The sequence below is a fragment of the Cimex lectularius genome, unplaced genomic scaffold (genome assembly GCF_000648675.2).
Source record: "Cimex lectularius strain Harlan isolate CLEC.00 unplaced genomic scaffold, Clec_2.1 scaffold65, whole genome shotgun sequence".
NCBI classification, from domain to species: domain Eukaryota; kingdom Metazoa; phylum Arthropoda; class Insecta; order Hemiptera; family Cimicidae; genus Cimex; species Cimex lectularius.
Genome location: NW_019392646.1, coordinates 1,184,378 through 1,328,556, shown reverse-complemented (window position 1 = coordinate 1,328,556; position 144,179 = coordinate 1,184,378). Strand labels below are relative to the sequence as shown.

The following is a 144,179-nucleotide window of genomic DNA, read 5'->3' as shown; positions in this document are numbered from 1 at the left end:
TTGGGGACAAAGCCCTCTTGTACGCGGACCGCTCAAGGTTCCTAGGCATGACTTTCAACGAGAAGCTAAGATGGCAACAAAAATTTTTTTAAAATTATATTTTCAAGATTTTATTTTCTGAGTTCACTTCCCTATGGTTTGTTCCAAGCCGGATACCCTCAATATTTATATAATCTATTTATGTAAGAAGGAAGAATGGTCGTGACATTATATACATGTATNTTCCTCTCTCTCTCTCTCTCTCTCTCTCTCTCTCTCTCTCTTTCTGCTCGTCTGTCTCTCTTTCTGTCTTTGTCTGTTTCTCTCTCTTCCTCTCTCTCTTTCTCTTATTTTGTCTCACTCTCAATTGCAAAATATTATGTTAAATCTTCCGTTAAAAATTTCTTTTCTGGCGGATAATTACAAACCTAGCATGTAACCAACGCAGTCTAATAATAAAACTCTCCCTTAGCTAGGGTGTGAATAAATCGTGGAACCCCTTTCTAGGGCTTTATCCAATGAGCCTCGCACCCTCTGTGGAAACGGCCATAGTCAACCACGCCTACCACGTGCCACCTAATGTATGAAACGTGTCCCCGACGCTTCCGCCCCCTCGACCATCAATAAAATCTAAAAACAGATCCTGTTTGACGTTTCCCAACGCGACTTATCTTAACTCAGCTTCCATGGGGCGTAAATTTCGGCTTTTTGTCTTGGAGAATAAATTTGGACCCTTTTCCCCAGGGATTTAAAATCCTACGGAATTAGAGTCAAATAAGTATTTAACTGGGGATTTGATTTTCCCTACTAGTTATAGGTTTATTACTCTCTGAGTCGGAACGAGAATCTGTTACCTCCACTGTACAAATTTATTAAACTATATTGTCAGAAATGAATTGGCTTGTTGGTATGCTCTGTCAAAACTAAGAAATCACTCATTTNACTATATTTGTAAATCCCAGGCCCTGAAGATGTTCTCAATAAAGATCGAAGGGTTGGCATGATAAAGAAAATGTTTTTCTGAAACCTACATCACACCAGACCGCATCTCACGATTTCTGAATAATCATAGTTTTTTTAAACAAACATATTAGACCAAGTGTCGTCCGATTGATTGGTGTTAAACATGTTAAAAAATTGTAACGTTAATTGTATTAAAAATGTGATTTAAAGTATTATGTTCAACTTCCTTAAATTAACATCATTCTTATACAGTGTATAATTCTTATATGTAACTAATCTATGAGTAACTAAATTTATATAACTTTAATATTTCTTTATTTATATATTCTCTTGTTCTTCTTGTATTGCTTTTTTTATGTTGTTGTGTTTTTCTATAAACATTTCTTCTTCTTTCTATGTGAATGTATCAGGAATTCAGTAAACCCTGGCAGAAATGTTGCCATTGTTGGTGTTGTGTTTTTACTTGTTACATGAACAACCTTTCCTCCAATAAGCACAAATTGTTCTTGTAGTGTCTAGCGGTCATCGACGGCACTCTGCGCGTCAAGCGGAAAATTATGCGTTTTATTTTTCTTCCATGTCCGCACTGACTCTCACGTTTGTCTTCGTGTTTTCTTATCTTGGTATCTCGTTGGTTGACATTGTGAGTAAGCAAAAACGGATCAGTGCATCGAGGAACCTCAACGCAATCTCCCAGCGAAAAAACCATCTATTCACGCTAATAATTGCTTTCCTTCTCTAAACATCACACTCAGAGTACTCGATATTGTTCGGGTAGGGTATAGCCCCCCCCATTCACGCTAATAATTTACTCAAACTGTTGAATTTTTTTAATATAATGGTTTTAGCTAGTTGCCATTTTTTAGCTGGAAAAACAATGTAATTTAATCATATAAAAAATATGTCTTTTCATGTTGTAGTAAAATATATGGAACATATCGTTGGTAGTTCGGAAAAAATCAAATTTACTTTTGACTAACAACACTATTTCTTTATTAACGTTTATTTTTATTATATAATTGTGCTTTCTGTATACTATACAACAATATTTAAATTGACAGTAAATAAATGTCGTGTGGGGAGTCAACAATCTTCCTTGCTTTCTGGAAACACGTTATGAGACATTTTATCTACTGTTTTCACCTTTAACTTTGTACGCTGAAGTTACTAGTTTCTTTTGAAGATGAAGACAATTCTTCCTGGTAGTTTTCATGATTTGGTTAATTTTTTCTCATTAGTGTTTATTGTTCGAAACAATTTCTGAAATGGTTTACGATTTTTTATTAATGGGTTTAAACAAATACCTCTTACTATTGTACATTGGTCATCGCCAGCCCTATCTTTCTTTGCTTTCCTTTCCTTAAGTTTCTCTCGTGTTCATGTTTCTCCAGCCAAGATGATGTTATATAACATAACGGTAACCAATCACTCTTTTATTTATTCTACAGCTAGCCTCTCTATACCTCAAGGCCTTGTCAATTGTGTATAAAATAACATACACAGAAACAAGATGAAACATGATATTCTGGTTAGCATTCACACTACCCCAGAGTTCTCAATATTCCATCAGGATAATTGGTAGCAAACCCCCACATTTGCGCTAATAAATTACATTCACAGACCACAAGTCGTACACACTACGCCAGGGCAAAACATCACAGTTGTTTTGATTTTGTAAGGCTAAGGAAACTTTTTTGTAAAACAATCCAATCTATTTGTGTTTATTCTTCCTGTTGTAGATATGCTATATATACTACTATATTTAAACCGGATTGGAAATTCATCCGACGTCATATAGACACAACACCTTGAATTTACAATGGGGCGAATTTTTCTCGACGCATTATTTCAAAACAAATTTTTCACGTCAACGATGACGAAAAACATTTATATCAAAACGCTTGCTTTTTCATCTCAACCAAGACCTTAGATTAAAAGTATAATTAATTAAAATAAAATAGGTCAATTATCACTACTAAATACATATATGAATTTATATCAAAGATTAAAAGTAAATAACCCAAAAAAGAAATACTTTAAACTTTATCAAAATGCACATGAACATCAAGTGCGGCCGGATTGCTTATATCATGAAAAGTAATAATAATTATTTTCGATCAATTTCTTGTTATATTGTTTATCTAAATGAATATCTTCCATATAGTTATTTTTGTCTAGAAAACATTACATATTGACTAAGTTAAATTAATATTATTACCATGTATGAAATTAACTTTGGTTTTCGTAGGCGTTCAGAATGTATGTAGGAATAAAAGTTACTAATTTTCTCTCTTCTATATCAACGTTTTATATCAATTGCTGTATTCTCTATATTTGTTCTGATTTTTGTGTTTATTTCATGACTCTAATGCTCTAAGTAGTACGTAATCGATATTACCGTAAACTTTTTTAAATTAAAAATCATGGCTAAGGTCAATTAGAACGAAAACCTCAGTACCTTCGGCCTTTCATCAGGACATAGAAACTATTATAAATCATTTGCATTGTTAATAAAATGACATTCTATTTACAATATTGGAACGTATCGTTACAAGTCTAAATCTTTTTTATTAATAGATTTATTTTTTAAATTTGGACCAAATTGTATATCCTCTATATTTGTTCTGATTTTTATGTGCTTATTTCATGATTTTTATGACTCTATTGCTCTAAATAGTACGTAATCGATATTATCGTACCCTTTTTTTATATTAAAAATCATGGATAAGTTCAATTCGAAAGAAAACCTCAATAACTTCGGCCCTTCATCAGGATTTAGAAATTATTATATATAATTTGCAAAGTTAATAAAATGACATTCTATTTACAATATTGGAACGTATCGTTACAAGTAAAAATCTTTTTTATTAATAGATTTATTTTTTTAAATTGGACAAAATTGTACATTCTCTATATTTGTTCTGATTTTTGTGTTTATTTCATGATTTTTATGAGTCTATTGCTCTAAATAGTACGAAATCGATATTATCGTAAACTTTTTTATATCAAAAATCAGGGATAAGGTCAATTAGAAAGAAAACCTCAGTACCTTCGGCCCTTCATCAGGACTTAGAAACTATTATAAATAATTTGCATTGTTAATAAAATGACATTCTATTTACAATGTTGGAACATATTGTTACAAGTCAAAATCTTTTTTATTAATAGATTTATTTTTTAAAATTGGACAAAATTGTACATTCTCTACATTTGTTCTGATTTTTATGTGTGAATTGAGATTGAAATTTATCCATTTTTTGTCCAAGAGTCGTTAATTACATTATTTCACGATGGCGAAACCTTTTGGCAAATACAAACAGCGAAAATAGGCGGACCTAAATGCGATGGGGTGGCCGATAAGAGTTCATCCAAACGCCAGATATAGAAATTTTACGCATTCTCAATTATAAACGCTCAGACCACCGACACCATCCATTTTACGGTCTCGGTTAAGTGTGAACCTTTTCGGTTTTTTCCCACTTCGAGGACCATCGCAGGACATCGAGTAGCATTAATGGAAAGCATGTGTGACAGTGGATTCAAAACGCATCATGGGACTTAACAAATTAGCTTTGGAAAGCATAAATCAGAGCTAAGGATGTTTTGACTTTAGGTAGCTTCTTCTTTCAACCGCTTTAGAGGTGCTTCTGTTTTTAAAAAGCTTTTCAGACCTTTATCTGTGCGTTAAAGAGAACCACTATAGAGTAAAACTGAACAGTCGTCAGTTTTACTATCATTTATTGGCAGACGGTTTGAATTGTGGCTTTGCCTTGTCTTATGTAATAATAGTGACGTTGTGTAAAAATGCATAACAAATTTAAAGATCCCACTGAAAATTAATACAAAACTATAGACGAAAAACAATAAGACATGATAGACTATATTGTTATCAATCGATATACAATACATGGACACAAAACGCAAGATAATGATTTAATCTTTGTACTTGATCTCACAAGAAATTTTCTCTATTAATGTTAAAAAGCAAATAAAAGAGAATCGGTGTTTTTGATAATTTCATACCTATCAGAAAGGTTTTAAAATTAGATTTATTTGAGAGCAATATGTTGGTTATTTTGCATAACTCAGAATTCATCAATTAGATTTGGTATTGTTAATTTCATTAACTAGATAATAATTGATGATTTGTTTTTGTTTTCACCTTTTCATTGCAAATGTATTGTCTATGTAGAAAAGAGGAGACTCGTAAAATGATGATAAATAACATACGGGCCTAATGGTTTATTTTTTACATTATAAGAACCTTTGTCTTATATTAATAATCAGAAATAATAATTTTAAAATAAAACACAACTTTTGAGGAATGAATCACCTTCACCAGGAAATTGATGGAATTGAGCTATAAATAATTTACAAGGTTAATTAATATGATCATAAATGTTTTTATGACTCTAATGCTCTAGTTTGTACGTAATCGATATCATCGTAAACTTTTTTTATATTAAAAATCAGGGATAAGGTCAACTAGAAAGAAAACCTCAGTTCCTTCGGCCGTTCATCGGGGCTTAGAAACTATTACAAATAATTTTCAAAGTTAATAAAATGAAATTCTATTTACAATATTGGAACGATCGTTACAAGCCTAATTTTTTTTTATTAATAGATTTGTTTTTAAAACTGTAAACTTGTACAACCTTCACTCAACACCATCGAGTACATTCCATATTCCAGTAAGCCTGTATGTATGACAGACTGTGTAACATTGATTAAGTTGAAACCACTACTCTTTAAAAGCTATTTTAGACACTTTCCAACATTTTGATAATTTTATTTTTACCAAAGGTCCAAATTTCATAATAGTAAACCTGAAAGGTTGTGTTTATTGACTTATCCAGCCACCCCGAGGGTGCATCATTTTTATATTACACAAGATTGGTTAAATTTATGTATGTGTCATTATTAGCATAATAAAGACCGAACTGAAGCGTTGAGATTGGGCTTTATAAGTCGTTATACAGCTGTCGTTGTTCATGTAGCCAGCTCGCTTCGAAGTTCGGATCTTCGGAGGCGTGATCTGTGTTTTTGGGATTGTCGCATGATTTCGGTAAAGCGCGGTTGAACCCGGAAGCTATTCCTTGTTCTTTTATTCACTAGTTTTCGTGGTCTGCTTGACCAATTAATATCTTTCAATTAATTAAGGTTTTTACTTGAGATAAAAAAGTCAGTGTCACGAGCGGGATTCGAACCCACGACTTTACTTATTCTTTTATTTCATCCGTCATCTGACCTCCTGAAGATGCAATACGTAACATAATTTGCTACAGGTTGATAACCTCCACTACAACTTTAAAATACACCCTCTTTGTACGCTTTGGTTTGTATTATTGCAATTGTGGTCCAGTCCAATATTACACAAAGGTGTCATCAAAATTTTAACAAGAAACCAACTTCTGTTTTATCCTACGTGGTCGTTCCTCTCTGTTTGACTGTTCAATTATTACAGCCATATTTTACGAAACGTATCAAATTTTTTACTCATTGCAGATTAATCGACGGCTATAAAATGCCGGCCTGGCCGAGATAATCATCACACAACCACCCTCTTCAATTTAACCGCCCAATCGGCGGCTAGTGGGGGTGTTGTGGGGGCGTGTTTCTCCCCCGGCACGCCTACAACTCATCACAGCTTCTTCAGTCGTACCCTGGAAGAGATATGATACAGTACACCGGTTATAAGGAAACCCAAAGGCCGTATTATTTCCTGCCGGACAGGTTGGACGGCGACAAAGGATATTATCCACACTCAATTTCACCGTCTGTGAGTCATTTTCCATTATTGATACAAAAGCAAAGCAAACGGAAACGAACAAACATGACAATTTTAAGTTGAAACGTTGAAAATTTCTAACATTTATACGAAGAAAAATTTAATAGAGTGAGATCACCTCTTGAACGTCGAAATATACAAAGGTCGTTCAATACAAGGAAACTTAAGTTTGAACACATCATGTAGACCTTTTAAAACACAACACAAATTAAAAATACACGAACTGATGAACACAATAACTAAACGAGACATACAAAAGAAATTAATTAACCAAACGTACAAAAGTAAATTTCTTAACAAAAATAACACATAGACCAGCAACTGAAGTTAGCGGACAGCTAAACGCTTATATGACGTCAAAACAGCGAAGGCTGATCAAAATGACCCAACTACACTATTACAATTCCAATGACAAGATTACCAAAAAATATAGAAAAAATATAATTTATAAATTTTCAAGATATATTTACAAAGGGTCACCGCAACAATCCCTTTGCTTTTTTATTTAATAGATTTTATTTATCGATATCTGTTTTCTGAATTATCAATAACAATAACTACTATATCGAATGAGAAAATCACTACTTTTCAGGAGAGTGAAACAGCACCCAAGTACCTAATTACCATTAAACCATATTATTTATAGTAATAATCCTTATAGTTATTTATTACTGATTGTTCCAACATTTTTCCAAATAATAACGTAAATTTCAGATTGAATTCTAGAATTCAATTCACACATATAAAAATTTTTGTCGAAGATGACGGACGGTGTAACATTTTGTACGCGCGCGGTAATTTTCGTATACAACGCACGCAAGAATTGGTTTTTGCCTTTTTTATAGCGAATGCTTTTCTTAGCTTCAGTCCTAATCAGATTACCGATGAGTTAACAATCTCTGAATTAAGGAAAATTTTTTACAGCTTTGTGCGTTTTACTAAAACCGATCACCTGAAAAATCAGAAATTGCTTGTAATTTTTCTTATCCATCTTCAACACCGATTTCTAACGAATCTGTTGTAATTTTTCATTACTTTATCAATTCCAACCATAATTTTTGTTCAGCATATTTCTTAGAAAAATTTACCCTTTGTCTCATTCCAATTTCACTTTTAAATAGAAGTATTTATTGTAATATAAACAACCCTGTTTTTGTAGTATAACCATTATACCATAGTAGACTAGTAGTATAACCATAGTATAGCCATTTAGTGAAAATATTTATAAGCGTAGACTCGGTTAAACTGGAAATGAATGTTTTTATATGGTTATACAACCCAACATTGTTTTGTTTTATCTTTTTGCTTCTGTAATTTTCAATCTGATGGCCAATTAGGAACCCGCAAGACGAGTCTGTCTTGAAGTTAGTATCCAATACGCCGTCTACTGTGTGTATTAAGTGTCTCCTAGACAATCCTTTATTTTTTTCTTAATAGATTTTGTATTTATGAGAAAGTCGCTACTTTTCAGGAAAGTAAAAAATGCACCCAAGTTATAAGAATTCCTAATTACCATACCACATTGTTTATATTAATAATCCTTATATTTATTTGCTACTGAAATATATAGATAAAAAATCTTTATTTTAGATAATAACGTACATTTCTGATGAAATTCTAGATTTCAACATTAAACCGGGTCGTCACCTATAAAAATTTGCTCCGAATACGACGGACGACAAAGCATAATAAGCACTATTATTGTTTTGTGCGATTTACTAAAACGGATCCCCTGAAAGATCCAAAAAGGACATTTTTTTCATCTTCAACACCGATTTGTGCCTATCTCTTTTCATCTTTTATTACTTTATGAGACCCTATAATTTTTGTTGAACATATTTCCGAGAAAAATTTATTTTTTCTTTAGTCTTTTTCCTTTTGTACTTTTACACACACGAGTGTTTATTCTAATATAAACAATTTTGTTTTGGTAGTATATTTCCAAATTGTGATTATACATCTTAAATACCAACACAAACTGCAATACGTAAAACTAAATCTGAAAATTATCATTAATTTGAGGCGAACATATTGGTGCTATTTGGCGAAAAAATTTATCGGCGTAGACCCGGCATAATTGGAACTGGTTGTTTAACCATCATTGTTTTGTTTGATCATTTTGCCTTAATTTTAATCTGATTATAAACTGGAAACCGGCAAGACGATACTGTCGTGATGTGAGTATCCAATGCGCCGTGTACTACGCGTACTAAGTGTCACCTCGGCAATCCCTTTATTTTCTTTTTGTTTAACAGATGTTTATATTTATCAATATCCCTTGTCTGAATTATCAATAACATATCGAAGAGAAAATCGCTCTTTTCAGGAATGTGAAAAAGCACCTAAGTTATAACAATTCCTAACTACTATCGTACCCCCATTCTTTTACATATTTGTTACTAAAATATAAAGATAAAATTTTTTTTTAGATAATAACGTAATCTATAAAAATTTGCGTCGAATATGACGGACGGTAAAGTATATAAGCACTTTTATTGTTTTGTGCGATTTACTAAACGGATCAACTGAAAGATCCAAAAATGGCAATTGTTTTATCCGTTAATATTCCGTATAATATAATATTTCATATCCGTTGGGAAAAATATATAAACATCATTTAATATTTAAACCTAAAGTGTTATCAAATATTTGTTTGTTCTTAATGCACATTATTATTGATACCAAGATAGCAAGTTTGTTTGGATGTTGGTGTAAAAGGAAGAAATTCATCAGGACAGACATATGAAATGTAAAAAAAAAGTCGATCCGATGAGCCATATAGAGAGAGAGAGAGAGAGAGAGAGAGAGAGAGAGAGAGAGAGAGAAAGAGCGAGAGAGAGTGAGTGAGAGAGAAAGAGAGAGAGAGAGAGAGATTTGGTGGTATTGTTCTGTACGATGTTGAATTAATAACACTCNCTATTCTCACGAAGCCCCCGGATGACTGTTTTAGAGCTCACCCTTACATTACGGACTGTTTGGAGTTACCTATCAAGGAAGCCGTTAAATGAAAGTTCCGTAGAGAGAGAGAGAGAGAGAGAGAGGAGAGAGAGAGAGTGAGAGAGAGAGAGAGAGAGAGAGAGAGAGAGAGAGAGAGAGAGAGTGGTATTGTTCTGTACGATGTTGAATTATTAATAACACTCGTTTATATATACTACTATTATTGAAGTATCCAATAATCAATTCTGTTTTCATGAATAATATAGTCTATTTTTCCGTTAACATAAAATTCCCATGATGATATTCGCAGTTTATAGAATATGTTTATGATAATTTCTTTTTATATATTTTTGGAATTATAATATCTTCATTATATTTACATTATTATACATTAAAATGCCTGAATGTTGACTACCACGATCCGGCCCTCCGAAGATAACTATTTTTAAAAAATTTATTTATTTATCTCTGCATCATGTAAGTACTAACATAATTAGCACGTTGGATTTAATTTTGACATGTGACATTAATTGGCATTATATAGGGAGTTAACCATTGCCATTAATCACATTAATCGGGCTCTGGTCTTCATTTAATAGGTCTCTGTGGTTCATATTATTTTCAATCGTGTACGAGGGTGACTGTGGACTTTCGAATAAATGTATTTGTCTGGTTGGATGATCTTTCAAATTACTGTGAAAACGTTTGTAACAGGTTTTTGGTGGATTAAAAAACAGTTGACACGTGAAGATCTCTGTGAATTGTGTTATTATTTACATAAGAAGAGGCAGAACGATTAGTCGTATAATCTTTGATTGTAAACTGTGAAAACTTTGAATATTGAACTATTTGACCGACCCATAAACTTGGCACACGTACAGATCGAAAATTTTGATTTTAATCGTAATTTTGATCTCGGTTTCGAAGGTAGCAAAGCATTTTAAATAGCTTGTTAAGTGCCTGTTTTTTTAATCGTGTGTGTTGATTTCAAATTATTCTTTGTCCGATGCGGAACAGGAAATATTTATGTTGAATTTGCCTAGAAAATAAATGTTATCAGAACAAAAATGAAATTTTTTGAAAATTTAAAACTCTCTTACAAATAGACCATACCTAAAGCCAAATTGAAAGATAATACCAAAGATAGTACGAAACCAATTTTTACATACGTGTAAATGAACATAAAAAGGTATAAGTTTTAAACTATTAAAATCTTTTCTAAATTTCAGTAAGCTAAGGTTTACGATTGATTCATAAAGTAATAATAATAAAAAATCTGGTTTAAAGCAATAATTGCAATATACTATCAAATATAAAAACGGACACGCGTATTTGGTTATTTATTTTAAACTGTAAGTATTTTTATGTTTATACACTGCCCATCAAAAAATAATAAAATAAATAAATAAAAATACCGACCTTATGGTTTTTGTATGAAAAAATTGCCATCTTTGAAAATGCATATTTTCATAGCCTTTTAACTCAAAACCTTCGTTGTTTCATTTTACGCCGAACAAGATGGTTTCTTTAAAAAGGTTTTCCTATCTTCAGTCCTCCTTCAGTAAATTCAAAAATTCGGGAACATGCTAATTTTTGTACTTTTTACGAAAACTTCAAATTGAGCTGAGGAGTCAGGATAGGAAATTTTAATAAGCTTTCAATTGGTTACCTTCCACTTCCAAAGTTGACCATATTTTCGTGTAAAAATCGGGTGGTCGGTTGTTTTTAGGGGAAGTGTATTTATTACACCATACTTATTTTATTGTAAACTAAATTAAACGAGATCAAAAATTCCTTAGTTTTAATAAAAATGATTTAATTATGTGGTTTGAAAGTAAATTCACCAAAACCCTAGAAAATCATTTAGTGTTGGATTAAAATTTAATTTGCAATTTATTAACCAGTTTTGCTCTTAATAACGCCTGTTACTTCCTCTGGTATTGCGGAAGGCCTTAAATCTCCTAGGCATCGACTAAATAAGTAACCGGACTTCGTTTTTTGACACAGAATCGCATTCTTCAACAAGAGCAGTTTGAAGCTGTTCGTCGCTTGTTGGAAGCAGCGAACGATGTCTAACCCGTATCTTTTTCAAGTCCCTACCATAAGTGTTTTATGGGATTTATGTCAGTAAAACGTGCTGGACAATTCATTACGGTAATCCATACATCCTCCAAGTTATGGGACTACTCGAGCTATATGCGGTCGAGCATTAACATGAAATTGTCCCAATAAATGGAGCGGATGGGACCACCCCTTCCAGAAGAACTTCCTCACTGTACCTTAATGCATTCAAAGATCCATTATTTATGATAATCAATTCAGTACGTGCATGGGCATTGATTCCAGTCTAAACCATAACTGACAGTCTTGTTTGAAAAGGCTGTTACGCATGACACATGAAACAAAGCGTTCTACACAGATGGTCCCAGTCATCTGCTTGCCATAAGCCAAACCGGCACTCATCTTTGAAGAGAACATCCCTATGGTTCAAGTAACCAAGCAAGATGCTGATTTGCGAATGGTCGCTTTTCTACTCGATGCACGACGTCTAGAGACTACGCTATTCTCACGAAGCCCCCGGATGACTGTTTTAGAGCTCACCCTTACATTACGGACTGTTTGGAGTTACCTATCAAGGAAGCCGTTAAATGAAAGTTCCGTAGTGCAGTAAGAGTAATAAAACTATCGTCTCTAGGAGTCGTACATCGCGGTTGACCACTACCTTCTCTTCGAACGAAACTTCAAGTGGCCCTAAGCAGCTGTAGACCATAGTGGGTGGTAGACGCGGCACATCTAGAGCTTGGGTTATGTAACGAGATTCTCAAATTAAAGCTATTCTGTTAAGAAATTTTTCCCCAATCAAACTTATTTTCCTTTTTTTAAATTTAAAGCGTGTTAAAGGATCAATAATACTCAATAAAGGCAAATAAACAGTTATTAACGTTTACATTTTCGGTCAATTATTAATCTCTACATCTAGTTATTATCAAAAATAAACATTATAAATACAAATGTACAAGTGTTTATATTTCACTAAGTTTAACCTTTTGTTTAAATGCAAATGGATATGCATCCAATTTGATCAAATAGTTTCATAAGGCCAATTAAAAACTGACTAAATATTGAAGAAATGAAGAAAAATAGAATTTTCATTTTTTGCTTAAGCCAAATTATATATAAATTCCAATTTCACATTTTTTAAAAAAGGTAGTGAATAGCATAGTTTAACAGGACGGACGCACTCCCCAGTTCCATTGTTTTACCTGTACAAGACGTTTTTACATAGAAATTCCCTAAGCCACCTACTCCTTATTCTATTCATATCTGAATTAGAGGATTTTTTCGAAACAGACAACAATTTCAAACCTTACTTTAATTAATTTCTTACGTTAATTTCTAATTTTACTTCAATTTTTTAATTTTTAGAAAAATCTAGTTTGACCTCTTAAAATATTTGGTCAAATTGGGCGTATATTTTGGTTTAAAATATTCGGAAATTAATTATGTCTATTAAGGTGTAGAGTAAGATAAATTCAGCCCAAATAGAACTAGATGTTTTATAACATGTTTTGCAGGCACAATTGTGCGCAAATAATGATAAACAAAATGATGAAACTCCTAGTTATTTCCTAGGTCCTAGTTCTAGATCCTACTCTTCACCTTCGGTAATATTTAGAAATATTGGTATCAACTTCAAAAAACATTTATTTAGTCTTTAAACTTTACAGCATTAAACGATACATTTATTACATTTTGAATTACACGAAAACCTTGTTTTTCTAGTCTTTTTTATTTATTTATCGATTTCTGGAATGTATTAATTATTTAAAATTTAATTCATTATCCAACAACTAGGACTATACTACCAACCATATGTACCAATAGCTAATGATCCGGTTTTTTTTATATTCGGATAGGTTACAAATATTGCACGGGTTAAGTCGCTTTTATTTTTCAATAGTAGTACATTATTGAAATATTACTTTTATTCGACGTTTAGCTAATTTCTCCTCTCTCTTTACCTCTCTTACTCTCTCTCTCTCTCTCTCTCTCTCTCTCTCTCTCTCTCTCTCTCTCTCTCTCTCTCTCTCTTTCTTTCTATCCCTAAGGAAACCGGATCCTTCCAGGTGGTAAGAAATGTCCTTGAATAGAAAGCTAATTTTTTCTGGTTGCGCCCATACCCCATGTCACTCCTATTTACCCTCAGTTTATCCATATTAATATCAAATAAAATTCCATAGCCTATGCGGATTTGAACATCTTGAACTCTCTTTAATACAGCTAAATTTAAAATAAAATCTCGTAAATTTAAATAGTAACAACTGCATGTGTTTAAGATTTTCTGATACTTCTATTCATCATGCATTCAAAAGAGTAAATGCAATGTTCAAGCATAACTTATTTGTAGAATCAGTAAACGATGTTAACCCCTGAGGTTACTGCAAATGAATCAAGAAACGTTGGGAAATTGAGAAAAACTGGAAAGTGCTATTAAGGACGGTGCACTTTTCGAGATTTGGAAGTAAGGAAGGTTCAATTCCACAATACTTCTTTTAGGTCGCATTGGAAAATCCACCAGTGACCCCGAAGAAGGAAAAAACGTTCTCGGTAAACAGACTAACTTGACCGAGTGAAACCAGAAGATGAGATTCCACACTTACTTATATAAATAAAAATCTGCAGAAACAGGCTAAAATTATTTTTCACAATAAATGAATGCCATCATTAGCTAAACGTTTCATATAAGAGCTATAAGAAAAAATATACATATCTGACTAACTGAAATTTTGTTTTTGATACTTATTTTGTTTAAAATAAATGAATAATAACGATAATATAAAATATAAACGGAATTAAATATTTTTTGTTGAATAGGATTAGCGGTCGTTTATGCGGTGAGACATCTCAGCAAAGTGTGATATACTCCTGGGCTTGGGCTGGGCCTGGGAAGGTGTAAATTTAAACAAAAATGCACTCAAATCGCAATTTAGAATTATTTATACCTCTTCTTATCCGTTTTAATTCCAAGTCTAAACCGCCGCGGGCATTAATAATTTTCTAAGGGGAGGAGCTGTTTTGGAGTGAATTAAACGAGACCACTCGGGATCGCCGCCCCGCGAGATTTATGCAGCCGGTTACTTAGAATAAATCTGCCGTTGAACCATAAACACCTCTTTAAAAAGGGCTTAACAAACATACCGATTGTTAAACAATTCAGTTTGTTGCGAAATAACCGCCTGCTGGTTAAGCCGGTGCTATTTCCAGTATACTTTATACATTTTCTAGGATTTGGCTTTCACGTAAAATTATAAACGGGTCTGTAAATCTGACCGGACACGCTTTTAAAAAAGAATAGCCGAAAAATCAGAATGACCATCTACGCGAAGGCTAGGTGGCTCTAAAAACTGATCTGCTACGTCCTGATTTTAATTTTGCTGAAAATTTTTCCTTTTACGTTTTATACTCGTCTCAGGCAGACTTTTTACTATTATATATTAAATCGATTTTTTGTTTACATTGTTTCTTTTTAAGCAATCTATTAAACCGTTAAATATTTTCTGTAATAAAATTCATGCAATAAATACAATTGCTAATTATGTGCACTGAATAATTTCGAACCACGCACTCCAAGTTTCAACCAAAGCGCCACTCATCGATTTACACCTCATAAGTTAGCGGCCCCTGAGAAAAAAAAAAAAAAAAAAGGCTACAACGTGCTGTGCACAAATGTCGCTAAACGAGTCCAGTCGACGGCCAAAGCCATAATGAAATAAAATATTATTTTATATGAAATAAAATATACATTGAGCCAGTAGCACGAATGGCATATTCAGACACAACTAATTACGTGACACAACTTATGGCATATTCAGACAATTAAAGAACAAATGTCATTCTCAACTTAGAAATGTGTGGTGATTAGTGACCGTTAATCGATAATTATTCAGAAATCGTGAGATGCGGTCTGGTGTGATAGGTTTCAGAAAAACATATTCTTTATCGTGCCAACGTTTCGATCTTTATTGAGATCATCTTCAGGGCCTGGGATTTACAAACATTGTTTACATTTAACAAATACATTTAGGATGTGGAAAAGTGAATTTATACAATGCAAAATATATTTTTTTATATTCAATCAAAGTATTTCTTGAGTGAGTAGAAATACTTTGATTGAATATAAAAAAATATATTTATATAATAAATCCCAGGCCCTGAAGATAATCTCAATAAAGATCGAAACGTTGGCACGATAAAGAAAATGTTTTTCTGAAACCTATCACACCAGACCGCATCTCACGATTTCTGAATAATAGTCATTCTCAACATTTGGATCTTCCTGTTTCTGAGTTGTCATGGCAACGTCGAGTCTTACTTGCAAAGATCTCACCTCTCTCAGCAGTATGCAGAAGTAATAATGATAATCAGGCTATGGAATGTGTCCTATTCTGTTGTACACATTACAAAAATCACAGAGAGCTGCTAACGCAAATTTTCTATGTTAGTCACCAGGAATACAAAGACTGGTAAAAGACAAGAAAATGGAACATTCCACATGGTTGGGACAGATATCGTAGTAAGAAAGTTCAAACGAGCTAGATGAAAGTTGTGTAGTGCGAGGGAATTCGTTTTTTTCTCTCCCATCAATCTAGCTATTGTTGTTAAATATTTAGTAGATATATGATCTATTTATTTATTTATAGGTTTATGCATTTATTTAATTGTTTAAAAGAAAAATACACATTTGGCTTTCATTTAAAATCTTTCTTTTATTAAGACCATTATTAATTATAATTCCTCAGCAGTCAGCTAGGAAATAGTTTAGTCAAAAAACGAAAAATGTGCTCCTTGAAATAAGTTTAGAGTATGGTGGGTTCGCCAGTATAGGGTCTCAATGATGTTGGGTAAGGAGGAGGGTTTCAATCAAAATAGAAAATAAAAATGTATTCGTTAGGCAAATACTTTTAAGTAGGTTGACTATTTTATACCAAACGGAGAAAAACGTAGCTCTTTATTTTTCGATGGGGGCACTCCGAGACGCATCCGTCAGACAAAAGCAGCAAAAATAGGCAGTTCAAAAATCCGGTCGGAAAATATCCAACTTATTAGAAATTTAACCTGGCGTCCTACATGAAACAATTCATAATCCAGAACGTCATGTACAATTAAGAAATCAAATTTGAAAACAAATGCTTTCACTATGTACACGTCTTAAGAAGAAGTAAGGTTGCCAAATCGAGCCTCATCACCATAACTTAAAAGGTCGAAATACATTATTTCAAATATAGACGTGGTGTTTATCCACAAGGAATAGCTTCCTATCAAATTACGAAAGAGGGCAAAAAGTGAAATATATATACGGTGCCGTTTTGAGACTTCTATTTTCACGGTGGGCAATAATTTCGGTGTCGGGTCGGGAAGGTGAGGGTTTGCTCCCTTTCTCCAAGCATTATTTACTCTATATATCATTAATGTTGGCCTCAGGCCACTCGTGGTTATTTATGCCGATGTGCCCAGGTGAGACGGCCATTGATTTCCTCGGGACATTACAGCTCGTCTTCCACGGACATAAGTGAGTAGCACCCAGAAACCAGACGGGAACTCGGGCCCGGGTATTTTAATCTTCGGAAACGGCACCGTTCAAAAAAGAGTTTCTTGGCCCTTTTTATCTTCATCTGATGCACGCACGCACCAGCCCATATATTATAATATGGAAACTTTCCTGATTTAGGGAACTCTTCTTTGCCAAAAACCAAATTCCCCTTTCTCATCCATTAGTCTTTCCTCTGTTGTGATTGTTGTTTTGACTTCTTGGATAGAAATAATAGATAGACACTTTATTTAACTTAATGCAGAAAAATAATTAAATTTAGACAGCATTGTATTATCATAAATCACAAATAATAGACTAGAAAAATATGTTCCATATGTCCTACAGTTTCTATATAGTGAACATTTCATTCAAATAATAAAAAAAGATTACGTAATCGTCCAATAATTACCCTATTGTTCTTTTTCCTCTTTTTTGAATACTACAACTACCCTCTTGCTATGAGTACAATAGTGTACATGCACTATTATCACTTAACAATATAAAAACCATCAGAGATGGGACCATTTAGAAAAATCAACAAGATCTATACCACTTCCATCTTCGACTTGTTGAACAATACAGACCCTCAAAAAGACTAACTGTACAGTTTCAAGTACGACGATCTCAAAAATTGAAAAAATAATCGTACATGATCAATGCATTCCGGACGCAAAATTATAAATAGATGGTCATATTTAACATTTGAAATTGGGCACTCTCGATACGACACGCAAGAAAGGCACAATTACACAGAATACAAACACTTTGAGCCCTGAAGATGATCTCAATAAAGATCGAAACGTTGGCACGATAAAGAAAATGTTTTTCTGAAACCTACATCACACCAGACCGCATCTCACGATTTATAAATAAATATCGATTAACGGTCACTAATCACCACACATTTGAAATTGATATTTAAAGTTTCGTCCACCTGAAATAAAGGAGGCTACGAACGTGGGGTCACGGATTTTAATGACACTTTTTTGGTAGTTCTAGGCTGAAAAGTATTACACACGTTTCCGTGTATACTCGGAGTTGAGAAGAAAATTTAGTGATTAATCAATTTTTTTTCCGCCTTTGTAGTGCATGTAGTTCAGGGTTATTACATATCAGTCGTTGATTTTAAATCCAGGATAAGAAAATAATAAGCAGAATCGTTTTACATGAGATTAATAACGTAAAAATTACCAAAAGACGTTTGCAGTAAAGCAGTTAAAAAAATGATTTGGATTCGTTTTAAGGATTCTTTAATATAAACGTTTATCGCAATAAAAATTGCTATTTTTGGATGCAATTTTTTTCCGCTGATGTCAGGTGTACCACAATTGAATAAACGTTCAGTTCAGAAAATATTTATAGGAATTATGAATTTTATCAGAATTGAACGTTTATTGTCCATTGTTGGAAAGCGGAAAAGTATAAGTGAAGTAAATAGAGATAAAATCTAAGAAAACTTTTCAAACCTTTTATTTCCCCAGTTCTAATTCATTTAAGGAGGCCACTTTTGTGCCATAGGTTATAAAGCTATAAATTATTGTAAAGGTTTCAGTTGATCAGTAGAGTAGTAGCAAAGTTTTCACCGTTTTTGTGATTTACAAAAAAATCAGAGTTATTGATGGAAGAGAAGGTCCAATTTTAATGATCTTAATTTAACATACAGTTCAGGGATTTTCCAGCTTGAGAAAAACAAATATTAATCTCGTTTCTTGCTATAAAAAAAAAAAAATATTTTAACCTCCTTTGGTAAGGCGGTCGGTCACACATTATGTATTCAGTATTAGACGTATCGACCACTTTTTCGCTTACGAACGGATCCAGGTGTGGTCTTGAAGAAATAGAAAGCAAATTTAGTTGCTAATGCCAAGCTTTCGACCCATTTTGAGGTCATCATCACTGCAAAACAACCTTAAATAAGTCTACAGATTGAGATATTTAAGTTTTTTTTACAGGCGATCTCAAATTTCCTTGAAGGCCGATTCAGTTCCAACAATGCCAAGGACAGGTCTAATATGATAATAAGATCTACTTATTATGTAGGCATTTCTATTACCCATGTGAGAATCGGTGGCCGCAACGGTAAAGGCGTCGACACGGTTCCCAACCCCCGTAAGGTAAAGTTCTCGAGTTCGAATTTAGGCAATACACCCAACACGCTTTCAGTTGGTGGTAAGGAAAATAACAGCCAGCTCTCTTGTTAAAATCGAATAAATTTCGGGACTCACAGGTCCTCTCTCAAGCGATAAATTGTGCCAAACTGGAAGGCAAAAAAATGGATAAAGCTACAGTACTTACAATTGGAGATTTTTGTTTAATAACACCGACACCACGAGATATGACTTCGTTATTTAGCAAAAGTAGTTTATTTTATTGGTAATTATACTTTTGCACTTTTCGGTTTCTTTAGGTTCATGGCTACTCTCACAATGTTTCATAGAGTTAAAAATCAGAAACCCCGTCTTGTTATTTCCATTTTAATTAGACATAATACTGTTACAGCCATTTTTATTTTTAACTGACTCGCTTGGGTATTTATAAAGTTATACATTTTATAGCGATAGCCTGCTTCCAATTGCATGCACTGCTTTATTAATTACATAAACGGAAATTAGTAAAATCCGTTTTCTTATCCCAAATTAGAAATCCGTCGGGACAGGAGTGAAGACCCACCACAGACAAATCGTTATGGTATGTAAAATTGGTATCATCCGGTTCTAATTTACACATGCGATACGTTTTTCTTCTGACCCTTGAGGAGGTTAAAAAAATAAAAACGTACGCATTTAAATAATTCTCGTTTATTAAAAGTTAATTAATACGGTTTATTCTGTGTAAATCAGGGCTGAAGAACAGAAAAAAAACTTAGAGTAGACCAAACATAATTTAAGTACTTTTGAACAACGAATTTCACCAGATAATTTACTAAAATTACACACGTTCACGCTCTTCAATTTTTTGGCATTAAACAAACTGTCGTATAAATCATTCATTAATTATGCTCCAGCTTATGTATACTTTTATAGACTAGTTATGATTGTTCGATCATTAATTATGTACGGTTTTGTGTGATGTAATTAGCTTTATTTTCTATCCATTTGATCTATTGCAATAACTCATCCTCATTACTTCTAAAAACTTCTCGCATGTTGTAGTCTAACTCTTCTCATCACCTTTCATTAATTTTCAGCGATCATCAGAGAGGAACTGTTCAAACTAATGAAACTCGTATGAGTAAAATGTAAACCAATAAGACCAGACGGACCTACTAATGTCAAAGTCGTTCAGTTCAACAATCACAGATTTGTGAATGCTTGCGTGTCAGGAATGCAAACAGCCTAGACAAGAAAATTAATGTTTTGAAAAAGCTAAGCGGGGATTTATTTAAAGCAAATTTTTTTATTTGCCGAATCAATAAAGCCGCAAATGAGAGTCATTAGCGTTATTTGGGGAACATTAAAAGACCCCTACTAAGAACGTTCACAGCCCAATATGTCAGCTATTCTCGGCCTAATAAAATATAAAATACTCTTTAGAGGCGTGGAAAAAAAGAACACTGGGATTTATTTTTGTTGGACGTCCACCGTTGTGATAAATGCGAGACTCTTATAGCACCCGCAACACACGTCCCACAACGTTAGACTGACAAAACGTATGGGCACGAAAAGAAAGTTGATCAACACCTTGTAGCCGCTGGTTCGCATGTCGGTAACATGCTTTAAATCAGGTCCTAATAGGCCGAGGGGAATCCGCCCATCATAGAATAATCATAAACATCCTAGTGGACTAGTATTAGTATTTATGACCTTTTTTTTAAATTTCAAATGTTTCAGAGCACCGGAAGCCCCCAGGGTGGAGATCTCGTCTCAAGCGGCAGGAGTAGCGTCACTTCTTCCGGGAGCGAAACTGGCCCCTGGCATAAAAATGAAGACGCTGATGACAGATTAGCCATTAGGTTGGTATGATTTATGTCGTAATAAATTGGGATTTGCTGAGAAAAAAATTTAATACATAACTTTACCGTATTTTCTATTGTATATAAGAAAATAACATTAGTCAATAATTAACTAATTCGATAACAATTACTTATTGTAATAAAATAATTAATATCTCGTTTTAATTAAAAAAAGTAGTATAATTGTTTGTACAGTCCATAAAACTATTTAGGAAGGCAATCCTTATGTTTCTGCTATCTTTGATAATATTATTAATAAAGGGATAAGCAATATTTTTTCATATCATTTAACGCCCCACCTAAGTTGTAGTTTGAGTATTATTTTATTGCTTAAAATATTAGGATAATGATATATATTATTTATTTACTATGTGCGTTGTAATTCAATATTTGCATTTTGAATGTTAAATTTTTTTAAATTTATGTGTTACCTGATGATAATTACATGATCGTTTACTATGCAAATATGTGTACGTGATTGATGTATCAAACAGCACACACAATAGCACTAATGCGATGCACCAGCACTGTACCGGTAGGACACATGCTTTGAGGAGCCAGCCATTGCTGGCACTCATTGTGTATGATTAGATGTCACGGAGGTCCCGACGCAACCTTCGGTTGAGGCGACATGGACGGTTGTCAGGATGGGAATGAGTTGGGAGGGCTCAAGTATGGTTAGGATGGTTCGAAAGGTTGGTGTGGAAGGTATGGATTCTGAACCGGATCAGTTCGTTGACAAAAGGAATGTTGAGGTCTTTGTTGATAGTGAGGTTAGTGACATAATAAGGTGCTTTGGCAAATTGTCTATGGACTTCCGATTGGAAGGACTGGATGCGCTAGATGTTGGATGGCTTTGCAGTACCCCACAGATCCACTCTGTTTATCCATATTGGTCTTAGTAAATTCTTGTACAGTGTAGCTTTGTCTTAGTTGTCAAAGTCGTTTTCGGTCTTAGAAATCTTCGTAGTAGTCCAAGTCTTGTATTAAGTTTATTTTAAGTCTTGTGTGGGGATTCACGTCAAACCTCTGTCGATATATAGTCCCAGGTATTTGACTGGAGTGGAAAATGGTATCTCTTTGTTGTTGATGTACAATGGAAGGCAAGACTACTTTTTCAGCGTAAAAGTACAATGAGTGCATTTTTCTTCGTTCAGTCTTGTTCTCCTTCGTTTACACCAGTCTTCGATAACTCAAGGTGTTCCTGGATGTTGGAGGTAACTTGGATAGGATTCAGTTATAGGATAGGATTGTGGTGTCGTCCGAGTAGGTGTTGACAATAGTGTCAGGATGTATTGGTTGGTCAGCAGTATAAATGACATAAAGGATAGGACCAAGGATAAACCCTTGCGGTACGCCGGCCTGTGTCTGTTTCACTTTTGAGAACTCATTGCCGCACCTGACTCTGAAACAGTGTTATGTTTCATACAATTACAATAATAATAATTACAATAATATAATACAATTATTTCCAGAGATAATAATAATAAACCAATTTAGGAATTATTTGTATTGTTTTATTGCGTTAAATACCTTTAAAAAAGCACCCAACTATTAAGTTATTTAGATGATAATTGGTATTGGTAAATAAATTGTATTTCTGCCCACCACTCGTTGAATACATTATTCATTTGTAAAGCTTGTTACTTTCTGAGAACTAGTTTTAAATGATGATGATGAATCATTTAATAATGGGGTTTAAGAAACATGAGATTGCAAGTACTGAAGGGTGTAAAACGAGAATCGTATGGAATTAATTTTTTTATTAATCAATTTATTTTTAAAACTGGACTGTATAAACTTGTCTAACTTAATTTTATATAGAATGGTATTTATTTTTACTCTGCCTAATTTATTGTAAAACTAAGTATGGTTTTTCACTTCAGATTCAAAAATCTGCTGGTGCTAGTAGAATTCTAATAAGTTGGCTCGTTAATTTTTTCATTCATTTTGAAAGACCTTTCCATTCTAAAAAAGATACCTTTAGTGCTTTATCAACTACCCCGTCGTTGTGTCACTTACAGGGTGGTTTTAGCTACGTGTAGTATGTTCTTTTATGGTCAATTTGGTCTCCCTATCATCGCTGTTTTGGTCTGACAAATGTCTTTACACTTACTAGATCCATCTACACCTACACCTACACCCCTATATCGAAGATGGATGATTTGTAGACGGAATTCTAATGATGATAATAGTTTAGATCAATTGATGCGATTCTTCTTTTTAGTAGTAGTGGAAGGGAGAGATGAAGAGAGAGAGAGAAACAGAAAAGAGAATGAGAAAGAGAGAGAAAGATATATGTAGATAGATAGATAGATAGATACATACATAGATAGATAGATAGACAGATAGATAGATAGATCGAGAGAGAGAAAGAAAGAGAGAGTGAGAGAGAGAGAGAGAGAGAGAGCGAGAGAGTGAGCGGTTTGAGGAAGACTCAAAAGACATATGACAAATAAAGAGAGAATGAACTTTACGGCCGGATTGTTGGCTTGTATATTCTCACTTACTATTCTGACTTGTATATCTGATTGCATTTATTTCTATGGTGGTTTAATCGTTCGTTAGTGTTTGTTATCGCTATTTTCTATCCATTTGTAAAAATAGGCATATAATATACGTACGAGTTTGCTACTAGAATATTGGCAACTGAAAATATGCCAAACCACCTTTTTGTCGGGTCGAAACTAATGAGAGTCGTGAATATTTAAAGTCGGCAGGGTCAAATCCAAATCTATATTGGGATAGAAAATAGCCACTTCTGCGTCATTAGTTGGCCCTATTTCGTTTTCCGACAACGCAATTAAATTCGCCTCCATTCCAGATTGTAGGGAGATTTCGCGTTTTTTATATGTAGAAAAGAGTCGGGTGAAAAAAGGCGTGCATTTAAGGTGACAACATCCCCCCTCATAAAATAACCGGGTAATTACAATTTCTAATATTAAAAAAATTGCACGCTCGGTTACATACGAGAATTATTACTCACCTGTTCAACGCTCTCGCTCAATCTCGAATAAGAAGGACGATTCTATTTTAAGATTGAGTGAATTAAATAAAGTTAATGGAAAATTCATGTTGGATTTTTTGTTTCGCCGTGAGATTTGATTTGCTTCTTATTTTTACACTTCTAATGATCTAAAAGCGACTTCTGAGTCGAAAAACAGTTCAAAGGGAGTTTACTTAAGTGGAAAATTGGATTTCCAACAAGTACTTTAATGAATCTTAATTTAGAGCACGGATTATTAAAAAATAATAGCGTGAGTCCTGCTGATGTGAAGACAAATTATTTCAGCTTTCAGACCTATATATAATGTAAAATATGACATCTGTCTATGTTTTCCGTTCTCTTTCTTTCTCATGAAAATATTCTCATCCAATTAAAAATATTAAGTTTTCACTTCTAATCAAACCCCCCCCCCAAATTAACAGAGTATGCATATAATTTATTTGGAGTTATGTGGTCCCAGATAATCGAAACCATTTACTCGACCTATTGAGGAATGCTGTAATACCCCATTTTGATGTTAACATTTCAATATGAAACGGATAACGAAACAATAAATAAAAAATAAAATAAACAAAATTGATAACTGCACAATCATTGTAAGGTAAAAATGATATTTTAATAAAACAATTGTATTGTATGCAGTAGATGAATAACTGGTTCTAATAAAATATTTATTACCGTCTAATTTTATGGAATATCGTACATATTTACAATAAACTATGCAATGAGAGAAATTACCAACCATTGTTGGGCCTCCAACTTTACAAAAACGCTAGTCCTTGGCGAGGATGTCCCGGGGCCATCTCAGATTAAGTTGTCTGACTGACTTAAAGGGATGGATTTTGTTGAACGTAGATTAGGTTAGTGGATTGGTATGAATGAAGAGTTCATCGTGGAACATAAAAAATTCGGTGGGGATTAATTTGTTCACAAAGAGTATTTGGGGAGTTAGTGTTGACTTTGATTCTGAGGACTTTGGATTGGAAGAAATGATTTCGTTTGCTTGATTGTGTTTGCAAACCGAAAACAAAGAAGCTAGACGAGGTATGACCTATTATTTGCAATTGTTCACCTAAACTACCAGATGTTTTACGTGCTTTTCAATAATATTTAAGGTAAATTTAACCAAAATTTCTTGAACTGTTGGTTATCAAGATTCTCAATGTATTTTTTACGAATGCTTAGTGAATTTTTTATAAAGCGAAGTATTTTTACTTTTGCTTGTTTTTAGCTGATTTATGCTGTCTCAGAAGATTAATTTTTCCTTTTAGTATAGAATAAATAATAGAACAAAAGATGTTAGGTTGAAATCAACGAATAATAAGTCACCTAAATCAAACGCGAGACTCTAAAAATATTTTAAAGAGGCAGAAAACAATATGAAATCAGAATAGAAGTGGCTACTTTTATCATCTTTTGATCTTTGATTTCTATTGTTTTGAAAACAGAGAAAGCCTTCTTTTCTCATATTGTCTGTATTAAATAGTTGGCTCATACGTTTTTTCACGCATCCCAGATCACTTGACTAATCACACGAACCATTAATCGCCGCGTCCCGTGATTTGTTGCCCACGAGCTAATGAACTGTCCCAGTCGTTATTCCCTTTTAACTCAATTTATAAGGCAATAAATTTTTATAATTGCGCTAAAAAATCTCAAAGGGTAAGACTAGAATCGTCTCAGATTTACGCCCCTTCGTTTCGAAACGGTTTAATTAAATGGGTCCGTACTGTTCAAGGAGATGCGACGACGAAGAGGATTCATCCTGCGAGGAGCAACATGTCCTCGCCCCTCAAGCGCACCACGCAGAAAGGCGGTGCCTCCTCTGGGCCTGTAAAGCGTGCAAAAGGAAATCTGTGACCGTCGACAGGAGGAAGGCGGCAACACTGAGGGAGAGGAGACGTCTAAGAAAGGTGATATATAATAATTTAAATGATCCTACAGAAACCCTTTGACATTTTATGTAATATTTAATGTTTTTAAACAATGTACTTTTCCTTTTTTTTTAAATAAATGTATGTTATAATAATAATAATTTCAATGCCTAATCAATCACAAGACACATAAAAAAATATAATGCAGAAAACTCCCTCGAAACCATCAGTAATACAGATTGGGATTGATTTTTTATTTTTTATATAAACGGTAGTTGAGATAAAAATTAGGGTCACGAGCGGGACTCGAACCCACAACCTTCGGTTCTCCGGGTCAACAAGTCATTATCTTAACCAAACAAAGTTTCTAATTTCTCTCTTTTTGGCGGAGCTTTTAGCAAAGTGTATATATACCAAACATTCAGAGGCTATGGGTTCGAGTTTCGCTCGTGATATTAAATTTTAATCTCAACCTCACTTTAAACAAAAATTATAAACAAATTTAAATCATTACTTTGGTTAACTTGTTCCAACGAAACATATTATGGATTAATACATATAGGGATGAAATTCCTGTATGACGTATAAAACCTAAGAGAAATTAGCATATTTGAAAACCCAGAAATATACACGACAGATACAACAAGAAAAATTTATGAATACAAAAAACAACATCTCACAAAATAGAATATAACATAAAATCACATGGACCGACCAGAACAATCAGAAAGCAGACTTAACCCTCAAAGAAATCAACAGGCAAAGATAACGTCGACCGACTCCATCCACCTTCTACAAAACTAGCTCTGAAGATGGCGAGAAGCCGAAATGCTTCTGACCAGCCAAAATATATAAAGTGATTATTGACGTTGAGGGTGTCAATAAATTTATTGACGAGAAACTATTTTGTTTTCCATAATATTGTTTAAACATTCGTCATCACATTGATCTGTAAGGCTTTTCAAATCTCCTGTCAACGCTCAAGATAAAACATAACGGAAATTTGAAAACAATTTTATGTTCTGCTATGCTCAAAATAGGTCTGAGAATCGTCGTATTCTTTTTTCTTTACTGTTTTGGTATATCAGACGCATTTTGGGTTCACGCCGAAATTAAATAAGAATATTTATAACTTGCAATGTGATACTTCAAGCAATTATTTTAGAAAATATTTTCCACCTAAAGATCCGAATTTCAACCAAATTTTTCAAACGGGTCGTTCAGGGAAAGTAAATGAACCCAATAAAGTGATCAAAAGTCGAACACTTCAATATAGTTGGAATTGTTGTACGGCTGAAAGAAAATACGTAAAAATATAACGTATGCAATTTTTAACAAGAACGTAATGTTAAACTTACTATACATATACTAATATATTTTGATTTACAGAACAATTTATTCCTTGTTTAGTAACTTAACCTACATGTTTTGTATCTTAATTCAGCATTTTTCATTTTAAAAACCTTCTAATTAATATCAATCTCGTTGTTTAGGTTAACGAAGCGTTTGAAGTTTTGAAGAGGAGAACGAGTGCTAACCCGACCCAGCGGCTGCCGAAAGTCGAGATCCTGAGGAACGCCATCGAATACATCGAATCTCTCGAAGACATCCTCCATTCCGATAGCGCGAGGCCGAGGACGCCTCCGCCCACCTACATAGTAAGTGTCCAACTTGTCGGAACTTGGCGAGCATTCGACAGCTACTCCTGATCCCCCGATAGTGAAACAAAGGGTGAAAAATTACCGAGTGAATAAATAATGTCCTAAAATACGACCGGGCATCAATATAGATGAGTGGACGCCTTTGTTCTCGTTTCAAAGGGATTCCGCAAGTCCGTCTCGGTATCCGCTTGCTGATATACTGTGCCTCGTTTATCCGACGGCGCGTGTCGGCGACAAGAGTGATTCGTTTTATTCGCTGAAAAGCAAAGATTGACAGTTTTCAATAAATAGAATATGCCGGGTAAACAAAGAGAGGTAACGCCTTTTCCATTATTTCTTTTCAATATTACTTCAGGATAAAAAACGAAGTGGGTGTAATCCCAAGATTACAGCCAAGTTTGATAAACTCAAATACAATAATTATCCGCTTGAATAAAAATATACCTACGGTAAGAAACAAAACTTACAAATTGGGCAGTAGATTCTTCCATTTTTCCTTCTTTCTTCTTACATTAAAATAAATTTCAATCATCAATCAATAGACACCACAACCATGATTTTCCAACAATCTAAGAAATACCAATTGAAAACCTTTTAGAAGAAAAAAATATTCTGTACACTAGTTGTTCATGCTGCAATAAAACAACTGTCATACTATATTTAACATTCTATAGTATCGTAACTATGCACCATACTTAAGTAAAAATGATATTTTTTTTTAATATAGCTTTTATGCGATTGTTTTTATTTGCTTAGCTTTACACACTGGTAAGATCGAATATTTCGGACCTCTCCGGATGGAGCACCGAAGTCGTCGAATGTAATGTACTATATACTGCAAGTACCTTTAATCAGTTCTGTAGGGATAAAAATGACGTTTGTATAAATATGTTTTCTTTCATCATTAAGTAAAAATAGATTGATAAGTTATAAATAGTAATATAGTATTTGCATTTTTTATGTTATTGAATACATCCAAACCACAATTTCATAAAAATATTTTTTATTTAGATGGATAGATTTCGGTGAGATCGCTGCCCTTCCTCCACTTTAACCTAAAAACGGGATTACATTATGTTCATTAAATTCAGAAAGGTGGTGTTGAGATGGGAAGTTAGTGTCCGAGTGGATCGAGGTCATGATAGCTCAAGTGGTAGAGCAGCGGCGTATCTAGCCGAAGATCGTGGGTTCGAATCCCGCTCGTGCCATTGAATTTTTTATCTCAACCAAAAAACCTTAATTAATTGTATTATTTTCATTGTATTTTCTGGAAAAACAAATGGTTTGCAGAAGTTTATTCTACTTTAGCATCGAAAAAACACTAGGCTTACATAGTGTATAGTTGTAGTTGCTGGTTAATGCTGTTGTCCGACAATTTGATAGTTTTGTTTTTTCTAGTTGCAGGAAAAAGTGTGTTTTTATGCAAGCCAAATATTTTCATGTGTGTACTTCTCATTCTATTTCAAATCATTTGGAAATGCAAATAGGCTTTTGGTGAACGTGATGTTCCAACAGAACATTGAAGATTCTATCTTTTCTATCTATCTATCTCAATATCTATCTATCTTTGTAACTATCTAATCCAACTATCCATCTTATTATATATCTATCTATTTCTCTCCTTGTTTCCATCTCAATATCTCTATCTATCACTCTCTCCCTCCCTCCCTCTTCTTTCTCGACCTCTATCTCTCTTCACTTTCTACCTCTAACTTTCTATCTTTATATTTTCTTTTTCTTTCCCTATCTACATCTCTTTCTTTTTATCTCTTTCTCCCTTTTTGATCTATATCTCTCTATTTCTCTACCTATCTTTCTCTCTTCGTTTTCCTCTTTATTCACACACTCTTTCTCTCTCTCACTCTCTCTCCCTCCCACATCCTCTTTCTCAATCTCTATCTCTATTACTCTCCCCCTCTCTCTTTCTATCTATATCTCTTTCTTTTTATCTTTTTACCTCTCTTTCTCTTTCTCTTTTCCTCTCTCTCTTTCTCTCCTTTCCTTTCTTTTACCCTCTCTTTTTTATTCTCTAACCATTACATTTTATCTCTTTCTCATTTCCTCCCTTTCTTTCTTTCTGCTCCACTCTCTTTTTATCTACATCTTTCTTTCTCTCTTTTTTCTATCTTTCTCTCTGTTTTAATCTTTGCTCACTCTCTCTAGGCTGGGCGCGGGTGCATCTCAAAGCAATAGGCTTGGACCAATCTACTTATCCATTATACCGCAGATGTCCCGACTACACCTATATACTCTGATCCCCCCCTCCAAAAAAAGTCCTGTCTTTCATGTGTTTTTTGCTTTGTCTGTCATTGTCAAGTCCATGTCTTTTTACATTCCGAAGATAATCTCATTACAATATACAAGGAATATATTCCTATCCAAAAGTCTTACTGTATTCGTTACCTTTGGTTTCATAGCTCACGCTTGGGTTGATTCTATCACACGCAGCCTAATGGGCGACTATCCAAGTTATCGACATAAAACAAACTTACAATCCACAAAACAACCAATTTGAACGTACGGCATATAACTGTGGGAAACCGATAAACCATCCAATGTCCAAAGTCTCCAACTCTGTTCATGCTATCATCAAATTTGTTGTTTAACTGTTAACATTTAATTTAATTTTGTAGTGTTGTTTTGTAGTGCTAATTGGACAATACTTTTCAATATCTGTACATTGGAATAGAACTGTTCATCTTTTAGCCTTAAATTCATCCACTTCGTGTTAAAAAAAGTGTGAAGTATCCACTCTCGACCGTGCCAGGTTGCTGTTCGGTTTATTTACAGAAGTGTCCCGACTACAAATCATTAGTTGCGCCATGATCTACAACCATTGCAATTGGTCACATCACCGGCTGCCAACCTGTTAAAGTGTAACTGATTTACCGCTGACCCATTAGCGCGCATTCCGATACAATGCACACTGATTTGGAATGGAATCAATCACAGCTGTTTATGTATATACATATATCATTGTTATAAAACTAGAACTGGTTAGATGTTTTGGATTCATCTTTTCCTAATTGTCAATAATAAAAATAAATATATATAATATTATATAAATTATGTAATAAAAATATATACAGGGTGTCCCAGTTCTTTCTGACGAAACTCAGGGAACCGATTCTACTCTTCGTTTGGAGCAAAAAATGCTCAGGAGAAAATTTTTGGAAAGTTCTCTATTTTGAAGATATTCGTCAATTTAGATTTTTTCAACTTTTCACTACCTTACCACATAAAAACGCTTACAACTTCCAAAATATTGAGACTTCAACAAATCCAATTACACCATTTGAAAGAACGCTAAATTTGCTGTAAGATACTTCTTTGCAATAATCTGAATGGCATAAAATGTTAGCCAATATCAGTTGGAACATGTCAAAATTACAAAATTTACTTCAAATTTACCTTAGCTCACGTTTTCGAACATTCAATTGGTATTTTTCAACTGTACTAGAACGTTATTTAAAACCTGGATATATCAACGTAGAGCATATTAGATGAAGAAGTTTTTGTAAAATTTGTCAAGTTGTAGGTATTTTTTTTTAACCTCAGTAGAACGTGCAATCATGACCAAAATTTTAAATTTTGTAATTTTGACATGTTCCAACTGATATTGGTTAATATTTTATGTCATTCAGATTATTGCAAAGAAGTATCTTACAGCAAATTTAGCGTTCTTTCAAATGGTGTAATTGGATTTGTTGTAGTTTCAACATTTTGGAAGTTGTAAGCGTTTTTATGTGGCAAGGTAGTGAAAAGTTGAAAAAACCTAAATTGACGAATATCTTCAAAATAGAGAACTTTCCAAAAAAAATTTCCTGAGCATTTTTTGCTCCCAACGAAGAGAAGAATCGATTCCCTGAGTTTCGTCAGAAGGAACTGGGACACCCAGTATTATATTAATAATTATTATTGGATTACATTGAAACCCACGAGTTTCAAATACATGTTTTGTACATACATGTTCGTATCTGTCAACCTTATAAATTTTTTCCTGGTGAAGAGGATATATTACTCGATAGCGGAGTTCTTATTGGTAAAATTAGTTTTGCTTGTTTATCGATAATTGAATTGCTTTTTTGCTTGGTTTAATATTATTTATAAAGCCATTAAGATGGAGGCGTGAACTAAAATAGAACTTACGTTTTTCTTTAATTGCATTATAATGAAGCTCCGATCATTTCTCATCTAAATTGTTTATTTGAAAATCTGTAAGAGAAAAAAATGAACAGCCTACGTCAAACAACATATTACCAATATCAATGATACAGATGGGGGAGCCAGTATTGGAGAATGTCCAATTTGGCCAGATAAGCGACTCTAATGAAGACCACGTGTTCCCTGTAGCCGTGGATGTATCAAGCACGTGTTTAAATAATACCTTTCCGTTCGTCCGACTATTTCCTGTCTGGAATTCTTCATTCAATTACTGAGATTCGCATGTGTTTTTCTTTTTCAGAACAACCCAGGGAGCCCGGCGCAGTACCTGGCCGAAAAGCACGACCACTACGGCGAGACCGTCAAATTCCCCCAGCAGACCGGTGAGTGCGAGTCAATTGAAATATAAAAAAATAATTATTTTTAGAATACGGTTTGGTCCCCGCTTAAAACGAGTTCCAGTATCTACCGACCCGTTTACAAGCCGGCTCTTAATCTGGCGGCTCGAAATAGATCCTAGAATGAATAGGCCCAATGTTGTCAGGTAGTTGTCTACATAGATAAACTACCCACCCTATCTGTACCTTTTATCATTTTATGCAACCGAGGCTTTTTTGACACTTGCTTAAATGATAGAGATTGTAATTTTACTCGTGTATTTTTAACTATACGTTTCAACTCATATAATAAATAATACTTCTAAGTTAAAATGACATTATTTGCTACGTTAAATACTTGTTTTAGCATTGTTAATCAACAGGCTTTTAAAAAAGCATCCTTTTCATCATTTTACAAGATTTTACGTTAATAAATTTAGTAAATTGGACCAACGTGGCCCTACTTGATTTGTTATAAATTACTTGGACTTCTATTCTCAGCTTTTTTTCTTGCTCTTTCAGTATCACTGTAATTTATAACTCAAAGATAAACCAAGATAAGATCAATAACAAAAGTTGTGATAAATTAAATGTCCCAGTTTTACAAATACAGATTATTCAGAAGTATTGATTCACAAAAAGATGGCTGTATTTTTAACACTGCTTTATAGATTCCTAAACATGTTTTATTTTAGTTAACGTTTATTTTATCAAGATTAAAAATGATAAAACTTTTTGTGACTACATTAAATAGATTATTTATCATTATCAGTTAATTCACTAAGTATGTAAATAAATGTTTGTGTATTTCTCCAGGACTTTACAATTGAGAATTTTTGCACCTGTTTCCTTTCAGATTACTAGCATTCTCAAGTGCAATGAATTGGAGATTATATCCGATTTGAACAAGGTGTTATATACGGTTGTGTCTAAGGAATTTAAGAATTTCTTTTTAAATCACTCTCAAAAATGTTAGAAATAAATACTTTTTTAGGGAACCACGGTGACCGGCTAGGGCATCCGAATCGTACTTGAGAGCGGTTCTGGGTTCGAATCCCGGCATAACCCATGGATTTTTAATTGATAAGAATTTGGAAAAAAAAATGTTTGACCCCTTTGTTTGACGTGTAGTTGGGCGATAATTAAAAATCAAAGAGTAATGGGCGAGAAAGGAATTAACTCAAGTTTTTAAAAATTTTCAGGAAATCAATTAAGAAAATTAGCATTTCAATTTTCACATGGTGAGCCTAGTGACTACCGGGAATTATCGAATTCTTCACATTTTTAGTTGGGGTTAAATAGCCAAAGATCCAACCAAACTGGGGGAAAGGAAACAGTTTGAGGTGATCTTTTGGTATATCGCACCCCTGGAAACTATGTTTCATCAACTCTTGTTCTTAATATTTCTATAATAAGGTTATGCAATGGTATATAACGAATTAATAAAGTAGTACCGGGGTGGTGCTGTCAACAGCTTGGTCTATTTAGCACCCAACGCATGCAGTTCTAAACCCATCACTACGTACGTTCATCGACCCTATCACATCACACATTCACGCTAATAAATACTTTCACTCTCAACACAAGCTTGATATACACCGCTAATATTACTATATTCAAGAGAACAGACCTGTGTCCTCCACGAATCGGAACAAGGGCCCAAATACTCCCTGCTTAAACACAATTCTCAAATCGGCTGGCATTCCTGCGAGCTCGCTAACTGTAGCCAAGGAATTCAATTAGGTGGGACACATCGAGCAACATTGCTCTGCGTGCCGGACACATACGCCTGCTTTGGCCCAAAAGTAAATGTCCGTGTGACAACTGGTGGCCCATTGTTAATCGCGTGAGGATGACCCTTCTTCTACGAGTCATAACCTCCGAGGGCCACCCATCGACAGTGCTTTTTACACGTGACAAACTTCTCTGTCGACCCGGCCCACCGACTCTGCAACCTTCTTTTAATTATGTTTTTTATTGCATTCTTAGCGTCAGAGGGCCGGGTCGCGATGGTTAAGTCCGGAAGTTGAGATGTCCCGGCCTTAGCCGCCGCGTCCGCCAAATCGCATACATTTCTGCTGTGCAAACGCCACTAGTGCGGCGGGAGCGGCCATAATAAAGTCGCATTGATTTTGTGTGTGTGTTTGTATGTGTGTATATATATATGTATTAGCAAAATTATAGTAAAAATTATATATATNGAGAATCGGACCATGGACAATATGAACTTTTTTGTTCATTTTAGGGTGAAGAATCTACTGGAGAAGTTTGTAGCACGAGTAGCAATTCACCCTGTATATATAATTTTTACTATAATTTTGCTACTTTATTAATTTATTGTATTAGAAAAGTTGACAAAAGCTAGTTTCGTACAAAGCTTGAAAACAACAACAGTATAAATTTCTTAGATTTAACAGTCACTAAAAGTGTTAACAACTCTCTCTCTTTCTCTCTCACGCTGTACTTGCTCTATCTATCTTTCTCTCTCTTATGTAAATCCACTGTTTCCGGTGGTCTTAACTTGTTGATCCAACGTAATAATAACAAAATCTATCTTTAAGTGGCTAAATTAAATATAAGATTAATGATAATAATATAATTTTTAATGTTCAACCCTTAAGTTTAATTGAAGCCATCAAAAACTATTTTACAGCACACGCTTGGATTAGTGTCGTTTTATTGAGTCAGTGCTTCGACCGCTACAAAAGTGTCGGTCGTATTTCACCCAAGGCACGGTTTATTCAGAAAGCAAAATATTTGATTGCCGACTGCTGGATATCTTTATTGTAACCCTACTAAAATTATTAATAGAGGATGAAAGGAGAGGCGCCGATACACAACACTGTGGGCGGTTTGTTTCGTTATACGCAAATACGCCGCCCAAGTTTACGCTCTTTACATTTCATCAATAAATCGAGATGAGACTAAATTAAAGGCAGCTTCTTCTGGATTTCCTTTAATTTTCGTATATACGACTTGTCGCCGTCCAACTGGCGCAATTATTTTCAACTGGTTGATCACCACTGTTTATCTCTGCCTATTTATATAATTGTAAATCAAAGTGTGAAACTGACAGTCGAGAACAAGGACCACCAGTTAATAAGTAGAGGTCCAAGTAAAAAAATAAAACAGTGGGATCGTATGATTTTGGACATTATTTTCTATGTGGAGATGTGTCATTATTTTGAGCTGAAGATTTATTTATTGACACAGACCTGACATTCCAATTACATGTATCTAAAAGGTTAAATATAAAGATTACCTTAACAAATACAATTTATTAAACATATCACATGAACAACGAGGAGGGTGAAAGAGAATGAAAGGTAGGGAGTAAGAGAGAGTAGTGAACGAGTGAGTGAGCGAGAGAGAGAGGCAGACAGAGAAACAGAAAGTCAGAAAGAAAGAAAGTTTTTATATTGTACTGTATTAACGTAAATTACCATCATAGATATTGGAATTTCTTTGATTCTAAACAATTCAGAATACAAACTATAACTTTATGCAAATAAAGAAATTTAGACCGTTAAAAAATACAGTTAGTTAGGTATTTACGAAAGTTTATAACTTATTTTTTTATTTTGCAATGGTTCAACAGAAGCAAATTTGGGAAAAGTAATTTAAAAAATTTTACGGTTACAGCAACATTTCTCTGTTTTTCGAAGTCCATCCAGACCATCTGCCACGTCTTAGCTGTTTTTTTCTTTTTTTACCATAAATTTTGTTTCTGTGGACAGAATTTGCTATATATGCTTTATTTTTGGTAAAACCAACAAGAATTATCCAGGAACAACTAATTAAACCTAAATCCGTCTTCAACTTTGTCAGGCCGGAATGTCGAAAATCCCCCTAGACAGCCAATGAAGTTGTAATTGGGAGTTTTTAACAATGTTTGCCGACGAACCGACCTTTTTCCGAACCTATTAAATCTCTTCCTGTTTTTCCTTTGCCGGCGAGCGCCTCATTGACAAAGTCTCACACATGCTTAAATTATCACCTCCTTATCTCACCCTAATGAGTCGGTACAGCTTAATTGGTTTCCTCGTGTGCAGTCGTACACCTTTGTGACAACAGAAACTACGTTTGTTGTTATGTAGTTTGTTTATTTGAATCTCAATTATTTATCTTTTATTTTGAAACAACGAATGCTAATAGTAAAAATTCACATTTTATAAGAATTTGGTGATTTTCACATCATCACCTACAGAAATTCTGCCAAATGTTTAGCTCTTTGTTTTTGAAACAGTGACTAATCATTTTTCAAAAAAGAAAGCCTATCTCCTATATATTATGCAAGAAATCGAATGCCTCTTCTTTTTTGATTTAGGATGATTTTATCCATGGCAAAACATCGTGTGTAGTGGACCTACTGATGTAAACGTATGAGCATAAAACGATCATAGTTGAGGTCTTTCTTGTTATAGAACAAACAGGTTGTTGGTTTGTTTGAAATTTAAAGTCTCATCATTCACACACAACGTAGTCTCAGCGAATCTTCAAGATGTTAAATAATCTTGTACTATCTATACTATCATGAAATATTAATAAGTGTAGCTGAAGCCAGAATCCTGGTGTTGCTTCTTTAAACAGTTTATGTGTACGGCGTTTCTCGAATAAAAAACTTTTTAACCGCCCAAGTTACTTAGCACGCTGTGATAGCCGAGGCCACACCCGACAAAGAAAGTCTGACAAAAGCCCAATGGACAAATCAGCTTCTCTGGTTTTCAGGTACGTACTTCTGTAGTGGCCCTTTCAGGTGACTGACTGACTTTGCGAACCCGTATCACCTAATCTGCAGTCATAATATGAATGCCTCGAATTCAACAAATAACGTCTGTAGTAACCGAACGTAGTAATTGAAAAAGGGCCAAAAGGGAGGGAAAATTCAAAAGGTGCGGTTGAGATGGGAAGTTGGTGTCCGAGTGGATCGAGGTCACGATAGCTCAAGTGGTAGAGCAGCGGCGTATCAAGCCGAAGATCGTGGGTTCGAATCCCGCTCATGCCATTGACTTTTTTATCTCAACTAAAAACCTTAATTAATTGTCTGTAGTAACGTTACAGGCTTCTATTCTTTTAGTTTCTATTTGGCTTTATAGATCAAATGTGTGTTTCGCTACTGAATGACAAACTAACAAGATACAAGTTACTTAAAACATACTAGAATTGTAAGATTGAACACGGCAAGGTGATTTCCTGAGGCGTACTACAGTTTCCACAAGCCAGGTTCCACCACAAGTACGGCAATACTTCGGCCTTCCAAACAGCAGCTTGAGCATGCAGCTGTTAAGCTCAATAGGATTAAATCTGACTCATTGATGAGTTCTAGAACAGCAGTCAATACAAACCACCGACTTGGCTGCTCGAAGTCCTTCAGTCACTATGTCACAACACCGCCTTCTACAATCATTACCCATCTTATCATCAACTCAAAATCCACCAAGGGCTATCACGAAAGCACAGGACACTCAAAAGATCAGATGTGGCGAAACAGCTCCACACCCATACCGATGTCTGTTAGCTATGTGTTATATGATACCAGCACATCGGTAGTGCGCAGATCAAAATTCGTCTCAACAGATCTTGAGGTTGAGTCTGGTTCTCACTCTCCTTCACGGCGTTGTATCGTAAAGAGCAGATTGGATAACCGAGGCTGGCCGCATCAATCGGCCGACAGTGGTCGGCACAGGCCGCAGAGGGGGAAATCTCATTGAGGAACGGTCGAGATCATTTCTCAAAGGGAGAAACCGGGAAATGAGGTACAAGACTTTGAAGTTTTGACTAATTAACAAAGAGGCCGAAGCGGAGAGGCCGAGTGCGAGCGGGAGCCAAGCCGATTCTAAAAGTAGCCAGGGCGAATAGGAAGATCCCATTGAGAAGAGGCCTCGCCTATTTGGTGACGGCGATGTTTTCCGATGTTTCCAGCAAGATTATATTCGAGGCCGTTTTTTCCTAAAACAAATTCATCTCTACCTTTTCAATATTGGATTAGAAATAATATCAATACAGGAGGTTTTGTTCAGAGGCGGTTAGAATAGGATTAGTCAAAGACACGACAAGATTTATGAGCCTATTGGTTCTAATCGTTTCGGATATTTTAAATCCAGAGTCGCTGTCACAGCCTACATCAAAGACGGAATGTTAACAACAGTCATTATTTTTCTTGAAACACTAATTTTTTATTATTGGGTCGTTACGTTAAGCTATTTTTTCTACTTCTTCAGCTATTAAAAATTTAACTTAATGCTAAGTATCACATTACACTAGAAATGTCAAATTAAACGATGATACTCCACCAAAATACCTTTACATAACTTTTATTGGAGAGATGTTTCGGATATTTCTTTCATTTGTCTCCTCTCAATCGATTTAAATAACCCTTAAACAACTAAAGACTAGAAAAGTTACAAGACAGTCTTAATTATAATTGACTGCACTGCATGAATATTACTTTTTATTAAATTTTAGTTTTCACTATTGGCGATATTCGCGTTGTGAAACTAGTTCCGCAGTTCTACTTTTCTCGAGCTCCTCGAACTAGACCTGGTCGAGAATAACTCCCGTTCGTCCAGTGTTGTAAATTAAAGGAGAAGGAGAGCACTTTTGTAGCTTTCTTTACCCTTTGCCCCGAGTAAAAGGTAAATAAAAAACACATTACAACCGAACTATCAAGCTACAAGGACACAGCCTTTTAGCAGATAAGCAGTATTTCCGAAATTAAGGGGTTGCTTCTTGAGTACTGCGCTTCGTGAACCGGTAGTGTTTGGTTTCCGATTAGTTTGGTGTGCGTCTATGGTGCCTATGGTCTGTGTTTTAGTCGAAAATGTTAAAGACCTCTTCGATAATTTTTTTTGTCGGGATGTAATATTTAAAACAGTTTTATATATATATATATATATATATGTGTGTGTGTGTGTGTGTGTGTGTGTGTGTAATGTGTATATCTAATATTGGAATCTAATATCGTCGATCGTCGGTGTCGCTTCACTTTAAGCTAATTATACCCTCAAAGACAAAAAACCGGACACTTCTATTTATTTTTTTATTTTAGTTCTTGTTGAAAAATGGGATTTTGTTTCATAAGACGAAATCCGGTCGTATAACGTCATAATTTTCCTCTATGGTGAAATCCTCGGTTAAATATTGTTCTCCAGTCTGAAATCCATACATTGCTCATGCATAACAGAAAGTTAAGAGAGTACAAAACAAGTTTTTAAGAATGGTTGCCTTTAAGCTGGAAATAAACCTTTCCGATTATAACAAATTTCAATCACAGGTAAACTTAACCGATTAAAAACACGCAGATTACACTTCGATTTACTAACCCTTTTTAAAATTATTAATTCATACATTGACTGCCCTAACCTTCTGAACAATATTAACTTCTCCACTACTCCTTACCAGCTTAGACAGCATATGACCTTCTATCTTCCACGCCACAATACTATGGCAAAAGCTCACTTCTAGAAAGAATAATGTGCTCCTAAAATGACATCCCTCACGTACAATTATTTAATTCTTCTATTAATATTTTTCTGAACCAACTTCACCATTCGCTAAACACATTTTGAAAATCTAGGCATATATATTCACTGTATTTACATAATAATTTTTTTCTTTATCTTCTATCGGTATGAATATTATTGTAAATGTGTGGTTTAGTGACCGTTACTTGATGATTATTTGGAGGTCGTGAGATGTGGTCTGGTTTGACGTAGGTTTTAGAAAAACATTTTCTTTATCGTGCCAACGTTTCGATGTTTATTGTGATCATCTTCAGGGCTCAATAAAGATCGAAATGTTGGCACGATAAAGAAAATGTTTTTCTAAAACCTACGTCACACCAGACCGCATCTCACGACCTCCGAATAATCATTATTGTAAGTAACATCATATTATGTGTAAACATTATAATTATTATCAGTATGAATATTGTTAGCATGATGAGCTCTTTTATGTCTAATTACTTGTTATACGTTTCTATATTTTTGTATATGTATTATATACGTGAATAAATAAATATGTACTGGAAGCCTAGGAAATTTAAGGCTCTCCGTAAGGCCAGAAGAGGCAATACGCGTTAATAGTAAAGGCAAAATTAGGTAATAAATTGTTAGTTAAATTTTATAATTTAACTTTAATAAATTATCACTAAATGATTTTCCTTTGTTTTGGTGAATTGATGATTGATGATAAATAAATAATTTTTTATTAAAACTCTTGAATTTTTCATCTCTTTCAATTTAGTTTAAAATACGAATGATGTAATTAATACAACGATAAAAATACATAGTGTGAAAAAAATTTTTGTCCAATTTTTTGGCTTTGAGTGCATTACATCCTGTGATGATTCGGCCGACATCGAAGATATATTCAGAACAGTGTACGAACCGCAAATAGCGGCATAAATCGCTGTGACTCCATACGACTTTTCGTACTTCCTGCTTCATCTTATTTGACCTTGATTCCTCACAGAAATCCTGATATCATATTGATATCATCATTGACCTTAAGGGCAAGTCACACGAACCCTGATATTGTGTGGTTCTGAAAAAGTCTGCCACCTACTTGTTTTGAAAGATGATTAAACACAAAAGACATAGTGACCTCTAAACGAACCAACACTATTAATCAATTTATTTATTTCTGCGATGTCTTTAGCCAATTAAAGAGTATAAAGTAGAAAATCTGTAAGGAATACTCTTGGAATGGAAACTTAACTACATATGTCACATCTGGTGTGAACAGGTAAAAGTTGTATGAAAAGTTTTGGATATTTGGTTTTTCAAAATTTGATCAAATTAATTATATCATTCTCCCTAAAGAAAGTTTGAACAAAATTTAGTAGATTGTCAATCCAACTAGGTTACACGCTGTTATATTGATTTAAGCGCATAAGCGAATTTCGCTATAGTAATTTGTACTAAGTCGAGCGGTTCCAATTTCACTAAAGCCTTACCGATGACCCTGACACGACTGGGACAGAAATAAATCTCGTAGAGCGTTGAGTCCGGACTATAAATATTACTAGTACTCGTTTGTTCCGGTTGTTTAAGAAATCCAGCCCCTCTCCCCAAAAGGCCGACCCAGAGGATTTTCCACAACATACTCAAACGTCTTACATTCTTCTAGTCTTTTCTTACAAGGAGGCGCGATTAATCAGGCGACTCGGTAATTGGAAGGCACCAGGGTAGTTAACTGTCTCTTTATGACGGTCAAAGTAGCGGAGGGTCGTCATGTTGTGGGGTAACCAAAAGAGTCTCGTGTTTCATGAGGCTTTACTGTCCCTCCCTAACTGCCGGCTGTCAATCCCGGGCTAAACATAGAAATTGGGATTATCAATCATCTCCGAGTCCGTGTTTTCGAGCTATCTCTAAAAAGACGGCCCTAAAGACCTAACGAATCGTAAAACACGTCTGAATCTAAAAGTTTACAAATGGAAAATCACTTTTAAAAGGTCGTCAAAGTAAATCGTCACAAAACCACAAACATTCTTTGTTTTTCTTGCCGTCAGTTCAAGACTGTTAAACTTTTCCATGGAACAAAGTTGTTTTGAGGTATGGCCCTTGCCCTTAATACAGAGATTCGTACAGTCCAATTGACAGCGACTATATCATTGATGAATTAACATTATTCGTTAGGTAAGTAAATCAAATAAAGAAGTGGACAATACAACATTCGTAGGAAATAGTTTCAGGAATATTATACACCATAATATTCCTTGTGTTTGTTCTGTGCTTGTGTTGTGTCTGAAGTGTTTGTGTCGTGTTTGTGTTAATACATTAGGATGAATGTAATTTATTTGCGTGAAAGGAAGGGGTTATTTACCCCGCCCCGAGGAATATCGAGTACTCTGTGGTGAGTGCGTGACGTCTGGAGAGTAAAAGTAAGTTATTAGCGCGAATGGAGTGGGTTCAACCCCGCCCCGAGGAATATCGAGTACTCTGGGGGAGTGAATGTGACCAGACTTCTATGTTTGTGGCGATATATATGTTATGTATTGTATGTTGTGTATCTATTCTTAAATTGACAACCTGAGGTACTAACAAGAGGCTAGCTTTTTAAAATAACGACGTAATATACAAGTAAAAGCAGAGAGTCAGTAACCAGATCGAGATGCTCAAATGGCTGCAGTTCAATACAAAATACGCGAGAAAGACAGGAAAAAGAAGGAATACACGCGGAGGGCCGGCGATGACCTCAGCTGTTTGTCGGCCCATAAACCTTCCACTTTATATATACCCCATAATAAACGTAGATATTATTTTGGAAAAATGATATTTTGAAAAATCACTGCAAGCCGATATTCAGGTTGATAAAAATGACATTTACAATCATTTTGTTTTATTATTTACGACTATTGTTATTATTTGTGTTTTCCTTTCAAAAGAAGACTGTCGAAAGGGGTGAAAATGCGGCCAGCTGCTTAGGTTTTCAGCCCGTTCTAGTATTTTGTCGTGGTGTCGGAATGCTAAGTCGCCGCTAACCCTGTATCCCCATATATTCGTTTCTTCGTGTCTATAGCGATAAATCTCTCAATGTTTTCTCATGGGTTTTCGCGGGACATGGAGCTAAATAGAGGATTGCAACGCCGCCGCGACCCGAATAAATTTGTTCGGCCTTCTCGATAAGAACTGGTGTACTAATTATTTTTATCCTTGGTAGTCAGAATACGAAAGCCCAACTGACAAGGCCGGTCAAATAAATCGAATTTAATCAAAAATTACCTATTGTCAAAATCTTTTTTAAGAGAAAATAAACCGACAAATATGTGTTTTTTTAGTGAACAAGAAACATTAGCATTCTGTGCAGACGCCACGAAGAATAATATATAAATATTATTACATAATGTAATGTATTATAATTAGTTGGAGTCGTGAGGATGGGTCAAGAATGAGATAGTTTAGAAAAACACATTTTTCCTTTTTTACCGACGTTGCTACCTTTTTTCGGGTCAGGTTCAGGGCTTGGATGAATTACAAAACATATGGCGACTGGAAAAAATAAAATACTGATGTAAATATAAATTTTGAACCAAGTATTTTATACTCACATAAAGTGTATGTTACCCTTGTGGCATCATACTAGTTTTGTGTGAAAGTGTTCTGAAACGTGAATTAGTATTCTGCATTAGTATTCTGACAGGGTGACCAGATTTGATCACAATCATATAAAAACAGTAGAATACAAATTTACGTTTCACAATTTCACACAAAACCAATATGATACAACAAAAATAGCACCACACTTTATGTGAATATGGAATATTTGGTTCAAAATGTATATTTACCCCTTAAATTGTATTTTTTTCAATCAGCATATGTTTCGTAATTTACCCTGGTCCTGAAGATTGCAAAAAAAAAAAAAATGAAAAAGGTGTTTTTCTAAACTACCTCATTCTTGACGTCTCCTCACCTTGTCCTGATAAGGAGAAAATCAGTTTATTCCTAAAAATCGTAATCCTTTATAGAATTATTGGGAGAATATATAATAGTACACTTAATTTGCTTGCACATAAAACATATTTAGAAATGACAAGGTGGGGGACGCGGTAAATCTGGTCACCCTGCCACAATCATATAAAAAACACAAAATACTAATTCACGTTTCATAAAAATTTCACACAACACCAATATGGCATCACAAAAATAGCACCACAGTTTATGTGAATATGAAATACTTGGTTTAAAATTTATATTTACGCGTTAAATTATATTTTTTTCAATCAACATATGTTTCGTAATTTACCAGGCCCTGAAGTATGCAAAAAAAAATGACAAAGGTGTTTTTCTAATCTATCTCATTATTGACCGCCCCTCATGACTTCAACAAATTATAATAGTTACATTATGTACATTTATATTATAATTAAATAATTTTTATTATTAATTAAGATTAACGTGCTAACCAGATGATGTTTTGGCTTAGACACAGTTTTTCATATCTAGTTGTTTATGCGTAGTTTACACGTCATTCCGTCTTGCGTTGTCATATTAAAAAAAAATTCTGTGTTTATTATATTTTTATAGTGTTATTGGATTCTGATAAGGACAAAATCAGTGTATTCCGAAAAATCGTAATTCCTTTATAGAATTATTGTGACAATATACAATATTATGCTTATATTGCTTGCATACAAAACACCTAAAAATGAATCGATTTAAAAGTCATTTATCGTAACCCTTTCACTATTTAATATTATTAACTATTACACACTTGTACAGTGGTCCTACAGATAGGAGGGTGTACATTTATTATAAATACATTTTCTAGCCATGTCCTTTTTTAATATTTTCATAATTTTCTTTGTTAACCGGAGTTCTTAAATAAAGTAAGTCTAAAGTAACAACGACCATGGGTGAATACTGAACCAGTAAAGAAAGGAACAAAATGTAATTGATTACGTTTAACTATGTTACAATTATGTACACGATTGTATATTGAAACGTACCCAGCGACGTAAGAGTATAGTAAAATCAAGACGGATAGTACATTTGATAAGAACTTTCAGGTTTCATTGAATCTGTTATTACTCCAAGGGGTGTGTTTTTTTAATGTTTTGAACTAATTAATCTTTAATTAAGGTTTTGGTTGAGATGAAAAAATCAGTGTCACGAGCGGGATTCGAACCCACAACCTTCGGCTAGATACGCCGCTACTCTACCACTTGAGCTATCGCGACTTCGATCCACTCGGACCCCAACTTCCCATCTTAATCCCACCTTTTGAATTTTCCCTCCTTTTTGCCATTTTTCAAATGTCGTTTTTATCTCAACCAAAACCTTAATTAAAGATTAATTAATGGAAAGAATTTATTTGGTCAATCGGACCACGAAACCTAATTGATTCTTTTTAACGTTTTTTCTGAATTGTTTTTATTTAATGTAATAATATTTACATATTATTCTGCGTGGCGTCTGCACAGAATGTGTACACAAAGCAGCTAAAAAATACTAATGTATTGTACGTAGCCCTGACGAGGAGAGCCAAATTGGCCCCGAAATGCAACGGCATCAATAAATAAAAAGCTGGAAGACTTTATTTGTTCGAATCTATCAACGAATTCTTTAGAATGTTTTTATAGAATATCATTCTTACTTTGATAGTCCCTAAGGTTTTATTAATAGTATCACCGGTGGTTAATCAAATTTTCTATATTTACCGACTTGCGTGCACGCCACTAACTTAAGCACTGTCAGGGTTCTTAAATGGTCCGGATTACCCTGACTGATTTACAGCCCTTGAGTATTTGGAAGTGACCACAAGTCGGATTATAGATTAAAAACAAATATAAATACAAGTGGGACAATTTTTAGATTTGTGGTTTTAAAACAGTGCATCCAATCTAAACAAATTCCTAGTCTTCTGCTCAAAAATGAATTTGAACCTTATCCAAGGAACACACTCGTCGTGGGTCGGGCTAAATGGAGGTTTCCTCAACAGACTGCTCGGCTACCGGCCGTTCAACACATTAGAATTTTTTTTTACAGGTGATCGTTTAGTTAATTTCCCAAAGGAATGATACAAAAACACTTTCCCTTGTAATTTCAGTGACTTTTTAAGCCAATCCAAATTACAACAAATCGCAAAAAAAAAACAAAAAAAAAACATACGCTTAACAAAAGAACATGTTCTTGTTTAAACATACTTATTTTTTAGCAAAGAATTTGAAAACTAAATGGAATATGATCAAAAATGTGTTAGGAAAAATTGTATTATAGTTACACTTTTTAAGTTACCAAATAACTGCTATTTCAGTTATGAAAGTGATTGAACAATGAATACTTTAGTGCTGAACGTTGAGAGTAACCTGTAATTATAATCATACACAAAATATTTCACTGTTTGCATTTTAAAAAATTTGACTTTAAATATTCGTGTAAGCATATACTATCTGATATGAATTCCAAATTATAATTAAGTGATTATATTTATATGTTTTGACTTATACGTTTATCGTTTGCACAATGGATGTAGATCGAATATTTACTTGACAATAATTATAATCAGGCTCGCACATGTACAACATGTGGATCCTTTCTGTGTTCATATCTTTTAATCATGACTGGTGTTATTGGAGTGAAAAGAGAGATAGATAGAGAAAGGAAGAGAGAGAGGGAGAAAAAATACATGTGTCTTCTAATGGTCTTCATTTTTTTCTCCTTCTTCATCTCGAACTGGCAGATGACGCGAGATTCAAATATAGACTGCGTTAACCGTTCCAGAGTTGGGTCAACACAATGAAAAAAAATCCACATAATCAAAACCACAGTTATAACAATTCCAATTAGAAAGACAAAGTTGCCATTGCCAAAGGACGTGTCTCCTCCCGTCTCCGGAACAATTATTATATACAGCAGACAGTTTTGACTCCGGAATCCTTTAACAATAATTTATGCCGGCGGATGAAACGCCACCTAATTGCCAGTTAGGTTTCCTTTTTTCCTAACAATTTCAGACATTTCTATTCTCAAGGAGGATAATAGTTAAAGCATAAAAAAGCGTACAAAATAGAACGTTATTTTTATAAAATCGAGAGAATATTTCGATGTGGATTTTCGGTTAAAACAGTCAAAAACATGAATATAGAAACTTTCTATGTTAGTGTGTTGGATTGCAACAGGTTCAGTTAGTTATTCGTAATAATGCCTGAATTTTATACGTATAATTAAAAAACAAGTTAAAGACATGTGGGTGTCTTCAACAGAACGTTTGCAGGTCAAAAAATTATTTCAAAATCAATGAAAAGTATTCAGAAATCGTGAGATGCGGTTTGGTGTGATGTAGGTTTCAGAACGACGTTTCTTGACGACACGCAAGAATGGCACAATTACACAGAAGACAAAAATTTTGAGCCCTGAAGATGATATCAATCAAGATCGAAACGTTAGCACGATAAAAAAATGTTTTTCTGAAGCCTACATCACACCAGACTGCATCTCACGATTTCTGAATAATTATAGTTTAACGGTCACTAATCACCACACATCAATGAAAAGGTTTAATAAAGGCTAAAATAAAAATCTTAAATGTAATAATAATAATAAATTTATTTGCGAAAAGTAAAATACTACAGTAAGAAAAAAGATAAATAGAGAAAAAAAATTAAGGATAAAATAATAAAACCGTAAGTAAAAGTAAGTCATTTAACCAATCTGCACATTTTCGCCTGTCACCTAAAAGCAGTGCTTGTAACAGCTGGCAGGAGTTATGTCATTGGAACAACATTGGTAAAAATTAAATCAAAAGGACGAGAAGGTGTGTAAGACCAAATAAATGAAAGAAAAACAAAATTATGAAGAGAGAAAACAAAATTTATTTATTTATTATAACGGGCTGTGATAACATAGAATTACCAATGTACTAGAAATTTAGATCTTGTTTTAAAAATTGTGGAAAATGATAGTTATCAGTAGGTGATAGTGTGGGGATCCTCCCACCTGATAACCTGATAAACACAATTTTCTAGTCAAACGCCTGTGATATTTATGTAACCAAAGAATACTAATTGTTAAGTAATTGCTACTGTTTTAAAAAAATGCATATATATGTAAGAGGCTATTAAGAACAGGTTCTTTTATTTATTTATTTATTATATATGTATATAGTTTGTATATATACATATCGTGAAATGTGTAATGTGTTTAAGTTATGATTTTGTATCTGTAAGTACAATTACTGTAATTTACAGTAATTTATAACTATTTAAATGATTATGTCCCTAAGTCTCTGTACATCCCCTGAAGAAGGCAATAAAACTTGTCGAAAGCTTGGGCGTTGATATAACATTTAATAACACACATATGTTTGAAGACCACAACCCGAATCCAAATCAACATCGTATTAAAGGCTGGCTGATCGCATAAGAAGTATTAGAGAAAACAAAAATAAAATAAAATGCAATAAATTCAAATAAAGATGAAATAGAAATTAGAGAATACCATAATTGCCATATGATGCCAAATATACCACAAAGAAAGTTCAAATTATAAATTTAAAATTTTTACAGTAATAAATTTTTTGAAATCATAATAAGAATTAAATTTGTTAAAATTAATTTTATGGTTATAAAGAAACCTAAAAACAACATTTTATGAAAAATTAAATAAAAATTAGTGTTTATTTTGGATATAAAAATATTAGTCACTACTTTTTGTCTTGTTTGATACTCATTGTTTGATTCAGCAAAAAGGTTATTTTTAAAGACATAAATACAAGAACATTTTAAAAACAATTGTTTAAATTTTAGAACCTGAAAATTAAATCTAAAAGGTTTAGAAAGAATAGTTCTCAAAAGAGAATTTTGAGTTATGATTAATGCGTTTAAATAACAATTATTGGTTCCACCCCATGTAACCATACCATACCAAATTATAAACTGAAACAGAGCATAATAAACTGATTTTAACAATTTTAAATTTAGGATCTTTCTTAGAACACTGAATTTATAAAGGAGTTTTCTCAGTCGCATAACCAAAGAATCAATGTGTAACTTAAAATTTAACCTAGAATCTAATATAACTCCCAAATATTTAGTATTAGTTGTAATTGGTATGGGGGAACAGTTGCAGTTAAACGGATTAATACATGTATGGAAACAAAATTTAAAGCTCTTTAAAACTAATCTTTTACTTAATGCAAAATGTAAGACATTGGATTTATCATTATTTAAAAGTAAACAGTTAGAAGATAACCATGTTTTAACAAGTCTAAGATCATTGTTAATAGATATAATCAAATTATCAATTATCGTTCCAGAAAAAATCAAGCACGTATCATCAGCATAACTAAAAACTTTACAGTATATTTTCAATTTTAAATGATCATTAATATATAAAAGAAAAAAAATAGGGGTCTTAAAACCGTACCTTGATGGACGCCAGAGACGATAGGAAATGGATTGCTAGAGACTGTTCCAACTTTTGTTATCTGAGTTCTACCCACTAAATAAAACTCAATAAGCTTAAGAGGAACCTCAACAATTACTATTAATTTTAATTTTTTTTTAATAACAATCGATGATCGACGGAGTAGAAAACCTTTTTTAAATGTAGAAAGATCCCAAAAACATGGTAACCTCCATCCAAGTCTTTTGAAATATTGTTAACAACATCAAAAAGTGTCTGTTCAGTTGACTCACCATGCTTGAAACCATATTAGTTAGGAGCAATTATATTATGAATATTAAGAAAATCAAATAATCTATTTTTAATCAATTTTTCTAAAATTTTAGCCAAAGTTAAGATCAAAGAAATAGGTCTGTAAATATTAAAATCTGATTTTGAACCTGATTTAAATAAAGGGATAATTAATAATATAATATATTATATAACTGATAATTAATAATATAAATATATCATCGAATGTGATGTAATACTATTATGTGAAACATTCATTGAAGAGAAACATGTTGCAAAACTCCCTTCATGGTTTCAAGAATTTAAGATTACTTAGGTTACTGCAACAAGAATACACAAGACAGGTCGTGCAGTCGGAAGAAGTCTATATAATATCAAAAATAACTTAGGAAAACTAACATAGTTACTTTACTACATTAATGATTAAGCGGTTATAAAAATAAATTTTTCGAACAATGTTGCGCACATACTACCGATTTATTTATCAGACTCTAGCTGGGACCTACAATATAATAAATACATACAATATAAATATACATATATAGTAGTATAGTTTCCTGTAGTAAAGAACAGAAAAGCTTGGTTTTCTGTTTCTTTAAAATAAAGACATGCTTAATAATGGAAGACAATAAAGGCTAGGAGGACACACAGGGTACTTCAATCTCACAATATTACAATTGCGTGTACATAAAAAAATAAAAAATATTAGAATAATGTTTTATGTATTTTTCCAATTTAAGCGCGCATTTTTTGTTTTGTGTGACTTTGGTCAAAGTAATTTCTTTGTGGAAAAATACATCTAGATTTTTAGTACATTAACCTTCACTGTTTGTATGCGATTATGTTAATTGAACAAATAAAATTATTATAGCTTCAAATTAGATTTTTTTATATTTTAAATTAACCCCTTTTTTGCATCGAATTAACACTTTTTGCATCAATGAACTCTTTTAACTTCAAATTATCCTTATTTATCTGGAAATTAACCATTTTTAATTTTAAATTAACCGTTTTTAACTTCAGATTAATCTTTTTTAATTTCAATTCACCTTTTCCTTAAATCGTATAAAAACTGGGTGATATGAAATGTAATTATGTAAAGTTCCTGCATTTGAAAAAAAAAATTAAATGTAAAATAATTGGGCTCTTAGAAGACTAATAAAAATTAATTGCAATTAAAATTAATAATTGTATAAAATTAAATATAAAAACAAATTATTCTTTTAATTTGAGATTTTTTGTACATATACAATTCTTAAAAACTACAATTTCTCAACTTAACAGAATATAACGTTTTGCATATCTTTTTAAATTTTAATTGTAATCAATTTTAAAATGTCTTCTATAAACCAATTATTCTATATTAAAATAATTCCAAAATATACAGATATTTTACTTTACATGCTTTTATAGGTTTTACTTTACATATCATTTCCTAGGTTTTATAATGCTTGAAAAAAAGCATTTATTTGAAATAAATGGTTAACTTGAAGTTAAAAAGGAAGCAGTGTTATTTTATTGTATATAGTATTGATATTTTTGTGTCACCTAGTGTGTTTTAGAGTGAATGCATTTATTAGCGAGAAGGTGCAGTAAGAGAGGGTCAATGGTGTAGTCAATATTCAGTCATCTATCCTCAATTATGTTAGTCATATAATAGGTATAAAGGTATATCGAGGAATGTCAAATACTCACTCCATTTCCCTAATTGAGTGAATTGCTTATATTAAGAAGGAATGTATTTAATAGTGAGTGAGAGTGTGAATGGATTCGGATATAAATTCCGAAAGCTGGAATTGTCGGTGACTGCGTGGTTTGGGGAGATAAGCTACACTGTTGTATACGTGTGTATATTTGTATATGCATTTTGTATATTTGTATACGCAGATTTGAGCGTATAAAATCAGGTGTCAGTAATCAGTATTTGTATAATATATAATATAAAATAATTTCTGTCATACAAAATAAAATTCCATGAACTATGCTGACATTAGAACCCTGAACCGTTAGCAAATACGAATCGGACGCCGTAACCCTTCAGCCAAGGCCCCTGTGTTATATAAACAATATACAATTACAACTTTTATCTCTTGGTTGAAATAAATAAGACACAAATTCTTACTATACGTTATAATCATTTGTAACGTGTTTTAATACGTTATCGACAGTTTATATTTTTCCCTGGTGGTATATAAATTCAATCAATGATAACTAGTTATTGTGTATTGTCAAACGGATATAAAAATAAAAATGATTTAAATTTTGCTTTCTTTTTTCAGAAATCGAGGGCCACTCCATAAACGATGCCGGGACCTCTTCGCTTGATTGCCTAAGCCTCATAGTCGAAAGCATCACTAGGCAAAGATACGACCAGAGCCAGACGCAAGCGTGACCACGGCGGAATGCCAAAACCAAAAATTATATTTTTGTAATTTTATCGTAAAATATATTTATAATTAGGTCCTAGTTTCTCCGTTTCACGAGAGCGTTGGCCTAATGGCCCTTTCTATTTACCCGGTGCTAAAAAATGAAGCATGAATTTGTACGAACTTTATTTTATTGGGGTTGGAGGAAGTATTGTCCGTTTTTTGGTTACATATCAATTTTAATTTGTTCATTACTTCATAAATGTAATCCATAATTACTTAAACAATGATCATATAATAGATCAATAATGAGACAAAATTTTAAGATCAATTTTGTCATAATTCCTTTCATTAGTCAGGCAATTTTATTATACCGACCTTCTACTTTTCGTAAAAAGAAACTTTTGACTTTATTAGACAAAGATCTTTTTTAATAACAATTGACAATCAGGTTTTACGAATTTGTCGAAGTGTCATCAAAGAAAAAATATTGGCACTTGGACTGACTCGGGTTAAAACGATTGCATTTATATTTATTAATCCAGGCCTCCTTTTTCTTCATTAAGTTGGACGAGTTGGGAATAGTTTTGGAATGGAACAGACCATCTGCCAAAAAGTGAGGGAAAACTGACAAAATTCGAAATGTAGTTGAAGAAGAAAATAAATCATTAACGAGTTGATAAATATTTATGCGCGAGTGGACGTTATATTTTCTTAAACCCCAATGGTATCCTAACTTATAGTTATTTCGTCTATTTCCTGAATGGTTCTATTGCCCTCATGTCGGTTTGTTTTTACAGTTTTCAACGGTTTTAGTACTAGATTTGTTCCCCCAACTCTCAGGATTATTATTATTATTTATTCTTCCCCTTTCAACTCATAAAATAAAATTCCAAAGTTATAAAAAAATACGATTTTGTATTTTAAAAATAGTTCCCAATTGCTTTTTAACACACCCGAATAATATCAAATACACAACAAAACTGGCAGTTTTTTTATTCTTGTTAACAATCGAGATAAAGTGTATTTTGACAGGCTAAACGGTTTGATTTCGTTTTAGTCTAGAATATGTGAATAAATATAGTGGTTGTCGGATTTCGTCACTTTTTCATCACACGTCAAGCGAAATTTAATTTTAGGATTGTGTTATCTAGGGCAAAGCGTAAAATAGAGGCGTATGTTATTCTTTTTAGCGTGTTTAATAAATGTATTAGATGTATTTTTGTCTTTGCATAATAAAAACGTACTGCCAAAAATTTGCATTAGGTTTTACGACGCTCAAATCCATTTGCTCAATTACGAAATTGTCCAGTCATTATTCTAAGTCAAGAACTTTCAAGATATCAAAACCTGTGCATTTAACTTATATTCTATTAGGCTGACTTATAATTTTATTGTGATCCAATGTTGATTGCCAACATTGGCTCTAAAAACGTCATATTTTTAAATAATTTATTGTTTGTTATAATGTTAAGAAATCTGTTGTACATAATTAAATTAAAAGAAGATTAGTGTTTTTTTTCTTTAAAAAATTAGCCTTTTACTCCTCGTATCCTTTCCAAATTTGGCTACAAGTTAAATACATGCGGCTACAGGGCACATTTTACATAATCCCACAAAAATGGGTTCTCTGAGTCCGTGGTGAAGATACGATAAACAAAAGGAAAAAACGAACTTATCAGGCTGAAAAAAATTTAATATTTCCTCTAAAAGGCTATTACTAAATTCATGTATCACGTGGTGAAGCTAATCGTTTTGGCTGTAAAATTTTGAACTTGAATGACAAACCGTGGTTATCAGATAATATCCACTTATATTTATTATGTAATCTATGGAGAAATTTAAATGTACCTATGAATGCATTTGAATGAATGGTAAACCACATTGAATTGAATAAATGTCAAAGTTTTAGCTAACTGCATAATTTGTATTATAGAAACATTAATTGTATGTTACAATTAATTAAGGTTTTTAGTTGAGATAAAAAAGTCAATGGCACGAGCGGGATTCGAACCCACGACCTTCGGATAGATACGCTGCTGCTCTACCACTTGAGTTATCGTGACCTCGATCCACTCGGACCCTAACCGCACCTTTTGAATTTTCCCTCCTTTTTGCCATTTTTCAAATGCCGTGTAATCGGATTGGATTCTCGGCCACAAATAAAACGAGCTGATAATAGGAGGCTGATGACCCGAAATCGATATCAATAAAAAGAATGTGAGTTTGATGGTTGTTCAGACCTAACTAAATACAGAATAGTTTATTCTTTATTTCATGAATATAAAACGTTTTGTTCTCTTAAAGAAAAGCCAGTACATTTAACTTAAAAATTAATACAAATTTGGTCTATTGACGGAAAATTTAGAAGGATAAAATACAATCAGGGATTAAAGGAATAGTTGAACGCATCTGAAAAACTCATAATTTTAATCCCGTTATCCTGGAGTATAATAAATTAAAGCATGGATTGAGTCAATTGACCCAAACTTAGGAACTAGGAAAATAACAATAACCCAGAAGGTAGAAGAATTTGATTTCCGTTTCCTGTAGCCTCATCATCATCATGATTCATGCATCATAAACTAAGCCTAAAATTAAGTACTGGTTTTATTATTTTAATTATTTTTCTTTTTAAAATTGGATATTTATCTCTAAATTCCTGTTTTTGTAGAACCTCTTGCAGATTGCTTATGCCTCATTACATAGCTTTTATTATTCATACTAAGTGTACTATTTTATGTTCTATTAAAGCTAATAGGCTGAAATGTTTTTTTTTAAGTGTAAAAAATGATAGCTTTATACGTTTCCCTTTTATGCCCTTTTTAACTGAATCCTGATTTAACCGAATTTCTGATTCACTGAGTGCAAACTATCACACGTACTTCAAAATCTCAACTAGGAAAAAATCCAACTCTCTCGGTAAGCAACAATTAAGGAAAATAATAGTCCTTTATATTCCCATTCAGTCACGACCTAAACAATGAAGACTGAAACATACCGACTCCATCATCAAGAGGCATAAACGTTAGAACATTGCATTTGACTGCAAAGCATTAGCCCGAAAACCGTACAGCCTTTTAGGAAAGGTCTAATGCCTAAAGAAAGACGCAAATAGGAGCCCAGAAAATGATAAACTACCTTAAGGGAGAGCATTTTCCGGGGCTTAGAAATAAAGAAGAGTCAATTGCTCAATACAACATTTAGGACACAGTAGAAGGGGTCACTCAAAAAAGAGACAAAAAAGAAAGCTGGGTTGATCGAATGCCTACGAGTCCATTCAAGACGTTGAAGTTGCATACAAGATCTGTATGACACATTTGCATGTTCCAGTTATTAAGAACTATATTTTTGATATAATTAATCTTCCTAGGAAGAAATTAAGGGACTTTACATCTGAGCCTCTTTTTAACCTCTAGTCTTAAGAAAAAATAAACATTTCAATCTTTTCACATCTTGCCTGATCTTCTTTCAAATCTAATAACTCAAATTCTCCAGATTATGTGTTTTAACTGGGTTTATTTCTAAAATTGAATATTTGTCTAACTTTAAGATAAAGGAAACATTCAATTTTTTTTCAAAATTAGTTAAACTTCGTTGTTTTATCATTCGGTTTTTGTAACTCTATGTTACTGAAATTTTAACATATGCACATGAACTTATGTATTATAATTACATTTGTATTCCAATTTTGTTGACAAGCAAAGATGTTTTACGTTGTAAATTTAAAAGTAATCTTCATTCATTGACTTTATTTACCGAACCACCATCAGCCCCATTAAATTTGGTTAAATGGGATATGGCTTTCTATTAAAGCAATTAAAAAAAATTAAATTTTAATTAATGTTTTAATTTTAAAGTAATAGTGTTGTAATTAACTTTGTAGTTGTTCAGTTGAGCCGATCAGCCTCATGTCGGGACCAGATATTCTTCTGCAATTTAACCTATCTAAATAGGAATTTTTAAACTTTTTAGTCATTATGTGATACATACTTTTGTATAAACGTTAAAACAATGTCCCGGTCCTAGACAATTTTGATGATTTCACCCATAGACGTAGACGCCAAGCTATTTTTCTAAGACAAGCTACCACATTTCAACCTTTCAACCACTGAAAGACCAAAATGGAAGATGTACACAGAGCATTAGCTGTCAGGAGACATCTATTTCCATACAGACGTCCACTTAGATCAACACGTGTGTGTGTGTTATATGTTTGTTTTGTAGCAGGGGGCAAGCGTTAATAGCCGGCAGGACAAGTTCCTAGTTGCTACCGTCTTGAAAAGGCGCCTGGATCTAATGCCGTTTCCATGTCCCTGCACTTCCGGGCGACCTCTGTCACCGGACCAATTAGCCAGCGAACATCCCTTGACAAATCGGCCGGGACTAATTGGGACCGGTATTAATTTTAGACGGAGGCTAAGCCAAGTCCCTGAGTCCAATGCTCTTTTGAAAACAATAAACGGCCAAACAATGTTCAAGTTTTAAAAGTTCTAAAACAAGCGGGCTGGGTTAGTGGCCAACCTTTTGTAAGAACTTGCACAAGAAGACTATCGAATACTCTGGGGTAGTATGAATGCTAACTAGACTGTCTTGTTTGATCGGGTTTCTTTTCGTGTGTGTATTTGTGTTTGTTATTTGTGTTATTTTATGTACAATGACGAAGACCTGAGGTGCAGAAAGGTTAGTAGTAGGATAAAGTTAAGGGAGAGTCCGTTACCGTCCTAATTGGTCTAATAGATTGACTGGATAAACAGGAAATAAATTAATAGGATTAAAACGCGAGAAAGGCAGGAAAAGAAAAGCAAAGAGAGGAAAGGTTAATGTTCACCAATTTTAGTAGCCAGCCCTAAAATTAAAAAAAAGTGGTAGGTGTTGAACCCACGGCCTTCGTATTATTTCTCTTTACGTTTAATGTTAATAACTAACATTACTGAATACTTATTATTTGGATTTGTTGCTAAATAGTAATTGTGAATATTCATTTATCGCGCTGAACTATAATTTTTATATGGGATTGATTCGTTTCAGTTTTTGGAACTTTGTTCTCGAAGGGCTGGGCGGACAGACTGGATCGGAGCTTATTCCCGAGACAACCAAAATACACAGATCGTTAAGTCCTCCGAGGAACACTATTTATACAGACGAGAAGGCACACTATTTATAAATAGATGTCGTATATTTCAATCGTGAGAATGCAGATCGGACTCCCTGTTTTACTCCCCTGCCCCCGTTTTAGCGGTGATTTTCCGAATTTGACAAAAAAACTAAAACTACAATATTCAGATATTTATATTATTTCCAATTTATTTTAATAATAATTTTTTTAGTAAGTGTATGCAATCATATTGCAGTGTCAATATTATTGGTGTATATTTTACACGACACGATTTACTTTTCAATATTTTGACGTATATAATTCTTAGACAATTTTCAAAAATACGTGCTAAAATACGTATTTTTAGTTCTGTTGAGATGAATTAAGGTAACATCATAATACAAGAAAAATTCCAACGATTTTCAAAACGTATATTTATCATAGACAGTGAACAAAATCAGAGCTAACCCGATTTTGGTTGATTGAAAAGATAAACGGACATACAACAAAACGCAGGGTTGGCTTGCTTGGTGACATGACTTTTCCATTAGGACAATTTACTATGATGATTTTTATGTTATAAATGTAGTAGTTTTCCCTGTACCCTTCAAGTACATCATCAGTATGGTTAGAACCATTTTAAAAAATAAATGTGTCTTCTAAAATTCGACGGATTGAGATTATTCATTTTTAAATTTTTACAACAGGTTGTATGCAAATTCGCATAAAATTATCAATATTAGTTTTATTATTGGTTTTAAAACCCGGAACTGTACAACTATTTTAAATATTTACATCAGTTTTATGAAAATTCGCTTATAATTATCCATATTACTTTTATTATTAGTTTTAAAACCATTGTTAAGAACACAAGAGAGAATTTCATGTATAGGGCTTTATTTATCATCTTATAGATTTTATAGATACACAAGAGAAACTATAATTCAAGCAATAGGAAGTTTACAATATTTTAGTATATTATTATTTATTCCACCCGGATAGTTATGTACCAATAGAGAAGAAAGCCTACTTCTTGATATTATATAACTACTAAATACTCCACTATCTCACACTACACACACACATCAATTCAGCCAATCTCGGATTACAAAAAAGAAATACAAAACGATACATATCAAGCACTATATGCAATAAAACACTTCTGTATATTCCAAAAATTATAGCAGGGGCCCAAATGCCATAAGCTACCTTGCATAATCACAATCTTAATATCAGGTGGCATTCCTACTCGCTCTCTATATGGAGCCCAGGAATTACATCATTCCATTAAGTGTGACACGAGCAACCTTTGTCTACGGACACAAGTAAGGCTTATTCTTAGTCGGGATTTGTCTGTAAAGAACGATTCAATCGCATCCTCGAGGGCCATGTATTTACCTAGCTTTTGATATACGTGTGAGTTTCTCGGCCAAACCTGCCCACTAATCCTTCTATTTACTTTTCATACATCATGTAAAACATGGTAGCCCGGCTAGCATTCATACTGCTCCGGAATAACCCATAATCCTCGGGTAAGAGTACTGGTGCCTCAATTTAAGCTAATAAAGGCTCATTTCCTTCTTATCTCAAGACTTCTCATTTCCTCCAAATACTCAATTTTGTTTGGGGTACGGGAGAAGCCCCTAGATATTATTATATTCTTACCACAATTTATTCACATTACCCTACAGAACTAGATATTTTGTAGGATAATAGGGGATAACCTCTGAGTATGTGATATTCCTCCGAGCCTCTGTATTCAACTAATAAATTACATAAACACAGTAGATTGAAACAGGTACATTCATTTAAAGTAATCAAAACACATACATATCTCTTTCATTAGTGCCGGAGTACTCAATATTCCTCGGGGATCATTCTCGCTAATAAATACATTTGTTTCAATTCAACTAAAAACCTAAGCATACAAAGATGTATTGTTTCCCTACACAACGGGCTCCGCCGAGGTTCCACCCCTTTGCGATCCTAATAAGAACTATGCGCAATGCCTTATTTATCTTTAAATGCCGCCCCGAGGAATATCGAGTACTCTGGGGTGAGTGTGTGACGTCTGGAGAGTAAAAGTNTATATCTTTAAATGATTTCGATGTATTTCCGTCAAACAGCGTAGAATTTACAGTACGCTTAATTTTATTCCATACATGTATTTAGTAGTAGTAATTCGAGGTGTTAAATAATTAATTTAATTTTTTTTGTATAATATGCATAGAACAATTGTAACAGAATTTTAATATTATAAGTTAAAATGAAAAAGTTCGATTATTTATAATTTATCCTAATAATATTTTTTATTAGCTAAAATTATAATTCAGTTTTGGTATACTATACAAAATCGGTATACATTCGATTGGTATACTTCTAATTTTTAAAAAATATTTTGACATATCTATATTAATTATTTTGCTTAGTTATGCAACCTTCAGTATGCGCTTTTTTATTGTTAATTTTTTATTTTCTACGTTTGCTGTTCTTCAATTGTAATTTTTTATTCTTATTTTGTACTGGGATTCTATTCACCGCGTGCCAAAAAATGTAGGAATATGCGTATTTTAATTTGGAAATAAACATTTAAACAACTTTGACATATTTGAAAAATAAGTGATACGATTTATCTTTTCCAGATATGGTTTATCTATTTAACCACAATCCAAGAGAAAATGCCAACGATTTGAAAAATGAACGTTCATCCGTTTGAAAATAATGGCTTAAACGCCGCGTGAATCCGACCAAAACTGTTCTACAACATTTCATTCAATGGGCACCGTTAACCAGTTTCTGGATACGGGACGTTTAAACTCACATTTCTTTTGCCAGACAGAGGGTGAATTTTTTCATAATAGTCAGATGTATTTTATTTCATTTGTATTATATAAATTTAAACTAGAATCCTAGAATATCGCCCGGAACATAAACAATTTCTTCGAGCAAACTGGATCATTTTTTCCCCGTTTCCTTTCTTTTGGGGGGTCGTCGGAGGAAGTTCTTAATCCTTCGAACGTGTCTCGAAGCTACAAATCCCAGCGCTTACGGAATGACAGATGCCGATTTGTCAGCATTCAAACGGTGGGACACGGATTGGTCTTTCCTTCGGACGGAAATAGACGTAAAGTAGGTTAAAACTACGATTTTTATAATGCAAAAACAAGGAAAATGCTCTCCAAAACGAGAGAATTTGTCCTCTCGAGTGTCGTTGTTGTTCCCTGTTCGAAATAAACAATATAGCCATTCACTACTTTGTATAAATCCATTTATGTTTAGTGGTTTAATTGACCAAATTACTTATTTCAATTAATTATTCTTTTTTATGTAAGGTCTTGGTTGAGATGTAAAAGTAGTGTCACGACCGGTATTCGAACACACGATTTTCAGCTTAATACGCCGCTGCTCTAACCACTTCACTTGAGAGTCAGGATGCTCGTGGCACTAATTTTTTCATTTCAACCAAGACCTTACGTAAAAAGCATAATTTTGTATAATGTGTGGTGATTAGTGACCGTTAATCGATAATTATTCAGAAATCGTGAGATGCGGTCTGGTGTGATGTAGGTTTCAGAAAAACATCTTCTTTATCCTGCCAACGTTTCGATCTTTATTGAGATCATCTTCAGGGCCTGGGATTTACAAACATTGTTTACATTTAACAAATACATTTAGGATGTGGAAAAGTGAATTTATAGAATGCAAAATGTATTTTTTATATTCAATCAAGGTATTTCTACTCACTCAAAGTGTTTGTCTTGTGTGTAATTGTGCCATTCTTGCGTGTCGTGTTGAGAGTGCCAGTGAGATTTTGCTGTTTTATGTTTATATACGTTGGATTTTGAAGGGGTGGGGAAGGAAGTCGGTATAGAAAAGTCATTTCTGTATAAGAAGAAGGGAAACAATGTGTTCGTAATGGTTCGGCAGATTATCCTTTCAGGATTATATAGAAAGGGATAAGTAGGAAAAGGAAAGCTAAATTGTTGGGCAATTAGACCATGTGAAAAATATTTGATGTGTGGAATGTAATGTGATGATATAGGTGTTATCTATATTGAATTTGATTAATGATATTGCCGTAGCTGCGACTGAGTTTACATGTATCTGTTCTGTAATTGATGCTGTGTTTATCTCTGTTGATATAAACCATTTCTAAGAAATTACGTTCATGTTTGTTTTGTTCTGTATGTAATATTTTTGGATTTTTGAAGTCGAAATTGTGTTGGTGTTCAAAATGGTGGGTAGCGAGTACTGTAGGATTTTCAGGGTTTTTTGCAATCATAGATGTTGCTTTTCTCTCTTGTCCACATATTGGGATGTAAGACCGATGTAAGTTGCCGGACGGTTTAAACAGTTGATCTTGTAGATTACGTCAGATTTATTTGTTATTGGTGTGGGATCTTTAATTTTGGAAGAAAGTGTTTGGATTGTTTTATAATTTCTGAAAGCTATTTTGAAGTTATCGGACTAGAGAAATGTGTTTAATTGATGTGATAGGCCTTGAATAAATGGCATGAAATATATGCATTGTATAAATTCACTTTTCCACATCCTAAATGTATTTGTTAAATGTAAACAATGTTTGTATATCCCAGGCCCTGAAGATGATCTCAATAAAGATCGAAACGTTGGCACGTTAAAGAAAATGTTTTTCTGAAACCTCCATCACACCAGACCGCATCTCACGATTTCTGAATAATTTTGTATAATGTTGATATAATATAATTTACTTGTAAATAGATCTATAGACAGAAAATGTTTGTCTATTACTAATTCTTCGTGATTAGAGGACTATGTAATTTATTAGTATAAATGAAGGGACTTATTCATAATATATCGAGTACTCTGTACAGTAGTGTGATGGAATTGTAGTAAGTGAATATAATTTAGTATGAATGAAAAGGCTTATCCAAAATTACCACCAGAGATATCTCGATTACTCAGGGGTAGTGGGAAAAAAGACTGGTATGGGAATGTAATTTATTAAAACTTATCCTGCACTACATCGAGGAATATCGAGTAGGTACTCAGACGGTAGTGTAAATGAATTGTGAAAATGTAATTTATTAGCGCGAATGGGGGTTTATCACATATCACTCCAAGGAATGACACGTACTCCAGGGTAATGTGAATATGTACATCTTGTTACGTTGTATTTCTATTTATGTTTGTTCAATTGACGAGGCCTTAAGGTATAGAGAGACTGGCAATAAGATAAATGAAATAGAAAGTTTTTACTGTTATAATTTGGTTTGAACATAACATAGCAGGGGAAAGAGGAAAATAAATTATTAGGGTTAAGTCGCGACAAAACAGGAAAATAATAGCAAAGGAAGAGATGGGTGGCAGTGCCCAATGTATTGTAGTTTTTTTGCCCGAAATCTAACTTTATACAATTCTTACATTTACAACTATGAAAATAAAACGTGATGAAGATTGGCTTATTTCTCTCTCTTGTAATGACACGCAAAGTAAACTTTGTTGAATTAATCTGAAAGAAGGGACCTCAACTTCGAATGTTGTAATAACGGCGAATGTTGATAAAATCGAGATATGTTAAGAATTGCAAAGTGGAGCATGTACATCGTCGAGAAAAAACGTTTCCCAAGGAGAATCTAGCCAAAAATGTTTATTTTATTGCTATAAAAATTCCTACCTAGCGGTTTTAAAGGGTGCTTAATATGAATCCGCCTTTTTTCTAATAAAAATGTTTTTGGTCTATTTTATGCTCAACCTGTTTTGGGTTCTCTAGTTTTTTATGTCTTGTCTCGCTTTTACCATACCAACCTGCAAATTGGGGGACCGCGGTAGCCGAGTGGTTAGCATGAGGGACTCTCACGCCGCGGTCGTGGGTTCGATTCCGACCGTCGCCTCTGGCCCTTTTTTCCCGATAACCCCCAATTTGAACACACAAGAATTCGTACCATGGCTAATATGCAAGATCATAAGGCAAAAAAAAAACCTGCAAATTATTTTCTTATCCTACTTGAAACATCGAAGCGAACTATGTATAATAACTTGAAATACTCACAGAACAAAAGAAGAATACTATACTAAAAAATATATAAATTATATAAAAATTGTATAAATTACGTTTTTTTTTTCTCTCGGCTCATAGAGCCCATCTACAAGAAGGCTCGGTCATGTGTAAATATTTTTGGACTAATATCACCTAAAAAGATTATGTGGAGATCGTGAGATGCAAATATATGTTGGATATGAAAAAATGAATTTATACAATGATAGAAATTTTAGACTCAGTCAATTATTTGTACTCACGCAGTGTTTGATTGAGTGTAAAATTTCAATCATTCTATAAATAAATTTTTTAATATCCTATTTGTATTTGTACAATATAAACAATGTTTATAAATCCCAGGCCCTGAAGATGATCTCGATCCAAAAGTTGGCACGATAAAGAAAATATTTTTCTAAAGCTACGTCTCACGAAACCGCATCTCACGAATTCCAAATAATCATTAATTAACTGTCACTAAACACCACATATTTCACCCAAAAAGTTTAATTCACATCTACGTCGGTATGGAAAAAGTTAGCAAAAATACTTGTGAGTATGGCAGATGTTAGGTTTGCCAGTCCTAGTCCGTCTTCTGGCATGTTTATACGTCCATTAAAGTCGAGGTAGTTCGCAACTAGTTTTGTATACATGTTCATATGAAAGGAATAACGAAGGCTAGGCACAACATCATTCGGTACAATCCCCGGTGCGGATCAAGAGGACGTTCCTCTTTCAAGAAAATTTTGATCTTCCGGCCCAGGGATTTTCGGCGACATCACAGGGTTGGTAGACAGGCTGGTAATCGCAGCCCCATTAGGGACCCATTCCTTCGGCACCGTTCCTCTGACTTATTACTTCCACCTCCACTTCAAAAGCGGTCCCACCCTCCATCTGCGCCCTGCTCCCTCCGGCCGATAAAAAATATATTGTGTTGACACTTGTAATTTACGGCCAGGAGCGGAATTTCTGTTATATTTTCGTACTGAACCCAACTGGAGGCCGTCCGGCTTGAACATTTCTCAAAATCGAAAATTTCGATCGCCACAACGGGTTATGCTGTTTGGTTCTTTTAGGTCATATTGACAAGCCAATCTCGCTGTATATGCAAATATATTGATGTCACCGGTTCTCTGGTCATAAAGATATTATTCTCCATAATAAACTGCCTGTCAAAAGAAATCCATCTGGTTTTTGCACGAAAAAACAAACGGCCAACCTTGCAAATTGAAATTGGAAATTAAAATGACCTGCGCTAGGTCTCTTTTAGAAAATTGTACGCTGAACTAAATGGCCTTTTTAAATGTTTTTCTAGCTTCAGTCACCCAAATTTAAAAATTTGGAAATATGTTAATTTTTGCACTTTTTAAGAAACTTCAAATTGAACTGTGGCTCTGTCCTGGAGCTATAGAGCTACCGGCAGACAATTTTAATAAGCTTTCAATTGGTCACTTTCCACTAAGCCAAATTTTTCAACCGTTTTCGAGTATTTCGCGAGTTTCGGACAAAAAATGTGGTCTTTTTACGAGCTTACAGAAAAACCGATCATTCTCTCTCGTTGTCTGTCTGGGCTGTGACTTAAAAGGCTGAGAAAATATGTATTTCCAAAGTTTGCCATATATATATGTATAATTTTATTATTAATATTTTTTATGGGCAGTGTATATTATTGAATTAAAGATCAAGGCAACTTGATGTAATTTATTAGCGCGCATGTAGGGGTTTATCACATATTACCCAAAGGAATAACACGTACTCCAGGGTAGTGCGAATTCTAACCATATGTATATTTATGTTTGTACAATTGATGCTTGAGGTATAGGGAGACCGTCACAAGATTGAAAATGTTTGTCGGACAAGGGAACATAAAAGATTAATTGCAAATGAGTAAGAAGAAAGGAAATTTTGTTCATTGCAACCCTTCGTCACAAATCCTAAGCTCGGGGGAGGAAGCGATTGACCTGTACAAAGTAATAAGTTGATGGATGACCAACTATCGCCTGTAAATCGCCTTCCGATTAGAATATAAAGTTTAAACTTGAACGAACTTAAACTTTTCCTTCCACAATTGCTTGTTTCTGACTATAGACACTAAACTGAAAGCTTCATAAACTTACTAGCTTTTACTTCAAAGTTTTTATTTAATCTTTGTGTAACGTAATTGCAATTTCTCTGCTGATAAGAACTATCAACTTATAGATTCCTACCATCTATTTACTGTAAGGCTTAATCAAAAGGTTAATTTGAAACTAAAAAAAAGGCAATTTGAAATTAAAAAGGTTAATTTATATTTGCAAAGGGTTAATTTGATGGAAAAGGTATATATTATTATATTGTATCGTATAAAATATTTGAAAAATATTCTTCTTTCTTGTTTTGTATGTGTCTATCGGTGATGTTCATAAAAAATGTATGTTTTGGAATAGGCTTATCTTTAAAAATTGTTCATCATGTAAGGCTAGACTGCTCGGAGCCTAAACGAGTACAGCTTCTTCAGGGGTCCCTTTAACAACATATATCTCGCCCCACATTCCAAACGTGACTGAACTTGGGAGAATCATTGATAAATTGGGCTTATTTCTAATGAAACATTCGTTGATAGTGCCATAGGACTGTCTTACATAGGTAATGCTCAGTTAATAAATTAACGTCTAGCTATTTTATATGTATTGAAATCTTTTTAAAAAAAAACAAAAAAAACAAACAACAATAAAATAATATGACAATAATAATAACACGAGTTTACTTTTGTTTAACATTATTTCTTTAAAATGTTACAAGTGACGTTTTTGACCAAAATTATTTGGTCAGATTTGACAGATATCTAACAGAAATCATGACATGAACTATAAACTGTTGTTATTCTGTTATTAAGATAAGACTAAGAACACAAATTCTTATACAAAAATTAATTAATATGCAAATAGCTTACGAAACATATTTAAAACCGTGATCGATGTAAAATCAGTTTGGTTTCTTGTTTACAGATTTTATTTATTAATTATAAAAAAGATTTATCTTACGATCCTTAATACATAATATATTACATATTTTATTGTTTATAAAATACATATAAAAATAAAATATTTAAGGTATAAACAACAAATACGACCTTACAGTTCATACTTACTTAAACATTAATCAACAAATAAAAACTAATAGATGCTAACATTTGGCCAACTATTTTCAAAATGAAGTGAATACAAAATTATTTATTTCCGTATGCGGTAGTCCAGCTCCCAATAGTTTTTGTAACTTTTGGGCTTATTGGGCGTTTTTCGAGTTGACTTTGGCTTACTGCGGCTGAGGTAACCTTGAACCTTTTTGAAAATGTTATCAACCTCTTCTTTGCTTTTGGCGACTTGGGGGAAAAGTGTTTTGGTCGGCCTTTTAGGCCTTGTGTCGAGGAACACGTCCCGAGCTATATCCGCGTCGTCGTAAGTCTTGTAAATGTCCTCGAGTTCTTTGGTCGTCAATTCTTCCGGGTTGAAGTACTCCTCTTCTTCAGAAGATGTCATTTCCTTGTTGTTCTTCGATGGAATCTTAACGTGGTGGTAGTGCTTGTGCTTGCCTGACTGCTGTCTGTACACTTTGACCGGTCCGTCGCTGTCGTAAGTCGTCTGGCTCACTCCTTTCGGCCTGTAGTGCGTTTCTTTTAAGCCATCGTAGTAATGATGGTGATGGTGATCGCCGTTTGGTTCCGTTTTGTGGCTCATTGTCATCTGACTCGTCGATGTTGCCCCACCCGGGTAATGCCTGTTACCTTTGTAATACTGGGCTGGTCGTTTGGGCTTGCCCTGACTGAATACGACCGGGCGGCCTGAATGTAAACCGGAAGAAGATTTACCCTTGCCCTTGATGGTATATGCAGGTTGGTATTGTTTTTGCGGCGATCGAGTGGCTTCCGTCTCTTTATTGTATCCATGGATATCGTACGTGTCTCTCTCCGAGGAGTCGTAATCTTGATTTCTGGGGTTTTTACCGTGATCATACTGATCGTAATAATCGTCAGTAGGTTTTGATTTAGGCGAATGATCGTAATCCCCTTCGTAATCGTCGTAATAATCAGCGGCCTGTCTCTTTCTCCTGGTTTTGCCTGAAACCTTTCTATCGCTTTTGAGTTTATTGTCATTAATACCTCCTTTAGTTAAAATTTCTCCTTTGAATGTGTCATTCATCGGTTTGTCATCAGAGTTGTATTTTTCCTTTTGTTTTAAAGGATTTGCATATTTATACGTCGAGTTATCAGGTACTTCTATTACATTTGCAACTTTTCCAATAGTATCGTTTGTCGTGTTTAATAAACTTGAGTTAATATTTGTAAATATCGCTTTTGTGTAAAGTTCGTCAGATGGTACCCGGCCGTTTTTAACATCTTCATTCTTTCCTGCAGAATTGCGCACCTGAAACAGCATTGAGTTAGAATTTTCAATCAAACTTGTAATGCTCAGTTTTACAAATTTCTTTGTAATTTATAGAGCAGATTAATTGATCCAAATTAGCCAAACTGTTCTAAAAATTTTATTTCATCTTAGAGCATTTGAAAAATCAGTAACTATTCAAAATAATTATGGCACATACTAGTTACTACTTTATATTTTGATTCTTACAATTAACTGTACAATTATTTTTTAATAAATAATTTATGTGCTGTCTGTACACATGATAATATAATACATATTTGTGCATATATGATTTTGTCTCCAAGTGACACTATGGCCAGCATTACATACGGACACAGGTTAAGAAAAACCAGCCAACTCTTCCACTCAATATGAAAGATATTGGCTCTCAGGATGGAAAAATGTAGATAAGGCTTGGGTAGTAGACTTAGGATGGATCGAAAGCTTGATGTGCAACTTTGAGAAGCAGGATTGATGAGTTCGTTGACAATAAGGAAAGTTGAGGTTGTTCTTGATAGTGATGTTGGTGACATAAGAAGCTTTAAAAATTTGTCTGAGTGCTTTTGGTTGGAAGGATTGAATGCACTGGATTTTGGATATATGTATGTTCAGATTCGTCGCAGAAATGTCTTCTATAGAATTAGTTCAGTTTTGGCAGTCTAATCAGATCTTGGTCTAAAAGTTTTCAATTAATTTATCTCTTACGTCAGTATTGCAAGTAAGACTACGGTTCTGATTTGAATACAAGTCTGTTAATTCTTGCTGTTGATGTCGATGATGTCATTACACTGTTTTTTCAGTGTAAATGTACACTGTATACATTTTTCCTTGTTCAGGAATTGGTAAGAAGCAATGATTCTATTTGAATTTAGGGTGTGCATTAAAAGTTTTAAAAAGGATCTTCGAGGATTTCAGTCACCACAGGAAAAAGGGTGTTGGGGTCTGGAAGATAAAATAAGAAAGGCCTGTGAGTGTTATGAATTAGAATGACTACACAACACTTTCATAAGAGAGGAAAATGGCTGGTTATTTAATTTAGATCCAATTTATCTATTGATTTCTTTTCATTCTTAATTAATGATGAATTTACAATAAGTAAGTTTTAAAATAATTAAGAAAAAATAATTATTTTAATGAAAAACATTAAATATATGAACTTTACAATTTTTTTGTCAAAATCTGATATAGATTTAAATATTTTACAATACTGTTATAAACAAGCACAAAACTAATAAGTGATTTAAGACTTACCAAACCCATAAAGCCAGGTGAACTTGAGGATATTTCCTTCTGGAAGCAAACTAACTTCTACGCAAATTGGCAAAATATTTATCTACAAATTACTACGTGTGGTAAAGTGGTTTTTTTGTGCTATCCAAAACACTACTTGAATATATTGAGCAGTTTATTTCATGCAATTCACAGACAAAAACATTACAATGTAAAAAATGTAAATAGTTATAAATTATCAAATTTGATTTAAATAAATTCACAACCTTATTAGTATGGCAGTTTTAGAAACATGGTAACTTTTATTATGGTAATCTTTTATAAGTAATGACTGAAATTCTTTAATATCAATTTTTTTCTGATGGTAACTATTTGTTCAATATGAAAAATAATGAAATAAATTAAACTACCTTGTAAGGTCACTGTAGTATATCAATTTGTTTATAAAAACAGTAATTTAAATATAAATTATGTCACTTACATTCTAAATACAAAAATTATTATGAAAAATGTATGTACAATGAGGATAATGATGGCACAATAAATTGTTTTGTCCACAAACACTCGAAGAAAAAAAATTGTTTGCTTTAATTATAATACAATTTTAGGTAAATACCATTGATTTACACGTTTGATTACACTGTTTACTATATACAGCGCAATTTTTGATTTTTAAATTTTCTGTACAATCTTTTATGGTGCGATAACTTTTTGGAAAAAGCAAAGTTCACGCCGTTTCAAACTTGTTATGTACACTGATAACAACAAAGTTTATACAATCCAATCACTAAAATGTGTTATTTATAAAAATAATTATGCCACTTTTGTCTCTAAATGAATTACAAAGGGATGTTTTCTTCCTCGTTTTTCAATATTTACATCCAATAGTCAGACTAAATTATATGTGTTTACTTTCCGAGGATGTAAGTGTGACTTACATCTTGATTAACATCATAATCAGCCCATTTAGTGAGGTCTATTGTAGGAAGGATTCCACTTCTGCACGGCACTCTAGGATTGCTAAAAAAATCAATGGCATATTTTAATATTGAAAAAACAAGTCACTAACATTGAACTTACATTTCGTAGTCTGGAAGCACCATGGGATAAACTTGAATAGTATCGATGAGGTCAGTATTGTCACAGATTATCTTTGATAGCTTGGTCTTCCTGATTTCTTGCAGTTGTTCTGAAAAGATAATATTCACAATCAACTGAAAAAAACGAGAATAGCGGAAAAGAAGAATCTTTACCAGGTGTAAATGATGACGGCTGGTTTGGTAATTCATACCAGAATCGGTCTCCTCTCCTAAGGTAGCTCATCTGTGTGGCAATTATGCAAGCAAAAGTTGGCCCAATCATGCTGCCAGGTAGTGGCTTTTCAGACACACCTCCTGACCACAAATCGACATCCATTGTGTGCTGGAATATCTGCATGTACCTCTGAACTGTTGTGTTTGGCATAGTTCCGAATAAATCAAGAAAATCTTCTGATACAGGAAGCCCGCAGAATTTTCTGATAAAACATAAAATTTGTCATATATTATTTGTTTTATTTAGTTATTTTTTAAATTAATATACAACTGTAAATTTGTGCATTGTTGTCGTTTCTAATAAGTAGAAAACAACTTACAAAGGGACGACCTGTTGGAATGTTATGGATCTGGACCAAATTTTTTTTGGTGATTCTACACTCCAAAATGTCGGACACATATCTGCCACTTCTTGAGAATAGGCCCTGGTTTTGCAAAAAAAACTTTTGAAATTTTCTATTTTTAATATTTATATTTCGCCGTTCTACTTGCTGAAATCAACTATATGAATGTATAATTTTATAGCATTTGTTATCTCAACTGCAATAAAAAAACTTTTGAAATTTTCCGTTTTTAATATTTGTATTTCGCCGTTCTACTTGCTCAAATAACTATATGAATAAATCATTTTACAATATTTTTATGTAAATTGCAATAAAAAAACTTTTCAAAATTTCCGTTTTTAATATTTATATTTTACCGTTCTACTTGCTGTAATCAAATATATGAATGTATCATTTTACAGCATTTTTTTGTAAATTGCAATAAAAATATAGTAAAATCTATCCAAGTTTATCAATAACCGAAAATTTTTTAAAAACCAAATATTTTTCAGGTAAAATAGGTCATAAATTTTTCGTTGAAACTAATATGAAATTTCTTTTAGCACTTCTGGAGACTCTTAAATATAAAGTTTTGTTTGAATTTAAATTTCTCGATTTTTTGACATCTAAAATTTCTCCAATTTTTAAGAAATCGTTATCAGAATATCTGATTGAAACGGCTGTAATCCAAAAACGGCTAAAACGTTTTTAGGGACAACATTCCATTTAAAAGAAGAGGAATGTAGCTTTTTAACGTAAAAGTATGTAACATAAAAGTATAGAAAAGATTTCTATAAGAAAATACGCAATATAGGCAATTTATTTGTCAGAATTAACTTCGTTTTCTTTTGTTTTTTAAATGGTAATAATAGGACGATTTTAATGTTTGATGCAGTTATAAAACGCATTTGACAATTTCTTTAAAACGAATTATCAACCAAATTAATAAAACTTACAAGCGTCAAATAAATGTAATTAAAAGTGCATAAATTGGTATTTATAGATTAAAAAATATTATTTTTGGTGTTATAATTTCATTATTGGTTAACATAAAAACAAGAATGTTCTACGATGTAGCATATTCTAATTTGGTATGATTTGAAAACATAAATCAACAAAATACTGCTCTTTTGATATTTTAACAAACATTCTGCAAGCAAAATAGGTCAGAAAATGATCAAAACTTAGATTTCGCCTCATCGCCGTAATTCTAACATTATAATTTTTTATTCATAAATTGACTGAAGATATTCCAATAACGACTAAAAATTCGTAAAATTTTAGATATCTCAAAATCTGTAAATTTAAAAAAAATATTTAGGGGTCTTTAGAGTTGCTAAAACGAACATTTCATATTAATTTCAAAAAAATTTATGACCTTGTTTACATGAAAAATATTTAGTTTTTAGAAATTTTTTGGTAATTGATAAATTTGGATAGCTTTTATTATATTTTTTTATTGGAATTTACATAAAAATTATTTTTTTACACTCTCGACGCGACACGCAAGAATGGCACAATTACACAGAAGACAAACACTTTGAGCCCTGAAGATGATCTCAATAAAGATCGAAACGTTGGCACGATAAAGAAAATGTTTTTCTGAAACCTACATCACACCACACCCTCACACTCACAATAAATAAAAATTATTATAAAATTATATATTCACATAGCTGATTTGGGAAAGAAGAACGGCGAGATGAAAATAATAAAAAACGGAAAATTTCAACTTTCAAAAAATTGTTTTTGGTAAAACCAGCGCCTATTCACAAGAAGTGCAGATAATTGACCGATATTTTGAAGTGGAGTATCATAAAAAATAGTTTGGCCCGAATCCGTGGCACACCAATCTGGTCTTCCCCTGGTTAGTATTAGTGGTGCCATCTCTTGAAGCCTAATAGCAATTTATTTGATTTTGTCTTACCTAAACTGCATGTATCCTGGAACTCCAAATTCCCTTCCTCTTTGCATGTTGAATGCGACAAGATCAAGTCCAAATCTAGCTCCTTGTTTTTTAAATAAATGGTTGGTCACCTAGAAATACAATCGTAAGTGAAAACATCTGGGAAGCACACAAATAGATTTATAAATTACCTCTTGTGTGATGGAATCGTCCATGGCTTGGGCGACTTGATTCATCAATCCCATTAAATATTCATCCATGACACCAGCACGATACAGATCATACGGCCTGCGAATTAATTCTGACAACCTTTTGGAAGCTGTATGGAAAAAAAGTTCAGAGAGTGACCAGAAAATAAATACCACCCATCTTCCATGACAGTTCCATGCGATTAAAAAGATGAATTTTGACGAGTTTTGAAACAAAATGAATACATATGATGACTGAAAAGTGATACTTTAAAAAAACTGTTATTACCAATAAATTTATGCGCCTTGCTCCATCTCTCAACTGCTGTTGGAAGGAGTGAATGACCGAAACGGAAAGCTGCAGCACTAAATGCATCAATAATGTTAGGATTTACAGTCGGATCATATCCATCCCAATATCCCTGGAAATTAATAGAGAATGGTTAGTGTAAGTATTGAAGTGTAATTTAAAGAATAAATTACTTCTTTCTCAGTAATGAGACCAAATTTTTCCATGACTTCCTTTCCAAGGATGATAGGTAAAAATTCATTGTAGGTAATATGCTGGATTTGGGCGATAACTATTCTTCTGGCTTCCTAAATTAATCATAAAATAAAAAAAAGTAAGTTGCCTTTTAATTTGTAACATAAGCATAATTTATTAATAAAACACACTTGATAGAGAGTTTCGTCATCCCAGTGGGGATTTATTTTAGCCAATTCACGAGCAAGCCGGTTGTGCTCTCTTGCCATAAGTGTATGCATGCATGCAAGAACAAGCTGTTCATTAACACGAATTTCCCCTGAAAATTGTCATATATCACATAGACCTTTGTTTTATGGTACTTACTGTATAAAGTTCTAGTAGTCACATACCTGCTTCAAAACAGTATTCTGTGCTGTTGGCTCTAGTACAGCCTTCATCTGGATAATCGAGTTTAAGAGGAAGCAAATCTTTTAGCCCGAATTCAGAAAATACAGGGTTCATCCTGAGCAGACCGGAGTATCCAGAACGGAGGTAGCGTCCAAATTCTTCAGTTACACCGTACACAGTGTTTCCATCGATGACGCCAGTCAGTGTGTTAAAGGGGGTTCTTGAGCCTAAAACATTTGGAAATTTGTGTAGATATTAGTGACCGTTAATCGATAGTTATTCAGATATCGTGAGAGGCGGTCGGGTGTGATGTAGGTTTCAGAAAAACATTTTCTTTATCGTGCCAACGTTTCGATCTTTTATTGAGATCATCTTCAGGTCTCAAAGTGTTTGTCTTCTGTGTAATTGGGCCATCCTTGCGTGTCGTGTCGAGAGTGCCCATCCTACTGCGAAAAGAGGTTCACATCATCCGAAGAGTTGCTCACACACCTCAGGAGCCATACGGCGGACACCTCTCTGCTGAATCGTCTGCGTTACCCCAACCCTCCGCTCAGCCCGCTCTCCGCAGCTCGATATCACCGGTACGGCAAACCGGAGCCCTGCCGACATCACTCCAGTCGCCGTTCAGTACTTTCAACCCGACCATCGCACCGTACTATTCGCCTTACCTGTACGGCCAAAGGATAGGAGCGGCCGTTCACCCCTGATCTTCTCCCCGTAAAACCCCCCCTGTGTTATCAGTGCAAAAGTGACTACCCCTTAGTGCGTCTGTCTCTATGTGTGCTCTTCATTCGTCCAATTTTGACAAACAATTAAATTTAAAAAAAATTTAATCCTTATTTGTCGTTTTGTAAATATTGAAAAATGGGATAAAAAGAGTGTCCTCTTCCTTTATTTTTTCTTTTTTTTTAGTTATATTATTTTGTTTCGCTTAATAAATGGATTAATGTTTTTAGAAAACAAACAAAATAAAAAAGAGGGCACTCTCAAAACTACACGCAAGGATGGAACAATTACACAGAAGACAAACACTTTGAGCACTGAAGATGATCTCAATAAAAGATCGAAACGTTGGCACAATAAAGAAAATCTTTTTCTGAAACCTACATCACACCCGACCGCACTCACGATATCTGAATAACTAAACATTTGGAAATTTATTGTTTCGATATACCAATCGTAAATTAGTAACGACTTACCAAGTCGGCATCCAGGTCGGGGAGCAGGGAAGGACCTCACAAAATCTTGACATTTGACGTTAAACTTATTATAGAAGTAATCGTCTTCCGGAATAACAATGTCCATGCAGTAAGGGTGTTTAAGATGAGGTGGCCTGTTGCAGCATTCCTCGGGTTCATTTTTACTAAATCGATCTGAAATTAGGTTAAAATTTATCGGTTAGGATATTTAAAGGTCCCAAAATCAATCTGTTTTTATTAAAACGCGTTTATTCTTATAATGTCAATATAATTTTTTTTCGTACCCAACGGAGTGGCTGTGAGAGTGAAATCGTGATCCATAAACTGTCCCCAAGCAACTACCATGACGGTTCCCGCGTGATCGTGGAATCCTTCGTCAGGATGGATGGTCCTGGAAACAATACGAGGCAGAGGAAGCTGCGAACCGAGAACTGATTGCCTAGGGTGAGTCATCCAGTCGGCGAACTGTGGTGGCAACAGTCTGAAAAAAGTTAGTGAAGATATAAAAGATGAACTGTTATAGATCTAAAAGTCGACCAAAATTGACTCAGTTGGTTTTTTTTGGGTAAGTAAGATATGCATTTATTATGATGAAGCTGTTGAGCATTAAATGTGAGTTCGCTAAGTAATAAAAATGGTGTGCATATTTGTGGTGGCCAATGTTTGGTGGATCTGTTGTGTCTTTAACCCAATAGTTTTGTATTGTTTTAGCTATTGTACTTTTTGGTCTAGTCAGCAAGGGAACACAATGTTCTTTCTGAACTTTCTGGGGTTGATTTAATGCAATTCCCGCCAGTCTTTTTGTTTCAGGGCCGATTGAATAAATTACCTCGTTGAAGAAATTAAGAGCGACAAATATTAACGACCCGCGGTTTGGAAATGGCAGGTTTTATCCGGTGCAAATCATCTTGCAGGACCTGTTTTCCGATAGCCTCGTGGTAAAAATGTATAGAAAAAAAGCCACTCACCGTCACTCCCGTCGTCCGAAGTAATCAATAAAATTGGTAAGAACTGGTCAAGAACGGGAGGATATCCATTATGGCCTCCATTGGATGTCCCTTTTGACTGAAGTAAATTAATTAAAGGGATTTTTGTACTGCGATCTTATCAAAAGTGAATAATATATGAGAGGAACAGCTTAATGTTTAGAGGCTACTATAGAATAATCTGGCCAATTACAGTTAACATTTATACTGCAGGACGTGAATTTACTAAGCTACGATTTTTTTTAAGAGCTTGCCTATCAAGGCCCTGATGTTAGGCTTGCCACATGACAACGAAATGAGAAAGTCTGTTATTTTAAAACGCACAAACGTAATAAACGAAATTTTAACTTGACTGACGAATCAGTAGAGACCAAGGTAGTTGGACTACCCTAAAACTATCCACATTATTTTCGAAGATTGAGGATAGTCATTTCACTCTTAAAGTGAGATAAATCCAAATTTGAAGATCTGGCTAGGGTGACAAGAAAATTATTTATATTTTTTGCTTTTGCCGACGAAAACATTTTAGCTAAATTTGCTGGTAGAAAACTTTATTATTATTACGGGTTCATCTAGCCATGATCACTTGGTGTTTATGATTCGCTTTTCCAAGTCCATCTGAAATACATTGCTTTATTCGCCAAATTCACCCAACGTTAACTTTACCTTTAACTATAATTAAACTTTTTTATGATCTATGTTGCTTTTTGTTTTAACTAAAACACCAATTACTTTTTAGGACATAATTTCAATTCAGTATGCATTTCGGAACACATTGCCCCCTCATTTTGAGCTAAATATAACTCAAAACCTAATAACCTAGATTATAACAAACCTTACTACCAAATTATATTATAAAAACAATATGATTAATCTGCTTTAGTTCACATTAACATTTTTTAACTTCAATTTAATTTTTTCAATTTCAAATTAAAATACCACTCTGATACCACTGTTTAAGAAATGCAATATTCTACCCATTATCTTTTTGTGCTGAGGACGCTTCGGGAGTTGTTCTGGCCTAGATGGACTGTATTTTTCGGTGTTCTCGCGGGGGGTTGGAAAATAATAAAATCTATAAATTTAATTAAAGTTGTAACGAGGCTTTCCCACTCACCTCAGGTTGAAGCTTCCTTCTGCGAACGAGGTAAGGAGGGAAAACTGGAGGGTAAGAAAATCGGCTGGGAAAAGGACAATGGACAACCCTTACCTGGGCTTCTAGGTGTTACCTCAACCTTTGGCCACAACGATCGGCAGGCACAGTAAGAGAAATCCCGGTGGTTCGAACAAACAGCCAAAAAAAAGGAAGTAGCGTGCGAAAATAGCGAATCACAGTGAGCACTAACGAACGTTTTTAAAATGGGGGAAACAATCGGCGCAACGGATCAAATAAGAGATACATATGTATAAATATTTTTTCTTCTTTTTTTCTGTTTTTCTTCTTTATTCTTTTATGCACANTATACATATTATAATATCCCCCCTTTAATTAATAATGAATTGTAATTTTTTTAATGTTTATTAAGCGCATTATTTTGTAAAAGAATTAAAAATGTACACCTTCATATGACAATAAAAATGGGGATAAAATTGCAACCCATTCCTTAAAACAATAAACACATTAAAAACAATGCCCTTATTCGTATGCTATCCTAGAGAGTGAGATTAGACTTTTTCGGCTCATGGGGAAAAAACCTAAGGAAGAGAAACTAAGCTCTCCTTGTGTATTCCAGCTTGTGTTAATTTTTTTGGCCATTATATAAAAGAATAATTCCTTAATTTAATGTTGAAATTAATTCAGGTTTTTAGTTGATATAAAAAAGTCAGTGTCACGAGCGGGATTGGAACCCACGATCTTCGGCTAGATACGCCGCTGCTCTACCACTTGAACTGTCGTGGCCTCGATCCACTCGGACACTAACTTTTTTATCTCAACTAAAAACCTTAATTAATTGAAAGATATTAGTTGGTCAAGCGTACGACGAAAACTAGTGAATTTAATATTTAAATTTATATAATTTTTAATTTTAATCTTAATTCACGATTTCATAACTTTTTCCGTCAAATAAACTGTTTAATGTAAAATTAAAACTTATTTAATTTCAAATTAATTTGAAGTTAAGAAAGCAAATCTAAAAAAGGGTTTATTTACGTAAAAAGCTGTAACACTATTTCGTTTAAAAAGCAGATATTCTCATCCAGCAAAGTTGTATTAGTTGTGTACGCACCACCTTCGCTTTGTCTAGAATGTTTTCACCTGGTGAACGGAGTGTTGGTTGCACCCCATGTGGGATTTTCAAAATTGTTGCAGAGTCCGTCGTGTCTCCTGTACTTGCCGGCGTGGCACTGGACATCGGCAAGGTAAGACGGGCAGACTTCACGTATCAAAGTCTTGGATGTGTCGATCAAGGGCAGCCCCTTTTCGATGTCGTCCAGGCTCATTCCGTACCTGCAAACAAGCAAACACGTCAGATCGAAAGGAAATAAACTGATCATAAATCAATCGAGGAGGCGTGACCCCTTTCAACGCAGCCCCGGGCTTCCATCTCGTGTAATTGCGCACCTCGCTCCTCATAAATCACGGTATTTAATGACGGATTAAACTTCATGTTAACTGGCATTTCAGAACTATAACCGATTACGTGCCTTGTGTCTACAAATTGGCAATGTTCAAATTACATGGGTTTTTCGTTTCACGATAGCAGTTTGATCGAAATCTGACCATGCTTCTAATCTTGTCACATATTTGATTATTTCTTTACATTTACCATTTATAAAATCGATTGATCATATTCTAATAAAAATAACGTTTAAAGTAGAGGTATAGATCACTTTTTAACTCACGAATAATCGAGATCTTGGAATGGATTGGATGTAGAAACAAATTCAATTTTTACTATTATACGTTCGACCTATTTTTAGTTCATCATCAGGGCAAAACCATCTTAAGTATGTCTATACATTGCCATAATGTATAAGCACCAACAACTGACTGTGACAATCCTGCATTACAGTCATTGGCAATGTTGTGATTGAGTTGGTCTTCAACGAAATTTGAAACCATCTATTAAAAAATTAATTATGTCAAAGTGTACATATTAAGATTGTTTTTTTCTGATCAGGGCTTCAAAACAGATCGAAAGCTTGGCAGTAGCAATTGAATTTGTTTCTTCATCCAGGCTATATCCACAGATCCAGATTATTCGTGAATAAAAATAATGCAATTGAAAAATGAATAAAAATGCAAAAAAAGTTAGTTTGGTTCGTGACACGTATTTTTATGTAAGTACTTTTTGGTTTTCTTACAAGAAAAACCTTGTTTCACTCCTTAATTAATTGGATGTTCAGTTTCACCATCGTCCCCTTTTCACACTACACACCACGCATATAACGCACTCAATCTCAGTACACACATACCGCTTTCGACCTTTATCCCAACAATTTAGGTTTACAATTAGGCATAGAATACATCAATAAATCAAAAGTCAACTTACTTTTATAGTAACCAAATTGATTTATGGCAATGTAACATGTAAGTTAACTTTTCATAATTTATTCATCTATTGTAAGCCTGAATTGTTGTAATTGTCTGTCGATCCGTGAAGAAGGCTGTAACAAGGTTCGAAAGCTTGGCGTGAAGTTACAATACTTTGTGACCGCATCCCTGATCCGCAACAAATTGCTGAACCAAGGAATGACACCCTTCAATGAAATAGAGCCTAAACCTTCCTTTACATGCCTGCCACATATGCGGGCTTTTGCAACCTATTATCGCTTATTCTTAGTCGGGCGAGTATGTTTCTTCTTCTTAGTCAGATCGAATTTTTCGATTTTAATTATGTTTTTATATATGTGATTAGTGACCGTTAGTGGATGATTATTGGGAAATGGTGAGATGCGGTCTGGTGTGATGTAGGTGAGGGCACTCTCAACACGACACGCAAGAATGGTACAATTACGCAACAAACACTTTGAGCCCTGAAGATAATCTCAATAAAGATCGAAACGTTGGCACGATAAAGAAAATGTTTTTCTGAAACCTACATCACACCAGACCGCATCTCACGATTTCCGAATAATCATCGTTTTTTATATAATTTTGGTGCCAGAGAGTCGGATCGTCCTGGCCTTAGCCGCCTTACTTCGTTATCTTTCAGATCTGCGTCTAGAGACTCAGATTTTTCCGAATTACTCCAGTTTATGGTATGTCTTCAACACGAGGACGACGAAAAGTTCGAGGGAGGACATCTCATTACTCAGGCAGTCGGTGCTGGAAAGTAGAGGTAGGTAAAGCCCCCCCGATCGTCTTAATAACCGCCCTTCAACTCAATTTAGCCTTTTGCCATTAAATTAAACCATTTTTCAAATTTTCTTGTAAAATAGGTTCTTTTGGTGTTTTCGTAATAAAACTAATAATGTACTCTGTTTATCCCTGCTGCTTTGTGAAAAAAATGTCACAGGTCAAACACCGACCAAGGTGATCGAAAAGAACCCAACAACAGGTTCATCACCTTGCAGATCCCAATAAGAACTCTTACAAAAAAAAAGTTTTCAATGGAGAAACAACTCTTTAAACATGGACAACATTGGTGAAAAACTCGATCCAGTTTTATGATATATTAAGCAAGGATAATCATTTTTTTAGGCCAATGCAAAGAAAGCAGACAAACCGGATAAAGGACGAAATCAGAACAGTCAAGATTTTTAAAATGAAATTAAGATGATTCAAGTTGAAATAAAATATTGACTGTTAAATCATGAATATTAAAAATAGAGGGATTATTAAAAATAGTAAGATTTGCTAGTTTTACTTTGGGTTTTTGTTGACAGACAATCTAGCATCAGTCCGTATAACCTCGCTGATTGTATCAGTTAACATTACGACATATTTTGAACATAAGTGACCGACCAGCAAATTGAGCATTGTATTTTCAACTGAGCAGTTCATCTGCTTCCACGGCCTGCCATTCGAACGACATCGCTCATACAACGATCCCATAACGATTTTGCCCCGAAAGTTCAATACGTGCTCAGGGTGGTGCCAGGGCGTGGTTTTGCCATGCTTGCCCAATGGCCATATATAAAGTGGGTCTAGTTAAGCAAGGAGGGCCGCACCCCGGGAACGTCCTCGGCACATGTGGGCCACTGCTTATCGGTCCTTACAAGAGTTCTTTCTTAAAGATTGAGCTGATACGTGAATTTATATCAGTTTGTAAAGAACATAAAATAAACCTCTAGGCCCGAAGGTAAGAAGGTTATTAAGTCAGAATCGGAAATACTGAGATTCAGACGTCAGCGTTGAATTATGAAGTGAAAACGACTACAAACGTTGAATTACACACTTTTAAAAATAATTTATAAATATTTTATCAAACAAAACGAAAAAGTGTTATACTTTACTCTCGACTTAGCATCTTCATGAACAAATTTTTACCCGACTTCTTCACCATCTTTCATATATAGAGAAATTTTATATAATAGTAAATATTATATAATAGTAATTACTTAGCCAATATTAATAGTAAAACTTGAAATATAAATTTAATTTTCAACTTTATCATAAAATTCCCTATCTTAATAAAGCTTTATAAACATTTTAACATTGCGCCAATGCTGGCTTTTTAATTCCTCCTTCGCGATAGTAATTTAAAAATTTTAATTTTTCTGTATGTTTAGTCGAACAGTAATTTAACAAAATCTTCGTGATTGTATGTTTTTACTATGCAATTTGTATGTTAGTTACTATTAAAGTCACATAGTTTGGTTAACAAAAGACTTTTAATAAACAATAAATATGAAAATTGCTTTAGTTCCAGTGTAACATGCATGTGGTTTCAGAAAGTTCCAGTTTATTTTATATACATTACATATATCAAATCCACTGTCATAAAATCTTGTGCAGAACCGTAATGATTACAAAATATGGTCATAAAACAAAAAAGGTAATGCAGAGTTGTGACTATGGGACTAGTTAAAAAAAAGTTATTCAAGTATTTATACAATACGCGCTGCACCAGTGACATGATTTATGTGTCAAAAGGCCGAACACGCGATACTGCTAGCTGTCGGAATACATTTTACCTTTTCCGTTCAAAACCCCGTCGTGAAATAAAATTCCGAGATGACATTTTGGGAGGAATAGTACAGGCCTTTCTTTTAGAAATACTACGGAGATAGGATCTGGAAGTAGAAATGTAGTTTCGATTGAGATTTTTCAGGGAATATCTCACTTTCACACAAAACTGGAAACGGCCCGAATCCCCAGTCATAACTTTGTCAACCGGCAAGTCGGATGAAAAGGGAAAGAACGAGCTTCGGTTTTCTTTTCCCTCTGAAATACCAACTTTCTTTATTGTCTTCTCGTTCAACGTTTCTCGTTTGTCTTTGCGTTTATACATAATATACAGAAACATGATGCTAACGCCCTATTTGAAATTCCTTTATGCAAATGTGGGACAATAATTCATACTATTACTGAATGAAGTATGTGCCCAATTAGATATAGATAATTTTAGTTCAAAAGCGAGAATATTAGATATTTCAAGATGAAAATATTACAATGCAACTCCTAACAAAGTTTAGGTTGTGAACATTTAGGTGAATAGCATAGCGTAAAACAGTGAACAAGATCATTAAAATTGGTAAGACTTGAACTATTTTGTTGAACGTTTTATTCAGGCAAGTTAAATTTTCGAGAAGAGAGTTAAAATGTGTCAAAAAGTTATGTCAAATGGTTTTGAAAAACGAAAAACTTTTAAAATTTAAAGAAACACAATTTTTCCTTTTTATCAGTAGTTTCTAACCAGTGACTAAGCAATTTACTCATAATAAGATTTGAATAAGTTGGCAATCGAAAAATAAATAATTATCAAATTTTTAATTATTTTTAAGAGTGACTCAGAACATGATGGTTAAAAAAATTCGTTTGTTTATAAGGATAAATTAAACAAATAACAGCTCTGTTCAGTGATGAAAATGCCTTATTATATCAGTTGGTTTAAATTACAATTAATTTATTAACTCAAGAAACAAACAAACCATGTCTAATAAGAGTCAATGGTGAGTACAAAAGGACCCAAGTTTTATCGGGTTTCACCATTTTATGGAGTTTTTCCAGCCAAAGTTGTAAAAACTATAGAATAGTGAAACGTGAGATAATTGAAATTTTAAACCAGCAACAAAACATTTTAGTCTGGCGTAATATCAAAAACTTTGGTGACAACTTATATGCGTGAGTATGAGTGTGTATAAACACGTTGTGTGTGGAATATCAAATTTCCACAGACCTGTCGAACCAATTAGGCTAACTTAGGATATTGATTACGTGATGTTTACTGTCTGTGAATGTATTTATTGGCGTGAATGAAGGGAGGGCATCAATGTGAAAACAGCCTTGCATGACTCCAACCAAAGGTAAGTTAGGTCGCACGTTATTTTAGCGTAGTTGTTGGAGAGGGGGGTCTCAGCTATATATCGCGAACTCTTGGGTCCAGCTAAACTTTCAATTAGATTAGAAAATTATCTAAATACTATGAATTTGTATTTCCAATTAGACAAGAGTGATTGCGATGAGTTTCTCTCTGTTGTGAACTGTTAGTGATTTTTTATTTACGTTGACTTTTGTTTTCGTTTTCGTTGGATAACTATATTATTATTTTAGATTTCCTTGAAATTAATTAGTTAAACGAACCGTATTATTTAGAGTGGGAGAAGAGAGAATTTTTGTCGATTGTTGGCGAAAAGCTTCTAACCTTGTTACTTGGACCTCAATAACACAAGGTAAATAGAATTCAACGCTTCCTCTTCCTTTTGTTAGTTATTTTATTTATGAAGTAAAATTATTTTAAAAAAACTATTACAGTGTATCATTGATGATTGGAAAAATTGTAATATTAATCAGAAAATCATTTGTAACTAACTATAAGATACTTTTGTCAAGTGGAGGCACCTCTCGAAAAGCAAGAGACAAATAAATAAACCAGATATGAAAAGAGATAAAAAACTCCTCCCATATTGAGACATCACGAGACATCACAAACTGCCCGTTTACTGTAGAGATCAATAGACAGGTTCCCACAATATCCTAGGAACTACAACAGATCATAAATTGAAGTCGGTGTAGAGACCCTTAAACTTCCCTAACTTCACCTCACCGAAGTAGTTCAAAAACCAAAATAGAAACAACAGCGGGAACAGAAAACTAGTGTCGCCATTGGGTCATTCATCCTAGTGTCAGATTGTTAATTTTATTATTTATTTGAATTTTATTTTATTTGAAATTTGTATATATCAACAATTTTAGTTTATATTTATAACATTTTTTAAATAATTGTAGTATAAAGTATCAAAATAAGGGATATTTATTTAACAAAATTTAAAATAATTTAATAATAATAAATTTAATAATTTAATTATAATTGATAATAAATAATCAATAATTTAAAATTTATTGAACAAATAGAAAGTAAAGAATGCACAAACGCAGTTTAAGTTTTAATTGAGCACGAGGATAAATTAGAAACGTTTTCATAATGGTGGAACAGCGAAAATACGCGGACCACTAGACTAAATTGGGTCATCAATGAATGAATTTTCGTATTTCATCATACTATATGTGCCTTTTTTTTGTAAAATGAATACATTACAAAAACCAACAAAGTAGTAGTTTTGAAATAATTGCAGAGCACGGAAAGAAGGGCAGAAATGAGAAAAAAATTCGGATGATAATTGGGTTAGTGAAAATGACACCCAGAGGTGAACAAAAATTACAAATTTACAAATGGCCTTTCGAATAATTGAATATAATTTACTAATAAAAGATAGTACTAAATGAGTCTGCGGATAGAATAAAAATAGAAATCCCTAACTTAAGTTCAACAAACAAGATGAAGTGGTTCAAAGTCCAAATTATCCCAATAAAGAAGTAATTATTGTAGTACTGATTTCACTACAATCTATTTTCTTATGTTTTTGTGATTGATTACGTTTGATTTGAAAAATAATCTATACAGTGGTATTTTGAAATAATTACAGTGCTTAAAAATGAAAATGGCACGTATTTATGTTAAAGGTTAGCCAAAAATACAAACATACAGGTTGCTATTAAACTAATAAGTTAAATGTTAAGTTAAAGCTTAAGAGTATAAGAAGAAATGCTTATCTATGGTTCACCAAGCAAGAACAAAGGTTCTACTAATACAAAGGAAGTAATTATTCTGGTTTCAACAGACCAGATTTTCTTTTTTAATTAAATAGTTTCGATCAGAAAAAAATATAAAGTGGTAGTTTTGAAATTTTCAGAGGTTGGAAGACGGAGCAGTAACCAGAAAAAATAATTTCAGCTGTTAGCTAGGGCACATGACACACATTTATAACATAGGTTAAAAAAAAAAACATACAGGGTGCTATTCAAGTACACAAACTTAAATTAACTGCTTACAATGTAGAATAAGAAAACCTTTTATACGTATTCACCAAGCAAGAAAAAGCGAACTACAAGGCCAATAAATTAGTAATTATTTGATTTCAACACTCTCTATTCGTCTATTTGTGTTTGTTTTTTAATTGAGTATGTTCGACCAGAAAAAAATTCATAAAGTGGTAGTTTGGAAAAAATTACAGTGCAGTTAAAAAAATAGAAACATACAGGGTGCGATTCAATTAATTGCGAACGAGTTGAAGAATTGCTCAATTCGCAAGAGTAAGCGGACCACAAGGCCAGTAATTAACAAATCCATAAAGAGTTATATGAGAGAAAACAGCTGGGGTTGGAAAACAGATCAGTAGTCAGAAAAAGGCATATGATAGTGTAGTAAGTGAAAATGACACACATTTATATTTAAAATAATTATTCTTTTTATCTAAGGTCTTGGTTGAGAAGAAAAAGTTAGTGTCACGAGCGGGATTCAAACCTACGACCTTCGGCTCGTCTCTGCCCTAACCACTTGATCTCTCGTGACTTCGATCCAATCGGACACCAACTCCTCATCTCTACCTCTAACCTTTCAAATTTTCCATCTTTTTGACATTTTTCAAATGTCATGTACTCAGGATTCGATTCTCAGCCTAGTGGCCACGGGGAGCTGTTAGTGAGCGATTACTTCTTTACATATTGCATAATTCAAATAGGTTTAGCGGTCATATTAATTATTTTTCAATTGATTATTCTTTTTATCTAAGGTCTTCGTTGAGATGAAAAAGTCAGTGTCAAGAGCGGGATTCGAACCAACGACCTTCGGCTCAATATGCATACACCAACTCCTTGTATCATCCTACAACCTATCGAATTTTCCCTCTTTTTGCCATTTTTGGCAGTATACTTTAGATAAAAAGGATAATTAATTGAAATAATTAATATGGTCAATTATGACTGTTAGACATATATGGATTAATATAAAAAGTAAAGAAGTAATCACTTTACTAACAGCTCCCGATGGCCACTTCAAAGTCGCTGAGAATCGAATCCTGATTACTCGACATTTGAAAAATAGAATAGAGCTGCGACTGGATCCCACCTAGCTGCGATGTTTTGCGTTAGAAATAACCAAGGCATATGGTGCAGTGGGTGCAGGAAGCTCCGAATACTGTGTGTCCTCCTCATCAATGCTCCAGCTTTCGTATTTCGTACTTTCTACCGTCGATATAGATGGAATGGGTAAATGTGCACTAATGTAAATAAAACAGTGCACTTAAATACTAATGCTCTAGTATTTGCACTACTAGTGATCAAATACATGCTAGAAATTGTAACTCACTGAAATTCGTAGACCATTATCAATACCTGGGCGTGGTTATTGATTAAAAGTTTAGATTTGGCATGCCTGTGCTATAACAAAACTATATCACCGGCAAAAAATTCTAATAAGATCAGACAGCCGCGCAGCTATAAAAGCACTGGCACGTAAAACCATCACATCCAAAATATACAATGAATCCGAAATCTCCAAACTTAGGAAAACACAACAACTTGGAAATATCTTAGGTACGAAGAGACAAATAGTTCTGCGTAATGAGAAAATACCAATAGCAGAGAAACTTGCCGGAGGAGGATCTGCGAAATCATATATAAGCTCAAACCTGTACTTGTGATAACAGTAACAGTGTCTTTCGTCTCAGAATGGGTCCACATAAAACAAAAAGCGAAGTGGTCGAACTTCAGAGGTGTCAGCCTCAGAAAAGGTGTAGTTAAAGAAACCTCACCAAAATTGACAACGTACTCCTACGGTTGAAATGGGTAAAACTCAGGGAAGTGATACGACTTGTACCTTTAACTGGCATCTGAGAAAACACCTTCAAAACATGGGCGTATATTATACATCGAGGAGTACAACCATTCAATGGAAACATAATCTAGGTAATCAAGAAAGACTGAAAAAATAGCAACAATGTCAATCATCTGACCTACTACTTCTTAAGAGAAGGATAGCGTCAATTGAACTGAACTAAGGTATTAGGAAGAGTACAATAAGCCGAAAGGCTACCGTGCTTAATAAATACGAAACCCGGCTTCCTAGCATTCCATTATCAACATCTTGATCTTCATCAGTATATTACCCTTCATATAACAAATTTGACAAAACGGTATGAAAATTGTGGTGTGGAGCACAGAGATCGCCCGCCTCGGTTCGTGCGTCGAACGAAAAATCACACCTTTCTCGGATTTAGTCGGAACTGAACCTACGTGTTCGCACGATCAGTCGCTTACGTGAAAAGGTGATTACAATCACTAGGTTAGGAAAGTTTGTGCGAAGTTCCAATCGGCTCCACTGTGAGACCAGCCTGTTGACGCCCAAGAAGCTTCATTTTCTTGTTGTTTCCGGCTGGCCAAGTTTCGCCTCGGGAGGCCCTGTTTAAATCGCTGAGGGCCCGATTGTTTTTATTTTGGCAAGCGATAACGCCGGTATCTTCGGCCTTTGCACGGGAGTAAATTAGTCTCTCGCTTGCCTGGGTCAGCACAAGACGCACCGTTTACCGAATCGATTATCGAACCTAATATCGATTTTCTTTGGACCTTCACCATCGATTTCTTATATTCAACACCTTGTCGTCACATCACCTACCTTACGGACTACGTCACTGTATCGTCATCCGGCTCTACAGGCACCTTCGTCGGCGTGGAACCCAGCAGGAACCTCCAGCTCCACACCGCTTATTTTGATTGCTTAGAAAAGCGAGGAGACCTCCCACCAAGTACCTTTTTGTTTTGTTGTTTTTTAAAACCCTGGCCAGTAGGTTTGCTTATGAATTATTTTGGATAATTAAAAAAATTTCTTTTACTTTTTGCTTAGTGTAAATAAATTGTAAATATTCAATTTTTACTTTAAAGTATTATCAATCTCCCCTTTCTTTTTCCCAAAACCTCTTAAGTATAATACATAGTTGCCACCTTATTTAAAAGAAAAAAACAAAACAAAATTTAATTGTACCTCTTGAAATGGGTACGGAAGTTTGCAGGGTCAATTAAGATCCGCCCTTCCCCACAACACAGCCTAAGGTTAAAATGAGAACTTTTAACACACAAAAGTAACAAAAGTAAAATCACTTGAACAATTCAAACGCCCACAGTTAGGAGAACCTTTTTTAGCCAAGTTCAACAACGAGAAAAGGGAACTAGAGGACTATTACAAATTCATCTCACGTTATACTTGGGATACATACTACCTTGGGCCAGTGAACAGTTAATTAATACATTTCAAATAGTCGTTTCATACTAATTGCAGTTCATTAAAAATTAGAAGTAAGTTCTTAAAAAATTAATTTCACATGCACATGGTAGCTGAGTCTAAGCAAAACTTTACACACGAAACCATAGACACGCGACAAATGTACAGACAGACAATTATTTTCTTAATTGAAGAAGTAATTGTATCTAATTTAATAACATATCAATCGAAATAGTCTATTAGTAAGCAAGATTAGCCTAAATCTATTCAATAAGTACAAAAGCCTCAGGTTTAGCGTAAAAATATATTTCTGAATTAACCAGATACCATTTGATGATTTTTATCGTACAACTTGAGTACCTTGGATTAGAAAAGATGAGAGTGCAACTGAATTACATTAACATCTTTTTTAACTAGGCCAATCGCCGTGCAAACAAATTTTTGTGCAAATTCGCGCGTGGTACTTTTAAAATAATTGGCGAGCATAGAAATATAGGGCAGAGGTCTGAAAGGAGTTAAATTCAGATCGACCTTAAATTACATTGTGAGAGGATGTTTAAAAGCTCCGATTAAAATCGAAGTTTCAGTTCAAAGTCTGCTGCTTTCAAGGATCGCAACGAAGCTGCCCTGTTAACCATGACCAAGCTGGGCTTAATTAACAGTATTAAAAAACAGTATTATTTTCATTCAATAACAGCAAGCAAATATCTAATTTTAATATTAGTGTAATTGTCAAAATTGATCGATAAGGTCTAAAAACATTTTCTCTCCTTCGACTCCCAGTTCTTTCTGATAACTGGCTATTTAAGATAATGGCAGTTGGGCAATTGAAGGACTGTACGAAGACTCCACCCAAATCGGATAGACAAAATGTAGAAATCAGATTGCACGAAATGTCGACTTCAAGGCAAAGCGGGAGAAAAATATGTGGAAACGCGTTTGGAGTGAGAACGTCACGCGACTTGCTCTAAAAATTTGGTAATTGGCTATAAAAGTTGTACGCAGAGGCCGGATGTTCCTTTTAAAGAAAAAACCTTGATAAGCCGACTTTTTTAATTCCAATACTTTTTTCATCCGGTATTTCTTCACCTTTAAATGAAATTACTTAACTTATAGGTATAACGTTTGAGATCAAGTTTTATGATAAACGCATTCGGATTGGACTGATCATAATTGCCAAGGAGAATATGCCTTTCAAATTGCTGCAACATGAAAAACAAATGGAGCAACCTTTTCTTGAAACAAAGATTCAACAAATTAATTTTTAAAAGTATAAAATTACACAGCTTTTAAATGTCAAATGTGTGAAGAAATAACTGAAAAACTGAAAGTTACCATGAAATTACTGCTAATAAATAAATTGTTTACGCTTGCATATTGCAATATTTTAATCAAGTATTGAATGAATGTTATTATTTAAATGTTTTTAGACGATTTAGAATTTGAATCGAGACATTTTTACACGATGCATTAGACAAAACGACTCCATTTCACGAAACTCTTAGAAAAATTCTATACAGGAGTCTACATATTTTTTTTTATAAATGCAAAATAAAATGATATAAAATCAAATTTTCAACTGAAAAACACATAAATTTAATCGTTATAAATGTTTTTATTATTATAAATATACAATATTTTTGAAACGATAGAAACACGTAAAAACTGTAGTTATTAAGTTATTAGTTATTACGTTGGGTAGTTACATATCCAGGCAAAAATAACAAAGGTGCAAATAAAAATCAACTGATTACTCTTCAAAGCGCTTTAACTAAACTCTATGAAAAAGTTGCATTAAATATTATAAATTCGTACTTTCAGAGCAAAAGTTGGCGCCACTATTTGACTGTAAATCTCCGAAAGATTGATTAAAAAACAAAAACATACTGGATGTTGAACTTAGAGGATCTTTGATACTCTCTGGCACACAGGACTTCTTTACAAACTAACATATGTTATTTCAAACGTATGTTATTCGACATGTCAGGTCGTACTTGACAGAATTTCAAGTAGAAAATGAATTATCAGATAAACGGTGTAATTATACCTCAGGAGTCAATCCTTGAGCCTTTTTTCCTAATATTTACAAAAAAATATTATGTTATCCTTGCTTGCTGACGATACTGCTCCGCCTCGCCATGGAGAACAGACAAGATAGTAGTAACTACAACTGGCTGTTAAAATATTTCCGTAAATGAAAAATAAAAATTAATATCGTCAAAATTTTATTTACCAAAAGCCGCCCACGGTGCGTCGCAATGTAACAATAGATGATCAAAACATAGAATGGTCTCATATTGTATAGTTAGAAGTATGACTGGACAGAAGATTTACCTCCAAAGAATACATTAACTATGAAATCAAATAAAAAATTAAAAAATGAACTTTATTGTTGGTCTTAAAGTCTTCTTGAATCATTAATTATGTATAACAACATATTTACAGCGGTTCAAGCTTGATAAGGCTATACAAAAATGTAATTACCAAAAATGTGTGCCCATGGAAATACACCAGTATGAAAAATAAATTAAAAAGGAACAATTAAAAATATTGGTGAGTTATAAGGAAAAGATATAATCTAAGGTGGACTTAAAGAAAGGGATGGGGCTCGACGGATAGATTAAAAAAAGGAGTTAACAATTTAAAAAGTTAGTAGTACATCTATTTCCACTACTGATCAAGTGATAAAGTACTATTATTTTAAATCCTGGTAAGACTTGAACTAACTTATGCGATTCCCTCGTTGAATTTTACCTGAGACTTAAATAGTAAAAGTCGTAGATAATGCCAAATAAATTTTAGGGTTGCTGACTACGTAATGAAAGCAATATCCCATAATGAAATCAAAAACATTATACATAAAACAGACAACTCCTTTTTGTAGATGGTGCAAAGCGAAAAAGCAGATGTACACAATTTATTTAAAACTCACAATAATTAAAAATAGTATGAGTAAGTTTTGATTATATGTATTTATTAATGTTAATTTTTGGTCAATTAAAAAACACATTAATTTTATTTATGCTTTATTTATGTAAATCTAAGTGAGAGGTGAAGTGAAAAGCTGGAACTCCAAAAAAAAATTATAAATAGTAAAGGAACTCTCAACACGACACCCAATAATGACACATCTTCACAGACAACAAACACTTTGAGCTCTGAAGATGATCTCAATAAAGATCGAAACGTTGGCACGATAAAGAAAACGTTTTTCTAAAACCTACGTCACACCAGACCGCATCTCACGATCTCATATAATCATTAACTAACGGTCACTAAGCACCACACATAGTAAATTTACTTAAAATAAAATTATTTCTTTATTCGTGAATCCTTCTAAATTTTAGACACAATCAAACATTTTTTAAAACAAATACAACCAATTATTCAAGACAAAAGTTTGTGTTTGTTACGTACGTCAAGAAATAATTCCAAATATTTGTTATTGCACCGTGTTAATTGTTTAAATTAGAAAACAAAATTGTAAGTCATAGTGAAACATGTAAGTATGTTCTTTTATAAGATTTTTTCTTTTGACAATTTGATTTGTATTTCTTGAGGTAACTTCTAGTATAATTGTCAAATATGTTTTTCCAACGTTTTCGTTTAAAATGATTAAAAAAGGTAATTTAATTTATTCCAATACAGGAGGTGCTTTTATATCTTCATTTTATTTAATTAATTTATTTTTTGTTGAAACAGCTTTACACATCATAGTAGAATTTATGAAAGTAATGATATTTAATTATTCAAGAAAGTATTTAATTTGCTGTACAATCCTCCTTTCTTATCTAATCGACATATTTTGTTATATTTTTTATACGCAATAATAAATAAACTTACGTTTTCGCAAGCTGGGTTGAAATGTCTAGAAGCAGTTCGCCAACCGCTGATATGTCTTCGGTTTTCCAATTGTCCCCTTCCGGTACTGTGACTTCTGCGAATAAAAAACAAAAACATATATATTTATTGAACCATTTTAATTGTAATTTGTTATAATAGTAAAATGTACTTTTGTAAGACAAATTTTAGTTCTAAACGTTACGAAAAACTGTGGAGCATGAGGAAATGAAGAGCCAGATTTCACCAAGAGTTTTGTTTATTAGCATTGTCATAGAATAGAGAATTTAAAAGACCTTCGTCGAGATGTAATTGAGTAATCGATTATAAATACAGTAGATAATAATTTAATAGATTAACTTGATCATCACGTGGAATAATAAAATAATTCTGTAATATTAATTATTTTGCCATATTGCTAGTTTGTATTTGTATTATTTTCATTACATTTATTGGTATTATTTTTAATTTGTGATAAAATAAGATTGTTTTTTAAAATGCGTTCCAAATATTGGATAATTGTAATAAGTGTAATGTTTTTTACTTGGACGAAATCCGCCCAATTAATAACAACTTTATGTAAGTACGTAAAGAAATAAACTATAGTCGAATATTATCAACTTCATTAATTCACTATTTTCACTACTTAAGGAGGGAAAACTCATAGGTGAGGTTGAGATAGGAAGTTGATGTCTGAGTGGATCGCGGTCACGATAGCTCAAGTGGAAGAGCAGCGGCGTATCTAGCCGAAGATCGTGGGTTCGAATCCCGCTCGTGCCATTAACTTTTTTTCATCTCGACTAAAAACCTTAATTAAATATAATTATCAACTTCATTGACGCTACCAAAAAAGTTTATATTTACGTTGCTCGGTCATAAAATGTATTGTATTCAATAAATACGAATTTAATCGCCCGCAGGTTGTTTCTTTTGTGTATTTATTGTTTTTATAACTTTAATGGTGGTAGATCTTGTCAACTTGACTAAGCTAAACTCAAAAATTCATTATGTTAAAGCTAATGTTTTTAATATTGTCAATATGTGTTTATTTTTGTTAACCACGTGCATTACCAGCATAAAATTACGCACAATCTGGAATTTGAGAGAACAAAACTTTGGCACACTTAATATGGACGTGCTCAGTAAATGATCGTTAACCAAAAACTATTTAAAAAACTGGTTAAAGAATGCACTACCATTGATCAACGAGAAATTTGTTTGGTTACTAAATGAGAGCTGGGATAATGAAAAATAAATGATTTATTTTATTTTACATTGGGGGCATTGAAATTGAGAGCCTTCTTGTCCGATGAATTATGAGTCTGCCAGAGGTTCTATTTGTCCATAATATAATGNATCAAACCGAAGATCGTGTGTTCGAATCCCGCTCGTGCCATTGACATTTTTATCTCAACTAAAAACCTTAATTACTTAAATACAATATTCTATTTTATTCTATTTTTAACCGTGTCCGAAGTCCTGATGAAATGAATTATTGTCCGTAAGATTGACGACGGCCTTATTCCCTTAGTTTTCTATACAGGCTCTACTGATCTTCAGGAGACTTTACCGGGGCTACGAACTAAGTGTAATGACTAAACCTTGGTATCCTTAGTAATCGTTAATATAATAGGAAATTAGTTAGAATTGGAGATGTTTTTGGTGATTTTTACCTTATTTGTCTCATATTTGGTATGTTTTAAATATAATTTCAGTGCATTACAACTACGTTCAATCGTGTAAAAACGAGAAAAAAAGTTTGTACAAAGTGGCAAGATTGGAGAAAGTGCCCATTGGCAGTACTTCAATGCGACTATATAATGTGTGCATTTAATCAAGACTTGTACTGGAATGGCACCTAGTAGGAATCATGGAATTCATCGTGATGAGATATTATGGATTTGAGGACTTATGGTAGTTGGGAATGTTTTAAGGAAATTTTCTGTGACGGAGCGGTTTATATCTTCGGCAAAACGTATGTTTAGGTCTGTTTGCAACTTTGTTGGACACATGGATCGTCAAGGATCATATCTGAGTATTATGGATTGGGTAGTTTGGCAATATTCGGTTCAGAAAGTAGTTTGTTATTATGATAATGATATGAAACCTTGTTTTCAATATTAGAAATACTAATTAGAAATCACTATTACAGCCCTTGGCAATGTTGGGACTGACTCGGTCTTCAATGAAATTTGAGATCGCCAGTAAAAACTAAAATATGCCAATTTGTAGACATATTTTGCCCTGAAGATGACCTTAAAATAGGTCGAAAGCTTGGCAGTAACAAATGAATTTGCTTTCTTCTTCAAGACCATACCTTGATTCAGTGTTCGTGGGATAAAAACTTGTTGATGAAAGGAGAGAAGTTATCGTTTCTAATGGTCATAATAACATTGAATTTGAATAAAACCAAAAATATTATGAATTATTAAGCGAAACATCGGACGTAGAAGAATCCAGCCCAAAAATGTCTACTTTTTGTTTGTAATGAAAATCCGAATTTAACAAGTTTACAGGATGTTGAAAAAAATCCGAATTAATTTTTTTTTTAATTTTTGGTCTACTTTACTGGACGTTCTTGTAACTTTATATATCTATCGAGTATAAAATGGCAACGACAGATACCGTATGGAAAATCTGGAAATTAATTGATTTTTTCTCGTCTTCTCCGGAAGTATAAAACTATGTCATTTGTATTCCATTAAGCATTTCATTTCGATTTTATATTAACCTATACATTTTTGTGATTAAATATTTCTACTTGGTTTTTAAAATATCTTGTTTCTATATTCAAAAACCATTTACAATCGTTTACAAGTTTCAATTTACTTTCCACACCAAATTCGGTTACTGGCGTTTCAAAACCAATAAAAAAAGAAAAAATAGCAAATTTTAAATACAGGTTTTTAAATATTTTTAATCTTTTCAAAATCCTTGGTAGTCGTTACGATTTATATCAATTTTACTGGGCATCTACAAGATTTGGATCTTTTTTCATATAGAAAGTTTCGATTACATATTTCTCTCGGTCAAGTCCTTAAAAAAAGATTTGAGAAACGACCTAGTCACCCCGTTTAAGCTTTTTAAATCTGAATTGATGTGGCAAGGTGTGCCGAACGGGTTCAAAAAACTATGTACGTCCTTGATTCGAATCAAGGCAAGGCCGTCCTTAGGTGATAGATGCTTGTGTGAAAGCTGTCTCTGGTGATGTCTTGATCACATGGCGATAATTACAGCCTTTTTGCCAAGCTTCACGCCTCGTGGTGGCGTTTGGATTTTATCGATCTTACCTTGGGAATGTTCAATTTGTTTACTGGGATAATTAATCAATTTGTCATTTTCCAAAACAAGGCCACACCTTCTATTAGGCCCTAACAGGGTTTAAAGTCGGTGCTGTTAGTTAGGCATTCAAGATAAATTAATTTACACTTATCATTTTACTGGGTACGTTTTTACTAACTTGTTTCTGCTGTTAAACAAATAGTCGATTTGAAACTTAAGAAAACCTTTAAGACGGACGCATTAAAGTGAAATGTCGATCAGGCCTAAGAAAGTTGTCAAGCACAAAAAGTTAAATGAGTGTTTAAGCAAATCAAAATTTTAAATAAATTGACTGATTATAACCAATGTAAGCATTATAAATATATTGTATGCACATTTTGAACAAATTTATAATTAATTTTTATTGTACATTGTTTTTCACGTGTTAATAATCTTTCTCTAGAACGTTATCATATAATTTCAAAAGTTTGTGTTTCTAATCTTTGCAATATTCAATTTGGCGTAATGAATCGCCCAGCGCCATTTCAAATATTTCTCGCGATAATTGTAAATAATTAGCATAATTATGTCTATTTAAAATGAATGTGAATCCCGCTTGATAATAATGATAGGTGATCAACAATAATTTCCCACCTCCTTTCTTCTTCGGTAACTATGAAAATGCAACTTTTGACAGGTGGTGACTACTATTTAAAGGAATCATTAGGGACAACAAATCACAGCGGTGAGAGATCAAATTATCTGGAATTCCTTCAGGAACACCGCCAATGATTACAGGCGGTTGAACGGCTCGTTCAATTTTCTGGGGTCGTGCAGGAAAGTGAAGGAAAATTGGCTAATCCTTCGCCCTCCTGACTTCACTTTGAGGCTCAATTGGTTATTATTAATGGCCCAGTTAGCGAAATTGATTTAGCGTTTATTATTTCACATTTCACTGCGGGGAACTTTACATGCGACGCACGAGAAACGGGGGAACAGACAGATAACAATAATAAACGAATCGTTATGTGTATATATATATATATATATATANCATATATATTTATATTTATATAAGTTGGAAGTTTATGGGCCGACAAACAGTTGAGGTCATCGCCGGCCCTCTGCATGTTTTCATTCTTTTTCTTTTCTTTCGCTCATATTTTGTTTTAAATTGCAGCCATTTGAACGTCTCGATCTGGTTACTGACTCTCTGATTTCGAATGTATACTACGTTGATATTCTAGAATGCTAGTCTCTCGTTTGTACCTAAGGTTGTCAAATACAGAATAGAAACAAAACATACAGTACATATATATACATTACCACAAACATAGATGTCTGGTCACATTCACTCCCCCAGAGTAGTCGATATTCCTCGGGGCGGGCTTATAAGCAACTCCTTCCTTTCACGCGAATAAATTACTTTTACTCTCCAGACGTCATACACTCACCCCAGAGTACTTGATATTCCTCGGGGCGGGGTTATAAGCAACCTCTTCCTTTCACGCTAATAAATTACATTCATTACAATAAATTAACACAAACACAACACTCGATAGAAACATAGAGTTCTGGTCACATTCACTCCCCCAGAGTACTCGATATTCCTCGGGGAGGGGTTAAATCACCCCTTCCTTTCATGCTAATAAATTACATTCATTCCAATAAGTTAACATAAAGTCAAACACAGACACAACACGTAATGTAAAAACGAATAATAAGGAGGTTAGTTAAAACTAGCGAAAAAATACAAGGAGAATATAATATATATGTACAAATATCCTGGTGTTGCGTGCAACACATTTGTGCTTATGTGTGTGTGCTTATGCGTCAGACTATTAAATATTTAGTGATTCTTTCTGTCAGACTTCCTGTATAATTATTGTTTTTACTGCTGGACACTCTCGTAATCAACCATTTCATTTAAGCTGTTAGTGCAACTTAACTGGTAATACAGCAGGAAAAATGGAAAATTACTGATATTATTTCTTGTAAAATTGTAGCTTTCTCTTTCAGAATGTCTATATTATAAACGCGCTAAGATCTTTATTTTTCAACGAACATTTCCTCTTTATGTCAATGTATTTTTATAAACAAATAAATGCTAACAATTATTTTGTGAAAATTTAAAAAAATAATATGGCTAAAAAGAATTAGTGTTTGTGGCTCATGTGTCATATGAAGTGCTTTGTGAATTGGATAATATAATGCCGAATTTTTATGCCAAGTGAGTAAACCTAGAGTCAACAATATGTTTGTTTTGTTACTGAAACATAAGGTGCATTTATCTTCTTTGGATTCAGAGACTCCTGAGAATCGAGGAATTGATTATCCGAAGACTGTGGTTGATTAAAATTAAGAAAAAGAAGAAAATTTACTATTATTATAATCTTTCTCTTAAACAGTACAGAAAGAGAGAGAGAGAGAGAGAGAGAGAGAGAGAGAGAGTGAGTGAGTGAGGGAGTATAGGTAGACAGATAAATAGATAGATGAATAGACATATAGATATAGATAGAGATAGATAGATATAGAAACATAGAGAGAGTGAGAGGGGGGAGGGAAAGAGAAAGAGAGAGAGAGAGAGAGAGTGTGTGTGTGTGAGTATGTATGTGAGTGAGATAGAGAGATAAGGAGATAAAAAGAAAGAGAGCAAAAGGGAGAGAGAAAAATAAGAGAGTGTGAGAGAGAGAGCGAAAGGGAGAGAAACAAGAGAGGCAAGAAAGAGAGAGAGTGAGAGAGAGAAAGAGNAGAGAGAGAGAGAATGATGAATATCGGTTTATTTTTAAAAATCTCAAATTTAGGTGGCCAAAACACTTTTAATTAACAAGATAGAAAGAAAGGTAGATTTATAAATAGAGGTAGACAGAAAGAGAGAGAGAGAGAGTGTGAGTGGACGAAAGATTTAAAATGATTCCGACGGATTTATCTAAATAAAAAGGAGTAAAGCAATAATATAATGTACAATTTAGCAAAACACAAATAAATAAAGCGAGTTTAATACGTTTTGTTTGGTTCCCATTATTGTGATACATCTTTTTTATGTTGTACTGTTTATTTTAGGAATCACGACAACCATATTCATTTTTTTCTTCAACGACAAGTAATTACATACAAAGAAATAGATTTTTAATTTGTATAAATGATGACTTTTTATATCAAAAAATGTTGCTGCATTAGCTGATGAAAATAAAAAAAGCAAACATGAATGTCAGGTTGAACGTAAAAGCACTGCTTCAATTACAGGCAAGGACTTCTCTTCAACATCGTGCTTGACAGATTTTTTTTCATAACCATATCTAGTGACATCTCGCCACCCCCTTGCGTCCATTAAAAGCCGGATGGTCTAACTGGACGAAATTCCAGACGAGAAAGGTGTTTGTATATTAGGTGCGAGGCACCTTTGACCCTCTGGAAGTCGTTTACAAGCCGCGGGCCCGGTCTCGGCGACACCTCCATGAATAATAAGTACAACGGCTTAATTCCAAATTTAAATTTCCGTTATAAACTTTTTTTAACTTGTTTGCCCGTGTGACAGATGGTTTCAATGATATAAACATGTGTAATATGCATATTATATGATATCCCATCTCGCAAATATAATCTCCCTCTCACTTTCTTTCTTCTTCCTTTTTTTTCCAATTCAACCAGTTTTTTAGTTACCTTAACTATCAATGTAGAGTCATAAAAAAATTAACCATGTGTGATTTCTTGTTTCTGATGAATGACTTTTTGAATGTTTTTCTCTTTATTCTCTTCGTGGCTTAGTAATCATAGGGCTAATTTGTAAGTAGCGTAGGACAAAAATATTTATATCTACTATTTCCTATAACCTACATGCATAAAAAGAGATTTTCACCATTCTAGTCGGTTTAGTTACCAAAATAAAATTGATTTCTAATAGATAATGGATATGAATTTCCATAGGCAGTATTCCCTCGAGAAGCCTTTCTAGTGGGAAGGGGGACTATCAGTCCAAAGGATCCACAAAACGTTTTCGCCAAGAGCCATTTTCCGTCCCACGAATTGCTCAATTTTCAGGTCAAGAAATCTGTAACGCATTGCACGTGAGAACAACATATTTTATGTAACCGGGTCCCACACGTCTTGCTTTACACGGTGAGCTCAATAACGCGATAGCGATCTTTGAAGATATTGCAAGCTGACAGTAACAAAAAGCACACCTTTGAAAAAAAAAACGACAAAAAGCCTGTCGTGTTGGCTTATCCGAAAAAGGACCCTTTTAAATAAATCCTTGGCTCCTTTACTCGACAGTCTCTATTTTCTATGGGTTTGATGTAGAGAAAAATATTTACATTCAAAATCTCTTGTACTGCAGATGGTTAATGACTCATTTCGTAACCAACATTCTATTTTAGTGGATTTTTTTCGACTGAGGCAAATATTTTTAATAACTTGACAAATAACATTGGTGTTAATGGGTTAGAATTTATTAAATTCACTATTTTCGTGGTCCGCATGACCAATTAATTAAGGTTTTAAGTTGAGATAAAAAAGTCAGTGTCACGGGCGGGATTCGAACCCACGGCCTTCGGTTTGATACGCCGCTATTCAACCACTTGAGCGCGAAGTCACGATAGCTCAAGTGGTTGAGTAACGGCGTACCTTAGTCTCTATTTTCTATTAACCTAACATCCTTCAATGCAAGAAAAGTCGGAAAATTTTGTTGAAATTTAACCTTATGGCATTAATATTAGTTGCACGCCGAGCCCGTAATCGTAGTCCATTTAGGGCTAACTGTCTCTGGCCGTGTTAAAAGTCAGAAGAAAAACGGCACAATAAATCATAAACGCTGTATCATAAATATATCTCCAGAGAAAGGGATAGGTTTATGGTTGAGAATTTGCTTGTAGTTAGACAATAAATCATTATGAAATAATATTTTGATTTATTACTAAAAATTCGATTATTCTCTGGAAAAATATAAAACATTGAAAATAAGTGAAAGAAATAATAACAGCACATATTACATTGTGCGTATAAATCTTTTTTAGTATTTTACAAATTCTTATAATGTGGTCTCAATCTCATCGTAAAATATTTTATGTATATAAATTCATCCTGGCTCCATATGTTATGACAAATTTAGACAAAACTGGCAAGAGTTGATGGAAAATGTTTTTTACCTCAACGTGTTAGTTAATATTAGTTACAAAATGTATGAAGCTATACATTCCGAGTACAGAAAATATCAGGCTATGTAATTCCCATTAAGTAATCTATACCCCCCCCCACCAAAGTAAACCAATCTTTTCTTTCATTTTGGAAAATCGAAACGGAAAAAGTTTATTAAACCACGCAATTTTAATATGTAAATAATTGTTTTTTGCTAAATTACGCAATGCAACAATTTGTCCTTTTATCTATTTCTATTTTTGCCGTCTATATTTTTTTAAATAAAAAGATAGTTATATCTGTACAACATAGAGCTGCAGTTCCAGTATTGTTAACTTTCGTTATTCTGTTGATGGAGATGTTATTGGGGGAAGTCGTCAGTTACTAATGACTAATGAATCGGTTAATTCTGCAGGACGTATTAATCAAAGATAATCCTTTATCTGCCATTACATGTATGCTTAGATTTTTAATTATTTTTTTAAAAACGAGTTTGTTCTTATTTACGAACTTCTGTTAGAATTCTGTTTAGATTTTATAATAAATTAATAAATAAAAAATAAATGAAGGTTATTTCGTTTTATAAGTTTTCTTCGGTTGTTTTTTAGGTTCCATTGTTTTAAAAAAAAAGGATAAAAATTATCGCGTAAATCCTGTATAATTGTTACTTATATTACATGTTAGTTGTAATATTATAACTAAAATATTTTACAAGCAAGTATTAGATTTATTAAGATATATACTAAATAAATTCCTTATTGTGTATTCGTGTACTGTATCTGATAATCTAGACCAGGGGTCGGCAACCTGCGGCCCTTTGCAACTTTTTGCGCTTCCCGCCAAAGCCCAATATAATTTTAGAAAAAATCAACAAACTTAGAGCGTGAGCGTGGCCGGTGACAAAAATGCGCGCTAACAGAAGCATAATGGGAAACCTATTTTACTGCGCAAGTTTAATCCCCACTCCCCATAATAATATTTATACTCGTATATGATATAAAAGCATTATTTAAGTTACATTTGAATGTGCGGCCCGCATAAAAAAATTTATTTTGAAAATGGCCCGCCATCCGAAAAAGGTTGCCGACCCCTGATCTAGACGCAATAGTATCGTTTGTTTGTTTTTTGTACGATTTTCATTTAGCAATATTAAGTACAAAACATTAAACTTCTGTCCAAGGTCTTTTTTTGCAAAGCAGAACTCATTTTCATCTAGTAAATTTTAGTTTAATAAAAGCTAGAGGACGTGAAAGTAAAGTTTCTCGTAAGGTTTTTGAATGAATGCCCTCGTTTCGCATAAAACTAGTGGTATATCAAAGAGAATTACAAGCCAACAAGTATAACAACGATTGAACAAGGAAAAAAAACAAAATGCAGAACTTAGCTTCACAGAAAGTTTAACAATGATGTAGATAGACAGATGGGCAGATAGATTGATAGATAGGTCGAAAGCTAGATAAATCGATTTGATATATAAAAATATTTTAAAAGTTTGGCTTATAAAAAACATGAAAATTTACATTTTTAATATGCTTGTTGATGTTTTTCAAGATATAAAAATGAGTTGAAGGTTGCTCTAGATTAAAAGTTGCTTGGAAATGGCGCTGATTGATTAGTAAGGGTTGATCAAGCTGCTTTTAGCTTTTTATCGGTTCATAGACAAGACTCTACTGTTGCACAATTTGTCTTTATTTGGTTTCGACTGTTGCTAAACCAGATCGGCGCACTTTAAAAAAGAAAAAAAAATACAAGGAAAGTTTGAAAACTTACGGATCCGTTTGCGAGCGTCGAGGTAGGCCTGGTTGACCGCGTCGTACGTGATGCATGTCTGCGTCCCAGCGTAAGGGCTGAAACATTAAGATAAACAGATTAATGGCTCATTCTAAAAACGCACATGCCAGACTCGGCGATGCCCTTCTTCGGAAAGATTCAATTAACTTAACGATTATGGGCTCTCAAATCCACGCCCAATACATTGCTGGAAAAATTGAACACTGGTGACTTCATGGGCACCTGTTTTTATACTTTGGATTGCGAAAACGTCTACGCGAAAGGCTAGAACAATTTTGAGTCGTTCGACGCAATAAATTAACGATCAAGAGATAACAGCCTGTTAAATATATTTCTCAAGCTGTACTTTTAAAAGAAACGATTTTCTTGTCTTAAAATCACTTCCAATTATAAACAATACTATTTCACACAGGAATTGAAGTCGCTGAAGCCCTCCAAATATTCTGTACATAAAATGTTTATTGAAAATTTCCTCTTTCTAATCCATCCCTTCATGAACACATTTTAGAATATTATTTTTTCTAATTAGTCTTTATTCACTTCGAGCTCTTTAGATACTGGGTCTGTCTCATCATAACCTTCTTAATGAAATCATTAAAAATCATCACCTCATCAAAACCCTTCATCTATTTTACGTTTATGTGCTTTTAGCATTGTCAAGACGAGAAAACATGATGTAATTAATTATTTATATTTAGCTATCTTTTATTTTAACTTTGTTTCTATTATAATTAACGGGTTATTTTTAAGTTTGATTGAATTTGATATTAATACTGTAATTATCAATCGTCGATTGTTGATTTTTGGCGAATAACGTCGAGGAAGCTCTCTATTTAAGGAAAAATCAATCTCTAGTTAAGTCATTAAGACAATCATGATAAGGAAAGTCAGCCAGTTTGGCAAGCACGAGGCCATGGATCGTCTGATTTACCCAAATAATGAGCAGGATAGTTTCGAAAGAACTACAGTGACACTGGAATCACGGAGGGGTCGGGAAGGTCTCTTCTAGTCACGGAGAAATTATCCCGGCGTCACCTTTCTTAGACATTCTCCAGTTTATTAAAATACCAGTTAGAAACCGTTTTGGACAACGAAATAATCGTCTTAGGGGACGAAGATCATTTGCGATTCCATGACGCAATGGTTCGTAAAGATTTTTGTAAAAAGTCGAACTGGTACGCGTGGGTAGGTCGTTTATCACTACTTAAAAAATATTTCTAATGAAAGAAACATTACATCATCTAGATCGGAGAATACATAATGTGTTGTGCCCTATTTTTCACAAAAACAAACACACAAACAAAAAACACATAGGTTTTACAATTAATTTCTTTACATATACTTACAACACAAATCCACACACACGACATCAATATAAATTTTGATTTATGCTAAGATAAATATTGTAATGATTGCTAAAACTTAAGAACACATAAAAAAATATAGACTAAAAATATAAACTTGACAGGTTGATGTGATGTGATATACTTTTTAGTTTATGAACTTCGCTCCACAGAAAGTTTAACCATGACAGGTAGATAGGCAAGTGGGCAGAGAGATTGAAAGATAGGTTGAAAGCAAAATAAATCGATTTGATAAATACACATATAAGTAGATAAATGCCTTACGCTGTTATATTAATTCACAGGCAGGTAAATTTATGATTCGTGAATCGTGTTAGTCCTTTCAAATTTTCCCTCTTATTTTACCATTTTGCAAGCAGTCATTTCACCCAATACTTTTCATAAAGATTAATTAATTGAAACATTTGGTCAATCGGACCACGAAATATAATGGATTTAATAAGTAAAATGACATATCTTCGCTAAAGCTCTTCGTGGCCATTTCATTTGTTGCTGAGGATCGAATCCTAATTACACATTTGAAAAATGGCAGAAAGGAGGGAAAATTTGAGAGGTAGGTTGATATGGGAAGTTGGTGTCCGAGTAGATCGAAGTCATAGTAGCTCAAGTGACACTGACTTTTTTATCTCAACCAAAACCTTACATAAATATTAATTAATTGAAAGAAGGTAGTTGGTCAATCGGACCACGAAATATAATGGATTTAATAGAAAAGTAAGTTATCGTTGATTTGTATTTTATGTTAGTTTTCTTAGTAATAAATGCGACTTTTGAGTATGTAAATATTGTATTCTATTTATTACAATTTGTTAATTATCCGGTTAATTAGCCTGACGAAATTAATATGCCCAACCTTAGGGCGCCAAAATCTTACGCCAAAAATTTGCATGCTTTAATAATAATATAAGTTTAATATTAAATTAAAAATGGGCGCCACACTGTTTAGCATGTGAAACGGAAACAGCGAACCGTAAAAAATATTAAAAGAAATAGAATAAAATTAACCAAATTGTATTGTGAACTTAACTAGGAAGTAAGGCTTAGGTTTATGTCTCTCTAACAGCTAAGTAGGCTAGACGTGTCAACCTCTCACACTTAATAATTTCGTCAGGCCAACTAACCGGATAATTAACAAATTCCAAGCAAAAAGAATACAATATGTACATACTCAAAAAGAGTCATTTATTACTAAAGAAACTACCATACAAAACAATGATAACATAATTTTTTATGAGTAACACTAAACAAAACGAGAACAAACTTACCGACTAAATGAACTTTATCTTAAAATCTAAATAAATTTTTATTACAAACTAAAATTTCTTGAGAACTAGTGTTCATCTATGCTTCTTGATTGTGACAATGTTGAAAATCCCCGCTTCCAGGAAAACGTGGAGCACCTTCTCCAAAGTTGAATAGGTCCACTGTCGCCTTAGCCGATGAAGGAATTGATTTTTTCTAAAGAACCGGTCAGAGTGTAGTGATATCACTCACACTTGTCTCTCTTGTCCTCCGCCCCGACTCACTCATCTACACTAATCCTAAGCCTGTCCTAGTCTAATTCGCCAACTTTAATTCAGGAGGCATATCCGGTTAAATAATAACGCATACATATTTTGTTAAAATAGTAAGAATCGTTATAAATACATAAAATTTGAATGTGATTTTACATTTTAGTTTTGGTTAAATAAGTTAAGTAACAGTTAGACCAATGTGTAAACAGACAGTTACGTGAATAGATACAAATATTACACATAATATTTTAGACCATTTAATTGTTAGATGAAAGGAACAGATTTTACATTTTACACGTCGTTAAATGGATAATAAGTGAGGTGAAAGTTAGATGTATGTGTTATCCTTACGTTAATCATTAAATTAAGCGAATCGATAATTATTACATACAATATTTTATGGAAAATGTAAGTAGACATTTGAATATAAGAGTCGGTAAAAGAGAGATGGAGAAATGGATAGTTGGTAGATTATTATTTAAAAAATAATTGGATTGATTGATTAGATAGAAAGGAATACAAATGGATAGGTATTTATACGGTAGGATTAGTCCCATGGAACCATTTAAACTTTTTAGATGAAACAAACTGATTTTACATATTATAAATTAATAATAAATTAGGTAATAGATAGAAGTGTAAACTGACAGTTACTTCAAATTAAAAAAAAGACAAATAGATAGAAATATGATAGACAAATGAGTAGAAGAATAGGCAAAAAAATGGATATGTTGATTTTTGGTAGAAATAAATATTACCTACAGGCAGAGATTGGATAGATAGGTTGATAGGCAAATTGGTAGGTAGTTAAACTTGTTGAGTTAGGTCATAATCATTTAACATTTTTAGATGGAAATAATGGGTAATAAGTTTATTGATAGAAGAAAGTCTAAAGAGAAGTTACGTGAATAAAAAAACAGGCAATTACATATCAATATCATTGACATGTGAATAGAAAACAAAGATAAAAGAAAAATAGTGAGATTGGTAAAATATAAATTAGATTATAAAACTGACAAGTGGATAAAACATTAGAAAGATAGAGAGATAGGTGAATGGATATTAATTATAGAGTTTCATTAGTCCATAATCATTTAAAAATTATAGATGAAGCGAACAGATTTTACAATTTACATAAGGTTAAATGGGTAATAATTTAGTTGACAGATGGAAGTATAAATAGTCAGTAGCGTGAATAAAAAACAGACAATAAATATCATAGACATAGAACAATAGGAAAGAGTAAAATGGTGGGATTGATAATTGGTATATTATAATTCATGAAATTACAAACGATTAAATGAAAAGCCTGATGGATGATGAAACTGTAGTTTGGTTTTTTCGATCATTTGGGTCAAACTAACCACTGAATATGGCGAGAAACAAAAACAGATCTGGCAGATCAATACAGCAAGATAAACCAAAATGTGTGGTGATTAGTGACCGTTAATCGATAATTATTCAGAAATCGTGAGATGTAGGTCTCTGGTATGATGTAGGTTTCAGAAAAACATTTTCTTTATCGTGCCAACGTTTCGATCTTAATTGAGATCATCTTCAGAGCCTGGGATTTACAAACATTGTTTACATTTAACAAATACATTTAGGATGTGGAAAAGTGAATTTATACAATGCAAAATATATTTTTTATATTCAACCAAAGTATTTCTTGTATACCAAAGTATTTTCTCTCAACACGACACGCAAGAATGGCACAATTACACAGAAGACAAACACTTTGGGTGAGTAGAAATACTTTGGTTGAATATAAAAAATATATTTTGCATTGTATAAATTCACTTTTCCGCATCCTAAATGTATTTGTTAAATGTAAACAATGTTTGTAAATCCCAGGCTCTGAAGATGATCTCAAAAGTTCGAAACGTTGGCACGATAAGGAAAATGTTTTTCTTAAACCTACATCACACCAGACCGCATCTCACGATTTCTGAAAAATAAACCAAAATAATCGTAAACGACAAATTAACTTTTAAAATATATAGACAACAGGATAGAAAAGTTAGTTTAATTTAGACTAATTATGAATATTAGGTTGAATTGAAAGAAATAGGTTAAATAATATAATAATATACCTCTTAAACTGTTTCTGTTAAGCAAGGTTGGATTTACTTATGATAAACTATGTGACCTATATCTTAAGAAGTGATTAAGGCTAATGATAGCAGTTTAATGTAGTTAGGTGATTAATTGATTCATTTCTCTATTTCAGAGCTCAGAAGTCAACCCCCTCATCAGGCTTTATTACAATAGTAAAAGTTCAAAAGGTTAACAATAGAATTCGATTATCTTTGAGTAAGATTTGAACTCTAAAATGTATGATTGTTTCAAGGTTTGTCAGGAACTTTTGGCAGGAGCTTTTGATGTATATTTTTTTATTGTATTAAGGCTTGATTAAGGCTCGTAGGTGGGCTCGGGAATGCATAGCCAGAAATAAATTTGGTTAAAGAAGTTTTATAAGTACCTAACTATATTGAAAAAAAAGAACGAAGCTGGTGAAGCTAAGAATTGGAAGTTAGGTTAATCGTTGCATCGAGAATATATTTAAGTTAAATATATTCTGCATTATAAATCCCGAATACATGTTTCGGATCTTGTTTCTTCGTTACTATCTTATCTACAATTTTTCTTCTAAGTGCTAATGTTAAAAACTAAAGATAATGTAGGAAAAAAGAAAACACTTTGAGGTACCAACACGTATACTAGAATTACCACTCGAACTGATTTTTTCTTTCTGGCTAGACGCGTGAGTCGATTATAGAAAATTGAACTCCCTTGGCCCAGATGAATCAGTAAAGATTTCAACGCCGCAACACGCCAAGGCGCGTACCTGGCGAAACCGGGCGGATTATACACCTCAAAGCCAGGACAGTTTGTTGCGTTGGCCAATAAAATGCTCAAATGCTCCAAGGATGGCGGATGAGGCAAGAAGTAAAATTTATGGTTTTGCCAAATAATAGTTCGTGGCTCAATCCACCCGACCCATTTGTATTTTATAACGGGCCCAATAAACAAATACGGCGTGTTGCTTTTATTTTGTAATTCCAACATGCCTCAGTTGGCCAAGCCAGTAAATTTGTCGAATTCTGTTAGCAATTAGATTAAAATCTAAGTCAGAATTTTTTAAGTTTTACGTATATTATGTTTGATCAGCATTTAGTATTCTTTTCTATCTTCAAAGTGATATTGTTTGTCAAATCGTCTACGCTATTAAAAAAATTACTATTCAATTTAGATCCTGACACTCAAACACATTTGAATTTAAGTGGTCAATTAACCAATTCAAATATGCATAAGTGGGATGCAACATAGGGCACAAAGGGTGCTTATTGTTCCTAATTTGGCTAGAAAACATTATTATAATGCAAATGACAAGGGATATTGTTCAACAATACGTATTTAAAATCGCTTACGAAGAAAGTTTTATGTAATTCTCATAAGCGATCTCAAAAGATTCGTTGTTGATCGTAAGGTAATTGATCAAATTTTACCATCATCTAAGTTTATTGTTTAAATATTTTAAGAAAAACATAGCAAATCAATTTTCTCAAAGCTTTGAAAGTGTTCCGGTTCGAAAATGTTTCAAGAAACAAGGGCTCCATCACCGTACGAGGCAACTTTGCATACGAATCATTCTAAAATCCGTTGTAATTCTATTTCAAAACTACTTACAAAACGCCGGCGAGCAGGTTTGCATCAGAATCCTGATTAAGGACGAGAGCGCATTGTGAAGGATCAAAAGAAGGATCGAAGCCCGTGTACTGTATTGAGGTGAGGGCTTGAAAAAGGCCGACGAACAGCCAGCCTCCCGCTATCAATCTGCAACAGAAAATAAAATAAACAATTTGTAGAATAATAAAAAGAAAATATTTGTACAAGGCTATTTTTAAAATTTTTTAAAATAACAGTTCATCCCAGTGATATGTATAAATATAAGTCCTGTTTTTTCTTCATTCATTGCATTTCGTTAGTTTAAACGCTCTTGTGCAAAAAGAAAACCATCTCAGATTTGGCGAGAATGTAATCGACGTCATATTTACTCGAGTTCTTTCCATACCATCCCACTTTTTATTTTCAATTACATAATCTCCTCTTTAGAAAAAATATTATACCAACACTTTATCTTTTTCATTCAATGAGGGTTGGTATTATGAAGTTTTAAATATTAACAATGTTATATGATTAATATTTAGCTCTGTTAAAGGTGAACAAGAAAATTATAACAATTGGACTTAATCCTTAAACGCAAATTGTGTATACTTTCAAATAACTAATGAAAATTGATTAATTATCTTGCGATAAAATGTAAATTTTTATATTCTTCGGTAGTTAAATATTTTTTATATGATGTTCATGGATATTGTTTTCTTCCCTCAGCATAGTAAACCTGCGCTGAGAGCGTTTAATTCATCATCTGCTCCATTAGATGGCTGAATTTCTCTTGAACCAATGAGGCTTTCAAAAATAAAAAATAAAATACGTGTTTAATATTTTTTAGTCTAGTTTCAAATTTTACCTTTTTTTGAAGAAATATAATAGTGTACCTCGGGCTCAGTTCAACTTCAAAATTTTGGTTTGCTATTTATAAATCACATTTCATGTTCGAATTGCTTGTTCGAAATTTACTCTTTTTAACCACTATTCACCGGTGCGCAGAGCGATTTCGAGTCAGGGGAGATGGATCGAAAAGCAAATTCTATATTTTTCCGCAGTTCTACATCTGAGGATTATGACTGGCACACTGTAGACACTGTTTTTTAAATTGCTCCACAGAAAATATAGACAAATGGAGTTAAATCGGGTGACAGAAGTGGCCAACAGATCGGGCCAAGAGCACGTAGCCGGAAGTGGAAGAAGAAAGAATTGTGTGCGGAGCGTCCATCAAGCTCGAGAATCATTCTTTGTCGTTGTAAGAGAAGAACGTCATCTATTAGTGTTGGTAAAACCTTCCACAAAAAATTGAGGAGCTGAGCACCATTTAAATTATTTTGTTAGAATAAGGCGTAATTAATTTATTTGCGAAAAGTCCGCACCAAACGTTGATACTGTGAACCGCCTGATGATGACAAGAGTATGAAATTCTCGGATTTTCCTCTGCCCACTTCGAAAATTTCAACGGATTAGAATGCTATTAGAGCCCAGAGGTGAACTAGGATTCATCAGTTCAAAGGATGTGTGGAAGAACGTTTTCTTCGGCTTCCCAAATCGGCGTTTGTGCACGGAAGATTAGACGACTGTCTTAATTAGAGTCCCGAAATCCCTGGACAAGATGAGAGCGATACGGCTTAAAATTGTAAGCCCGGAGTACTTTTCTACTAATTTTATTTTTTGGAAAATCTAAAACCCTTCTACCATTTAGGAGGGAGGAATTCAGATTGGGCGTCGGTGGCTGCAACGTTTAAGGCGTTGACACGGCGCTCATCACTGCAAGGTAAAGGTTCCGGGTTCGAATCCAGCGGACCTGCATTCAAACCCAACATATTCACAAATGGGCTTTTTTTCAAAAACGCCGGCATTCCGAGGGTTGATATAACCTCTGCTGTTGCGAACCCTCGTAAAAAAATTCAGATTTTCGCGAACATTCAGGAAAATATTCTGTTCCTCGTCGAAATTACGCTGCCAGTTTAAGGCCAATTTAAAATCTACGATGGTTTTCAGCGTAAAAAAATCCTTTAAAATGAGGTATTGGTTCGTATTTAAAATTTCGAAGTTGAACTGGGCCTGAGGACCTTGTATGTTTTTTTTTTTTCAAAAATGTAGACATTTGAAACTAGACTAAAAAAATATTAAAAGCGTATTTTTTGTTTGTTTGGTAGCGTTATTGGTTCAAGAGACATTAAGCCGGCCATCTAAAAAGGACACCCTGCGTACGGTAAAAATTTATTCATATAATTTATTATTACAAACAAAGAAAATGATGGTGAATTAAATAAGTTCAGCGAATTAATGCGTAAAGCGACGTTCGTTAGTTATTATGTACCCTCTTTTTTATAGTTATATAAAAATAATAAAATAATTATAATTTTTCAAAATCTATTATGTTAGGGAAATTGTTGACGGCCAGACATCTCTTTGCAGTGTAATGGCTCTTTCCATATTCATTCTCTCGTCTTTAAAATTTTAAAATCTTCATATGTGCCCCCATATTTTTGGCCCTTAGTTACTGCATGTGTTGTATTATCTATGTTGTGGAATCCCTAAAGATATGAGCTGTGGTTTCTACGGTAAATGCCTGTGCATCTTCCATGCGAGATGTATATCCATTTCTAGGCGCGATTTTATTGTTGGGAAAAAATTCTTTGTGAGTTCTCAATCAGTAGTTTCCATCCGCAAGATCTTCCATCGCTGGTCTGACTCCAGATATAATTGTGGCATGTTGCCGTAGCTGATCTGAAGCTTCTGATACATGAGAGAGAGCTACCTGGGTACATAAGAGAGCAACCATAGCAATTTAACTAAGTAATTTAATGACCAAAAGCTTTGGTTCTGTTCTACATAAAAAAGAACCCGAAAAAACATAATAATATTAACAGTATTATATTTTCTTCTTGTAAAATGTGAATTCAGACGTTTAGACACTTATTCGAGTCGTGCGACGTGAAGACAGCCTGCTTGAAAATAGCAAGGCCAGACGGTCCCAACTGTCAGAACACGCTGAAAAACACCGTTTTACGGAAAAATTACGTAAATGTACTTTAACAGCGTACGAGATAAGCTGATTTTATTTAGCGATTGCCAATTGCGTGTTAATGATGTTGGTAACCTGTTTTAAATTCAGTTTACCTCATACGATCGTTACAGAAAAGACATTTAAAATTAAAGTCAGGTATAAATCGACATAATCGATGAGCTCCAAGTAACAAGCTAATAAGACGCCGTTGAAAGTCGTCTATTCAACTTTTTATGTCCGAGGGACGTTAATGCCGTGTAATGGTACGGATTTATGTCAAATCGGGAAAAATACTGCTGACAGAGAAGGACAAAGCGCTTGCGACATTCCGATCCTTCTAATATGTTCTCTCGAATGCTAATTAAGTAACACAGCAATCTGTTATCAGTCAAGAAAATTGGCAGATTAAGACATACGAAGGAATTGCCTTCCTGTCCGATTTATTTCCCTCTAGGAGATTATAATTTTCAAAAAGTTTCTAAATTTTGTTCATGTCATGGTGTTGTAAAATGATAGATTTTACTGCTTAGTCTTCCTTCGGCGTTGAATAGTGCAAATTTCATACCGCTTGGACTTGGACCTTTGATGGAAAACGAAGCCGTAGTGGTGCCATCCAAAAACCTCTTCGTCGGGCCATGTGGTCGACATACACTTTTTCTATCATTGACAGCACACTTACAGATCAATGAATTCGTTTTTTTAATGAATTTGTTTTGCGTCGGTATTTCCATCTGCCATGTTTTCTTTAACATAAAGTTAAAAACAAAATTACCCAAGACCTGTTTTGCTCGGCGTACTACTTACTTAAATATAACATTCCTTGCCCGAATCCTAAATTCACTTTCTCGTTTTTGCAATGCAAAGACAACCTTCTTAAAATAAAACCGTAAATAATGAAAAGTTTGAATATTAGTGGATATAATGGTTTTGACTTTCACGATATTTATGTAATAAAAATAAATAAAAAATTTTAACTAAAGAAAAAAGACAGTTATAATCTTTCAGATACATTGGTAAAATTCGAATCCGTTCCTTCCAACTCTAAAATTTAAGTTTCGAAGTATGGTCCTAATTTTAAAGATATTCTGAATACCAACCGACGAATTAATATCGTTCCTATAGCAGTCTTTTTAAAATTCAATTTACAAATAGTCCCTTAAACATTGATTCTTGTGATAGCGTAATTTGTCCATTTTTGAAATTTTAATTTTGTAAAAAGCGATGTTTGCGGACAGATTAATTTTTTTATTAAATAGCAAAAAAGTATCAGCAGATCCAACTTATAACATTTCCTTCGACAATGACTTTTTTATTGCTGTAACAAATTAGTAATAAACAATAAAATAAGGAAATTAACTAATGAATTTTATTCTAGCAATTCACATTGACATGAAACGGGAGGGGAGTATTATAACATGGATATGTTTTTGAGCTGTATAAAAAAATTTTTTGCATGACCACCTACTATAAAATAGAATTTGAATATTCTAACAATCATTATTGAGGTTTTTTTAAAATAAATATATGATTCTAAGACGAATTAAGTTTACTTGCAATATATTTTTTCTTAGATGTTCTAAATTAATTTATTTTAGATTATTTTATGTATGTTTAACTAATGAACAGTTATCATTAGTGTATTTGTTAATATTTATAATCTTGTGTACCAATGGAGTTTTTCCTGTTAATATGAATGCATTATGGTTTTTCGTGGTTCTAAATACTATTGGATTGTCTGTTTAATAAACGAACCCAATAAACGCTGGCGATTAATCTGAATATTGCTTCTGCTTGGCTACAATTCATATTTGTTTTCATAATTTATGCCTTTCTGAACGACTGTATTTCGTTTATAACCGTCCTGGCAAAATGAATCGGTGAAAAATTCAAATAGAAGGAGGTAAATCTTTTAAAAGTTTTCTCCTCAAAGGAAACGTCCTGTTAAATCAAATAATACAAGTCAAAATAATTATTTCCGCCCGTGTGGTACCTTTTTAAAAAGGGTACAGTTTAATTGCAAACCCTATTGAATAATTCAAGAATGCCGAACATAAAAATGAAACAGATCAAACTGATTTATACGTAAAGGTTTAAAAGGGTTTTTTCAATAAATAACGAACAGGGCGTGTAACTAGCAGGTCGGGCGGATAAATCATCTCGGATTGACCATTTATAGGTAAATAGAACTTGCTCGGATGAATATAATCCACTGCGACCCTCCGCACGCCTTATTTGTATCTCGAGTCGATAATTAAATCTTGTTCTTCACCATGTAATTTTCAGATAAATCGCGTTAACCTTTAACTGAACAACAGATTGATTAAAAGGTCCAAACATGATGTACAAAAGTTATTACTGTCTATCGAAAATTTCACTTTTTCCCTGAGGTTTACACCAGCATTGAAACTTCTGCCAAAAAAGGTGATGTTTTGAAGGAATTCTTTTTCTCTCCCTACTTACAAAATAAAGAAAAACAAGAACAAAAATTTAATAACTGATAGGCATACATGAGAAAAATAACATTTTATTTTTCAAACTGAACAATTTTTTTAGTACAATAGATCTTGAAAAAATGTTTTGTGGTTCATTCATGAATTTCAAATAATCTATCGTAATTTTATGTGTTAATCTAATGTGTTGGTATTATCCGTTTTTATCACACAAGAACATTTCAATCAGGGGAGATAATAATAATAATTACTCAGCTTTTACTCATTATACTGTCAGTTTGAATTTAATTGATATTTTCGTGCGTGTTATAGAAATTATTATAAACTAAAGATGTTTGTATATTATTACATGTTTTTCTTAATACATCTGCAGAGATTTATTGATACATTTTTTAATTAGAATAGCAGACAGGTTCTACTTAACTGTTGGAGGTAGACTGGAGCGTGTTACAGCAGTGTTAATTCGGTTGTAAATTTGGAAAGCGAATGGGAATCGGTTGATTTTGATACAATTAACATTGGCCATATGTTTAATTTGCCATCAAGATGATAAAAGAACACACACATTGTTCGAAAAAGACCTTTTGCAAATGCCAAGGCGAAGGAACTTTTAAATCAAAAACCCAGGGGCGTTCACGATCTGTGATTTCCGGATCCTGTTATATCTCCCGGAAAACGCCCTTAATTTTAAATACATTTTCTCTCGTAAAATAGGCGACCTCCGATTTCAATGATTTTATGACCAGTTATATATTTTTTAAAAACATATTGATATTTTGAGAGTGATCTTTGTTTAGTAAGGAAAATTTTAACAGACAATTTCGTTCTGGTAGAATAAAACACCAACGAACAGGAAGAAAAGTATTTTATCTTGTCCAGAATACAGTTGGTTATGTACGTTTTCAAAACTAATGGTTTGGCTCACCCTCACCTAATCAATGGTTAGTATAATTTCTTAACCTTACAGATTCTCAATATTTAATTAATTAAATTGAGCCAAATTTATTACAAAAATATTCAAATGAGACTAAAATTTATAATCAAATTTTAAAAGAATTCACAAATATCGCACACACTCACATGAAAAGTAATTCCACTCAACAAAATAAAATTTTAGAGAACAAATGGAAGTTTGCTTTTTTGACTTATGTATTAAGTACACGCCATTTTGGTTGACAATCATCATCCATCAATTCTGTCTTTCTTTTCTCTAAGACTTAAGCGAAATCACAAAACTGAAAATCCATCTGTATTACTCATAAAAAACTACCCCTTTTTTAGTTGACACTTTTCTAGTATATATTGCAGTTTCTTTCTTGGTGGTTGACAATAAATTTAGAATCAGTTTGTCCACGTGATGTAAAAGTAATTTTGCAAATAAATATGCAAATAAACTCTAAATCGAGAATGTATCAATACTCTAAATTGCGATTATTCATCTCTTGACACGCAGGAATATTGTATTAAATAGATACTTGGTTATTATAACAACAATAAAATATAAATTTCAGTGACCAAACTAAAGATGTGTCTCCAGAACAGCATAAATTTCTTCACTAAACAAGAAAAAAACTGATGTAACGAAATGTGCCACTTTTCCCATTAAGTACTCACCCCGATGCTTTAAAGCTCTTCACAGGACTAAAATATGCCACTTTTCGTGTAAGGTGACAGTACGTTCCCGCCAATTCAAAATATAGTGCTGCTAAGGGTCCACCTACAGATGTGTCAGTTTTCTTGATAGTAAAAGTGTAAAAATCCGGTTTTTATAATTTTTCGACTTGTGACACTTTTCTAGTGGGTGAGCGATATGCTACCAAATTGTTTCATATTTGTAAAATTTCTTGGGTATTCTGGTTTTATTCGAACGGATAAAGGCTGATCCCACTTTAATTTTCAGTTCGATTGGAGGTACTTGACAGTGACAAAAGTAGAACCTGGCTGAAAATTGATCATCTTTACTTCTCCAACTTTGCTGCAGTTTTTAGGTGCTAACATACTTCAAATTCCCACCAATCCTTTTCCAATGAATCAGTCAGGTGTGAAATAACGAAAAACTGTAATGATTACAGCTAGAATGTCGAAACAAATTGGAAACCAATATATTTAAATGTAAAAGAGATGGACTCGTTGTGTAAGAACGAGTCAAAGAACACGCGAACATCTCGGATAGGCGGACTCGATGCAATCAATTTAGGCCGACTGCTGTTGACGTTGACCACACAGGTCGAATCGACAACCTGTATTATTTTTCAGACCGCACCGATAAGTTTGACGTTTTCCGCTTGATTTCTTCACCTCGGTCTAAACCGGGCTGGACCAGATTTTTGGCCCGGTCGGCAGGACGTATGCGGTGCAGGTGCAACTCTTGCAGCCCGTCGGCAGGGGTTGGTAAACCGGACGATCGGCGATTGGACGAGACCGAAAGGTGTCAAGGTGACCCGAAGAATGAAATCCGTGATAGTGATGAAACACGACGGCCAATTAGAATAGGTGCTGGTAATTAAATGACCACGCCTCGGCTCCCTCGATTATTGACTACAGCTGTACGTATATTCACATTTTGAACCATTCTGGGCTAGGATTCCGACAATTGATGCGATGGGTGATATGAGAAACAATTGCTGCTCATTGTGTTTCATCTAGTGATAAGGAAATTGGCAAAACAACTCTCGCGTATGTTTGAATGCAATAAGTACAATATACGCAAATAGGAACTTTTGAATAGTTATTACATATTAGCATTTCTATTGTTCCCATTTTATTGAAATAGGCAAGAAAGATATATTAAAATTACGTAAATTTTTTGTAATAATAGTAATCAAATTACATCTGCACTGCCATTCAATATGTCTCTCGACTGCTTACTGTTGTTCCTTTATATTTTTATTCTGTGTTCTTTCTCGCACACGCAGATTCTTTCTCACTTCTCTCTCTCNCTGACTTTTTTATCTCAACTAATACTTTATATAAAGAATAATCTCTCTCTCTCAATTAACTTCTATGGTTATGTAGGACAACATTAAAACAATTTACCGATATTTCGATGAGTTCTGTTTTCCCACTATTGACCTAAAGTGAATTAATACGACGCATTATTTTAAAACATTATCTTTTTAAAAAATTAATATATTTTATTAAATACGTATGAGGATGGAAGCAACAAGCAGAATAGGTAAGCTTTTTTTCTCTGCAAATATATATAGATTGAATTTTTCAAATTTATTAACACATCTGTATTTTATTGGCCTAATAAGACATAAAACAATATTTTTTTATATATTTAGTTTCTGAAAAAGCTAAGGAACAAAAGAAAATTTTAAGTTTGGTTAATATGTACTCGTAGTATATATAAATTGATTTTTCGATCGTTTGGATAAATAAAATATAATGACCGTCGTTTCCCAAGCTATTATATTTACATATAGAAAATTAGAACCATTAATTAACATCATTGTTTCTTGCTTACCTCGCTCTTTAATGTGATAACAATTTAAGATATCTCATTGAAAACCTGTCATGAATGATTTTGACAAAATATTATTTAATTAACAGTCTGTTTCATTTTTTAACCCAGGAAAGTAGAGCAAGTAGAAATTAGATTCGATGCAGTTATGCAGAAAAGACTAGTCTCGTGGTGTATGCGGAATGCATGTGCATTGTTACACGCACGTATTCGCTAAGAGTCAGTAGCTGACGTCTATTGATATATAAAACTGTTTTCTTCGTTTGGGAAAATGTTACTTGGTTAACAATTGTTGCGAAATGTTTCTAGGCGATGGGATTTTTTGCGTGACATTGCGAAATGTAGCTCATTAGTTGTAGTAAGATTCGCAGTAAGACCGGGAGATTTCTTTTGAGTTTTTGACAAAAAGCGTTTTGTTATCTGTACTATCTTCCTCGTGTGAAACTTTATCTAATTCAGTTGAATCTTCGCGGAATCGTGAAATTGTCATTATTTATTTTGGACACGCTGCCCTAAGAGAGACTTTTTTGTAGGCGGAGTTGTATAACGATTTAATGATTACCTATTGATTACAATACTTTCTAATCGCACCTATTGTTCTCTTTGGAATAACCAGCTGGGGTTTAATTATCCGGCGAGTTTTGCAAAACGACGAGACATACGGTGTTTCCAGTCATAAAGATCTGAACTGAAAATGTGAATATATACGTTTTCGACTGTATCTATCCAGCATAAATAAACTGCATAAATAATAACTTGTATGAAACATACTTTCTTTCGAGTTTGTCTGAGTGCATTTAACTGTGGCAAAAAATTCGATGACTATTTTCAATTCACTAGTTTCGTGGTCCGCTTGACCAATTAATATCTTACAATTAATTAAGGTTTTCAGTTGAGATAAAAAGTCAATGGCACAAGCGGGATTCGAACCCACGATCTTCGGCTTGATACGCCGCTGCTCTACCACTTGAGCTATCGTGACCTCGATCCACTCGGACACCAACCTTCCACTTTTTTATCTCAACTGAAAACCTTAATTAATTGTAAGATATTAATTGGTCCAGCGGACCGCGCAAGTAGTGAATTTAATAAGTTTAAAGTGAAGTATACTTCACTAAAGCTCTCCGTGGCCATTTCATTTGACGCCGAGAATCAAATTGATTACACGACATTTGAAAAATGGCAAAAAGGAGGGAAAATTCAAAAGGTGTGGTTGAGATGAGTCGTTGGTGTCCGAGTGGATCGAGGTCACGATAGCTCAACTGGTAGAGCAGCGGCGTATCAAGCCGAAGATCGTGGGTTCGAATCCCGCTCCTGCCATTGACTTTTTTATCTCAACTGAAAACCTCAATTAATTGTAAACTATTTTCAATATTCATTGGCATAAGATCTGTGAAAACAATATCACATAGTGTAAAAAATATTAAAGTACCAACTCCCGAATTTTGATTATGAATTAGATCATTTTGAGGTTTCAGCGTCAATTGCATGCAGAAGAAAGAATTGTGGTCGAATGCGGCATTAATTTTTTCATATGGAACCCTTTTCACTACTCCCGGTCTGCTGTCGGACGTAAAGTTCACCTTCCTGACAGGACTTCGTACTTGAAAATTACTTGCATTATATATAAAGTATTTGGTTGATGGTAAATTTATAAATTGATGAAAAATCCTGTCCCTCCTGTTTTATAACCACTTAAGGAAAAAAAATAAGAGTAAATATCTCAAATATCTCTTCACCACAATTAGTACTCCCAACTAGAAACGTTCATGATTTAGTAAATTCATTAGAGTTCGTGGTCCGATTGACCGAATTAGGTTTTCCAATTAATTAATCTTTATATAAGTTATTGGTTGAGGTTATTGTAAAATACGTTTTTCACGACGACCCTCGACTAAATACGGTCAATCGGATCACGAACTCTAATGAATTTAATAAGTAAACTGAAGTATATTTTCACGAATGCTCTCCGTGGCCATTTCATTTGTCTCCGAGAATCTAATAGATTACACGACATTTGAAAAATGGCAAAAAGGAAAGAAAATTCGAAAGGTGTGGTTGAGATGGGAAGTTAGTGACCGAGTGGAACGAAGTCACGATAACTCAAGTGGTAGAGCAGCGGCGTATTTATCTGAGGGTCGTGGGTTCGAATCCCGCTCGTGACACTGACTTTTTTATCTCAACTAATACTTTATATAAAGAATAATTATTTAGTAAATTTACCAGATTTATATTTTCTTTCGTTGTATGAATGACCAAAATGTCTCAAATAATATTTACTTTCTTTTTCCGGCAGTAGTTAGCTCGTAAATTTAGCTATTAAAATCCTACCGTGAACACGACTAAGTTTGTAAATATAACGGCTAATTGCACCTATTCCTGGAACAGGTTCGAATTGAATGAATGAATGACTGACACATCGGGACCTGTTCCGACGGCTGCCAGATTTTATAACATCACGTTCCATATGAAAAGTTCCTTGCACACAGAAATTCTGCAAACCTTTACCTGTCGTGCTTCGTTAAAGAAGTGTGCTTTATTTGGGAGCATTGGCACAAATTGTCCCACAGTTGCACAATTTACAAACAGGAGAAGTAAGCGTATTTTTGTATTGGAATAAAATGTTGCACAACGGATCGAACGACTAAACTTGTTTAAAGGCCTGAATAAAAATCTGTCTTTGTCCTCACAATGCAACCGGTGTAGATTGAGAAATGATAATGTTCGTTTGATCAGGAATGAGCAAGATTGATCGTTTCTTCGTTTCATTGGAACTAAAGGTGTTCATCCATTGGGACTATATACATTTAAAAAATTAGATAGGTATAATAACTAGAAAAACAAACAAATATATAGAAAAAACTGCTTATTTGTGATATTTTTGATTGATCTTGAGTATGTTTAATATAAAAACGAATAATGTCAATCCTTTTTAAAAATATAGTTCCTACTCACACAGTAACTGAACTCACTGTGAGTAGGAACTATCTTTTTAAAACGGATTGAACACCGCACTCACTCCACCATTCATCATTTCTACGAATAATGTCACCTGGTCTTATAATCCCGTCGTGATTTTGATATGTTAAACTCAAGTGTCGATCATCCAGTTTTGCCGTTTTGCCAAAAGAAGCCCGGTTAACCTTATAAACGGGACTGAAAGTCGTCCAAATGGTCAGATGAACTTCATCGTCCAGCTTTATCAAGTTTTGAGATATTACGCAATGCCTCGACTTTTCTCCGTCCTGTGTGAATTTCACCTGGTCGCCTACTCTCGATCGATCGATCCTTCCTGGGCCGTACATCCTAAACTTTACGCTCGGATGGAAGCCGACTGTGAAAGTTGCAAAACTGGGCGCATTTATTTCCATATCTTTAAGGCAAAACTTCAAGCTGAGGAACCTTGTAAAAGAAGCAAACGTTATTTTATCATTTGACCGATATAGTTTATTCTTAAACACGAGTCACATAAATAATATACTTATAAATAACGGTTGTTGAGCTGTATCACATGTTATTTATTTTTCGTGACATACCGCCTTTTATCTCTCTTTTCCTTCACAGTTGGATTTGAAAAATGTGCTATTGCAAAGAGCAATATTTATTGCTATTTATTGTAGCATTGGCTACAAGGCCCGTTAAATCCGACCAAGTGATATGGCCTTGTTTAACCCATTCTTAATTCTATGTATTTTGCTTTTCCTTTTACTTTGTGGTAAATGAAGAAAAGAAGGATACAAGTAAATGGACAAATGAACATACGAATGGTTAAAATAAACCACATGTTTTTCTATTATCGCGCACGGTTCAACTTGGCAATCGCTCCCGATCTTATTTATTTTACAGTTTAGCTTCGAGACTGTTACGACCCCGATCGAATAAGATGAAGAAAAAATCGTCTCAAACGTAACAGTTGATGTTTAAACTTATGTAATACCATGTATTCCCCTTTCTCCTTTTTTATAAGGTCGTTTATTTTATTATAAGCCAAGAAAGCACAAGGTTTACTTCAGACCATGTCGGCTATGAAAATACGTTTTATTTTCTGAATGCTCTAATTTCATTTTGCTCGTACATTTAGTTTTAGTTGTTTTTAAATATGTAGAGCTAAGTAAAGTTTCCGTGGACGAATGGTTATACTACTTTACAATATTTTTTTATATTTACATTATTCTTATTCACTATTTTTCGTGGACCGCTTGACCAATTAATATCATTCAATTAATTAAGGTTTTAAGTTGAGAAAAAAAGTCAGAGTCACGAGCGGGATTCGAACCCACGACCTTCGGCTTGATACGCCGCTACTCTACCACTTGAGCTATCGTGACTTCGGCGTATCAAGCCGAAGGTCGTGGGTTCGAATCCCGCTCGTGACACTGACTTTTTTATCTCAACTTAAAACCTTAATTGATTGAATTGAGGAGAGATATTCTTATTTTTATCTTCTTGTTTTACAGAAAACTTCGATTAATCTATTAAGTAAATGTTTATATTGTACTAGATGATATAAATGCAATAGCCAACAAAATAGCTATGGTACGTAGAACGTCCATCCGTATGAGACGAGAATCTTTCAGGTTAATGATTAAGATAGATAGGAAACAAGAGACGAAATTTTATGTGCTAAAAGGGTAAATCCCTACAACTCAAAATGGGTTAAAAAAGCCAAATAATATACAGTTTTTTGGTCTTGCAGATAAAAAGTTAAATTGGTATGCAAATATCAATGTACATAGATAATGTATAAATAGCTGATAGACAGATAAATAAATATATACTAACGGCCAAAATAAACCCACCACCCTTATATTTTAATGTATTTACGTTTATTCATATTTGCATGAAAAAAATAGGTCTAGTTGTAAATATAAGACATGTAAAAAGGAAATGTTTATTACCTAGTTCTTAAAAAACACTATTATTGAGTACAGAACAAAAGAGAATAGAAAATTCAAAGACAAATAAAAATATAAAATCACGTCTGCTAAAAGCCTTTGCATTCCTTGAAAAAGATTTCTGGCAAGGCAAAATCCTGTGGAATTCATTCCCATTCAGCAAGAAGAGCCATTTCTAACTTTTCTATGTAGTTTAGATGTTGTAGTAATCTTCGGTTAATTTGGTCCCAAATGCGTTCGATAGGGTTCAAATCTGAACTTCGACGTAGCCACACCAAGCACTCAACTCCAACCTCATTCAGGTCGGCATCTACAGTACGTGCTCTATGAGGCCTGGCATTATCCTACATTAGCAAGAATCTCTCACTGATGTGGGGTTCTTCGATTATATCTTGCAAGTACCTGTATCAATCTTCATGGGGCGAACATGGAAATGCCACGCCAGAACATCAATGACGACCCATAATGGAATGCCACCTAAGGAACCATGCAGCTTTGGGCGTACTTTTCTCCTGAGCATCTACTTATGGAATTACGCCCATCTGTAAAGAGAAATTGTCTCCAATCTTCTAATTAACATTTTCCCGTGCAAATTGAAGCCAGGCCATTTTCTGAGAGGTGGTAAGAAGATGTGCACGAGCCTTGCGCCCGGCCCTAAGGTTATTTTCTTTGTGCCTTTTTTATACTGTCCTGGAGGAAATCGAAACATTCGTACTTTTCTAATCATATTTCTTATCTCATCCCATAATGCTGCGGTTTCGGAGAGCCTGATGACAGATGCATCTATCGTCTCTGTCTGTTGACCCTGTCATGGCGATGTAGTTTGCAGCCTTGTTTCGCTAATGCGCCGTTGAACCCTTCCTATCGTACAGTGATTTACACTCAGTCAGTCTATTGTCGACTTTGCTCAGGCAGTATGTAATAATGTTATGACTCCACCACGGCTATACTAACTCACGACTGGAGCCATTGAAAAAGATTTATAAATAAGATCAAATGAAATCAACGATGGAAAAAGGTTAATTGAAAGCGATTTTTAAGCGTAGCAGAATGAAAGGGAATAATGCTACTTTTTGTCCAAATTGGATTAATCAGTACAAAAGTAAATAACGGACGTATACAAAGCGTTATTTATTGTTTATTGTTTATTTTGACTACGATAGCTCCGAATTATTAATAAAGAAAGATAATAGATTTAATTTTAAACTAAATAAATTGAGTAGTGTGCTAAATTGGTCGATCAGTGTACATTCATATTTTTTTTACCAATTACAGTTAAAGTGTTATTTTGAAAAAATAATATATACCAATCTAATAATGTATAGATTTTGTTTAATTCTTTGCCATTTAAATAGACATATAAATCTAAAAAGCATGTTAAATTTTTTTGATTTCCATTCTTTGTTAAATTACTAGATTAGTTTAAATGTTTAATTGAAGTTTTTCAAGAACTCACGAAGAGGATGCAAGCACTCTAGGTGCATAAAGTATCTATTAGAAAAAATTCAGAATTTTCAATTTATTATTATTTTTTCTTAAATGTTTGATTTTTACAATCAAGCACGAAGGAGAGATGTACAATAATCTGTTTTAAATTAAAGATCATAAAATTGCGCTTTATTTAAATCTGAACTGTATTTATAAATGTTTTTACAAAACATTACATTTCCTCGAGTCACTAACGTATTTAAAAAAAGCATTTGAAAATACAGCGACGGGGCGGCGGTGGCCTTCTTAGGCTAGATTCCGTCACTAAATATTTTCTCAAGCCAATAAAACCAAATCTTATGTTTCGTAGGAGTTCGACGAATAATAATTAGTATATACCGTTCATATATAACTGTAAGTTCTTCTTCATTGAATGAACGATTTTAGTCTGTTTTTTTATTTTTGATAATCATAACGTTTGTGTTTGTGATGTTGGACGGGGGAATGGAATCTCTTAGAATTATGCAAATGAGGTCAACAAACCTGTTCATATCGACTTCACTTATAATAAATGTATTTCACATTCGGAATCTGAAATGCATCTAACCTGACCGCTCCTCACTACTTCAACCACTTATTGAACCACCGGTCCAAAACAGCACACATATTATTTTATTAAAAACTTACTTTATGAAACACGATTTAATAATTAATTTTAGGACTAATGAAACGTTTTAAGTGCATTTAAAAATATATAGTAAAAGCTATAGTCATTAATTTTCTCAAATGTAGATCAAAGACAGAAATAAATATGGTGTATGCATACTGGGTGGTTCGCTATGAGGTGCAAAAAAGACTTGGGAGATAGAAGACTGGAGAAACTATTTTCATGATATTTGGGGTAGTTTTTAAAATCTACGTTAAATTGTGTAAAGAATGAGACTTGTACTGAACCCTCTCAGTCCAATTCCCTTTCATTATCACAGATCTATAAAATTTACGCATTGAAAGATCTTTGAAGAATTTCAAAAAGTCACTAGGATGTGGTAAATTTTTCTTAAGTTTCGCAAATTTCATAAAAACTGCGACATTTAATAAATCTTCGAAGTGTATGCTTTGTATGATCGGAATATTCTTTTTTCTAAGATTATGGTAGAAACTCCCTCTAAGAACGTGTATCATGGAAAAAATAGATAACAGCTTGCAGTTTCTTTCTCGCGAAAATATTTGACTATTAGTCCCACTAAAACAACATTTATAATGTAAAATTTGAATGTCCGAAATTAGATGAAATAGTTAACTTTCGTTGTGGCTGAACTTGCTGAAGTAGAGTGACAAGTTTCGTAGTATATGAACTTATATACTTGAGCCGATATTTTTTATTTTGTTTACAAAAAGTTAATATTCACACTAATTTTAATCTGAATATTCAGTTAATCTTATAATATCAGTCTAAAATATTGTAATACTACTATCAAAACAAATTAAATCTTCCTGTTTGCTTAAAACCTTGATTTTCCTAAGACTTTTTTTAGGTTTGATCTGCCATACTCCTCGACAAAACCTCGACTTGTACTGAACAATAATATCATTCCGGAGCTTATTAAATGGCTCAGTTTTTAAAAATTATCCAATATTTTGGAAGTTTTGTCACAGCGAAGCGAATTTTTCATATTCTTCAAAGATCTTATAATGTTTAAATTGTAAAGGTTTGGGCCAGATAAACGGGGACCAGTTTGTCCGAAAGATTAAAATAGATAATTTATTCTGTAGGTTAAAAAAACGACCTCAATTTTGATGAAAAATGCATAGGTAACGGAGATTGTTTTCTGTGACCAGTGCGTTTTTTTCTATAACCTGTTTTTATGCGGCATGCTACTCCATTTACACTTTTCTATCACTCATTTTGTCTTTTGCATCTCGTAGATGTATATCTTTGTAGTTTGTGTTATTATCTGTTGTTTGTTTTCTTTGGTGTATGTTTTAGAATATACAATGGTAGCCCAGATTTATTATTAAAGTTATATTAATTTATTAATAACGATCATAAATCGTTTATAGATATGGATCAGTATAAAAAAAACTTTTTATTACATATACTTTCTATAATATCAGTATAAACACAATTTAAATGATCCAGGAGCCAAATTGTTAAGATAAAGAGAGATTTAGAAGGACAATTTAATAAATTTTTAAATTAGAAATAAATAATCCAAATAAATTATACAACTTTCTTCGACGAGCGTTTCTGTACTGCAATTAGTATGTGAATTTAACTATTGATACCATTAATACAATTATCTTTATATTTTATTTCATATGTGCAAATCAAAAATTTCTTTGAATAATGATTACTCGGTGTATAGGGTTTATTTTGAACTACTGACAGAGGCATGATTATAGAATTATTACGGTTATTGTATTATGTTACATGATCATTGATTAGTTTATGACTTTTTTAACTGATTTATTAAACTAAATACGGTAATTGAAATATTTGTAATCCTTCTGAAAAAAGGAATATCAAATATGGAAACTTGAAAACTTTGATTGACTAGAATTAATGATATCACAGATGATAAAGAATTGACAGGTTTCAAATACCTGTGATACACAAACGAAACACGCCTCGCTATATTTAAATATGCAACGGCATTGCAGTGGCGTATCTATAATTAATTTTATCACTAATATGAACGAACTTCTCAAAATTTTTGTTGTTGTTTGGATTCAAATATGATAATTTACTTGTTTTAAATGTCAGTGATACATAAATGAAACATTTGAAGCATGTTTCAAATAATTAATATCAATAAATACAAAAATTTCTATGGATAATGCAGTACGGATATTGTTGAATTTTTTTTATTTTTTGTAACTAGATTGTTTTTATTCATTAGGTCATATATGATATTTTAAATACATTTAAAACAATAATGTTACCAAGTTCGTCAATAAATTTTAAGTTATTCAACAATTTCACACAACACAAATATGACACCACAGGAGTAGCACCACACTTTGTGACTGAAGATGTCCTGAATAAAGGTCGAAACATCAGCATAAAAATGAAAAATGTGTTCTTCTAAACTACCTCATTCTTGACCTCACAAATCAAACAAATTTTGTTTAAAGTTATTGTTGTATTAGAAGGCTTTTTTTTGTAACGTGTATCTTGCAAATGTAATTTATTCACTTTTTATTCGTAAAATATTGACGGAAAAATAAAAAAATTAATATTAGAAATTTACATGTTTTTAGTATCCGAACTATAATTTGAGTTTTTGATTGAAAAAATATTAGTAAAATTTGTTTGGATCTGTTTGTACGAAGACTGGTTTGTTGGTGTTGGACGCGAGAGATTTTAATGATAGCTTAATTTTCTGATTTGCAAACTAGTTTCTTGTCCCAGTTGAAAAAGTCTACAATTGGAAGATCAGGTGTTTTCCAACTAGTAAGCTATAACTGCAGGATCCACCTACCTGTTCATATTGATATTGGATAGTTCAACAGGTTCCTCGTCTCTGTGGCACTCACTTGTTGGGACACTTGACTGTTCGGGATCCGGGGGCAGACTGGCCAACTGTTCGTCGGTGGGCCGGGGCCAGGAGCGGTTTCAATCCACTTTCTCCGCCCCCTCTCGCTCCCATTTCTGGCGGGGTAGGTCGGCCCTTCCCACCCTCGCCGCCGCCCGTTTGTTTTCATCAGGTTCTGAACACGTTCCATTTGGACGGGACACGCTTTCGAAGGCCGCCCCCGCATGCCAGACTTGAACCTTGTTTCATAATTCAGTACTGGGCAAAATAGCGGATATTTGGGCCAAGGTCTCTTCTCTTGGATTGTTTAGTCCTATATTGGTTTTTCCATACCATTCTGTAATTAGGAATGTAATGAAACGCACGTTCGAGAGATCATGTCTTGCATTCATATCATATCTCTGGATAATTCCAGCTTCACAACTTATTCATAAACGGCCTGACTGCTAGTTAACTTTTATCAAACCTAAAGAATTACAAATCAACAATTGCTGCACGTACTTTAATGATTTATCTATATTGTCGATCTAAATGGTTAATCAACATGAATTCTTCCATAGTTACAAATTTGAAACGTAATATTTGTTCTTTCGGCTATCCAGAATATATTTATTATTTATTTATACAATTATGAACAATGCCTATCTAGTACAAACAATTTTATTTATTATTTATTATATTTTACAAAATAGTCATACTAAACATGTCCTGTGAACTACCTCTTGACCTAAGAAGACAATATTTATGACACAAAACAGTTGTTTAACTTCTGAGCTTGGACAATTTAACGTACAAAAAATAAGTCAATTAAGCACTAAGACATTAACATATAAATTCTCTGAGAGAAACAATTCAAACAATTGTAACAAGCATCTTCCCCATATTAAATCTTCCTCCCCTCATTGTTTGTTCCGATACTTTGTACAATTCTCAATACATTTTCATGCCACATTTTGTGAAAAAAGCCATCATTTCTTAAAGAATGTAAGGATATGGATCCTCCTACAGCCAAAATATAGTTTCTAGCGGAAGTGAAAAACAAATTGCCAGAATATCACACAATTTTTACAGTTAGATCTAAATCGTTGGACAGAACTGAATGTGCCTTTTATGTCCCCATAGTGATTATGAATGTCTTCTTAAATTCCCTCATCGAGCGAGCAAATATACTCCACAGAATTTTGTGCTATATCCAGTGCGATAAGTTACATTAGGTTCCCGTATACTCGGTCGTCCAAAAAAGGGCAATGAGTTTCTTTAACGTCCGCACCTAGCCTATTCGGCCTTATCGGACGTTTTGATTCTCAAGATGAGAGATGACGCACCTCTGCATACGACAGGATGGTGTTACTGCCGCAGCATTGGTATAGAGGCGGCTCAGCCCCGAAGGGCCAAGACAACCTCGCTCCCCGCTTGTCCATTCCGAGTGGTCGGGTCCATCAAACCGTATGCCGCGCGCAAAGGGCTACCTAAGCCGAAATACATCAGCTCGGTCTCCCGCGCACTCCCTAGATAGAGAAGGCGACTCTATCTCCCAGAGTATTGAGGCTTCCCCAGCGTAAAAACTACCGGATCCGCTCCGGCCGCGGTTTCGTTTAAAGTGGAATTTCTAACCACCCCCTAGAGGAGTACCGCTTACGGTAAAAGCCTCCAATCGAGCTCAGCCTACACCTACGTGCAAAGCATACTCGAGTAGTAGCAACCGATTCACTACCCGTTCCCATCCGCCACTACACACGCATCCAGCACAATCATCGCGTCCTCAACGCCTATATGCTGCCGTCCGATCCGCCATATCCCGTGAGGCCGGGCGTATAACGGTGGTCATATGCAAGTTTCGTGCGGAGGTCACAGGTAGAAGACATCTTCTTCTCTAAGTTCCCGCTAGGGGCGTCGCCACGTACCACTACGAATCCATTCCCATTGTAACAGGCGCTGAATTTGGAACATTTCTGTTACCCCATCGTACAGATGGTTATGCATCCTCCCCGTCTATGCATACAGGATCTGGTACCCTAACCCTCGTGTGCCTCTGATAAGGCACCCGCCGCGCTTGACCACCCGAGGCCGACACGAGTACAGCTTGTGCTTTAGAGAGGTTGCCACGCCCTCTGGGCTACACCTTTATTTTGCGCCCGGATACTCCACTTGTTACCAAGGGTTGGGAGGGGTCACAGGATAAATTACATACCAGATTTGCCTTACACGAAATGTGCTATTATAACAGATAGCCAGAGCTCAAGTTTAACATATAACAGTGATTTCGTAAAGACCGCCAAAGCAGCATCGACAATATTATGAAGGCAGAAGATTTCTAGACCGACGATTGAGGAGGCAGAAGAAGATAACGGGGAGGCCTAGAGTGGACCCACGCTTGATCGGAGGTGCTTGGACAGTTACGTTTATGTTAGGAAAAAAAGTGAACGTGTTTAAAGATTGAAAACTATTTGTGTTGGATTGTTCGTCGGTTGGCGCCCGTTAACAAAAAGGGTGTATTTCATCACTGTTTGTATGTTGTGTAGAAGAAAACGATATTTCAAAAACTTTACACTTAGTTACTCAAACTAAATTTGTTTATTTTTAATGTAAAACGTTTTTCCTTGTTCAACGGCTATTATCAATATTTATTATTTAGAAGCTTAATCCACTAACTTTATAAACACTACAAAAATAGTGGAATACAATCCCCCAATAATCAATCATATTATGTATGTAATGTTAACGAAACTATTCTTCCTATTGCATTTCGCAGCCCATCAATAATTACAGCTTTTTGTATAATTTTTAATGAATCGAAGCTTGTTCATTTGAGCCACCAACTCAATCAGTCTTTAAATCCAAACCCACTCACACGCTTACCCTCTCTTAAATACATTCTCTCACACCATACTTGATGGAGTACTCAATTTTCCGTTCAATAGTCTTCTCACATTTCACATTCACGCTTCTAAATACATTCAGACTCAATATATATTTAAAAAAACATAAAACAAGAAATCTATATAGTATTACTTACAGTAAAATAGCACTGTTTACTCTTAAAATTAAAACAGCGGTCCTAGATAGTTGCAGCAGTGCTCAAGCACAGTTCTTATATTGATCATTCTTACACGCTCTTTATATAGAGCCAAGGAATGAAACTCTTCAATTAAGTGGGAAACACTGAGCAACCATTCTCTACTCTCGCCCGCCGGCTGCAGCATATCGGTATGTCTAGCCCCATCAGCACCACCCCAGAAACAGCGACGTCCGGATGATGACGTAAAGCTCGACTTTTCCTATCGGTGAATCGCTTCGGATTATACAAACCTTCAGACACCAGTTTGCAGATATGGTGCAAAAAATGTGAATACGGCTGGCCGGCCAAAGTTACCGTCGGAATAGCGACCGTGCTGCCGTATAACAGCTTTTTCCCCATATCCGCATGGTAAAATTGCGGCGATAGCATGGGATCAGCATGCGGCGGCAGGAAGCCTCGAGTTACTGCACAATATGATAGGCTTACGTGAATATTTTATTTATTTCCATAGAAATATCAATTTTAAGGTATTGTAAATATTGTAACTTTTCCTTACATCCTAATTTGTTTGGGGATTTTATAATTAAACTCACATTCTTTCGTTGTTTGCAAAGGTTTAATTTATGCGTATGAACTGAATATATATAATCGATTTTCGGCATGAGATATACATGTAGTATTAAACTACTAATGTATTCCAAGAAATGCAAAATGTATTTCGGCGTCTTTCATCCGGTGATTATGATTTTATAAGATTTTATCTTTTTCAGTTGCCTCATCGATCCGCCTAAGAGAATTTTCGATAAGCGCCTTGCCAAACATGATATAGGTGTCATGATGATCTCAATGTTATGAATTTACTGGTCGGCCAACATTGAAAGTTACAAACGGGATTATTTTTCTTTATATAATACAGTTAGTGAAATATTGTATAATCGTGAGGGAGTGCGTTAGGCTGTTTTTTAAGTTGTATAACCTTTAATCATTCCATCATTATTTTTCTTCACCCATCGGCAATTCAAATTACCAAAAAATTGTTTGGCTATAAAATCATAATACAAAACCACTACAAAACATACTATTTACTGTGTGAATAAAATGTTTTGTTACGCTCAAATAGGTTAACACCCTTTAGAAATCGCAGGTTGAAGAAATTATATTATCTTAACAAACTTGCAGTACATACTTTCAAAAGGTTACAAATCTGAAAGATTTGAGAAAAAATTATTTTATGAATGTTTTACAGCCAAACACTTCCATACTACTCGTGCTTACTATTATAACGTAAATAAAATTTAAACGAGTGTATAAAGATAATTAAATGTTTTATTATTTATACTTATTCACAAGAAATTGGGAAATGAGCTTTGACCCAAGTTCATTTTTCATCAAAGCCAAACTTAGCCTATAATCCATTTTTTGTCACAGTTGATAGCTGTTTATATAAAAAATAGATCTCGTTAGTGGGCATTTAATCAACATAAATCCCGAAGTTTAATCCAATAATTATAAATGTAGTATAGGTTTCGTAATGTTTTTTCACGCCGGTTTTTAATTACTTATATAATGAGATACACCATTTCGTAGTATATAGGCTTAGTAAAGAGTCCTTCTTATTTTGAAAAAGTTCTTATATACTAAAACACTTGGTCAAAATGTTTTATAGCCTGGGGAAAATATTTGACACAAGATTGTTTACATATTGAGTATTATAGATTATGAATAAATTGTATGTTTTGTAGTGATTTGGTATTTTGACACTTTAGAATTTTCATGACCATTTTTTAATGTTGAGTTTGTGAAGAAGTTTTCGAACAATCACGAACGTAAAACATGGAAGAGAGAGAGAGAGAGAGAGAGAGAGAGAGAGAGAGAGAGTGAGAGAGAGAGGGCGAGAGAGGGGAGAGAGAGAAAGGGTGAGAGAGGAAGTAAGGATAATAGTAGTAGCTTGTAGGACAAGATAGCGAACGAAAAGAAAGAACAAATGAAAAGACAACAAAAAGGTGAAATATTAAGGATGTGCATATAAGCAAATAAAACAAACTGTATGTGTGTGTGTGTGTACGCGCCAACTTGCGCGTTAACATTATCCTACATATTAAAGAAATCCTATCAATGCATTTTTTCGTTAACGATTATTAAATGAAATACATTCTTCACTTCATCAAATTTGAGAATGCGTTATGTTATAATTGCGAGTAATTTTTAAAGAAATGACTATTAATAAGTTTTTAAATAATTTTTTTCCCGAGTTCATTAACACATCTTGCAAAGTCCGTCTATTCTCGCTGGTTTTTAAAATAACAAGAACGCGTGTACCCTCTAAAACAGAGTTGATAAGTTCAACATAGAAATAATTACGTTACGTTCAACTTAGGTATTAATTTATAATTTTTTTCTTTAAATATTAAACTAAAATAATAATTTCTTTGAGTAAATATTACTTATAAGAAATGGTGGAAGAAATTTATCTTGCAATCATATAAATTATGCTCATAAAAACATCTTGTCTCTCTTGTTAACACACCAACATAATGTTAATAACCTTTGAAGATGTAAAAATTTAAATATTGAATCTTTAAGAATTATTATGTAACTCTTTATTCATAACAACTAAACTAAATTACACCATTCTAAGGAAAAACGATTGTCTGTTTATTAAACAAAATTTGTTTTTAATCCACTGTATTAATATTATTGGTTTTGTTAGATATTAGGCGAACCTACTTTTTCTATTTTGTATATATTTCTATTTAAAAATGAAAATAACAAGAAATAAATCGAAGAGCACTTTTCAGTTTTCTCGAATTTATTGGAATTTGTAATGAGATTTAGGACTTTTCCAAAATTGTTATACCATTGAATGTTTGCCTGCTCATGTTTGAATGAGAGTTGAGCGTGCAAGATTTCTTTCTTTTTTCAATTTTTGAGGCTGCCGGAGCGGAAAAATGAAAGGGAAGAAAATACAAATTGCGGCGTAATAAACTGCAATTCCGAAAAATCGCAATTTAAATAAGAAAGTTAGCTAAAAAAAAAAAAGTGTTATTGTGTTTTTGTTTCTTATTATTGTTACGTAGCATTAGTTTATCTATCATATTTGAATTGAAGAATAAAAGGATAAGTATGAGCTTATACTCATGCTGAGAATGTTACTATTCTGACTCCATTATTATTATTAGCCATACAAGCCTATGGGAAATGTTTAAAATATGGAACAAAAATTCAAAATTCTAATAAAAAAGCAGGAATAAATTTTATATGTAATTTAAAATGGGATTTTGGCATATATTTGGCGTTCCAAATTAAGAATTTTAAAAGGATAAATTAAAGCTTTGGATGGCAATAGGATAAATTGGTTTATGAGTGAATGTTTGGAGTCAGAGCTTTATAGCACTCAGAAGGGATATAGCTAACTTGAGATAGAAAGTTTGGATGTTACGGCGTGAAATGACCTTAGCCGTTCAAAGGCCCTTAAAAATGAATAACAATAATAATAACAAGAAATAAACTTTTTAATGATTGCTGACCGCGTTTGAAACCTAATGGCTGTTATTCGAACCACACTGATTCAATTAAAATTAACAACATAGCTCTCACTTTCATAGATCGATTAATGTTAAGTAGTCGAGTTTACAGACATACTTTCCTCGATATAACATAGCTTAATAAAGTTAACATGTCAAACAAGGATCTAGAATACTCCTAATGTGGGTAACTTATCCATTTCCTTGCTACATATATGATACGCTGCTCGCCGAGTTTTTTTTATTTATATTTATTACGTATTTATGTTATTGAGGACGCAGCGAGTTTGAATTTCTTTTGTGGTTTTAGAATTTTATTTGACATTAATTAGGCACTAGGGAAAAGTATGAATTGGTACTGATCCCTCCTGTGCGGCACTCAACTCGGTAGTTGGTCGTTAACCCTCTTGTATGACAGGAATTACTTGAATTTTATAGATGTCCATAAATAAATGGAACTTTATTTTATTACTAAGCTTTAATTCGACCAGTAGTGTTTCTTTGCTAAGGCCTTGCCAAGGATTCAGGTCTACCGGAAAGTTCTGTCCGTTAAAATAAAACAAAATAATAAATTTTTCATATCTTGAATAATATAATTTCCATCATTATTATTTGAACTCTTGCCAGCGTGATGGCAATTTTCATATCCCATTTAAAAAAGGCTTTATACCTAGGGGTGAAAAATTTACCCAGTAGTTGACTGATATCTTCTTGGTTTTTGAATTTTTTGCCCTGCAAAATTTTTTGTAAGAACAGAAAGAAGTGATAGTCAGAGGTTGCAAGGTCCGGGGAATATAGTGGATGCGACAGAATTTCCCAACCTATCTCTGCGAGTTTCTGACGAGACCCCATAGCAGTATGTGGTCTGGCAATAACATGAAGCAGTATGATGTCCTTTCTATTGAACATCGCCAGCCTCTTTTCTTTAAATTATCCAATTGCTAACAGTACTTCTTACTAAAGGTGTTAAAACCGACAGTCAAACCTTGGGTCCCTGAAATTGTCAGAAAGAAAGAAAGACTTGTATTTACACGATTAAGGATAGGCCATACCCGCCTAACACATGGACATTTCCTCATCGGCAAGAGACCAAGGAAATGCCCCATGTGCGGCGCAATTGTAACAGTAAGTCATATTTTAGAAGAATGCAAACAACTAGCGCCGCACAGAGCACGGTGTGGCCTTCCTAATGACATAACAAAAGTACTTAAGCACAACAGTGATTATAAACGGAAGGTCGTTGATTACCTAAAATTAATCAATGCGTATGGCTATATATAACCCACCATACGTGGTATATCCCTCCTATTTGTATGAATGTATTTATTTGCGTGAATGTCGAAGTATGCATGGGTGTGGCTGTGACGGAATATCAAGTACCCACAGGCCCACCAAATTATTATAGATATGTTATATATTTGTAGTATTATGTTAGGGGCGGGTCATTGGCATTTCGTTGGTACTATATTTCCGAACTGTAGTGGCTTGTCCAGAATGAATGTATTCAGAGTGTTAGAGTTTGGAATAATATCCCGAACTTAAATCGAATAAAAATCCTTGAAGGTACAATGTAAAAAGACACGATGTAATCGACAACTTGTTTATTCGAAAAACCATACAGGGTTACAGCAAAAAAGGCTACATCCAGAGTTATCTCTATATGAATATCCCTCTTATTGTTATAATATACAACGCAAAGTGGATTAGTTCTCGAATGTCCCACCATATTCACATTTTCTTACTCAAGCCCACTTCTGTTCTAGAGGTGAAGGGGTTTTCCGGATTCACGATATGCCCTTTTCCTTACGATGTTTTCATAAGTAATCCACTTTTCAAACCCAGTTGTCATCTGGTCCAAGAAGGGTAGTTTTTGTTCCGTGTTTTCAAATTCTTCCCACTTAACTCACGTGGCACCCATCTCGAATATTTCCACCCCAATCCCATTTCCGATTATGGTCCGAAATGGTTTGTTGAGCTGAATCAAGCCTTTCCACCATCCTCGATGTCAGAAAAGGATTTTGCTCTAACATGATGCTGACAGTATCGTCGATGATCAAGGATGGACGATGGATAAGAGTGGCTTATCAAAACGGACGAAATCACCTTTTGAAATTTTTCGAACCATCGCCATGTTCTATCAGAAACTTTATCATACACTTTCAATAAATTTCTTTATTGTGTAGCAATTTTTACCTGTTTGAATTTGTACAAAATTCAGAGCTCTAAATGAACCTTATCAGTAGCCATGAGTACTCGATCGCGTCTCACTTAATACTAACATTAATCATCTTCATTTCAGTTCATTTGTTTGGTCAGTACGTAAACATTTATCGACAAATATAGAGAGCCAAATATGCCCCAAAAAATGTCTATGGGCATTCTTGTTGAAACTTGTAACCGGAACGGACAGAATTTTACGGTATTCCTATTACATACTCAAGTTTAACTTATTTAAACCTGAGTGAGCTCATTTTTCAATAAAGAAAATAACATTTTTTATTAAAAATATTTAACACAGTCAGCAGGTCTATTTTATGCTACGGCGCTCAGGTTTGGGTAGGAGAGATATTTGGACAGGTAGAGGGGTTTCTAAGGTTCTTCATAAGGAGGCTGTTTAGGCTGCCTCAGTACACCCCCACAGCCTACCTCTTGCTGAGACGGGTCTCCTGCCAATTTTTCTCTACACTATGAAACCACTTCGATTACATAACAAGAATTGGATCCCTACCATATAATAGACTCCCTAAGATCCTTGCCAAACAGATTGTAGATAAAGAAATGTATTGGTTTAAGGAAATAAAAAGGCATATCTTACAATTTAATTTGTATTTATCCTTAGACTGGAACAATATTGACAGAGTTGAACTGTGGAGGGATGGTTTAAGACTAGTTAGACGATCCATTTGTGACAATATAAAGAGACAATATTACAGCCATGGCCAAATCAGACAGTTTCCCACTCCATGGAGAGCTTCTTTTCAAATCCCCAAATTATCTAATGGATCTCTCGCTACCCTTAGATAACATGCGGTGGATAATTAAGTGTCGGGGGGGGGATCTGTTTAACTTAAACTACAAACACTTAAAGCAGCAGGATATTAACTGTGAACTTTGTAGTAGTACAGAGCGGGAGGATTTGTTCCATTTCTTGGCCACTTGCCCTGCACTGGCCGATGTCAGGAAATACTATTTTGGTAGGGAAACTCTGTGTAGTGAGATTCTGCTAGAATATATTAATGGCAAGGATTGGACTGTGTTGGTAAATTTCTGCAAAGAGGCTTATTCTCTTAGAGCTAGAATGAGAGGCACCTGTTAAGGGTCGAGGCAGCTTCTTTTGTCGGATTCCCCTGAGTAGGTGAAAAGCTCATCTTCGACCTGAATATTATATCTTAAACGTTTATTATATTATTGTTTTTTACTATTATCTCTTGTGGTAGAAAATGTACTTCTTTATTATTTATTTTTACTTTTATTACTTCCATTTACTTTAGTTTATTTTATTATTGAGTTATGTGCATTATAGGTAATCATAAATAAGAGATGTATGTATTTGCAATCATGTTTCAGCTATTATTATATAATTATGTTCTATTATTACATAACTGAAAGTTTTTAAGAAAGTAAATATTACTTTTGTAAATACTAATTGTAATTACTTGTAAATACTAAGAAGAGAGATTTTAGTTATATAAGTTTATGTGCTAGACTCCCTTAGACGGTTTTAAACCACGAGGAACATCTTTCTTGCTCTGTAATTTATACTGCCGATTTGTAAACTTTGTATATATATATATATCAAGAATAAAGACATATAGTAATAGGAGTAGTATTAAAAATAAAAAAGAACAATTCACGAGCTTATTGCAATCAATATCGCTAACATATTATATTTGATTTTCATTTCTCAATTATTAATTTGAAGGGAAATAAGACGACTTTGAATGTCATAACCGGACAGTGTTGTATAAGTAGATGACTATTTACTTAGCTGTCTTTATATAATCTTTTAAATACATTGGCCTGCACTCTTTGCGCTGTCATTCACTTTTCACATTCTAACAGTTCGGCACAAAGTCTTGATTGTACCCGGTTGAACTGAAATTTGTTTATTCAGTGACACGGTTAATCGGGAAACACATAACACTCATCCGGGGTCCACGGTAGGCAAATTGCGTCATTCGGTTTCCACGGCTCTGTGCCAGTCAGGAAGAAGTCTGTCTCATCGTGAAAGTCGCTACGGTAAATCGGCCGTAAACGGACACGCTCAACTTGAGACGGGACCACAATTTTCATCGAGAGATGTATTTATTTCCTGGATGGATACTTTGCATCTTGGAGAGCGCTGGCCGACGGTGCACGTCAATATCGGTTCAGTTCAGCAACAGGGTATCAATTTCTTCCCTTTCATCTGACCACTTGAGGTTTATGCACTTTCATCAATTTTCACTGCACCTTTCATTTTGTGCTTCTTTTTATCTAACAAAAAAGAGATTTCAAAAAAGAAAGTTAAAATTACTCATCGTTTCTGAACAATAGTCGACTCAAAGTTTTTCCAAACTAAAATGACGTGCGGTTTTGTATTGAGTACATCATAATTTTTTAAATTATTCCTCTATAGCATTTATGACCCATCACAATTAAAATCACACTCAGTACTTATACCAAGAAAGCCAATTTGAGGTAATAAAATAAATATAATTTTAAATGAGCAAAACACTATGTACACAATTTAAGCGTTAAAGTTAACGACTCTATATCATCATGGGCCTTGCCTTCTTAAAACTTATGCAATTATTATTGCTCAATATAAAAAGAATATACCTAAAACTATTAAAAATTCAAGGTTGAACATATCAATAGGAAAACTAGTCAAATATAGTCTATGTTAAACGTATATAGGTGCATATTGCCCCTCAAACCCTCCAACAGTGTCAGCATTAGTTGGCTTCTTACTGAATGTATGTATCCTCCGGGTGCAGCGCCTAGCATTAGTGTTGTGACCGTGTGAAAAAAAGTTTGTAATGGCATTTATAATATGTTCAAATATGTTTTGGGTACAAAAAGAAAAACTTCATTGGTGGAAATTTTTCGTTTTTGTAAATTTTCATATATATTATCCCATATATTTTACTACTCATTATTTTCCTCTCCTAAATCTTATGATATATACTAACTTGAAATACATGCACATAAAGCCAGAAAAACTGTGCAAATCAGAAAAGATTAGGCAAAAACCACGGAAAATTAATCATTTAAAAAAGTATCATCAAAATCAGTGATCTACGTCGCTGGGAAAACAAACACCCTAGAGAGAGCTTTCTTTCTTATTTGCCTCCTCACTGTTTTTGCTTTGATGTAGAATTATAATATTGAAAGCTTATCAATAATTAATCTATATTAAATGAAGAAAATATCTTTAACTTTTTGGACAACCGTAAAAAATACCAGCCTACTAACTTTTAAATATTACTTATAATATATTTGATCTAGTTTATTATTTGTATTTTATAGAACCAATCCGTTAAAAATATACGGTAATATCAATTTGAAACTGGAGGTTAGGTGTTTGCTAGGATTGTACATTCCGTTTTTCCATGGTGGAAAACAATTCGTGTAACCCCTAGGAAGTCTAGAAAATTAATAATTTAAAAAAGTATCATCAAAATCAGTGATCCACGTCACTGGGAAAACAAACACCCTAGAGAGAGCTTTCTTTTATTATTTGCCTCCTCACTGTTTTTGCTTTGATGTAGAATTATAATATTGAAAGCTTATCAATAATTAATCTATATTAAATGAAGAAAATATCTTTAACTTTTTGGACAACCGTAAAAAATACCAGCCTACTAACTTTTAAATATTACTTATAATATATTTGATCTAGTGTATATTATTTGTATTTTATAGCACCAATCCGTTAAAAATATACGGTAATATCAATTTGAAACTGGAGGTTAGGTGTTTGCTAGGATTGTACATTCCGTTTTTCCATGGTGGAAAACAATTCGTGTAACCTCTAGGAAGTCATTCTGGAACTTTTTGAGGTTCCATGTAACAACTTGAGCAAAGCCATGGTGTCGCTCATAATAATAGGTTGTTACAATATACTGCAGTAGTGAATTTTCTTAATTTACAGAACGTTTTCAACATCATGACACGATTCCTCTTCAGTGTTAATTAGATGAGAATATCCAGGGACTACCGCACATTGTTTAACATTCACTCATAATTCCAAGGTTCGAATTGGGGAAAGACATAAGAGTCCTCCACGGATAGATTGCTTGCTTACCAAAAAATTGATTATTTACCATCAAGAAAAGAAATGTTGAAGCATTAATTGGTTAAACAATTATGTGTACGATATTCATTTGAACCTATCTCTTTCACCCAACCTTAAATAGAAGTTGTACTTAATAATAAAGAAAAATATACAACAATAATTAAAAATCCTCTAGGCGAAATAAAAAACAGGAAAAACCTAATGGAACAATGATTCACATCGTTAACCGACCACCAACGCAAACGGCATAAAACAAAAATTACATATCAATAAATAATTACTTATTAATAATCCATTTTGTTTAAGTATAGTGGTAGTACTTAGACTGTTATCAAAAAGGTAATTTGGTTAAAAACCTTATTATTTGTCAATTGGGAATAAATTATGGAAAGCAAAAATAAATTTGACTTTTACAAACGACTTGGTTCCAGTTTAACTTGAAAAACGAGTAGCGCAACATGTACAGACAATCTTTCTCTCCATACATGATAAAAAAACCATAATTGCATTGTAATCATAACGTAATTAACATAAATAATTATAGTTTAACGGTAAAGACCTTGAACCATGGATCCGATCCTAAATCGTTAGATAGTAATCGCTTTATAAATAGGCGGAGATTTAGAAAGTAGTATTACGTTTTCGTAGGACCTAGATTTTCATTAGGACTAAACAGAAACAAGTGGCAATGGTAGCCTCGTATTTAAATTAATTTCGAATAGATTAATTATATTTTTTTAAAATACATTATAACAATTGAATTTTGTTCTATCAAATTGACAAAGTCGACAATGTAAATTTTGCATATGTATTTACAAAAAAAATCCGTGCTCAAGTTCCAGAAGATTTTCTTTTCTATTTTCTTCATTATTTGTAATCATATACAACTTGTAATAAGCAAATCTACGGAATGTGGTTTCTTGGCGTAAGTAGCGAGAACGAATGTCGCCCAATGGTGCCGCCGTTACACATTTTGTGTCAAGTAAATATTTTTTATAGCTCATTCCTGGGGCATCGTTGTTATCGGACTGATCACCGGCAACCGCCTAGTAAGATAGTTTATTTAGATTAGATGAGGATGAGAGTAATCTCTCTCTCNCTCTCTCTCTCTCTCTCTCTCTCTCTCTCTCTCTCTCTCTCTCTCTTTAAATATGTGCATAAGATATATAATAAATTTTAAGTTTGACGATACTGTATATGCTATTTTTTCAAAACTAAACTTTTTAAAGATGAAAGATTTAATATAAGTTAGCGTGTAATATTAACAAATTAGTAAAAACTAAAACCCCATTTATTTATATGAAAGATTAAAATTTCCCTCCGATGTACACTCTATTAATACAAAAAAAATAAAAACCAACACTTGCAAATTACGAATCATAAAACTATGCCTTTCCCAAACATAGAATAAAAAAGAATAAAATTTGTTACAAGTCTTAACATTTTAAAATTAAAATTTAAGAATTTATTTTATAAAGAAGTACGCTTTACAGTTTTCAACGTATAAAGTTTATACTAAACTAGATGGTAAAACCACGTAACACTTTATTAAATTATTGATTTAATTAAATGTTTATTATATATTAGTTTTGTGCTGTATCAATTTTCTCTTTTTTCATATATTGCATTGTAAACGTATTATTTTGTTTTATTATTTTTTTCTTAAGTATAAATTATATCTTAAGAGTTTAAAATGATGCGCAAAACTGTTTAAAGTATATAATAACTTAATTTATTGTAAATATTTATGTCATTTATTCTCTCTCACTCCCTCTCCCTCTATTTATCTAACTTCTGTATCTCACATTATCCTACGCAATTGTGTCTAAAAATGATTTTAACTGCAAAATTGAGATCAACAAGAAAACGGAATACTGCAAATCGATGTTCAACGTCAAAGGAATACAGGGCGTATTTTGAAGTAAAATCAAAGAAAATACAAATATGCATCGCATAGTTTGGAAAGGAAACATCAAAAAATTTCTATTTTTTAATGGCAATTTATTTTATAAGATATTATTTAACTATTGTATTTTAAAGGTTTTTTTACAAAAGTGTTACGTTTCGTCATTTAAAGTCTTTATTAAAATACCTTGGTGTTTTATGAACTAATAATTAGTGTTTACATCTATATAAAATGATTTTTAAAGACTACAGCATGGACTTTAGGAGTAATACACGTTTTTAATTTAGTGGGTAAATTCTTCTCCAAAAAAAAATTAATTTAATTTAATTAAAAAAAAAACCTATGTGAGTTTTTCATTTTAGATTATTACACTATTTCAGATGGAACATGTTATGTCAGTTGGTAACTTTTACCACAAAAATAATGTATACCAATTTTTGTAAAATATAATTTGGAGAACCTTACTTATTAACAAACAAGCTCATATTTGGCTTACTTTTTCTGGCTAAAAAATATTTTTTATGTTATGTTTTTATCTAAAGGTTCTTTTTAAAAATAAATTAACATAAATCAGAAAAATCACAATGTAAGTAGGTAGTAGTTTATGGAAACGTTTATCAGTCATAACAAATTGCCAAGGTACAGAAAATTAAAATGGCTAAATACATTGACACGATAACCAGCAATCAAAGTTGTAGCAATTATGATTCGTAATTAAAAAAGTTACATGTATTGCAATAGTACATAGCAGTACGTCTGTTCATGTCTGTGTATATATATATATTATTTGATACTATCAATTTTGAAATATATTTGAATAATTTTATAGTAGATATTTTTTCTAAATGAGTCTATTTCGTGTTTATTAATCTTGTGATCAACAATTTTTTTTTGCTCATTAGATATTTTGTGAATCACTTGTTTCGAAAACGACTTTATATCCCTGCGTGGGAGTTCACTTAAACTCGTAATTGAGGAATATATGCAGAATTAACATAAAAGGCTGTCGTGAGAATAGTAATGAATCCCCAGGCGGTCAAAATTTTTTTTAAGAGTCGAATTATGCAATTTTTTTTGACATTTGATTGAGATGATTTATAACTTTTATAATTCCGAAGTCCTTTAGTACCACTTATGAAGAAATGTACATATCCTTCTAAAAAATATAATTTATTCAATCTCCATCTGCGATAGTAAAAGTTCATGGTTTTCTTTTTTAAATGCTCTAATGATCTGGTCAAACCGAAATAGTTTATTTTTAAACTACACTTTTAGCACTTTGAACATGTTCAAAGAGATAGCCAGCTGACAACAAAATTTCACTGGAAAAAAATATCTTCGAGTGTGCACAACAGGTCAAGTGCAACCCGCAACATTGAAGAAAAACTGCTCTTCTAAACCCATAAAATGTGGTCTCTTTCCGCTTTCGGCTTTGATCAATGGTGGTCTGTCATAATTGAACTGTGCGACTCGAGCGAGACTAACCGTACACCTAGGCGATTATTAACATCATTCGTTAGCACGTCGAGCGAAAACATTTTTCTGTTACACCTATTAAATGACCGTTTTATTTATTTATTGTTGTTTAAAAACCACCAACCTATCTATGTTCTATTTAGTTTATATGTGAATTTTTGAGATTAGATTTATCTTGAGATTTTCTTCCTACGTAAGAAGAAAGAAAAACTAGTTTATTTGACAAAATATTTACATATGTGCAGATTGCAACCTGACTCTTTTTACATTTGCGTTAGAAGTGCGAAAGACACTGGGCTTTATAACCTTCTACAACCTTAATATTGTAATCATTTTGTATTATGTAGCCTGTTTCTGCGTTTAGCGGGAAAAAACTGATTATAAAAAAAACCCGCTGTCACTTTTGATTCATAGTAATGAGTTTAAATTATGTAAACAATTTAAAACTACTTTAAATGAGAATCACCTTTTTGAGAGATAACAAATTTAAATAACTAATATGTACATATTTATAAATTAAGTATAAACATTATATGTATAATTTAAAAGTAAAATAATAAATAGGATGAATAAGTAGTATAAATAAATATAATAAATATTTACTTAGATAATA

At 33.6% G+C, this 144,179-nt stretch overlaps 3 protein-coding genes across 3 annotated transcripts; 1 reads left to right on the top strand and 2 right to left on the bottom strand.

Annotated features, from left to right (window-relative positions):
* The first annotated feature begins 6,546 nt into the window (after positions 1 to 6,546).
* On the top strand, positions 6,547 to 53,291 carry LOC106660978 (myogenic-determination protein). The gene is made up of 6 exons (XM_014384062.2): positions 6,547 to 6,721; positions 21,089 to 21,210; positions 25,956 to 26,130; positions 27,585 to 27,749; positions 32,218 to 32,299; positions 51,708 to 53,291. Exons 1-6 carry the CDS (start codon positions 6,617 to 6,619, stop codon positions 51,818 to 51,820), a joined length of 762 nt encoding a protein of 253 aa, XP_014239548.1. The 5' UTR covers positions 6,547 to 6,616; the 3' UTR covers positions 51,821 to 53,291.
* A 12,818-nt stretch (positions 53,292 to 66,109) lies between these two features.
* Positions 66,110 to 67,323, bottom strand: LOC112128403. The gene has a single exon (XM_024230454.1). It carries the CDS (start codon positions 67,321 to 67,323, stop codon positions 66,121 to 66,123), a length of 1,203 nt encoding a protein of 400 aa, XP_024086222.1. The 3' UTR covers positions 66,110 to 66,120.
* A 1,757-nt stretch (positions 67,324 to 69,080) lies between these two features.
* Positions 69,081 to 127,419, bottom strand: LOC106674332 (chorion peroxidase). Its single transcript, XM_024230452.1, has 16 exons — positions 127,308 to 127,419; positions 108,589 to 108,735; positions 102,000 to 102,076; positions 91,836 to 91,929; positions 77,588 to 77,779; positions 74,629 to 74,825; positions 74,345 to 74,518; positions 73,148 to 73,372; positions 72,947 to 73,074; positions 72,755 to 72,868; positions 72,561 to 72,693; positions 72,275 to 72,402; positions 72,105 to 72,214; positions 69,795 to 70,057; positions 69,622 to 69,730; positions 69,081 to 69,561 (listed from the first exon to the last, which is right to left on the bottom strand). The coding sequence occupies exons 1-16, from the start codon at positions 127,313 to 127,315 to the stop codon at positions 69,450 to 69,452; spliced, it is 2,211 nt and encodes a 736-aa protein (XP_024086220.1). The 5' UTR covers positions 127,316 to 127,419; the 3' UTR covers positions 69,081 to 69,449.
* Between the last annotated feature and the right edge of the window lie 16,760 nt (positions 127,420 to 144,179).

Bases quoted from the DNA above. Each gene is read 5' to 3' on its own strand.
- LOC106660978 (XM_014384062.2), top strand. From the start codon at position 6,617: ATGATACAGTACACCGGTTATAAGGAAACCCAAAGGCCGTATTATTTC. The intron at 21,211-25,955 runs GTTGGTATGATT...GTACTGTTCAAG, and splicing joins GATGACAGATTAGCCATTAG to GAGATGCGACGACGAAGAGG. The intron at 27,750-32,217 runs GTAAGTGTCCAA...TTTCTTTTTCAG, and splicing joins CGCCTCCGCCCACCTACATA to AACAACCCAGGGAGCCCGGC.
- LOC112128403 (XM_024230454.1), bottom strand. From the start codon at position 67,323: ATGCTGTTTCAGGTGCGCAATTCTGCAGGAAAGAATGAAGATGTTAAA.
- LOC106674332 (XM_024230452.1), bottom strand. The intron at 91,930-101,999 runs GTAAGTTTTCAA...TTTTATTCGCAG, and splicing joins CGACGCTCGCAAACGGATCC to AAGTCACAGTACCGGAAGGG. The intron at 69,731-69,794 runs GTAAAGATTCTT...TTATCTTTTCAG, and splicing joins GCCGTCATCATTTACACCTG to AACAACTGCAAGAAATCAGG.